General features: G+C 41.3%; 5 protein-coding genes across 9 annotated transcripts in view; 3 read left to right on the plus strand and 2 right to left on the minus strand.

Moving 5' to 3' along the window:
* The window catches only part of LOC126383164 (tetratricopeptide repeat protein 39C-like), an 18,212-nt gene extending 9,857 nt beyond the window's left edge, over window positions 1-8,355 (minus strand). Inside the window, exons 1-2 of the mRNA XM_050033625.1 lie at window positions 7,908-8,355; window positions 1,601-1,649 (exon numbers count right to left, since the gene is read on the minus strand). Coding sequence (XP_049889582.1) covers window positions 1,601-1,649; window positions 7,908-8,053 — 195 coding nt within the window. The 5' untranslated portion in view covers window positions 8,054-8,355. The remainder of the gene's footprint in view (window positions 1-1,600; window positions 1,650-7,907) is intronic.
* A 3,888-nt stretch (window positions 8,356-12,243) lies between these two features.
* Window positions 12,244-95,167, minus strand: LOC126383252 (laminin subunit alpha-3-like). Of its 4 annotated transcripts, none has more exons than XM_050033756.1 (77): window positions 94,632-95,167; window positions 92,755-92,907; window positions 78,033-78,150; window positions 74,627-74,745; window positions 74,355-74,525; window positions 71,343-71,443; window positions 68,308-68,423; window positions 67,502-67,620; window positions 66,944-67,034; window positions 63,256-63,387; window positions 60,444-60,494; window positions 60,259-60,306; window positions 58,940-59,074; window positions 56,851-56,985; window positions 56,276-56,410; window positions 54,788-54,840; window positions 54,182-54,281; window positions 53,246-53,298; window positions 52,976-53,081; window positions 51,031-51,130; window positions 50,782-50,938; window positions 50,041-50,179; window positions 49,684-49,826; window positions 48,597-48,700; window positions 48,091-48,247; window positions 46,995-47,158; window positions 46,722-46,830; window positions 46,542-46,639; window positions 45,425-45,623; window positions 45,146-45,272; window positions 44,703-44,851; window positions 44,104-44,219; window positions 43,623-43,834; window positions 43,340-43,544; window positions 41,092-41,236; window positions 40,841-40,981; window positions 40,347-40,508; window positions 39,026-39,127; window positions 38,847-38,930; window positions 38,287-38,517; window positions 33,772-33,885; window positions 33,012-33,130; window positions 32,836-32,916; window positions 32,028-32,128; window positions 31,848-31,901; window positions 31,597-31,748; window positions 30,964-31,074; window positions 30,741-30,852; window positions 30,332-30,499; window positions 29,217-29,413; window positions 28,821-28,937; window positions 28,354-28,508; window positions 28,013-28,154; window positions 27,116-27,215; window positions 26,912-27,028; window positions 26,641-26,811; window positions 26,326-26,477; window positions 26,019-26,213; window positions 25,782-25,930; window positions 25,481-25,643; window positions 25,258-25,385; window positions 23,739-23,883; window positions 23,532-23,627; window positions 23,204-23,361; window positions 22,984-23,101; window positions 22,735-22,875; window positions 22,468-22,598; window positions 22,131-22,265; window positions 21,843-21,963; window positions 18,919-19,052; window positions 18,568-18,748; window positions 18,282-18,440; window positions 17,709-17,874; window positions 16,142-16,275; window positions 15,839-15,932; window positions 15,614-15,733; window positions 12,244-13,399 (listed from the first exon to the last, which is right to left on the minus strand). In XM_050033756.1, exons 1-77 carry the CDS (start codon window positions 94,902-94,904, stop codon window positions 13,257-13,259), a joined length of 10,227 nt encoding a protein of 3,408 aa, XP_049889713.1. In that variant the 5' UTR covers window positions 94,905-95,167; the 3' UTR covers window positions 12,244-13,256. The 4 variants fall into 4 exon arrangements, with proteins under 4 accessions (XP_049889713.1, XP_049889712.1, XP_049889714.1 ...); XM_050033755.1 differs by lacking the exon at window positions 50,041-50,179 and adding an exon at window positions 50,368-50,515; XM_050033757.1 differs by lacking the exons at window positions 40,841-40,981; window positions 50,041-50,179 and adding an exon at window positions 50,368-50,515.
* A 2,052-nt stretch (window positions 95,168-97,219) lies between these two features.
* vps4b (vacuolar protein sorting 4 homolog B) lies at window positions 97,220-108,385 on the plus strand. 2 transcript variants are annotated; one of them, XM_050033759.1, is made up of 13 exons: window positions 97,220-97,373; window positions 101,193-101,304; window positions 101,564-101,664; window positions 103,180-103,291; window positions 103,625-103,775; window positions 103,930-103,988; window positions 104,165-104,284; window positions 104,440-104,596; window positions 104,708-104,856; window positions 106,111-106,192; window positions 106,277-106,496; window positions 106,602-106,742; window positions 106,821-108,385. In XM_050033759.1, the coding sequence occupies exons 1-13, from the start codon at window positions 97,353-97,355 to the stop codon at window positions 106,920-106,922; spliced, it is 1,527 nt and encodes a 508-aa protein (XP_049889716.1). In that variant the 5' UTR covers window positions 97,220-97,352; the 3' UTR covers window positions 106,923-108,385. The 2 variants fall into 2 exon arrangements, with proteins under 2 accessions (XP_049889716.1, XP_049889717.1); XM_050033760.1 differs by lacking the exons at window positions 97,220-97,373; window positions 101,193-101,304; window positions 101,564-101,664 and adding an exon at window positions 102,112-102,337.
* Window positions 108,386-109,017: 632 nt separating this feature from the next.
* kdsr (3-ketodihydrosphingosine reductase) lies at window positions 109,018-114,666 on the plus strand. Its single transcript, XM_050033761.1, has 10 exons — window positions 109,018-109,482; window positions 111,043-111,132; window positions 111,384-111,440; window positions 111,579-111,644; window positions 111,737-111,832; window positions 112,420-112,611; window positions 112,915-112,998; window positions 113,080-113,163; window positions 113,281-113,382; window positions 113,484-114,666. The coding sequence occupies exons 1-10, from the start codon at window positions 109,294-109,296 to the stop codon at window positions 113,601-113,603; spliced, it is 1,080 nt and encodes a 359-aa protein (XP_049889718.1). The 5' UTR covers window positions 109,018-109,293; the 3' UTR covers window positions 113,604-114,666.
* Window positions 114,667-117,938: 3,272 nt separating this feature from the next.
* Window positions 117,939-144,179, plus strand: part of bcl2b (BCL2 apoptosis regulator b) — a 33,184-nt gene continuing 6,943 nt past the window's right edge. Inside the window, exon 1 of the mRNA XM_050033169.1 lies at window positions 117,939-119,049. Coding sequence (XP_049889126.1) covers window positions 118,501-119,049 — 549 coding nt within the window. The 5' untranslated portion in view covers window positions 117,939-118,500. The remainder of the gene's footprint in view (window positions 119,050-144,179) is intronic.

Below are 144,179 nucleotides of genomic sequence, written 5' to 3' on the forward strand. Positions count from 1 at the left end.
CAAATAAATGAAGAAGAATATGATAAACAATCACAAAACAATCCCTTGCGTGTCAGTCATTCTTCAATGCTTCATTTGCCCCTAAGGAGACGATCAAACATCTCACTCTAAAACTGAAGGTACCAGCAAGTAACTGAAGTCAATAAAGGTTGGTTTGTTAAATGACTGCTAGATATCACCATCAACAGTGTAGAGTACGGCACATGGTCACATCAACTGGCACCACATTTAAGTCAAGAGGAGACAGGTAAGTGAGTAAACACTGTTTTGTCAATTCCTGTTTCTAGCGTTAACAATACAGGATCAACTGTTTCAACTGTTATTTTATTTTTAACTTGCACCATAATCCCTAAACATGCTTTAAAGGGATAGTTTTGAAGTGGGCTTGTATAAGGTACTTATCCTAAGTCAGTATATAACCTACAGTAGATGTCTTTTCGAGCGTCCCCAGTTTGTAGAAGCAGGCTAAAGTCTTAGACGAAAGCTAAACAATGCCCTGCTGTGGAGGGGGCAGCAACAAAACCTATTTCAGCCACCTAAAAAAATCAATATCAGTTTAAGTGTACACTATACTGGGGCGTCGGTGGCTTAGTGGTAGAGCAGGCGCCCCATGTACAAGGCTGTTGCCACAGCGGCCCGGGTTCAACTCCAGCCTGTGGCCCTTTGCTGCATGTCACTCCCTCTCTCTCTCCCCCCTTCACGCTTGTCAGTCCTGTCAAATAAAACAAGTGTACACTATACTGAGAATATTTTCACTGCTTTACCTTCCCAACAGATAGCAGTTTCCAGCGGGAAAATGGAGCTGTTATATCGCTCTCCTCAAAGCCAGACTCCATTGAGAAAAACAGTGATTTACCATTGCTGAACGCAGGAGCTGCTGGTCTACTGCTGCCTCGATCAGTCAGTTTCTTTGTGTTATCCTGTGACTTTTGGCATTTAAAAGGGTTAGTTCGGATTCACCAAAGTCACACAAAAACACAAACAAACTAACTAACTGAGGCAGAGGTAGACCAGCAGCTCCTGTGTTCACTGAGCCAAAATGACTGTTTTTGTCAATGGGGTCTGGTGGCTTTGATAGATGGCAAACTGAAGCCATTTACAGCCTCCTTGGCAAAAATAAGATGTAATAAAGAACTCTCAATATAGGGTACAATTAAACTGTTGTAGATTTTTTTCAGCTGGACTGTTTTGGTGGCTAAAATACGTTTTGCTGCGGCCCCCGTCCACAGCAGGACATTACTTTGCTTTCGCAGACATCTGTAAGTCCTGCACCGACTATGGATGAGTCCCCCATACAACTCCAAGTTGTCTATTTGGTAGGGTAAGAGCTGCATTACCATTTTCATGTTTTATGACATCTTCCTCTTGTTCCTATTGTGTTTGAATCCACCTTCTGAAAAGGCATTACTTCAGTCAGTCACACTTCTGTTTTTGTGCCAGAAAAAATACGAAGTCTGGCTCTGAGCCCAGCAGCAACACAAGGGAGATTCCTTTAACCTCATTATGAAACTGAAGCGCTTTTTAACTGGAATTTACAGTCATTTTTGTGTCGGCATTTGGACCACAAAGTAAAACAGTACGGTGCTGCATCTTAACTCACCAGAAAACTCACAAAACTGGCCCCGAAACTCATCAGAGGACTGTGGTTCCTGAAACAGAGGATAGAGAACAGATGCATGACTTGAAAGTGACTGACGTGTTTGAGCTGATAACAGATCTAGAGGCCGTAAGACGTCCATGGGTGGAGCGACAAAAATGTGTTGAGCCGGTTTCATGCATGAAGCACTAGATTGATTGACTGTGACGACATGAACAAGTTGAGGCACAAGGTGACAGTCAGACAAGAGCAACTTGATTCAAAGGGGATGTGGTTATTTCAGATATCCGTCCATAGCACTGGTGGTGATTTAAAGGGACAGTTCACCCCAAAATCAAAAGGGCATTTTTTTTTCCTCTTAGCTGTGGCGCTATCCATCAGTCTAGACTGTTTTGGTGTGAGGTGCCAAGTATTGGAGATATCGGCCTTCTCTCAGATATAAAGGACTAGATGGCGCTCAGCTTGTGGTGTTCAAAGCACCAAAAAATACATTTGAAAACTCAACAGCAATGTCTCTTTCCAGAAATCATGACCTAGATACTTGGGGTAATCCACACACCTTGTCAGCAGTTTCATGTAGGAACTAGAGTTGTACCGATACCGAAACCTAAAATAGCCTAAAATATCGGGTATTGGCGAGTACAGCCTATGACCAATCCGATACCACGTAATGCCTTACGTCATTACGCATACGCACGCTACAGGCAAACGAAATGGAAATGGAGCGGAGTTTAAAAAGCATTCTACTGTAGCCTTTAAAATGTCTTTTTCACCAAATTGTGTGGTTGCACTTTAACCTGTGTCTTGATCTGTGTCAACACTGGATAATAATAATTTAAAAAAAGTTTTATGGCATTCCTTCTGCTATTATGTATTTATTTCTTAATATTTTACATAGAGTTTTAGGAGTGGAGACATACAACAATTCATATTCCCATACATTTTTATTTTACGCGCTGGTATCCGATCGGTACTCGATATCGGCAGATACCTAAGGTTCAGGGATCGGAATCGGTATCGGGAAGGATAAAGTGGTATCAGTACATCTCTAGTAGGAACCATTTCCTTTCAATTGAATCACCACTCAGAAGGAAGCATGCATCTACTCATGGACGAGAGGCTCATGACAGCGCGAGACGTAAACGGTAATGGCGTCCTCCTAGGCTGAGCTGTAACTCAGCGGCGCTAGGTGAGCTAGCAATAGGTGCACACTTCCTTCTGCGTAGTGATACGGTTGGTGGGTGTAGTTTGTTGGAAAGAAAATAGTTCCTACATGAAACTGCTCACAACAAGGTCTGTGGATTATCTTGAGTAATCAGGTCATGATTTATGAAAAGACACACTACTGTTAAGTTTAAAATTTATTTTCTATAGGGCTGCCCCCTGAAAGTCGGAGATTCGAATCATCAGTCAGAGACCCCTCAGTCGACTGAGATTGCTTCAATTCAAGCAGTCTTTTTTTTCAGTGTGCTGTGCAGGGTACTTCTGGGGATGTTAATGTCCCCCGCCTTTGCTGCGGAGTTAGCATTCTTGACTTTCACCCTACTCTTTGTTGCAGGGCACTGCCGACAAGCAGGCAGCGGCACAGAGAAAGAGAGGGTTTGCATTGTAAGGCTCTAAGACAACTTTATCGTCTCTCTTCTGTTTGGAGGTGGTGAATTTAGAGTTCACAGACACTTTATATGTTACAGTCTCTGGCTTTTGTTTGATATCTAGTGTCGGCAAAAAAATGTTGTAGCACATCTCCGACCGGTCGTTAGCATCTTGTTTAAACAGCCAAATCTGATTAGACTGACATAACTGGTACAGCCCTAATTTTTGGGCGCTTTGAGCACCACAACCCAAGTGTCATCTAGTTCCATTATATCCAAGAGAAGGCAGACATCTCTACAGCTGATATCTCCAACACTCTGCAACTCACACCAAAACAATCTAGAATGATAAACAGCACTGCAGGTAAGAGGAAAAATATGTATATATTTGATTTGGAGGTGATCTGTCTCTATACAGCATCACTGAACCCATAATGCAACACACACCACCCTAACAGAGCCATGGAGGAACTGGTTAATACAGTCACAAGTTGGTTTTATGTTGCTGTGTTATGCATCTTTCACTTCTCTCAATCTTTTCTGCTGATGCAATCCAAACAGGATGACACCTAGTGTTTAATGCAATTAGTGGAAGAGGTGACATTTAAGGTTTCACCACGGGTCAGGACACATAGGGTTTGCCCTGCTGTGGCATCAGCATGCAAGTTGAAAGCAAACCTTTCCTAGAGATAATCAGCCCTTAGAAACTACACAGCATAAATGAATGTATATAAAATCCTGTGACCAGGAAGGGTACTTCCCAACCAGAGGTTCCCAACCTTTTTAGCTTGTGAGCCTTAAACCAAGTAATGTCGTCAACCAAACCAGTGTATTGGTATCCAAACATTAAAAAAATTATACAGTTATTCACACAAAAAAGGGAAAAAATAAGAGTTACATGTGGAAAAATATTATTTAGCATAACATAAATGTTTAATCCATCTTTCCTGTGTTGTAAAATGTCTTGTAAACCCTCAGGATGACCTCGCAGGACTGGAACCACTGTATTAGGGCATTGGTTCCCAACCTGGGGGTCCTGACTCTCACTTGGGGTCATAAAAACTGTACAAGGTGGTCACAAGGCCTTCTTGATTTTAAGGGGTGTAAGAAAACTTTATATACAGTAGGCCTCAGTATTTAATTAATTTCTGTAAAGACAACTAAATTAACTTGTTATTTTAAAGTTCAGATTATTATTCAAGATATAAACTTTTAAAACAGGATAAGGGCTTTAACACAAGCTATATTCACAGAGCCTTCACTCTCTGTTAAACAGCCTCGTCCTGCACTAGAAAAATACGTGGGTAAAACAAACTGCCAAGCATCAGGAGTCTGTTGGTGAAGATTCTCAGTCATCCAGGTCATGGTGATCTTAAGTGCTGTATCACAGGCAACTGGACGTTTCAACTCTCATCCAAGAGGCTTCTTCAGTTTAGCTGAACTAAAAAAAAACCTTGAGGACTTGACTGAGGGGTCTCCGACAGATGATTTGAATCTCCGACTTTCAGGAGAAAGCCCCACAAAAAAATGCATTACTCTACCAACTGAATCACTTTACAGAAAGACGTGTGCATCTACTGCAATCACCTCCTTCTGCAGGGAGATTCCATTGAAAGAAAATAGTTCCTCCATGAAACTGCTCACAACAAGGTCTTTGGATTATCTTAAGTAACCGGGTCATGATTTCTGGAAAGAGACACTGCTGTTGAGCTTTTCCAAGTGTATTTTTGGTGCTTCTTGAGTTGAACTAAAGAAGCCTCTTGGATGAGAGGTGAAACGTCTTCAAGAAACTCAAGTGAGTCCAGCTGCCTATGATATAGCACTTATGAAAAGCATCAGGGAGAAAATAAAACACTGAATTTGTCAAAAGGAAGCCTATTAAGTATGTGCAATTGTTAAAAAACACAATAAAGACAGAGAACTAGTAAAAAAAAAATCCTAAAGCTATCAGGAAAACTTGTAATAATCTGTTTAAAATTCATCCAAATCTCTCAAACTTCCTGAAAGTGTGCTCTAGCTGAGGGCACTTTCCCTTTATTCCACCTGGCAGGGGATCTGTGACGCCCTATCCACAATCCTTGAGTCACTTTCCCAATGGATTCAGAAGTATGCCTTTTGGGCAGCCTCTTTAATTCTAATATCAGACATAGCCATTCCACTCAGCTTACAGAAATCCTGTTGGCCAAAAAAAGTATTGCAACAAGGTGGAAGTCAGATCTCCCATGACCTGTTGGATTGTGACTCTCAAAAGTGACCAGCTGCATACCTCTAGAGAAAATAACTCACTCACTAAAGAAGAAGATGCACTCTTTCTATAAAATATGGCAACCTTTAATTAATTATATGGAAGTGTAACTCTGAGTCTGGAAGCTACAGTCACTGTATTTGGCTTTGTGTGAAGCTACAAAGCTATTGGACTCTATGTGCCTCCTACTATGACTCCAGGATGGTCATATTACAAATATGACAAACACAAGAGACATTTCAATCTTTTGACTTTTGCTGCCAGGAAGAATATTCTTCTCCTCTGGACCAAGGACGCTGCTCCGACAACAAAAGCCGTGCCACACTCTTATAATGCAGTGTGTTCCCAGTGAATATATCTCTTGTATGCTTCACTCCTCAGAGGCCTTTCATACAGTTTGAGACCCTTACTTAAAGTACATTGGACCATCGCTGTCATGTTCTATTTTATGGGGGTTTCCTAAATTGGCTTAGCCAGTCTCTCTCTGTAAATTAGCCCTCTCGCAACCTTGTTATTTGTCTATATGGCCCAATTGTTAGTCTGTTTGTTGCTGCCTTTATAAGGTTGTAGGAGGTGATGACTGCTCCCTAATTTTCTTATTTTCAACTACTCCTTTTATTCTCCGTCTTATGTCTGAGCTGTTCTGTTCTGTGTCTTATGTAAAAAAAAATTGCAATAAATATATTCTTTAAAAAAACAGAGACTATGCAATTGAGGAAGAGTTAAATTCAAGTGTTCACACAAGGGAAAGCTATTAAAAAATCCATGCATTTTGAAGTAGGTGATCAGAAAGGAGTTGTAGGCACTGCCGTCCACCTCCATACAACCACCAGACTACCCTAACTCTCACACCCCCACCTCCCATTTTTGTAGTGTATTTAATTTCATTAGTTACATTTTTATTTGCATTGTTATGTGCCGATTTATTTCATTGTCTGTTGATATATTTTTGAAATGTTCGTAATGTAAAATAGGTGTTTGTGTACTGTCAATTTGTGACTGTGTGCTTTTAAAAATCTAAAATAAAATATACAAACAAACAAAAAAAAAAATTCCTGCAGCTACTGTGTTTGCTATTTGGGTTAAGTCTACAGTTCATCAGCTGTTCTGTATCGTTATTGTCTGGCCACACAGACACGACCTCTAGTAAGAAACCTCGGTGTAAGTTTTGATCGTGATCTCAGTTTTAAAGCTCATTTTAATTTGTTAACAAAAACTGCATTTTTGTGCAATACAGCTAAGGTATGACCTCGACTGAGCCAGCAAGATGCTGAGAAGCTTGTTCATGCTTTTGTTTCCAGTCGTCTTGACTACTGTAACACCCTATACACTGGCCTATTGCAAAACTACAGAGCATTCAGAACGCTGCTGCTGCCAGGTTTTTTAACAAAAACAAAAAACAGAGACCGCATAACTCCTAGTATCTTTTAGAATTGATTTTAAAATCCTTCTTTTGGTTTTTAAGGCTCTTAATGCCATCAGCCCCTCCTGTACGATAGATTCCCAATCACCTTATGTCCCTCCATGAACCCTGAGATCCTCCGCAGCTGCTCTTTTATCTGTTCCTAATGTCAGTACAAAAACCTCTGGGCTACTACGCCCCAAAAATACAAAACACCCTGCCTTTAAATATCAGACTTGCTGGCTCAGTGGACAGTTTTACGACGACTCAAAACATATCTTTTTAACATAGCAACTATCTGTTTTAATATTGTTAATAATTTATTCTTCTCTTTTCTCCTTGAATGAGTCTGTGACTATGAAATATCCATAACTTATGTCACTTAGGGGTCGTCAGTTAACTCCGTGTTAGAACAGGGGTCCCTTAAAGAAAAGGTTGGGATGCACTGGGTTAGATGACCAATCTTTACATTTAAATTACTTGGTAAAAACAAGCCTGCACAGGTGCAACCATCCAACAACTAACAAACTACCTGGGCCAGGATGAGAAATTCACCACAAACCTGTTTAAAGAAACTAAAAGACAGTTACTTGCACAACAGGAATAAGAACCTGTTGTTTCTTCTTTGACAACATTTGTGTATTTACACTGTCTGATGGTCACAACACTTACAGTAACACCAGCCTGTCGCCTCACAATAAGAGAATTATTATTATTATAATATTTAAGTGTTGAGGCTGTTTGAGCATCACAAGTTACACTGTGGGTGTGGATATTTGCCCTGGGTATTTACACAACACTCATCCTGCTTGTGACCTGATCATATGGCAGTACAGTAGACAAGTGTGACAAGGATGTTGGGTTATGTTTTGCAAGCTGAGCAAAGACAGAGACAGAGCTGAAATGAATTAACATGTCTCGTGCTGGTTGACCACAGTAGTTTGGACACAATGGCTACTTTGCAACATTCACTGACCCCCTGTAGAGAGTAGTTAATCACAGAGATGTTCAGCAGGACGTTAAAACAGACAGAAATATTGTTTCATATGTGAGACATGGACTCTCACAGACCTGTACAATCTGAAGAGCTCGTCGCTCTCCTTGAATCCATTGTTGAGGAGCATATTGATCCCCTTCAGCGCCAGCTCTGCGTCGTTGATAGTCTCTGTCTTCTCATCCTCCATGCTCCTCGGGGCTGGTTCCGTCGGGTCCGCCATTGAGACACCCTATACCGGAGGTGAGGAGCTGAACGCGGCCGCGGAGGAGGAGATGGAGGGAGGGGAGGTGCGGCGGTTTGTCTCGGTAGTTTACTTCCAGGCAGAGTAGCTAGTCTCAGCCGGTGGCGCAGTTTGGAGCAAACGCAGTCATGTTCGAGACTAATAAGCGGACAGGTTCAGGTAACTAACCGCTGACTACATGCGTGTGTGTGTGTGTGTCAGGGAATGTGTGTGTGCGCCGTTCAGCCAGCGGTTGTGTCGCTGTTCCGTATTCTGCCGCCGCCTGACCGGTGGCTCGTGTGTTCCTGTGCAGACAGGAAATGTGCTGCGTTTGGGTGCTGTCGGAATTATTAGCTTTAAGAGCAAACACTTAAATTGAACATTTGGATAACATAAAAAACATAAACATCTCGTAGAGGATGTGAATTCTGTACAAATACAGAGCAAAATAAAAGTCAACCTCAACGAAGGTGAGGAAAATTAAATGAAGAAAATAAAATAGACTAGAATTATATATAATTAGATAAGAATAATAAAACAAATAAGTTAGTGAATTAAAATAATAGGCATACAAAATTTGACCAACTGGAGCAAAACATCAAGATCCAAAACAAGGACCACAATTAAAAAATAAAAAAAAAGTGAATTTTCAATCAGACACCAGACGAAGCAATAATCACTAAGGTATTGCTTTTAGAAAAAAAAAACATGTTTGGGGTTGGGTATTTATCAGAGGAGGGTATGGGTGCAGATCCCGGGGGGGATGGGGGGGACATGTCCCCAAATTCTGAAAAACACAAATTCCCCCCCCCCCAATTCTAAATAGCTTAAATGATTGAAATTGAACAAATGTATACAGTAGTCCCATATACTGGGAGAAAGGGAAGATGATGAGGAGAAATGGGAATCCGTGAAAGGCGAGAGATGAGAACGTGAGTGGACATAACATGCCTGAGACCCTGAAACTAGAAGTAGCATTAACTAACAGCGAAGCAGTGAAAAGGAGGGTGATGGCTGGTTCCATGTACTACTGGCTGTTTAAGAGAAATAAACAGTAAAGGTAAGCATATGATTCTCTTTGTAGTGCTTTTTGAATGACTTGGTGATGGTGATGAGCCTCTATGAAATCATGAAATATGCTGGCAATCTCAAGCGCTCTGTGGGCATGATTTGCACGTGTGCAATTAAAAAAAAATCACAACTGATTGTGTCCCCCCCCAAACTTGTCATCAGATCTGCACCCATGAAGGAGGGTATGGCTGGGGTGTCATTTCATTTTTTATTATATATTTTTCCTTGACCGTCCCTGAGCGACTGGCGGAAAATGCACGACCCTCCCTCCATTGACAATAAATTAGTTAGTCTAGCAGGAGAAATAGCTTCCCATGCACTCGATGACATTTTTTTATCTGTTTTTTTGGACCCTAATGGCGTCTAGTCAAAATATTTCTTGTTGCCAAGGTCAACTCATTTGGCAGCCATCTTGAATTCAAAAAATGTTTTCACAACTGAACCAGACAACAGACAAAGACAAATTAACCCACTTGTTCATATAATTTGGACACCAGGAATCAAATGGAAAGGTTGTCGACATGCTACAGCCACTCTTTATGGTAAAAAAAAAAACAGGCAAATGACACATTTTAGGCTCATAACAATATAACTTATGTTATTTTGTCTCACCTTTGTTTCCTGCAATAGCCAGTCTCAAGTTACTCCAGATAATGTTCATTTGGCAGCCATCTTGAATTGATGTTCACGCGGAAGCCGTCAAGCTTCCCAGACAACAGTTTATCTGCTCACCTGTGGAGTACATCTGCAGCAGGCATTATCTGGAGTACCTTGAGACTGATGTAAAATAATAAAGTAGCTACATCTGGCTATCACAGGAAACTAAGGTGAAAACTAAGCTTTGTTGTTTTTTACCAATAAAGAGTGGTTGTAGCGTGTTGATGATCTTTCCATTTGATCCCTGGTGTCTAAATTATATGAATAAGTGGGTTCATTTGTCTTTGTCTGTTGTCTGGTTCAGGAGTTGTGAAAACAGTTTTTGGCAATTAGTGTGGACATCAATTCAAGATGGCCGCCAAATGAAACCCGTGGGCCATGAGTTGACCTTAGCAACAATAAATACTCTTAACTAGACACCATTAGGGTCCTGAAAACAGGTTACAGATATTTCTGTGTGGGTGCATGTGAAGTCATTTCTCCTTCTGATGTTTTAAAGTTAAAAGTCAAAAGTTGAAGACGAACTCCTGGAGTTGAAAAACAGCCTCGTTTTTTTTTACTGTTGTCGTGCATGCTGGTTAGTTAGTGCAAACAGTTTATTTTTGGCCATTTTTACAGTGAGACATAGAATAAAGTGATTTTGATGAAAAATCACTATTTTAATTTCATTTCTTTTATTTGTATTTATTTATTTATTTTGGAAGAGTTGCACATGATGTGTCCAAAGACTGTTGGAAAGTTGAAAATCCAAGGATAATTTCTGTTTCTACAGTTTCTGGCTGAGATCAATGGTGTCATTTTGGCAATAAAATCTGCAGTAAAATACATAGGCTTCATTTGTCATCCATACTGTATTATTCCTAATAAGGGACTGTCCATTACTTAAGAGAGGAGAGGGGGTGATGCAAAATGGCTGTTGCAAGAGGCTCTTCAAGTATTGTTTTTAAGCACCAGGAGGGAGTTACGTTTGGTTTAAGAGAGGGACATTCAATCTTAAATTGCTATATTTTGTATGCAATTTAAACACCTTCAGAACCCCAAAACTCACAAGTGGATTTGAAAAGCATGTTTTCTTTAAAAATCACCAAAATCACACTGTTTGTCAACCTTAAACTGTTAAATACGGTTATTTATGGAGGAAGGAGGGTCATGCATTTCCCCTCGTCACTCAGGGAGGCTCAAGGACAAATATTCGTACAATAATATAATTCTGAAATAGGCAATTCTGCATAACGAGTAGTTTTACTTTTGGTATTATAAGTAGGTTTTGAAAAGGAAAAAACTACATGCATGACTTTTACTTGTAACAGAATATTTCTAAATTACAGTACTGCGACATTTACTTCAGTAAAAGATGTGAGTACTTCTTTCGCCCCTGTATGTGACAAAGCTGTACAAAAACATTTGCTCTGGCACATAGCTAAAATACCTCTGGTCACAGAAGCTGGTGAGTCACATCATTTGGTGCAGCACCTGTTTGCACGACTCTGCAGCTTTTACTCGTGACTTCACAAAGGCCCTGAAGGCAGCATCAGAGTGGGCATGGTGGTTTGTGATTGAGATGCAGCCAAAGATGTGAAGAGCAGGTTTGAGAGGCAGCTGTGGTCCAGGATGTCTCTCCCTGTCAGAGCTGCTGGTGTAATATTAGAAATACAGATGTGAGGAATCCACATGGAATAAGTTAAAGAAAAAAAAGATCAAAAATATTTTTTGTAAATTAAATGATATCATGATGATGGTGTAAATACTGTGTCAAAGCCTTCTCCACACAAGAGAATAATTCCTGTGGAGAGATGCTAAATTCCTTTGTATTCTTCTTCTTCTTCTCATTATTATTATTACTATTATTGGTCTTTTATAACCCCTATTGTTTTTAAGCAAAATATACCCTAAAACTTCAATTAAATGCCCAGTCCTGTATAGGCCTGTCCCAAATATAGGCTTGTTGATTTGAGTGATTTCAGCAAATAATACCGCGGGCTAGTCACTAAAGTTTTACGGTCGTCAAATTTTAAAGATAACACCCTTTAAAAATGAGTACAGTCATCTTGCAGGATGTATGTGTTTCCTCAGGTCGTTGAAATCCTCATATTCCCAGAAACAATACCGAGGGTGTGACTCCAGTGTCCTTATAACAACTGCCCTGCTCTTAGTCAAATTATAGGAACATTATTATTCTTGGAGGGCCTTAAAGGATGTGTTAACAAAGAGGAAAAACCTGCTCGGAGGTGTAATTACTGAACACCGCCTTATCTCAGTTCAAGCCGAACCACTCCCAAAATGTAGGCACATGGAGATAAATCAACATTATGTACTGTATTCCAACACATGAGACCAAATTATATTTATCTGATCGTACAATTACAAGTATCCACATGTTGCTGAGTATAATTCAATATTAATCCCGCTTGTCTGCAAAAAAAGATGCATGTTTTAGTACATATAACTGAGTCAAGACCTCATTATGGCACTGAGGAGTATTTATAAAGAACATTAATTACAAAATGGCTTACAAATCAGTGGTCACAAGACAGGAATGCATGTACAAACCATCATGTCCAATCATCATGCATATTGTTTCTCATATCACATTATGTACAAAGCAGGTAAGTAAACATTTGCAGGGGAGTCTTAAACACATCAGATACATGTTGTTTTTTGTTATATCACTTTATAATATGGGCTACATGGTCCCAAACATGACTTGTGAGACTTATTAGAAGCTAACTGCACCTCGATGCTCCACAAACTTCAGTTCATGCTGTTTTCTTGTGTGACAGCCACACAGAAAGCCCTCATGCATGAAAAAAGGAATGCAAAATGGAAAATGAATTCAGAGCAACAGTAATACAGTGTAGGAACAAAATGATTTCATGGCCTGTGTGAAGACTCAGTGTCTATTAAGCCATGCTGGCATGTGGATATGAATATAAAACAGCGAGGCAGCCCCTGAAATGTCACTAAACTGAGCACCGTGGGTGTAAACGTAATTATTCTGGTATAAACTTTCCAACAAACAAACAAAAAAATAAAGATCATCATAAAAGCACCATCACAAAAGGCATCATTTGTTTTCGTAAAGTGCTGGGATGCTCCTACTGCAGCCCGACTGATCACAAGCATATTCAGTAGCATTTGATTGTCGACAGAAAATAAATGGAGCGACACGTCAGACTGTAAAACAACTGTTAGAGCATGTGAGCTGGTATGCACGATTTTATCACATAATAAATACAGAAATGTTTAACCAAGCAGCAAATATTATGAACCTGTAAGCTGCTGTTCATATCTCTATTTTACACACAGACCTTCCCACACACACACACACTCACACACACTCGCTCACACTGAAACACACTCCTCATGATATATACATTTTTACACACTAACACATTCTCTGTCTTGGCAACAGATTGCACATGGGTGGCAGCGGACGTGGTCCCAAGGTTTGTTTCATGATGACGCAGTGAGACGTTCAGCCTGGACACTCTTTGACGTTGACCGGACCGAATGCACCGGACAGCCTTTCCAAAGAGACAGGGTCGCCGTTGATCTTCATGTCCTGGATGCATCCCACAAAGGATGATGTGACAGGGAGCATCTGATGCCTCAACATCTCTGCAGGAGGAAATCAGATGTGGTGAACATGAGATGTGTGTGGAAAAAGTTAAAGGGACAGTTCAGAGTGGACACCATAGAGATGTTTGACTTCTCTTCGGTATGATGGAACTAGAAGGCACTCAGCTTGTGATGCTCAAAGCGCAAAAGTAATACATTAGATCAACTCCTCAGCAATGTCTCTTTCCAAAAATCACGAGCCAATTACGCAAGATAATCCTCAGACCTTGTGAGCAGTTTCATGTCGCAACTATTTTGTTTCCAGCGAACTACACCCACCAACCGTATCGACACGCAGAAGCAAGCATGCATCTACTACTAGCTCACCTAGCATCACTGAGCTAGCTAATGTTAGACCCTTTTCCCATTGTCACTCTTGGCCACGTCGAGTAAAGCCATGTGTTTCCGTTGTCACGCCAGAGATGGACCTTCCCCTAAAAGCCAGGCCTCCCGCCCTATAGCGGTGACGTCTCACCGACCGCAGCCAACCCTTGACGACCCCCCTTCTACCCCTCAAACAAGTGTCTGTTGCATGACTCCACTCTCCTCTGTCTGCAGGAGACCAGAGAGAAAGGTGTTTTTAAAAGTCGCTGTGTTCAGCTTTCAGTACTTTTGCAGCTTCTGACTGAATCTCTGGTTTGGAGTTTAGTTTTTCTCCTGTTTTTACTTTAGATATCTGATTTATTTTACTGTCTCATGTTCACTATCCACCACGTAAGAAGTCATGTGAAGTTGCTGCTCAAAAACGCAACATTTCCTTATTTTGCTGTTTCACAATAAAAGGTTATACATGACAAAATAATGTGGCTCTTTGAGAGGAATCTATAGGATATTAAATGCAGCTTCTCTCCAAGAAAGGCAAGTCTAACAATACGGCAGGAAGGAAGAGTCAAAGCAGAAACAGCCACAGTGAGATGTTGATGAAGAGCTGCAGACAGCAGGCTCTTACTGCACCTCTGCAAACAGCTCACCTCCAACAGGTAAAATTCTTTCACCTGCCCTGCTGTGGGAAAACACATGCAGCAAAAATAACAGCTTTTAAATGTCATCACTCAAGACAAGCCATCATCAGTTTAAGGCCATGTTTACACGAAAACGATCCACTGAAAACAGAATCGTTTCTCAGACGACAACGTTTTGATAACAATCACACGGATCCACAAAAATGACCAAAAACACTGTAGTATTCATGCCAGGCCAGTAGTTGGCGGTGTGACTTTGCAATGAAACACACCTGGACACATACCCTTCCTTCTACAGAGCAGCGATGTTTAAACAAACAAAATGGCAACCGCACGAACGTTTGTCTGGACGGTTGATGAGGTGGAGTTGCTACAGTAAATCTACACTTTGACGGGGAAGCATTGATAAACTCAATAGGGTGAGCAGCACAAGCAGAGTTCGGGAGTACGCCATTGTTGTTGTGATGGTCGACTTTCTCGCGCATGCCTAGTGACTGGAAGCGTAATGCGCATGTGGGAAAAGTCTCCATTTTCAGAGGAACTGCATATTGCAAGTTTACGTGACAATGGAGACGGTGCCGTTTCCAAAAAATTGCACTCTGGAACCCGTTTTCAAAATGATCGGCCAAAACGCAACTAAAGTTTACCGTTTTCAGTTGAAACCGTTGTGGTATAAACGGGACCAAAGACACACCTTCAAGAAGGTAGCCCTGTTGTAATGGAAATGCAAATCCCTGCTGTGCTAGGCTGACGGCCCATAGCAAGCCAAGCCAAGCCAGCCCATGACTATCGAAAAGGGGCATTAGCTCACTCAGCTATGTGAAAGAGGACTCCATAATATTTACATCTCGTGCTGTCACAAGCATGAGCCTCTCATCTGTGAGTAGATGCATGCTTCCTTCTGCACAGTGATATGGTTGGTGGGTGTAGTTCAGTAGACAGAAAAATAGTTCCTGTATGAAACTGCTCACAACAAGGTCTGTGGATTATCTTGAGTATCTGGGTCATGATTTATGGAAAGAGACATTGCTGTTGAGTTTTTCAAATATATTTCTTGGCACTTTGAGCACCACAAGCTGAGTGCCATCTAGTTCCATTATATTTGAGAGGAGCCAGACATCTCTGCAGTTGATATTTTCAACACTCAGCACTACAGGTAAGAGGTATGTGTTTTTGATTTTGGGGTGAATTGTTCCATTAACTAAAATGACACTAAGTATATTAGCTCTCAGATGAACAGGTTAATACTCACCAGGAATGCCGCCCACATACAAGGAGTTTTTGGTCAAAGTTGTGGTGGAAGATGGTGGTCCAATCTTGTAATTGTCCACTGTGTCCACGTGCAGCTGCACAACATTTTTCCTCTTGATCACTAGAAGACACAAGACCAGGGTGTTAATGCAGAACACAATTTATAGCAGAGTCCAAATAGGTTCTAAAAGCAGTTTTAATTTGTCTTTCATGAAGTGAAATGTACCTGAAATTTTATGAAACATCCCATCACATAAAGAAGCTTTCGGCTTCACCGACACCATGAATTTTCCTTTGCCATTGTCGGCTTGTGCCACCACCTGGAGATGAGAGCAAAGAAAGTGCTTTTAATCACATGTGCAGGAAACACACTTTAGGTTGATACAATTTTTCAGCCTAGGCTTAAAGGTAGGATCTGTTCTGTGATGTTTAAGCATGCAAAACATGACACACAATCCAGACTCAGTTCAACTTGGGTTAGGAGCCAGGTAAAAGCAGCTGATGCAGCATCATCACAGTCCAGCCTCACCTCTCCTCTGAGCATGTAGACAGTGAGATATTGGTTCCTGCTGGAATCACCGACATGTAGCAGGAGTCCGTTCAGACTCCGCGGACGAATATTAAACAGCAGCTCAAAGCTGGAGCCCACGACAAAGGAGTCATCTGAAACACAGAAACCAGATATCATCACGCCTGTCAACACTGACATTATTATAGACATCATAATTTACACTCTAAGTATTAAAATAATGAGGACACAGCTGTGAAATGAACATATCATGGAGACTCTTACGGGTCTCCTGGTTTCTTTGAAGTAACTGACATGTAACTAATTTCCTGAGAAGTGTGTTAGAAAGGACTATCTAATTTGGATCTAATTATAGAGAACAGGGAGACGGGGTTCTTTAATTAATCAATTCCAGTTAATATCTAGTGTGTGACATAGAGAGAGTTTCACTCAGTGCACAGCAGGTAAGTGAAACATGATGAAATATGAAATTTCTGTGTTGTTGTATATTACTAGCATACAGGGAAGGTAACAAATAAATACAATTAATATTTGAAAAATACATCACTTGGACTCTGTTAGTTGTTAAAGTTTAGCAGTTTTTTCAAGGAAATTTCTGCTTATAACACCCCCCCTTTTTATGTAACTCTATTTTTTGGGGTATTTTATCCACATTCAGTTAAATAAATATCAGAATGCGAATCAGAAATACTTAATTGATCCTCGAGGGGGCACTTTGATTTGTTACAGTCACTCCGATATAAAGAATAGAGAATTATACGAAGTAAGAGTAAGAGTATGAAATAGAAGTATGTCAACATAAAGCAATAAAATAAAATTAAATAAAACAAAATAAAAATTAAATTAAATTAAATAAAACAAAATAAAATAAAATAAAAAATAGAAATAAAAAAGTAAATCAAAAATAAAAATAAAAACATTATACCAGTACTTAAGATATTAAAAATGTCAAAAATAAAATATATATTGTCAATGTGCTGAGGCTGTAAGTGTGAAAATTAACTACAATATATACATCAATAGAATAAAACAAGAATAAAATAAGAGTAAACACGTGACATATGTACAGTTATGTGCATGATACAGTCATAATGAGAAAAAAGTGCACAGTTGAATAATTGCACAGTCTATTTAATACATTAGTATTAGATATAATTATCAGATATAAAGACACAGTCCTGGTCAGGATATTAACTAGGAAGTTTAAGATTAAGAATTCACTAGACCTGTAAAATAATATAGCTTTCCATATTTTTGTATAATCTGTCGACTATTTCTGAGAAATTCAGATTTTTACTCAAATAATAATCAATAACCCTTAAAAAGATCACTTACATCCATCTTCTCTTTTCTTTAGGAAAAACAAAATAAGGGAAACCAAACTTATGTCCAGTGACACTGGCACTTTTGGATATGTCTTTATTTATTAGCATTTTTTGTCACTGACTTGTTCAGAAGTCGTCAGATTATGTGGATACGATTAAAATTCCTAGGCTGATAGAGTTCATTATGGTGTTAGAAATACATCTGCAGTGTTATATGATTGTTATCAGAGGTGTGTACTCACTGATCATGACATGTGCTCCATTCCCTGAGAAATAGGCCCCTCTCTGTGTCTGTCCCTCGAAGCAGGGGCCAGCACCGTGGTTTGAGGTTGGATTTAACATCGGTGCTCCGTTCATTTTAAAATTGCGGATACAGCCGGAGACGCTCTGCTTTGGAAGGGCCTTCAACTGAAAGTATATATTTAGAAAAAAAAAAATGAATAAAGAAGAAACAGTGTGTATCAGTGGTTCCCAACTGCTGGGTCGTGCTCCAAAAGTGGGTCGCGGGTCCATTCTAAATGGACCGCAAGTGACTCACAAACAAACTTTATTCTTAAGTATAAAGAATTTCTGGCACAGAGTTTTTATTGTGATGAGCTGCAGAGTGAGTGTATAATGGACAGATTCTTAACAGAGACAGCAAACTAGCTTGATGATATGGCCAAACACAAGTATGGCGCTGGATTTATTGAACTGTGTGGCCCTTGAGCTAATGACTAAAGAGAAATCTGGACCAGTTGGGGACCACTGGTATATATAACAGTATATAATGACATTTGTGAATGAATTGTGTCAGTGTGTGGGGTTTCTTTTACCTTCAGCTCTTTGTGAAGGGACTCTGGGGCGCTGCCCAGGTACACAGGTGACACAAACTGCTGCATGGACGTCAACTCGGCATTTGTCAGCTGACCATCCTGGGCTCTGATCCCATCCACAACCAATCGAAATTTCTTCCTCTCCAAACTGAATATGACCTGCAGGATTCACCACACACGTACAGACTGATAAAGCTTTGCTCTGTAATGTGGATTAAGTGATGTTTGAGATTGTACATAAGTTTGGATACATCTTGAAGTACAGGTATGATATGAGTCCACTGACCGTGTGCCACTTCCCATCATTGTACTTCTCCCTGTTGAAGATCTCCTTCTGTTTGCCTACAGACAGTCTGATCCTGCCTTTGGATATGTACAAGGCGAGATGAGAGCGCCCTCCTCTGGTAGCAGCAAAGAACAGCAGGCCCTCAGGTCCTCGAGTCCTCACATCCAGAGAAAAGTGAGGCCTGGGGAGGGTGAAGAAAGAACAGTCTTCAGTGTTTGTGTGTGTTGGCTCTGACAGAACTGCAGCAACTGTTCTCAAGCACGCTTCTCATTTGGAAAACCACTGAACATTTCATGTGTGTGCTTGCATGAGTTGTGAAATGGCAGTTCAGCGGGGTACGACGGGACTCACCTGGGCTGCAGGACCTGTAGGGGAAGGCTGTAGGTGAGGCTGCTGACAGGGCCGCCCATTCGATAGGCATTTTGAACCAGGGTGGGTAATGCACATGCTGATGGACTCTCGTTTATGGGCTGCATCACAACATCCTGAAAACAGCACAAGCATAAAGACAAGACACTCAGCACAGGGGACAAAGTTGGCCCTCACATCACGGTTTCCTCACTCATCTCATCATCTCCAAAGCGGCTCCAATCTGTCGATAAATAAAGATGGCAATGTATAGTGGTGAGAATGAGAATAATCCTAGTTTACATCCAAAATGTCTTTATATTCTCTTTTTAGTTTTACCCACAGACAAGATCATTCAGGACGTGATGTACACTGAATAAATAAATGTAGGATTTCATTATTTTCATTGCTGATTCATCTGCAAATTATTCTGTAGAGTAATCGACTAATCGTTTGGTCAATAAAATGTCAGAAAGCAATCATCCAACAGTCTAAAACCCAAACATATACAGTTTACTATCATAGACGACTAAAGAAAGCAGCAAACATTCTCAATTGTGAAACTAGAATTAGTGATTTTTTGGCATTATTTATTTAAAACAATTATCAGAATTGTTGCAGGCACATTTTCAGTCGATTTGCTGCTCAGTTGATCCACAAACACCATCATGCAGTGTAGAAAAACAGTCGATGTCTTCCAAAGACGTCACCAATTTCATAAATAGCAAACTATAATCTGGTAGTTATGATTGAATCACTCATGAAATTAGTATGTAATCATTAGTATCTTGTAGCTAAAACTACAAAATCACACATTGAATGTTTTATTTTGGTTACATGGAGGGTTTTACTGTAACATTGAGTTTCTTGAAGCAGCACAACCTCCGGTAAACTTCCTGTTCAGTCAGAGAGGTGTTTGGTTTCAACATTTTGTTCTTGTTCGGGAATGTAGTTGCTCTGATATGTGATTTTAGTGATTTCAGATTGTCATACACTCAAGGATAAATACTTTAAATGGAGTTGTAGTGTTTCTAAACTTTAAACACACTCAAAGACTTTTTCTAAATGGCTCATGTGGTCCTGATATTATAGAGAACACCAATAAAGGACAGGGAACCAAGAAAAGGTGTCATGTGTGATATGATGTGCACAGTCTCATCTGTGTTTTGTCTTTCTGTGACTCCTCTGGTTATATTTCTTTCTTCAAGTCTAGACTGTAGCGTCAAATGATTATTGCACTTGTGTGAACTCATGCAGCAGCTGAGAATTCATTATTCAGGCAATCTGCTGTGGGGGTCAGGGGTTGTCGGAGATTGTGGTGGTGATACGGCCCGCGTTAATCACATGCTCCGAATCAAATGCACAGAGCTTAGTAAATTATGACGGGCATGCGAGATCCACATTGATGTGCAGAGATGATGTAACCATGCTTTGATAATGTGTCTGAACACGGTAAGCTCTGCTAGGCCCTCACATATTTCACTGCTTATCTGTGAAATACCGACAGTTCATCGCAGGAAATGCTGCACAGCAGTGTTTCTCAGCCTTAATGCTGAGAGCCCAGTCAGAGTTGTTAGAGATGGAAGACTGATAAATTTAGATGTGGTTGTTAAGTCAAGACAAGTTTATTAATGTAACAAAATCTCACAGGGCTTCAGTGGCCCGCAACAGCAAGGGTTTCCATTTAATATGCATTTTAATTTAAAATAATTTAACAGGTTTAAAATGTTTAATTTGTGTCCACCTGTGTCCTTAAAAGTAGAATATAAAAATATTCACATGAAGTCTGTCGGGTAAAACAGGGGTCAGAGAATGATGAGAAACTCAAATGCAGACCTTGTTGTGTTGGATATTAGCTGTAATGATTAGTAATTTTATTTGATAATGAAATTACAGTTTATATCATTTCATAATCAGGCATGAGTGTCTGACAACAGTGAGTTAGAGTGCACGTGCTTGTGAATGACTGTTAGTGGTTCATTAATGTTACATGAAAGAAAGAAAAGAGACATGAGGTGATTTCAAGCTTGTTATTCACAAGTTTTTGTTTGTAATTAATGTTTTTTTTTAAATAGAACAGACAGTGATACAATACATGTAGTAATTCTTGTGATTATTGTGAATGTTCATGCAACTTTTTTTATTTAAGTACACTGCAGATGAATAAGATTGTGCACAAGCAACAGAACATTGTGGTGCAAGGTGCCAGTTTTTCATGTCAATATTAGATTCTTGTCAGCATCGGCAGGTCATAGGGCTCCTCCTTCTTCATCTCTGGAAACAAGGCAGCAGAATATCATGTAAGCAATGTCAACATGAGACAAGCAATGTGCGATTATCAATTCGCCCTCAACAATAATATCATGCAGTGGTTTCACTCTGCAAATGTGTGAGAGTTACAAAAGGTAAAGATACAAATAGGTATGACTTACTGCTAGTGAATGGAAACAACCATCAAGTCACCATGCTCTTAATGAACATGCTAGTTTTGACAGTTATACCTTTAAATAAGATGGATCGCTCTAGTTGTTAAACAATAATGTCACTTAGTTGATTTGCTTTGAAAAGAAGTTTTAATTATTTCAATCAAATGTCAGTGGAGGCTCCTGAGCGGCAAGTGGGAAAAGCATTTTCTGGTGATCCATGTTCTTAGTCTAAATGGTTTTCTCTTTAGTGTTTATGACTTAAGAACAAGTGAAGGTTTTGCCGGGATAATCTTTGTCCGTTACTTAATTTTTTTTCATCTATGAAACAAGTGGTGAGAAAGGGTATCGAGGCAGACTCTTTTTTGCACCTGTTCTAAAGTCATGAACACAGGAGAGAAAGCAATTTAGATCAGACTTACAACATGCATTTTTTTCTCACTTGCCACTCAGGGCTTCGGTATTTTTGTCAGTTGTTTACAATCACAACAAACAAACCCTCACCTTCTTAGAGGCGCGGTCAAGCATCAGTTGAGGAAGACTGTCAGCAGTACACACATCCAGCAAGACATCTCCAGAAGCCTTAAACTTGCTGAGGTCCTCGGCCTTGTATAAGTGGGATGGCCTGCAAACAGAACAGATGACAGATACACTATAAACACCCCACATCAAAGTGTCTAGACATTCAGTGTGCAAACAATTGATGTGTAACCTCAATAATAAAAGCTGTGCATGAATCTGGAGGTATTTCTAAATGATGCAGCCATGCAACGCAAAGGGAGGAAATATTACCGTCTTGTGTAGAGGTTGGAAACGCAGCCTTTGAACGTGTCCTTTCCAAGGACTGTGGAGCCACCTGTGTTAGGTATGGAAGCAGTGCCACTCTGCTCCTGACCGCTGACTTCATCATCAATGAGCAGCTCAGTCCTGTTTGGAAAATCATCATTAACTGTTACGTAACAGGTGTCACTGTCCGTGTTAATTTCTTAGCCCACATATCTGCTTGTAAAATTAAAATCACACAAAACCACAGACTACTGTACATAGTTGTTAAAACAATATTAAATCTGTATGGATGTCAACATTATTCATTGTATGTCTGAATGTAAGATCATTGTCTCCTTCATACCTTCCACTTTTTCTCATTGCAGTCAAATAATGCCACTGGCCATCGTTATATTTCTTGTTTGACTTCCAGAGTTTGTTGTTGAAACTGAGAATCACGTGGCCGTTTTCCAACGCAAGATTAATCCCATTAGCCTGGAAAACATAAAAAATTACATGGTCTTAAAACCAAATCAAGTTCTACCTGTTGTCTCACACAAAACTCATCTCATCTCAATCTCATAAAGTCACAATTAAAATATCACATTTCAAAATAAATGTCAGGACTGACCTGATCTTTGTTTCGCAGAATGAGACCCTGATTCTCTGTGCTCTTGAATCCGAGGGACACAGTAACGTCATTGGCCAGACTAAAGTCTGAAAGGTCAGCTAACAGAGAGCTCGCCAGGCTGAACTCTGCTTTACGGGAAACCTAGACAAGTACATGGACACGATGCATTAGTTAATTAGTTGACACATAAGCCTTCGTGTGATTTGGGAAGTTGGTAACTGGTTTGGGGAGCAGAGGATAACTTCCTACCAAGGAGTCCTTGGGACAACCTTTGCTGATGCCCACTTGCTCGTCAACAGGTTGAAAGTTCGACCTCAGCTTCAGGTTCCTCAAGCATCCTCTGTATGGCTGTATGGTGATGTTATGTCTGTGAAGGGGAACAGAAAATCAAGTTATTTTCAGTAAAGGGGGAAAACGTTGACCACCTAACTCACAACACAAAATAAGAGGAAAACTGATAACCACGTACCTTTCCCTCAAGTCTTGTGGGGCACCACCAACGTAGAATTCTTTTATTTTGCTGTTGTCAAATGTGACTTGGGCTTGGACTCTCTCTACATTGCCAGACTGGATTTTAATTTCTCCTTTATTTGTACTAATGATGCGGAATTCTGTCCAGTCCTGTGTCTGAAGAAAGGTTAGAGAAGCAAGGTGTGGTTGAATGAATGATTCTTGATTTACAAATGTTATCTCGTTGAGTAACATCAATTTAAAAGGAGGAGCACACCAGTGTTTTATGATTGAATTGTCAGGGAAGAACCTGACTGCAGAAAACAAAACCAAGAAAAGCTTCTTACCGGGAATGATTTCTCTTTCGCTTTAATTGGTGCTGGCAGCAAATTACTACGTATGACAAAGAAGCCCTTCTCCATCTCCAAGGTAAAGTAATTGTCCTGTGTTGCAGGAGAAATAGAATAATCAAATTCTTGCAAATAGAACATATAATTCGAACAAAACTTCATCAAAACAAGATTTATTAAGTTACCATGTGAACAACAATTTACCTCACTTCCTACGTATAAGAGCAGACCGTTTTCTGAATGAGTGAGCAGATTCATACTGATGACGAGGAAGGCATTTGGTCTGTCTATGTTCACTTTTCCATAACCAGTGCCTTCATAGTAGTCAGAATCCTCTGGCGGTACATATCTGGATAGAGGGGAGAAAAGGTCAGAGAATTATATTTTAAAAATCCAATCCTGAAAAGATAGTCTTAATAGAAAACTTCATCCACAAAATGACCATTTGTATATAAATTAGTCAAGCCGGTTTTAATCACCTGGTCCATTTGTTTTTGAGAGTACGGGTACTTTCACACCTGCCCTGTCTGGTTCGGTTCAATTGAGCTCAAGTTTGTTTGTCCCCTAAGTGCAGTTCGTTCAAAACAAGAGAGTTTGTTTGTCACCAGACCAAGAGCTACATGTCCTGGAGGATTATTAATGTGCACCTCCTCCTGTACTGCCTTAATATGCACATTCAGCACATCCAATGCATCAAAACATTGTTTTCTAGTTGGAGCCGCGCCTCGTTTTCAAACTGTATGGTTTGACTAAAATGAACAATGACAGCAATATAGTCCACGATGAGCAGCGCTAAAATCAACCTGCGTAGCTGTCCCTCCATTGTGACATTAGAAAGTGTCACATTTATTGTGTAACATTTTACTTCCTGGATTTTTCCCACATGGAAATTCTGACCAATCAAGAGCAGCTTTCTCGCACAAGGCATTTTATCTGGTCCACTTGTAAATGCTGCCGCGAGAACATGAACCAACTCTAGGCAAGTGAACTCTAGGTCTGAAAGCACCCTAAGAAACCTCTGTGGATAATTCGGCTCCTGGAAAAAAAACCCTCCTAAACAATGAACACTGAAGGAATCCTAACTGGGAGAAGTTTCAGCTGGTTGCTATCTGCAATCCTCACCGCTAGATGCCACTAAATCTTACTAAAACTTACACACTGTTCCTTTAAATAGTAAGGTTTTAATGAAATGCATGTGTTTGGAACATATTGAGCATACGCTTGGATAATACTGCAGGAGTTGTGTGAGACTTTTGATATAGTTTGGCTGTTGTTAAACAAGACAATGTTTTCCTCATGAATTCAAGGTAACACTGCATGACTTACTGATTTAAAAATAGTAGTAGGTGAAGTATTCCTTTATGTTAGAGAACGATAACCTCTGCTCATCTGTCACTCCAACAATCTTTAAAGAAATTTTGCTTATCAAACTCATGCACTCAGGATCACAGTGGGGATGGAGCCAACTAAAGCATCCACTGGGCTAATACGCTGACAAACACTGAGTAAAAGGCTATAAACAACCTGACCTACATGTCTATTTGAGGAAACAGACCACTACACGAAATCCACAAAAACAAAAAACAGGTAGAGCATATGAGCACCTCATAGAAAGGGCTAATGCATAGACATTGCATGGCAGCTTGCTGCAGACCGCATTTACTTGGTTGGTATGTTTTCGGTGTATAAAATACTACACAACACTAATTATACCAGGACCCACCTCTTGCATGCAGTCTCCAAATTGATCCCCACTGCCTTTTGGAAATTGTAGAGACTGACGACTTTGTCGTTAAAAGAGGAGAACTCAATGCAGCCCTTGTACTTGGGGAAGTTGAGAGGAGGTGGCGGCTGAGGAGAAGCAAAACAGAGATTTCTTAACACATGCTTGTCAAAAATAAAAAAGAAATGAACAGTATTGCTGTTTTTATGTCCTTGCTGCTTACAGTGAAGTCGTTGGGGTAGCCTCCAACATAGAAAACAACATCACTGGGACTGATGTCCAGGAGGTTCTTGTTCGCATTGCCTTGGGCACTGGCCTTGTATTGCTGACCGGGGGTGGTCGAGGTGACATCTTTGGTGAGGGTCATAACTGCATCTTGGTAAATCCTAAAACCACAACACATTTACAACATTCACAAATATCCTTGGTCTTTTTCACTTTAAGTCACAGAGGATAAGAGCGTGCACTTCACCATAAAACACTGAAAACAGGTGAATTACAACAGAATTATGTTGTCAGTTTACCTGCGTAGGTCCACTCTATCAAACTTGGCCGGCTCGGATCCAGACATGGTGATGGGACCCGTTTTCATCTCATTCTGGACTCCGTTGAGCTTGTACACACCGTAAAGCACGCCGTCCCTCAGAAACATACCGATGTAATTCTTTGAAGGCTGTAAGACGCAGTTTGTTAGTGCCCAGTGTCAAATCTCAAACTTAATCTTTATGTTAAACTATGGATATGGATTTGGAGTCACTTACATCTCTATTGCCAAGGTACAAGACAAACATGTTTCCTTCGCCTGCTGCCTGTCTGCGTCTGCGACGTCCATCACCCCTGCCAGGAGGTCTCTGCAGCTTCAGAGACAGAGACGTGTAGGCCTTCAGATCATCCAGATTCTTTGGCGTACGCATTTCCACGTGGCCTTCACCTGTGAACTTCATCGGGATCACAATCTGGAAAAGAGACATGAAAAAAAGGGAAATTAGATCTATGGAGGCAAAATAGGGGACTGTTTGCTTTGACTTTGTGCTTGGTTATGGATGCTTTTACAGAGTGGGACCTCACCCTGTTAGCTGCGTCCCGGGCTTGTTCAATGAGGTCTTTGATCTTCTTAATATTCTCAGATATGTTGCTAATGGGTGCGAACTGGGAGGTCAGATTCTCCACCTCTGAGATCTTATCATTCAGAGATGGGATGGTATTCAGCAGGTCCTTCACTGTTAGTAGAAGATGAGAGAGGGACAACAAATTGTAAAAATGCAGGATCTATACTTTGAATCCAAAAGATTCATAATGTAAAAAGTGGTTATTCCGTACCTTACAGTACACAAAAAGAACAACGTGTCTAATGTGTCTAAAGACATCATTTAGAATTCTCACCTGACTTGTCCACATCATCCAATACATTGCCCAGGTTGGGGTCTACGGGACTGACATTGATCTTTTTCATTTCATCTTTGATGGCGTTCAGTTTGTCCATAGTATTGCTGACTGTGTCATTGGCTGCAGTTGCCTTATTCTTGGCTTCATTAATCATATTAGCGATGTCATCTGATGTGAAGAAATGAGTGGTTAGGGAAAGTGAAAAATAAATTTGGACACAATCAGTTAAATACTCATGCTAATGCTATAACGCCTTGACTTGTTTTACCTCGATTGATGCCTTTTAACTGGTTCTGTGTATCAAGCAGGTCTTTTTGAAGAGCTTTCTTTTTCTGGTCAGCATCTTGTAGGCGCTTCTTCACGTCAGCAATGTCATTTTTAGTATCTATTTAAAAAAAAAAAAAAAAAGCAGAATTAGTGACTGAGCTTTCGGTTCTTTTAAAAACAATAATTTCATAGTAGGGCTGAATACCTTGAAGGTCTGCTTTTGCATCATTTGCATTCTTCAGCTGGTCATCACTCTCCCCTAATAGCTCTCTTGCTCTCTCTGTGAGCTTCTGGTTATTCACGTTCTAATAGTGGAAAGAAAAAAACAAACATATTTGTTAAAGTGAAAAAGGTTATTAAAATATATCTGATACTTGATGCATTTTGTATCAATCCAGGAAGTGTGTACAATTACTTCTTTAAAGGTCCAGTTTGTAGGATTTATGGGAATTTATTGGCAGTAATGGAATGTCAGTATGTTTTCTTTAGTGTATGATCACCTGAATCATTGTGTTTTTGATACCTAAGAATGAGCTGATAGGGTCCTCGTCCACCACTATGTTTCTACAATAGCCCGGAGCGGACAAACCAAACACTGACTCTAGATAGGGCCGTTCATGTTTCTGCATAAGGCTTCCGTAGTTCACAGGCCCTCTGTGACGACAGCATTGCAAAACCCTGTTTTTTAGCATGGAACTTCTTCATTCAGAGTTTTTACCAGTTTAAATCACAGGGTCTGTTTGTTTTGGAGAGGAAGAAACCTCTGTGGATAATCTGTCTCCTGATAAAAACCTCCTGAACATCTGGAGGCTATCAGAGAAAAGCGATGAGCGCGCATTAGCAGGTGCTAGGCTAGCGGCCCGTCTGCAATGAGGAGAAACACTGATTTGTAATGTGAAACTGCTTTATCCAAATCATTGCGTCCGTTTGTTTTGGAGAGGACCTCTACAGATAATTTGGCTCCTGAACAATGAACATTAAAGGAATCCAAACCAGGCGTTCATACTTGGCACACTGGAGAAGTTTCAGCTGGTTGCAATCTGTAATCCTCACCGCTACATGCCACTAAATCCTACACACAGGTATCACATCTATGGCTTACATTCAAGGCTTTGTCGGCAGCATCTTTGGCCTCATTGGCAGCAGCCTCGGCAGCATTTATTGCATCTGTGATGTTCTTGTAGGCGTCAATAGCGTCTTTGGCGTTACGCACCTCAGGACGTCCACTTGCTTCCTTCACAGTACTGTCATACAGGATAACAAGTGAAAAACAATAAACAAGAAACATGGAGAACGGATGCAAATGACATCCATCTCGAAAAACTAAGCAGACTACTGTATGCTTGAATAGCACTGAGGAGATCTTCCATAGTATAAACAACAGACAGTGGTTTGCTACTCAGGTCATAATGTGTGTCTTCATTGTGTGCACAAAATACTTACTTTTCAAGATCCTTTGCCAGCTTGTCGAGGTTTTTAGCATGATCTTCTGCAGATCTCACAAGGTCCTCCTTGGCTGCAGCCTTGGCAATCTCATTCACCTTCTTGATCAAGTCAGTCTTGGCACCATCCATCTGTGCTGCCAGCTGTTCATATTCCTACAGATGAGCAAGACAGGTGAGTGGGTGCAGGTTATTCATAACAGCAGGAAATACCATTTGGCTTGCCTCAGAGCACAGCGAGCAAAAGCACTGATCATTATCTGAGTGGACTGCATGTTGGGACCTGGCAGGTCGCTCGTGTGAATCAGAGATGGGACTTTTTATTATAACATACTGTAGCTACAGCGTGTCAAATATGTTTAGGCTCATGCCAAGAAGCAACAGAATACAAGATATCTGAGTGTATGACTCTGAGTACAGAGAATATTTCGGGAAAGGGACATGCAGGCTACAGTTTGCCAAACGTACCTTTTTGCTGTCAGATAGCTTTTTCACCATGTCCTCTGTTTTCTGCAGCTCTTGTTCCGCCATGTCCATTTGGTCCGTAACAGTCGCCTTCTCCTTTTGTAAGTCTTTGATACGTTTCTGTAGGGAGCACATGAGTCAATTAAGAGTACAACTGAGGAGTTAACATAAATAACATTAATAACCTGCAGGACATTCTACTAACACGTTTCCTATAATCTTAATGTTTAACTGCACTTTTATGTTATAAGCCACTAAACAGTCCCCAGACATCATTGGTCATCAACCAATTCACAATCCTACATATGGCCCCATTCCAATTTCTTTCCTCACTAACCATTAACCAACACACCCACACTTTTGTCTTGACTGATTAACTACTCGATTATGACTTATTACCTGCAGATCTCCCATTGCCTGAGCATTAAGCCCGTTCTGGGCGTTGGCTTTTTTCACCAAGTCCACTGCCTCCTTCAGGGCCTTGTCCAGATCCTTCAGCTTTGCCTCGTAACCCTTCAGAAGGCCCCGAAGCTTCTCTGCTGCTTTCTCGTTCTGCTCAGTCTGCTTACTCACATTGGCCTGGATGTAGTCCAGCACTGGAAAATAAAATAGAATATGTTGATGGACATCTTATTGACCAGTCTGCAGTGGTGTTTAAATTTTCCAACAACCACATCAGTGCTTTGATATGAAATTCTGAAGGGGGATTAAAGGGATTTATTTATGCCTAGTCCACAAAATACTGGTATTTTTTCAAACAAAGCTTTTTCTATGTGTTTCAGCCTTTAACTGCATTTTAGGTCTGACATTTTGTAAAGCTCCTTCCAGGGTGAAGATTGTCAGAAACTCTGTTTTCACTTTTGACATGTAGACAGGGAAAACTCAATTTTTGGCTTGATTGTGAGGCGTCATAAATAAGGCGACATTTTGTGTAATGGTGGACATGGCCGAAATCGCGCTGGTTCTAACCGTGCTAACAGGACTTTTTACATGTTTACACATAAATGTACAGTTACTCTTCAACTACTTTGAGAAACAGAGCCATCAGAAAGTCACATACGATTCCCCTCTTCCTATGACAGTGCTCCGCCTACTGAGCCTTTTGGCAGCTGCAGACCAGACCTTACTGTGCATGTGTTGTACTACAAGGACATGACGTCATATGACGCTGTGACGTCTCCTCTTTTTAACCTCCTTGGATGCGTCCTTGCAGCCAGGCAGCCCCTCGATAATAGCTGTTTGTCAGGCTTCTGCCTGGCCAACATCATCATTCTTTTTCTCTGCGTGGCTTTAGGGTTAGGATTTTATCGCCACCTGCTGGTTTGGCATGCTCTTGACGTCGCTTCATTCATGTTTTTGTGTTTGTATTTATACAGCGATTGTTTTAAAATTTTAAAATGTGGATGAGATTTTTTTTTTAACACAGAAGGAAAAATCCCATGTTCAAAAATACTTATATACTTGTGGATACGATCTGAAGTTTCTACTGACTATGTATAGACTAAGTATCGTACGTTTTTTGGCCTCATCTCTTTCTTTCTCAGCAGCTGTCTTCTGAGGGGTGAAGTTCCTATCCTGCATCTCCTTCACCATGCGCTTAGCATCCTCTAGCATGTTCGCCAGGTTTTCATTTGGCACCGTCTCACCACTGGCACCTGCATCCTTCAGTTGGTCCAGCAGAGCTGCAAACGCACAAACAACACACTCAGTCAAGCAAATATTTGGGATATTTGACAAGCAATGCCATTGAAATGTAATAAAGACTATTAAACTGCCTGTGAAGACAAACTATATATACTGATGAACCAAGTATAAATGCAGAAACACAAGAAAGTAAGACGTGAAAAGAGAGTCGAAAACAAGAAATGAAGACACTAATAAAGTACAGACAGAATTTTGCTGCTGAATTTAAGTTCCCTTTACCTTGGATTTTTTTGAGCATGTTTTCAATCTCTGAGTCCAGAACTTCAGCCCTCTTGTGGGTTTTCCCAACTTCCATCACTGCCTTCTCAGCATCAGAAGCCCTCTCATCTGCCTGAATAAAAAAATATATAGTGACAATACATACTCATACACATTCTTTTTACACATTATGCTGATATTTTTTTATAAAATGTTACAGTAAGCCTTGTCTCCATCGCTCTACCTTGTCTTTGAGAGCCTGGATGTCATCTGAGAGATTGTCCATGTCGTTATCCAGCTGGTTGACTCTGGACTTTTGGGTGTTGACGGCAGAGCTGAATTTGTTTACAAGTATCTGCAGAAAGCACAGCAGCAGAAATGTAAATGTAGCTGCATAAAAGAAACTTCAAACGCTGTAGGTGGTGTGCTGCAGCCTGAGGCTGATACAGGCTGTTTTTGAACTGTGCTGTGCTTATTCACTTGTGTCTCGTGAATGCACAAAGGATGCGCACTCAAATGAAGTGGACGTAACAATGAGATTATGAGGGAATGAGGAATGACAAGGCGGCAAGACAAGCACTGGCATCCAGTGGTGTGGTCTCTAACTCGTGTTGACACACAGGCTGTGGGACAAAATTCACTGAGATTGCTTATCAGCAGGAATCTCTAATGTTTGAACAAGCACACCCATCCTGTGCCACACGGTTTGTGTGTGTGTGAGTGTGTATTTGTGTGTATGTATTTGTAAGAAACGGACATGTGCAAAGTGCAAAAACAAACAAAGGATCTCATTGTGCTTGTAACCGTGCATTTGGCACCAGGGTTTGGCATGATCTGTGACTGTTTTAAATGTCTTTAACTGCTCTTTTGAAGTTACCTTGGTGTCAGCCACAGCCTTCTCCAGCTTCTTCAGCCTGTCCTGAGAGGAGGCACTGGCAGTAGCGTTGTCCAGTTGAGTCTTGATCCTTCCCAGCTCTTCGTCCAGCTTCTCAAGATCATTTAGTAAAGTCTGGGCACAATTATCACAGTCTGGAATACAAATGAAGATCGGATTAAAAAGGGATCATACTCAATTCATTGTAAACTGCATGTCACAGCATCCAACCTCAGTTCCTCTTGTTAATTTACCTTGGCAGTGCTCATCTGTGTTTGTGTCTCCCGGCTCAAGGGTGTTCTTGCAAACTGGAGAAACATAAGAAAATGTTTGATGATGTATAGGTATAGCAGTATGACTGAACTGAACTACGATGTAGCATAATTAAATAGTGGATTAATGCATTGTTTCATAATGGGAGTCCACAATCTAACCTCCAGTCTTGGGGTCACAGTTGTTGCTATTGCCATTGCATTTACAGGGCCGACAACTTCCTCCTGGCGTCAGTGGATCGCCATAGTAACCAGGAGCACATCTATGGGAAAGAGAAACAAGTATGATGAAGAAATAAGTAAATCTAAATTATTCTAAAACACACAGTATCTGCACAGGAATATGACATCATTGCATGGCATGCTCGGGCCCTGACAGAGCAAGCTGCCGGCCAGCTGTTGGTCAGTATCGGGCAGTTAGTGAGCATTTGTCACCCTAGTTTGTGCAGTGCTTCCTGCACTGTTGGCACTAGTCAGCTAGTCACTTGTTGGCTTTTTTTCAGCAAATTCAGCATGTTGAATTAGAGACAGAGACAGTGCAGTCTATCGCTGAATGAAATCACACTGACTGGCAGGTCAGCTCCGTGCACGAGAAGAGAAACACAAGTAAGAAAAGCAAACGACTAAAGTCAAGAGGGTGTGAGTTCAAAATAAACTTGTTACATGAAGTAAGATTATTTTCTAGCAATTGAGCTCTTTAGCAGAGGCAGTTCGTAATTGGATGTGTTATTGTCATCCTCTGTTCTTTCAGCATTGGCTTGTGTTGTTAATGTGCTAACTGGCTAACTTGCTTTCCTAAATTTGTCCTGTCGGTCTTTCAGTTTCCCTTTTTTAATAATCAATACGGACTACCGCCGCCTGTTAGTATGGAGAGTTATTTCCTCTCACACAGGTGGACAAAGTACATGCTAATTGGCCATTGTCTCTGGGCCTTTAAACTGCCCATATATCTGCCATTACAGCCACTCACCTCTCACACTTGTCTCCAGTGTAGCCTGTTCTGCATACACACTTGATGTCTCCAAAGAACTCCTTGCAACCGATTGCAAAACTGCAGATTGACAGAGAGATTGTGATTTAGTTCTTAAAACATTTCCATTTAGTTACTGTACAAGTGTTTGGAGGTGTTTTGTTTTTATTACCCACCTGTTTCCAGCAAAGCTGAATGGGCACGGGCAAACTCTGCATGTTCTCTGAGCTGCGTTTCCATAGTAACCTTCTTTGCAGCGTTCACATCGGTCCCCTGCTGTGTTGTACTTGCAGTTCTGAAAATGACAAAATGTATTTAATAAACCACTTGCAACCTAAATGAGAAGCATTAAGGGTGTCAAGAAGCAAGATTATAGATGGACAATGTATAAAAAACAAAATCTAAGTGCTGTGTGTGCCCTGCAGCTCGCATTTTACACACAGACATCGGGTGTTTTATTACACTGACGCAGGAATGCAAATGTCTAGGGGCAAAGAAAAAACACATTTCCAATCAAATCATTCTTAGAGTGTGTTTGACGCATGGTGTGTATTCAGCTGCTTGTGTCCATTTGGCTTTGAGCTGCTAGGGTGTGGATCCATGTCTGCATTGCAAAAACAGGCCCGGTCTTGAGTGTCTTACATAACAGTAACACAACAGAGTCGACTGAGATTTGGAAATGCGTAAAGGCTCATCTTTCCATCAGAGAGAATAATGAACACGATAACCTGATGTCTGGAAATCAGGAAGCCCTATCAAACAGTGTTTCTGATGTGGCCCACAGATGTACCCTGAAGGTTCGATGTCTAGACTCTGACTAAACTGTGGCTCACACTGGAGTCAGCTGGGGTGAAGTAATCGCCCTTGGTTTTAAGGTATGTGTGGGCGTCTATGGTATACCTGAAGTCACTGATAAGGGTTGAGTGCGTTTCTTACCAGGCATCTCCCTGTTTTGTCCTCACACTCATCAGCCAGACCGTTACAGTCACAGGGCACACAGCGGCCCAGGAAGGATCCACTGTCATCTCTGTAGAAACCAGGGGCACATTTCTGGAAAAAAACACACACACACAAGTAAAGACATGATCACCAAACCTGAAGTTACCTCTTATTTACAAGTATATACAACTACTCATATACCAAAGTGTGTCATTGGATCAATAATGATACTATGGGCAGACAATATATTTGTGGATAAAATCTAGAATATCATAATAGAGTATATTTTTGTGGAAGTGTTTTGTTGTTGTTGTTATTTAACAGATTTTTTAAAGATTAAATAACCAGCCAGAAGTGTCTGTTTTTGGCTAATCCAGTGAATTAAATACGGAAAAATCTGTCATTTATCAAATTGATGTCAAAACCCCAAATTCAACACTCGTAAATAAATAAGATAAAATAAAATAAAAAATTTAATTAAATAAAAGAACAGAAAAGAAAAGAAAAAAAGAAAGCATTCCGCTTCCTGATTTGTGTCATAGTTTGTAACTATAATTATTTACAGTATATGTACGTATACACATTTTTATCTTCTTTGGTTATATACTATCATATTGCACAACCTTGAATGATACACAAAATGTTATTACTGCTGTTCAGTAGAGAGACTAAACATATAAACTGTGGAACCAGCCTCTGTTTTATTTGGCCTAAAACTACGAGTATTAAAAATGACTCTCCGAGACGACAACTGTCTTTGATCTATCATGAGGTTTGAGAATTTGCAAAGCACACAGCAATAAACTTGACCTAAGGTTAAGTGTCATTAACAGTTAACGCTGAGGAACCAAAGCATGAACTTTGCTTTCAATGATAACAGTCTTCAAGTCACCAACAACCCACACCTGAGACGCTGAGCAGTGCAAAACAATATCACTCCAACAAGAAGACGCATTACATCTTCACAGATTTTTACCTGAATCTGAGAACTGGCAGCACTGTCATTAACAGCAGGAGGGCGAGTTGCCTGTCCTCTGCCAAACAGCCAGGGCACGCGTATCCACCTGATAGCCTGATCATTCAGTGATGGATACTCTATCTTCTGTGTTCCCTGGTCATTAAGTTGCAGGTAGTGTATCCTCTGAGACAATCTGTCACGATGCCTGGTGTGGCGGGTTCGCTCCCCTCTCTCTCGGGGCCTGTGGCCAGCGCAGCAAAGACCAATCAAAGCCCAACATAGCAGGGTCTGGAGCAAAAGTCCCGTACGCCGTCGTCTATCCATACACGTAATTGACATTCCGAACGTTTAGTCTGTGTGAAATAATGCTCCACTCTCCCCTGCCTCAGCCTCTTAAACACACACGCACACGTACATGAAGAGGACACGCCCCATCTCCTACCTGAGTCAGCCTTGCAGATCAGCATGACTGTATGCAGGCGCACAAGCACACACATGCAAGTACTCTCCCTCTCTTTTCTCTCCCTCTTTGCCTCACTCACACACACACACACACACACACACACACACACACACACACACACACACACACACACACACACACACACACAGAAAATAGCTTAGACATATTCAGACAGGGTGTACACGCGAGCATGCACACACAGGAAATCCACTTTTAGCATTTCTGAATAGAAAAAAGGAAAATGACAATATTATAAATGCTGTTGTGTTTACTTAAAGCTGTAAGGGTGTGGCGATAAAGCCACGGCATGAAAAAGCAAGAAAAACATATTCTGTAAAATTATGTGTGTGTGTGTGTTTGTGTGGTTTATATCAGTGTTTGTGCAAGCATATGTGACTGAGAGGAAAGTCAGACGTCTTCAGACAACACAGACAACAAACTCACACCTGAATCACGCTCCTCAAACACACAACAGACACAACTAGGTGTGCCGGGTGTACTCACAGACACACGCACAAACCACGGGCGCACTCAGGCGAATGCACTCAGGTTTATGAGTAACAATGTGTTGCCAACTGCCACACCCCGTGTGTCAAGCGTGCCGTCTTGTCATACTACCTCGGGGCACATATAATCAACTTCCTTTAAACACTCCCGATCAGACGATTGCTCACATACACACAGGAAGGTAACCACATCTATGGCAATGGCACTCCAACAAACACAGGAAACTTACATTCTTTCTATCCACCAATAAACACTCTCTGTTACCTAAAACAACTCCCTTTTAATTAGTGGTTGTTTTATTCTCATTTTTAATTGGCCTCTGTGGGCAAAACTTCTGCAATCATGTATATACAAATCAGATTTGAGAAGCACAAACACACTCAGTCGTCAACACCATTCCCAGGATAAAAGGAATTCAAGTAAAGCCTTTTCCTAAGCAACGACATCACGGTTGTTTGCACTACGTTGCTGTGAGCTGTAACCATGCCAGTGATTACAGCAGGATAATCACTAATATAACGTCTGCGTGATTGTGCATCGTATCCCAGCCCCGAGGCTACGAAGTTTGGCTGCGAAGCTCCCTGGATGGTATTTTCCAGTACATTCCATCCAAAGCTCCCCTTCTGATGAATTTTTCCTCTAGAAAAAGGGTGTGGTACTTCGCTCAGGCGTGTCAGGACACCCTTAAAGTATGAGGAGGAGGTCCAGTTCCTCAAAGATGACAAGATGCCATATCAATCAACACCTTGCCCCACCCTGCTTGTTTTTTCCACTGTTTCTCAGACCTTATGAAATGATCCGAATCCCCCCACCCTGTCTCAGGTATAGTAAAGACTTTGGAAGTTTTTGTTCAGTATGAAAGAGTCAATAAGGCTGGATTCACGCCAAGTAGACCCAAGACAGGATGTAACATGCTAAGCTTCAGACAATGCTACACTTGTTTGTTGTTTTTAAGGAGACATATTATTATTTTCCTTATTTTCATGTCATGTATATAATATTACAGTGTCAGATGTTCATACTGAATGTGGCCAACGTTTCAAGTAACGAGGTACACATATGTAAAAGTAATCCCTGTTTCCAAATACCTCAGGCTTCACACCATTCTGAATACTCTGTCTCCAACAGTTTTTACGACTTTCAAGACAAGTTGACATCAGCTCGTGAAGACTTTCTTTATGTGGTCATCTGCTCCAGGCACACTACTGCAAGTGTTTACATTATGTAGCCTACACTGCTACATGTAGCTACATGCTAACATCAGGGAAACATTTATGTGCCCTTCTATGGACATGCCATCAATCCGCTTTATGTATGTAATGTCTTTTTCTTATAAACCCACAAACCATCAACCTGCCAGTGACTGCAGATGAAAATTAGCCTGTATGGCTAAATCAGGCACAAAACATGTAATTTTGGTTGCGGATGTTGCTAATATCATCCCGATTCCAGATCATATTCTTGTTGGAACATGTGTGTTTATGAAGATTTTGGTTTAAAGGATTTTATTTGTGTCTTTTTAACAGTAGAAAGTGCAGCTATAAGCCCTTACAATCATTCCCTGGCTGCACGTACACTGCTACATGTAGCTACAAGCTAACGTAATTTCTACCCAATTTTGGAACATATTACTCTCCAGTTGTGAAGATTTTGATTAAGAAGCTTTAACTGGTGATTTTTCTTGGCATAAAGTGTCGCTATACTCCATTACAGTCATTCCCTAGCTGCAAAGTACACTGCTACATGTAGCTACAAGCTAACATCAGGAAAACATGTAATCTTAGTTGCCCTTGTTAATAATTTTTAGCTAGTTTCGTATCATATTCCTGCTGGAACATGTCTGGTTGTGAAGATTTTGTTTTAAAGGATTTTATTGGTGATTTTTCACAGTAGAATGTGCAGCTATACACCCTTAAAATTATTCCCTGGCTGCAAGTACACTGCTACTTGTAGCCACATGCTAACATAATTTCTACCCAATTTCGGAACATATTACTCTCCAGTTGTGAAGATTTTGATTAAGAAGCTTTAACTGGTGATTTTTCTTGGCATAAAGTGTCGCTACACTCCATTACAGTCATTCCCTAGCTGCAAAGTACACTGCTACATGTAGCTACAAGCTAACTTCAGGAAAACATGTAATCTTAGTTGCCTTTATGAATAATTTTTAGCCAGTTTCGTATCATATTCCTGCTGGAACATGTCTGGTTGTGAAGATTGTGGTTTAGAAAGTTTTTGGGTGGTTTTCACAGTAGAAAGTGACACTATACTCTGTTACAGTCATTTCCGCTAGTGCAGAGACCCAAGTGCAGAAGACCTGGAAATGCTGACCAATCAGAGCAGACTGGGCTTTTTCAGGAGGGAAGCTTAAAGAGACAGGCACTGAATGTAGCGTTTCAGACAGAGGGTGTTCAGGTGTTCCAGCACAGACAGGTATAAACCTGACAATGAGCATAATATAGGTCCCCTTTAAATAATCATAAAATCTCATAACGCTTATCTACACACTTATACACCTTTTTATTCAGGGAAAATAAAGTCAAAGCAGTATTGAGGAATATTTAACAGCCTTTGAGCTCCTCACCTCACAGGAGTCTCCAGTGTACTCAGGGGGGCAGGAACAGTCTTCCACTGTGTTTCCAGGACCACCGGTCCCCATGTCAGTTGTCCCCTCCAGGCCCACCTCTCCTAAGCTGAGACGCTGAGTCTGAGTAAAGTACAAAGCTCGGATCCTCAGGCCAACCAGACCAGCGAGGACCATCATCAGTTCCTCTCTGGAGACAGGCCTGTTGGTGATAGCGTGGCGAAAGTTTCCCTGCAGACAACATATCAGTCATTTAAGATGAGAAATCTGAAGAGGGCGGGGGGCGCTATGTTCAAAAATCATATTTCATTAGACGTCATATAAAATATCTCTGACCTTATCTCTGGCATCATTATCGGGATAAAAGGGCTCTTTTACACTCCCCAGAAGATGACAACTTTACATTCTAGACATTCACGCTTACGCTTATCGGTTTGAATGACCTCAAGTCTCAAAGAATACAAAAATCGTCAGTTTGTTGTTCATCTCCTTCCATGAGGTTGATTCAAAGCCTAGTGGTGCTTTAGATTGTCAAACAGAGGAACTGGCTTGCACTTTACCTCCAAGAGTTGGACTCTGCCCTGATACAGCTTGTCTGGAAGTGGTGCTTGTGGAGCCATGTGGACCAGGGTCATATTATGACCCTAGGGGGAAATAACAAGATGGATGAATGAAATGTGTATCTGCCACTGATAAAAATGAGAGGTCTTAGACTGAAGAAAGTAGAAGCACTACGTACAGTCAGCACAACATCAGGTCTTCTCTCCATGAGTGTCATCCCCTCACTGGGAATCCCAAAGGATTTGGACTGGTAGGTGAGGAAACCACCATATGATGAAACCTAAAAGAAAGGAGAGAAAAAGAAAAACAAATATCCATCAGCTTATTTGAAAGGACTGCAGAAACCACTGGTATACAGAAATGTATTAAGGGATGCTGGGTCTGTTTTCACAACTAGGAAGTAACAGTTGAGACCATCATTTCTAGTAGTTACTTTATCTTTATTAATCTAATTACTAAGATTTTATGGGCATTGTAGCCTTTCTGAAACAGACTCAATAAAAGCAAAATACTTAAGAAGATGAGGGCAATAAAAAAAAAAACTGATAAACTTAATTATCTGAGTTCAGTTAAAACACAACTGAAAGGTCTGATAGGAGGGTAATCAGAAAGGTAAAGAGACAGTTCAGCCCAAAATCTAAAACACATATGTTCATCAGTTTGGTGTGAGCTGCAGATTAGAGATGTCTGCCTTCTCTTAAACATGATGGATCTTCATGTCACTCTGCTTCATGTGCTTAAAGTGCCGAAGATACATTTTAAAAACTCAACAGCAATGTCTCTTTCTAAAAAACATGACCTAGTTACTTAAGATAATCCACAGACCTTGGTGTGAGCAGCTTCATGTAGGAACTATTTTCTTGCTACCAAACTGCACCCACCAAAGGAAATGTGCATCTACTCATGGACAAGAGAGTTGTGCTCATGACAGTGAACTCTGCTGAGCTGTAATGTCAGCTAGCTTAGCATGGTAATATGTTGGTGGGTGTAGCTCACTAGAAAGAAAGTAGTTCCTACATCAAATTGCTTGCAGGGTCTGTGTACTATCTTGAATAACCAGGTCATGATTTATGGAAAGAGACATTCCTGTTGGGTTTTTAAATGTACTTTTAGGCGCTGTGATCACCACAAGCTGAGAGCCATCTAGTTCCAATATATTCGAGTAAAGGCAGACATCTCTACAGCAAAATGTGTTTTTGACTGGGGTGGTACGTGAAGTCATGAGTCATTTATATAACCTGTTTGAAATAGAAACACAACTAGATTGCATATGTTAGTGAGTGCAACGGGGAACAAGGACACGGCTATGAAAATATGAAAATAAGACCCAACAAACACAGATGTTTCTTGTAATATCACCTTTTATTTGGCTTGATTTTGTAATAAAATAACTATGAAGCTATTAATCAGGACACACTGCATCTGTTTCACACCCAATTATTAGTAAACATTTATTGACAATCTTATTGTCAGCATGTTGTCTCCGTTTATCAACTCACCCTGTCTCCCAGGTAGGCCGATGGTGCCACCCAGTGTAGAGTTTGAATCGTGGGAGGAAGCTCCTGGATGTCTGCCACCACTGTGTTACTGGCTGTGTTCAGCACAGAGGTAACCTCCTCCTGGTCAGGGCTTTCCAAACGCCAGACCCGCATCTCAACAAACTAATAACAGGAAGCATGTGGGGGTTAAAGTGAAAAATCCACCCTAATGCTGAAATGTATTCACATTTCACAAGTGATAACCAACTCCACGGGCTTGTACTTAACCATGCATATAAGCAAGAGATGAATGCGAATCACATTATACCCAAATTCCAATGAAATCACCACCATGCAATTGCAGATCATTCTCCTGAGCACCTGTACAGCATGTGCAGCTTTCATTAAACAAATTACATTGTTCACCAAAGAGCTGCTATCAGCCAGAAAGCTCTGCAGGCATAAAATTTCCAAAGGCATTCATAGACATGCAGGGGCACGAAAAGCAAACACACCTTCCCCCTGCGCTTGCTGGAGCTCTGACACCGGTCAGTCGCTCCGAAGCAGAAGCAGCTGGTACAGCCGCGAGGATTCGAGGGGTCAAAATAGAAGGAACCTTCCCGACAGGTATCGCACTTGATGCCAGCAACATTTCTCTACAAACACGGCGGCAATAATAGAGAGAAAGTCAGAGCAAGAAAAGACATGTACACCAAAATGAGCCAGAAGGAGGGAATAAATCAGCATTCTGATGAAATGAACTCACCTTGCAGAGACACCTTCCAGTTTCTGGGTGGCAGATGTCGGGTGTGACGCCACCTTTCTTACAGCTACAAGGTAAACACTGAGGGAAGCCATAATACCCTGCGGCACAGCGATCACACTGCCGGCCTCCAATCCTTGGCTTGCAGCTACATAAAAATACACAAGGACATTGTCTTAACATTCAAAACAATCATATGAGGTTTATATATTTATAAAGTCAGATATTAACAGATTTTTGTGAAGAGCAAAATACATGTAATCAGATTTTATGCATTGAACAGTATGTGGCTTTATGCCGCCATGCGTTTATGCATTCCATTGTTTCCTTATTAACGGATTAACCAAGCTGCTTTTGAGACTTAATACATATGTGATAGAAAAGACGACTGACATGACCGGACCATGAACTAAACCCCTCATTAATCACTTCAAGAATTTTGGTGTCATGTTTTACTTTCACTGTACGAGGCTGCAGGTCTCACATTCCAACTTCCTCATCACTCAAAAATAAGTGCATGAAAGAGAGAATGTATTGGCAGCATGGGACAGTCATTATTTGTGCAGCTGACATTTTACACAGAATTTGTTACCTACCTGAAAACTATGAAATGTCACAAAATCACCTCACTTGTGTTTTCTTGGCACACACAATATGGACCTTTGGTCAAACTGTCTTTGATCGCAGCAAGGAAGTGCATTACAGTCCACTGGAAATCTGATCACCCTGCTTCAGTTTTACATTAGTTAAATGAAATGTCAAGCTACATCCCACAGATTAAATCTATATTTTTTTAAATACGGCAACCACATATATATTTATGGCAAGAGGGGCAGCTCCAGGGACTACTGGGTGATTATAATGTGCTTGTTATCTGTTGCCCACTAATTGGGGGATTGGCAGTTCGATCCCCGGCTCCTCCAGTCGGCATGTCAAAGTATCCTTGGGCAAGACACTGAACCCCAAACTGCTCCAGATGGCTGTTCCATCAGTGTGTGAGAGCGTGTTAATGGTTACAGAGTAGCAAGTGGCACCTTGTATGGTTGCCTCAGCCACCAGTGTGTGAATGTGACATGTGGTGTTACAGCACTTTGAGTGGTCTAAGACTAGAAAGTGCAGTCCATTTCACCATTTGCCACATATGGCAATTTGCTTTCCAATGCAAATTGTTTTGTGGTATGGCACAACTTCCCCACTATCAAAATGTCAACTTTTCGAAACCCATTTTTCTGTTCATTTTGTTTTCTTCCCATTTTATTTCATTTCATTTTATTGATTTATTTATATTTTTGAACGTGGCTGTGCCATGGGGTGGGGTGGGCAGAGAAAGCTAAAAAATGTGTAATAAACTTTCATCTAAATATTTTTTTTGAAACTCAATAAAAACAAAAAAATAAGGTGCCAACTCAACTGTGTGGTAGACTTCAGCAAATCTATGGCTGACATCAAATAAACACAAATAGCAAACAGAAATATTGCAATTTATTATTGAGTTTTATAGAGATTAGGATTTAATACCCATATTATTATTTATTCTTTTATTTTATTCTATTTTTTTAAGTATTTGCTCTTACGAAATGTGGAGAAAAAAAATCGTACAGGCCGGTCTTTTCATCCTTTGTCATTTTAAATTGAGATTTTTTTATTTTTTTTTTTAAATAATACTCTCTCGTCTAATTTGAATCTTATGCTTTAAGTGAGTTTTTGTTTTTGTGTCAAGAACTTTTTTGCTTTCAGTCACATAAAATTTCTGTAACATGGCAACACGTTTTTTCCATCCTTTATTGTTAGTTTAATACACAGGAAACAGAAAAAAAAACATACGGTACAGAGCACTGTTTAATTTACTTATCTCACAAATAAACCTCAACCTCCAATTTTATGTGTGTAGACCTTGTAGTACGTCTGGGCCATAAATTGATATTATATCAATATTGTGACATGAGACTACATGTTGTTTTAGATTTTGGATATCGTAATATTGAAAGTGTTTCCTTTCCCTGGTTTTAAAGGCTGCATTACAGTAAATTAATGTAATTTACTGAACTCACCAGACTGCTCTAGCTGTTCTATTATCTGCCTTTACCCACTTGGTCAATTACATCCACATTACTGGTGAGTATTAAACAAAAATCTTGTGTAAATATTTTGTAAAAGCACCAATAGTGAATACTGATCTTGTATTTGGTGAAAAATATTGTGATATTTGATGTTTATTCCATATTGCCGTAGGTTTTAGATTTTCACTTACCTGCACTGTCCGGTGACGCGGTCACAGTCAGGCCCTGCGTTGGCTCTGATGCCATTAGGAGAGCAGTCACAGCCCTCGCAGCCCAGTAACGGGTGATAGCTGAAAGTCTGATTCTGACACACATCGCAGGCTGGTTTGACTGTCTGAGGTGGGCAGATACAGCTTCCTGTCACCTCGTCACACAGTCGACGGCCACACTCACACGCTGCAGAAGAGAGAGAGGGGATTTTAGAGATTAAAGAGTGGGAAACTGTCACATTCAGTGAAGTAACCGTTCACTCACGTCTGCAGTAGGGGAAGCTGTAATATCCCGTGGCACACTTTGTGCACTGTCGACCGATGACATGCTGCCTGCAGGGACACTGTCCTCCAACTGGATCACAGGTGCTCCCCGTGGAGCCGGACTTGTCACAGTCACAAGGCAGAGCTCCGTTATTATACGCTGCTACAAGAGAGCGGGCAGAGTCTCTGCAGAACTGGGGAGAATTTCTCGGGCTGAGGAGACAGAAAAATAAAAGGAGTTCTTTCAAATACAGATGTGGTTTTGTACTCCATCATCACAGCTAGAGGGCACTGTTTCCAAAAACTTCCACTGTGTTTATTGTTTTAAAACTGCTGCAAGGGGGAGGTAAGGGAACATTACAGTAGGAAAATCAAACAAGGCATCAGTATCTCACAGATTACAAGATAAAAGAGCTTATAACAAAATTATTAAACAGCTGATCTTTAAAACACCATTTCAAATGGATTTGGTGGATACTTACTCAATGTAGAAACTCTCTCCTCTACACTGCTGTATGAAATCTGTAGATTTATCCTGCGGCTTTTCTTTCAGGAGATCTGGAGTGTAGCTGCTATCAGGAACCAACATGATATAATCCTACACAAAAGACACAAAGCATAACAACTGATTAAAACACACAATCTCACCAGAAACTTTCAGTTTGTTTTGTTTTGTGCTTAAATCATATTTATCAGTACGACGCAGAGACTGATAAGCAGATAAACTGAGGATTTTAAGTGTTTTATCCACATTTTTCTGCTTGATTTTATCTGAAGAACAGAATGTAAATGTAAGGGAACAACAGGAAAGCAAAGCCCGACCTGCCCCCGTGCTACTGAGGTTGGAGGCTTAGCTTTTAGAAAGCTGTGTGGGGCTGCCAGGTAGAATACAGTCCCTTCATTGTTGTTGTTGGGAATATGGCATAACACTAAGGAAAGAGGACCTCAGCATGCCAACCTCTCCAGTACAAAACACACACTAAATGAACACAGAAGTGTCTTACTATTTTTTCCCATATTTCTACCACTTTCATTTTGTTGGTTAAACATCATTTGGACAGAGTTTGACTTGAGCACCGACCAGAATAAGTGTCTTCTTAGGTGGCACGATCACAGAGATGGTGGGCGGCTGCCAAGTATTCTCCTCAAAGTCAAGGGTGATGCGCCCATCAGCGATCACAACCCCCCTGCAGCCTGAGACCGCAGGGCAGTAGGATGCATTTACTGAACCTGTAAGAAAAGAGCAGAGTTAAAGTTGAGTAGACAAAGAGGGAGAGACTTTTGCATGCTGCACAATAATCCGTCCCTCCACTAAAGCCATATAGGGAAGTGTGTCCAAAGCCTTTGATCATCTTGTCATGAGCCCAGGGACTTAATCTGCTCTTAAGGAGGAATCACCCCCTCACTGAGAGGGCTCACTGCCCGAGTAACCGCACTTATATGTGCTTCAGTGGAAGCTGATAAACGCTATAATTCTATTTTATTTCACAGGAGTCAGCCTACCGCTCCCTCCTACACACTTACCCTTCCACTCACGCCCTGCATCCACTCGGACCTCTACGGGGAAGGAAGTATGTTCAGGCTGGTGATAATGGACCACAACCACATATGTGCCTGGGAGGGGCACCTTCGGAGTGAAAGTGATCTCCGTCTGGAGAAATAAAAAATAAAAGGAGGAAGCTTAAGCGTTTAAAAGTTGTGCTGGAATTGAAAATGATTGTCAGGGCAGCAGTTGCTCGATGAATGTCTCCCAGCAGCAGGGGGAAGTCTAGCAAAGCTCAGATTATTCAACAAAGTTTTTACCTGAGGGTATTTAAGCAGAACCCCATCACTCTGAGGTTCACGGATAGGGAACACGCCGGTCTGTCGCCTCCGTCTCCAATCCTCGTTCTCCTCTCGCTGGGGAGAGACAGCCGGTGCTGCAGAGAGCTGTCCATCACGGGCAGCATACAAAATCCAGGCTGAGGTTGGCTTGTCGAATTGCCTCGGAACGCAGTGTCGACTAGAAAAGTAAACAGCAACAAGATGTTGTTACTTAAAGCCTGTTGAGGGTGTTTGCCAAATGCTATTGTAGCAGAACAATGTGACTTAGGAGAGGCGTCAGGGGATAGTCAGAGGTTACAACTAATAAAACAACACGAATCTCCAATAATCCTTTTTTAAATCTTGAAATCCTCTAGTTATCACACTGTCTCATCAATGTGTAGAAATTCTGACATCACACACTATATATATACACTTCTAAGGAAAGCCTTTGTTTTGCAGGATAACACTTTGCCCTCAGGTTGTACGCCCTCCTTCCTGATTCTACCTCTCCATTTCACGCCAATGCTTTGTCAGACTTACTTCAAATTATCCCTGCATTTCCCTCTTGGTCAAATGTGTGCTTTTCTTTCCAGATTTAGAAACTAAACCAGTACACAATCATGTGAAAAAGTCCTGTTAAAACTGTTTCCTACGCTTAAGAAGATCTTTAACTTTCTGTAAAAATGGAGGCTCTCTTAAATCAATTCCATCTCTTTTTTTTGTCATATTTTCCCTTTTGTGGAGGCATTTTTTACACTGCTCAGAATTGAATTACAGTAAAGGACAGGACTGCACACTGACAGCTGTAAACACATGCTTAACTGTAACATCTAACCTGGTCTTTAGGTTCAGGGTGAGAGTAAATTTAGTGTGTCAGAATGAGAAAGAAGGAGTTTGACCCTAAGTTCATCCTCAGGTATATTATCTTACACAGCTGGAGGGACGCCTGCAATCGCACCTGGAAAACAGGTGTGTGTCTCTGCACTCCGAAACAACAAGACAAGACGAGTGACTAGTCTTATAGCATCATCTCCTAAATTGCAGCTTACATTTACAGGGCTGCATGATTAATGCTATTAAAAGCATGCAATTGAGTTTATTCAAGGTGACTTACGTGTCCTCAGTGAAGCGGCCATGAGTGGAGACACACAGCACCTTGGGTTCTACATAGTCAATGGAGAACTCTTCTGCAGGAACTGCATACACTTTATACTAGAGACAGAAAAAATGTTTTTTAAATTGAACATCTAGATATTGAGCTATTAGAAATGTTTTGTGGAGACATTTCTCTCACCAGCAGGAATGATGTTGTGGAAGTTTGCAGAAGAATCTCCGTCTTGTGATCTAGCTGCAAAAATGTCACCTGGTTGCTGCTGTCAACGGCCACACTCCGGCACAAAAAGCTGCAGGGGTTAAAGACAAAAAACAGCTGAAAAACACACGTGTTCTCCAACTTTCCAGCTCCAGAACATTACTGTTGTTACAGATTATAAAGACATAAATCAACAAAACACTAATATAAGAAGTGTTTGGACAGCTGAAGTAAGAGATACAAATACAGACTCACCTGTAGGCACAACTGTAAATGTTGGCCCTGGCTGGAATCTCGAAATCTGTTTGGCCACTGATGAGTATGTTGACATTCTGGACAGCGTCCACCTCGCTGGCGTACTCCAGGATGAGGGCGTACGGGCCGGGACGGGGCACACGTAGACGGAGTTGGAGCTGCGACTACAGGACACAGATCATACAGTCATTTTATGTTAATGAACTCCAATAAAAGGAAAAACAATCTAAGGGAGGTTAATAAGCAATAAGTGAAAAATTATTAAAGCATGACCAACTACTGACTAGCCAACTGGGCAGAAGTTCCACAGTCTCAATGCCAAAAACCCAATCATCTGTTTTTTATTCTGGACTCTGAAACAGCTGATAAGAACCTCTGGAATGACCTCAGTCTTTTTTATAGCTTTGTGCTTAACCTTTTCATGCTTCAAAGGTGATCCCTACAATAATAAAAACAAACTCTCTGTGCGTTCCAATATCCACACTACCGTACTATTTAGGATGCCAGAAAAAGATTTAGTATGTCCCAATACATAGTATGTCAAATCTAATATGCCAAAAATACCAGGATGGTTGGTATTCAGTCACATTTTGCAGCATTTCTGCACAGCGGAAGATTCCTCACATCGACTGAGCACCAGACAGATGACAGTTCGACAGCTCTTTGACAGCTGTCAGAGTCCACAATGATGGATGACGGAGCATTCAAGTAACCGATGACCAGTCGAATAGTATTAACAGGAATATGAATTGTTAAAGTGAAAAAAAATAATCATAAAGATTACCAACGACAAGGAATGCATATGTAATTTTACTGTTGTAAATATATTGTGTTAGAATCTACTATGTATGCAGTTATTGCAAAGTAACAACAGCTGAGCTCTGCGGATTGACCTCTGTCTCTGGATAGCTCGGTAAATGTTTTACATCCGAGGCAATGGATATATATGGGGGGTCAGGGTGCAATGTTATGAGGAAGTAGCATGTCCATATTGTGTGGATACTGCATGTGACAGTATGTAGTTTATATGGGCAGCTGCTGTGAAGAAAAAGGAAAGTGAAAGGAAAAGGTATGTGACTGTATTCAGGCCTTCTACCTGTCTGCCATTGAGAGCAGCCATCTCGGGGTGATCTGGGGTGGGACGATGCACACGAGCCTGCCTCCTCTTGCGCCCCTTGCGGCTGGAGAGTACTCCTTGTGAGCCCAGAGCAGAGCTGAAGCCGTCCATGGCCACATGCTTGTACAGCAAACAGCTGGGAAAGAGACACACAGAAGAGTAAGAGTCAGCAAAAATGATGAGAGATAATTACAAGTTCATCCTGTTTTCCTGACTTCTCTTTTTACCCATTGGCACAAAACAACCAATCTGTATATTATGATTCATTTCAGCTATAAAAAAACACCTGCACCCTTTAAACATATTTATCCTAACAGACTTCTGTAGTTAGTTAAACCAAGCCAGTAAACTGGAACCAGGAACTGTATACGGTATAAAGCAAGGATGGATGACTATGAAAACAAACCACCTATTTCATGCATAAGTGGTGAATATGAAATAATGATAGACCTTGAATATACTGAGGAGAAATGTTAAAGATTTACTTTGTATCCCTGCGTGCAGTGGGTAAGTATGTGCAGGGCTCTGTGATCTTCTCCTGCAGCAGAGGTGCCTCATAGTAATCCTGCGGCAGCAGCACTAAATAGTCCTGAGAAGTAAAAGTGACAATATGAACTTAGTATTCAGTCTTTTGCTATTCTTCTCCTATAGAGAGGTAAAGTCCCTCCTCTTCCAGTGGACCACCATGGGACCTTATTTCATGAAAAATATGTATGGTAGTTAATGGCTTGGGACAAATGATTATTACCCGGTTTGAATCGTGCCAGGAATAACACATATTATGTTTGTCAGTTTAAAAGATAATTTTGAAAGACACGACAATTGCAGTTTGATGTGAATCTGTGTAAGACTGAAAACACAGAATTAGCAAGACTACACAAGTCGTGTAACTCATGTCATAACTTTCTTTCTCACCAAAGAAACCCAGATATTCTCACGCAAGCAACAGGTCTTGCTCGTTGTTTTGCTTCCTGGCTGATAAGTAGCTGGATAAAACGCATCAGGAAAGATAAAGTCACATTTGTGGAGTGTGAAGCCAATTTTCCTAGTGGCCAAACGTGGAATTACAACTTCTGGGTCGGTTACGTGATGTCATTTGACCCTTTTCCATAGATTTACATTGTGAAGGCGACGCCTATTCATCAGCAAATTTTTTTTTTTTTTTTTTTTTTTTAGTGTTACAACCCCCACAAAATAACTTGTTTTACCATCAGGATTTGATCCATTTGTTTGGATAACATTTGGGAAGTCTAGAAGAGGTGCACGATTAAGTCATTTTATCCCTATTCAAGTAAGCAGGGTTAGTAGACGGTCTGGCTGGCGGAGTCTCTTGTGCTTTTAAATTGACAAACATCATTTGTGTAACTTATGGCAAAATTCAAGCAGGATCAAAAAATTATTTGCCTCTCGCCGTTGACTATTGTTCACGAGAAGGGGAGGGACTTTGCCTTTCTATGAACAAATGAACAGAGGAATAAACACAGTACAACATTACACAGTAAGACTTCAATTCTTGTTCTTTTCACATCTTACAAGACAATTCCTACAATTTTGTCTTCAGTACAAACTCACCAGCAGAACCCCTTCTGCCTTTATGTGAATGATCCATTTCCCAGGGGTCAGCGCAAAGGGCTCAGCGAAGCCCTCTCCCGGGACAGTGAGAAAGGATGGGGAGGGACTCCTGGGGAATATTACTTCCTTACTCTGATCTGACCCTGAAGAGCAACAGGAAGAAAGGTCTGTAATCTTACACACTCACAGCTGGGAGTGGGACATCATCAGCATGGGACACATCACGCCCCAGCTTACATAAACACATGGCAAAAGGACATCAGTTATTTATTGTATTTCTTCAACGATGGGTTAGACTTGATGATATGAAATGTACATGAAATGTCAGAGCTGATACAATGGAAGAGGCAGCCTCACCTGCAGTGCCTCTGTTATTGGTAGCCTTGATGCTACCGGTCACACTGGTGCTGCTCGGGTTAGTGAACCGCAGAACCACACGGAATAAGTGCTGCTTCTCATCTTTTGGGTCAACATGCACTGTTACTCTGACTTCACTCTGCGGGGGCGAGAGTGACACATGGCTGACTGTAATGGCACAGGTTTGAGTAGACGATGACGACATAATGTTACCGGAAAGGTTAAAAAATCATGAGAACTTGAGCAAACAGAGCGGGTTAATCAACAGACAGCAAGCGAGGCGGAGGGATGAAGATACAGCCAAAGGAAGGCAGGCCCTTCACTTACAGTCACAGCAAGACTGAGAGCCAGCTTCGTCCACCACCAAGATCCTCGCTCTCACTCGTGCTCTCCCCTTTCTTTTAGGGGTGGAGTAGCGCATTACAATATGGAAAGGGCCAGGAAAGCCAAGCGTAAGTGTAAGGATCACCTCCGGCTGAAGAGAGATAGTGTTAGTTCTAAGAGAGCTGGTGTCCACAGTCCCACATCACCCCTGATATCACAGAAGGTTGTGTGCTTTAAGCAGGAATATCAGAGCAGAGGTAAAAGCAAAACAATCATGGTGGCATCAGAATAGACTGAAAAAGGAAGCTAATAGCTTATTGAAGTAGCAGATAGTCCCCAAAATAGACTGGCCATAGTGCAATTTATTAGAATAACCACATCAAATATATCAAGGTACTGATGTGAGTTTGTACTAACCTGTGCAGGAGACATTACAGCATAACCTCTCCAGCTAAAATCTGGGAACTCTTGGGGGTCATAACCAAAGCGCACTGGTCTGGCATTCGGCGTGGTGCCATCCTCAACCTCAAACTTCAGTTGGTGGAGGGTGGGGAAATAGTGGTTTGGTGCAGGCCTAACAAGGTGCACAAAAAGTTTAATTTAATTTATTTGCAAAAGTGAAAATATGTCATGCTAAGTGTGACATTCAAGAAAACCACATCTTACTCTGTGCATTCACGGCCAACTACATTCTTCCGACACCAACACTGTCCCGACATCTCATCGCACGCCATGCCAATGGCACCACCTACATCACACTGACAACCTGCCAGGGAGAGTAAAAGTCAGTATTTTTTATTAAAGAGTAACTTCACTGTTGGAAAGATGGTCTTTTAATAAAACTGGGCTATCTATGCAGCAGAAGAAAGATGTAAGTACTTTTGAAAGTGGTGCCACATGACGAGAGAAAACGGAGAAAAAGGGCTGTGGCATTTGCTTTTTTTCGAGAGGAGAAAACCTACAACTACCAGAATGCACTGTGCTGCATCAGGCAAATAAACTCTCCTGCTGGTGAGTGATGTAATTTGAGCTTGGCTGTTTTGACACAGGAAACAATATGGCGGTCGGTTTCTTACAAGCAATTTTGAATTACAGTTAAACAGTGCACTAAAGTATGTTTCTGAAAACATTTGAGGCAAGAAATAGGCAACGGAGTAACAGGCATACAAAAATGTACAATCTGTAGTTCATGCAACAGCCCTTTATGACCAGACTGAAAAGCCGTATTTCCCTGCTCTTACTGTCTTGCCTATACACATGTATGTGCAAATACATACATTAAACTAAACTAAATCTGGCAACCCGATCACCAACTATTGATCCTGAGTAACATCAACTGAACAATATGAAAATAGATTTTGCCCAACACTTCAGGCTAACCTAAAGTCTTGTATTTGCTGACCTCCAGTGGTTCAACCTCTCATCTTGTTGCAGAGATAAAGTGTGCTCAGGGTGTGGTCAGTACTGTATGGTGACATCACTGTTGGGCGTGGTCACAGATGCAATACACTTCAAACTTTGAACCAAAGAGAGCAGCAATCAGCAATGCAATCTTTGTTTATATCGTTTTCTTTTTTATGTGCCATTTTTGGCTTCTGACCTCTCCTGCACAGTGTTTACACATTTTAAACAGACAGTAAGTATTTAAAATGTGTAAACACTGTGCAGGTGAGGTCAGAAAAATGGCTTATGAAGATACCTCCACTTTTACATAGCAATAATGACACATAAAAAAAGAAAAATATATAATCAACAATAGCATAATTGATCAAAGTTTCAAGACTAGCAGTATTACAAATTACAAGAAATGTGCAAATTACAAAAAAAATGTTTTGTGTGAATCAATGAAGTGTTAAGAGTCTTTGTAAATTAGAGTCCCATTCAGATGTTTTTTGATTTAAAAATAATGTTGATGTTTATTGTAGTGATGGAAGTAGGTTGTTCCAAAGAGATGGTCCTCTGTATGTCAATGAATATTAATTAAAGGAAGTCAGACAATACGGACGGTTATGAGGTGATTCATAAAAGAATCTGTACACCTGATCTAAAATATTTAAACATGAAAAAAAATCTATTTAATACAGTATCTCCTCTATTCAAACAATGGCTCTTTTTTTAAACTCCCGTGTGCAACAACATCACAGCATCATGTTCCGTTTGACATTATTATCTTATCCTTGATATCACAATCAAATTATATCCACGACATTAACTCTTCTCATGGAGTGCAGAGCAAAGTTTTGGTGAGCAGGAATATGTAGAACGGAGATGCAGGATGTCAGATCCATGGAAAAGAGACGGCAAACTGTTTGTAATTAAAGATTTAAATTTCACTCAACACTCGTTCTGATTAACGGGCTTCAGCAGGCGGACACGATGCTCCAGCAGTAACATTTCTGAATGCACAGTAGGGTGCAGATACCAGAGATTAGCCTATTTTCATTCAGTCTTAACTCTAATAGCAAGTTAGTTAAAGTCGCCTTAATACTGGCGTAGGAAAAACCAATTGTCAATATACGATCAGATCGCTACTCGACATAGTCAGCAGCACATAGTATAAAGTATGTGAGTAAAAGAGGTGTTTAAAGTTTGGCAAAGAAGGGTGTCTTACCTTGACAGCCAAAATACTTCTTTTTCTGCAGCAGGTAGTATCCGTCCTTGCAGGTTTCACACGCAAGTCCGCATGCAAAAGGCTTACAGTGACACTGTCCGTTTTTCTAAACAAACAGATCATCAGGAGAATATAAGACAAAAAGATTAAATGATACGACATAATGGCTGAGCCTTTTAGTCAAAGCTTTGTAAGATAATGGTCTCATCTGAATCACGATTTGATTAATAGATGTGTATCAGTCACAGCAGGTAATATTGAAATACTCACCTGTTCACACTCTCCAACACCACTCAAGGTCCCTTTCAAATCACACTGACACTCTGGTATGAGACACACACAGAGAGGGGAGAGGTTATGAAAGTATAAAAGGGGGGATCTACAGTGAATAGACTCTGATTACAGGATTTTGTCACTTTCATGGGTGAAAACACAACGACACAAAACCCCATAATCTTCAGAGATCTGCACATCAAAGGCCCAGAGGAACTTTACTGCCACCGCTCACTTTCAACACAGTGGAAAAAGCTTCCCCTTAATGTCCGGCCGCAGTCAACCAGAGGCATTCTTAGGATATTAAAAGCTCTTTTTTTCCCCCTCGTCTTGTGTCTTCAGGCTGTGCGGTAGTGACAACATTCTTGTTCTGTAACATTAGACAGGTATCTGGACAAAGCCCGAAGCTGTTCCCTCATCGGCTGGATAATGGCAGCCCACCCTATTATTCCCAAAATTACGTTTTTTCAGAGGATTAGGACAGAGTTATTTTGTGGGGGTGGAGAAGTCCAGAGTTTCTGATGTGCCACTGGGTACTCATTACTGCAGAGTCACAGCATGAAATCTCGCAGGTTCACTTGCTCGCGCCGCGTTCAAAGCGGTTAACAGGAATTTGCCTGTGTGAGTTATTCCTCAGCTCCCCTCTGAGGGACAGGAAGGCAGATCCAGCCTTGTTGACAGGGGTGTGTTGACATATCCTCTGGGTAAGAAGGGCCAAGACCCATATCAGTGCCTTGTCAGATTGCTACTGGTGATTTAATACAGTGGGAAAAAATGGGGTCAGTGATCAGAACTAATACTCCTGGAGAGAAAATAAATGAGACAGGGGCACCTTTGACTGATAGGAGGTCAACTAAATATTTTTTAATTGTACCTTTTACAAAATTAAGTCAATGATAGTTTTTCGTTCTCTTCAGATTTCTGGTCACTCACCTATACAGCCACGAGGGTTGTCCGTAGCCAGACTCCAGTAGAGAGGTTTACACCTGTCACACAGGGTTCCCTCCACGTTTGCTCGGCAGCGGCAGGAGCCCTGAAACAACAGATAAGGAATCTATGGATTGTTGAGACTGGTAGCTACTGTTGAAAGTCCACTTATATTTGTTTAGAATATAATTGACTGAAATCAGCCGCGAGCGCCTGCGTATTGTGCTGCAGTGACAGTTTTCTGAATGACTGGAAATTTGTAGTTTTTCTTTCTTTCAAACACAGGCGCTGTTCCAAAATAGGGGGGGAAATGACCTTCCAGAAACTCGTTATTGTTTTTCTTCCTCTTCAAAACGGAAGGAAGTCTCTTTTCCTTCATTTTAATTGCATTTACATTTCAGGGAAAAACACTTCCTTTTGAAATCTGCTGGAAGAACTTTTAAGCAGCAGTGGCACAGCTGTGTTATCAGTTATGCAACTTTGAGGTAATGTAAATCCACACCCCAGTGCTGGATTTAGATTGAAACCACTTCTGTTATCAAGGCTAATAAAACCATGATCAAGGCTGGGCTTTGGTAGACAGAAAATTAAAGTGTATTGAGAGTGGCATACCGTTTGAGGATCGGCTACCTCGGTTCCTACGGGGTTACACACACTGATCGGGGCTGGAAGCACACAGTAAAGTGTATATTTAGTGTCTGCTGTGGAATATAAACATATTAAACAAATCATATCCCTAAGTTATATGACATTGCTCAACCCTACCCCTCAAATGACCATTTGTATTTCAACTACTTGCCCTGTGTTACACTGAATTTGTGCAGAAAACTTTTTTCTCATATGCCTCTGATAAACAGAATCCAAAAACAGGGAAAAATCTTGATAAAATGAAATCATAGGGTAGAGGTCGACAGATTGATCGGCCGATTGATCGGTGCAGATAAGACTTTATATAAACTATCCTTAATGGCAGAACAAGGTTCCGATAGTGGCTGATAGCTGTAACGTCCATTTGTCACGTGAGTACGGCCGTGGGGCTTTTGCACGGAGTACCTCACATGCAAATACAAGGTGTTGTGTGCTTTAGATCATTTGTATGATTTAAATGAAAGTCAACTAATGAAGGACAGCTTTACTTTTTTAATAGGGACATAATAAGGTTGCTGGTTATAGAATAGCATTACGTGCTTTCTGTGTTTTACTAGCTAGCGTGGTCAGTATAATTTAGCTAGAATTAAGTAGCAAGCCTTGCAATAGCAATGTGTGTGAAATTAATTTCTGATAATCTAATCGATGATTAACTAATGATTACTTCGAGATTGGGAGGGGCCTGCACTCAGTGCACTCCAGCGATGAATGCACAACAAACTTTCAACCTCATTTTTCACTGTATATCAGATATAACTTTCTCAGAAAGCAATTAACTCGACATTTTTCTGGCGATACAGAATGTGGCTTTGTCCCGGGAACAGCTGATTTTACCGCAAGCTTTAGTGGCATTCAGGGGCTGGTGTTACCGGCCAATTAATCAGCTATCAGCTTTTCCTCCTCCAAACTATCGTTATCATATCAGCCACTAAAATCCCACTATCGGTCAATATCTATCATAGGGGGCTGCGTATACAACAGCAAAACAGGTATTTTACCTTTGCTGAACACAGGAGCTGCTGGTCTACCCCTGCCTTGATCAGTTAGTTTGTTTGTGTTATTGTGTGACTTTTGTGTTTGAAGGGGTCAGTTCAAATTCACCAAAGTCACACAATAACACAAAGAAACTAATAGATTGAGGCAGCAGTAGACCAGCAACTCCCGTGTTCAGTGAGGTAAAATTACTGTTTTTGTCAATGGAGTCTGGCTTTGAAGAGAGGATAGTTAAATTCATAAAGAATTTTCTCCATTTCTGGATTCTTCATTCACCAGATACGTGCAAAAACAACAATTTTTCCTTCATGAATTCAACATTACACAGGGAGAATAACTGATAAACACATGCTCATCTGGTGTGTGAAGTATTCCTTTAAATACCACTGGTCTAACTGCTGCTCCTGCTCAGTCCCAAAATAACTTCATTTTGAGTATGATGGCTCCTGATGTGTTTACCTGAGCACTGGGGGAACCTGAGTCCAGAGGCACAGCGGTCACACTGTTGGCCCACCACCCCTGGGAGACACAGGCACTGACCCGAAAGTGTGTTGCATATGCTGCCATATGAGCCGTCCGGTGAACACTGGCAGGCTGTGGACAGGAAACAAGCTGATGTAAGAAATTCAATTGTAAGCCATGAGTGATATCAGCGTAAGAGTTAGGTGAGGTATCAAGAGGGTTTTTTTTCCAGAATCTGATTTCCTTCAGTGATTCCCAGTTGTCTATTCTTGGGAATATAATTCCCTGGAAGGAAGACGTTTATATATATATATTTCTCATGCTCTAGCTCTGTGTGAAATGCTGTGTCACGAATAATACATTCATAAAAAATGCGGAAGACAACGCTGGCTTTTACAGGATGCTGTGGGAGAATGAGCATGTTTGCTCCACAGAGTCATGAGAAGAGGCCACAGTAAGCCCAGTGAAACCAGCAGCAACATTTTTTCCACCAGTGCTCACGTCCCATGCACCCAATTGGTTTATCTATCGTAGTTACGCTTGGTGGACATGGAGGGATCAAAGCCACTCACCAGCACAGTCTGGGTATCCATAGTAGCCTGGTGCACATTCGTCACACTCTTGCCCTGCATAGTTGGGAAAGCAAATGCACTGGCCAGTTGGACTGCACACACTGTCAGCCACACCAGCCCCATCACAGACACAAGCTGGAGGAAGAGAAAGAGGGTCGTCAGCTGCTGCTTTTGCACAGTTACACACTCATTATTCCTCATTAGAATCAAAATTCATTGTATCTATAACATATGATGATGATAAGATAAAATAGATTCTGTTGGTCTGGGCTTCTCAGGAAGGTCATTTTGGAGTCTGGAGGTTCAAGTGGCAGAAGTCAGGTTCATCAAATCAAGTTTTTAATCTTGTTAACATGTAAATGGGTTGTTTTTTTGTATGTTAGAAGACATATCATAAACGAAATAAGCAGTCAACGCCATTGCCTTGGATCTGCAGTTTACCAATGATCTTCTCAAAAACAAAGATCGAGGCTTTGGTAGTTTGTTACATCACAAACCTAAAGAACCAATCCCATAAAGCTACAGCGACACAAGCGTTGTCAAAGGAGAAGACTTTTTTTGCAAGCTAAGTTTCACTTTTACTTTTACTGTCTAGCACTCAGCCCTACGGTTCATAACAGGTGATTATTACTGAAGGTTGGCTGACCACATCCTGGCTGTGAGGCAGGAGCAGCATTGGTATTTGTTAATTTATAAAACTTTGATATAGATGCTGACCTTAGATAATCTTGGTATTTGCTCACATAACAGGTTGTCGCTTCACATTCCCTTAATCAGAACTGAACTAGGCAGAATGTCTTTCTCTTAAAGTGCACCTTACACATGGAATAATCTGCACAGACCTGGCACTTGGCACACCTTAGCATGTTTACCACCCTGTATTTCTACTTTTACCTGTCATTCATTGCTATTGCTGTTTTGTATGATTTCATTTGTGTTTTAATTGATATGCCTGATGGTTCTTTGTTTGCTGATTGATTGTTTTTTATGTCTTTGCTCATACTCAGCATCACTGAAAATGAAGGTCTCCCTCCATTGATTTCTGGAGTCTTACATAAGGTTTGAATGAATGAATTTGTCAGAGCTGGCGATCATGAACAAGGTTTATCTAAGATTAGCAACACATTATAAGCTGTTTGATAACAGTCGTGTTTACAAGCAGAGGTTTGTGAATGGATGAGCAAAGTTTAAGGTGAGCAGGTTCACCTGAACTGCAGGTGACGCTTGAGGGGTGGGGCCAGTGGCGGATCCTGATATGGACCTGATGGGCGTTTGCCCAGGGCGGCACTTGGTCACGACGTGTGGGGGGGGCGCAGGAGCGGCAAGTGCTGGAATTTGTAATTTACGTGACAACGCCTAAACGCAACACAGGCTCCGCTCCAGTTGACTGTGTGTTCAGTGCTGTGCTGCGCTGCTGTGCTGCGCTGCTGTGTGAGCTGCGTGTTACGCACTGTCCATAACAATAACAATGTCAGGTAACAAACTATGTCAGACTTGGGTCATTTTTGGCTATAGGAGGGTGTCGCCCAGGGCGCCATTTAGGCTAGAACCGCCACTGGGTGGGGCCAACTTACATATCTATAATTGTGTGCATAAAGAGTTACATCTTAGCCTTTTTAAGGGATAATTAAAAAATGGTAAGAAAAAATCTTCATGGAAAAAAAAACTTTCAAATATGTCAATTTAATGAACAGACATTAGTTTTAAGGGGTTTAATAAATTCTCAGAGAGGAGCTTTAAATTTAGACTTTAAAGTGGTCAAAAACAAAGCCCTGCTTGAAGTTTACTTGCTTCAGAAACTAGTGCAATCAGCATTCATGAAGACAAAGGGACACTTTTGCGTAAAACAATAAAGCAAAAGATTGCTGGACAAAATGCCAACTTCGTAGCACACCAACCCTCACTGTGAAACTGTTTGCAATAAGTTCCTTTTACGACATGCTGTCTTTGTTTTCATCTACATTATAGCATGTTGCGGCCTCTCTTTCAAAATAAAGGTCACATTTCATAATCATTCAAACAAGTTACACTGATTATGTTGTGTCTTTATGGGGTGTAAATACTCATTGGCATGGTGATGCTTTCTCACCCTCGCAGTTTGGGAAGGAGTGGTATCCAGGTCGACAGCGGTCACATCCCGCCCCCTCCACACCCTGACGACACAGGCAGCGGCCGAAAGCGTCGCACACCCCATATGCTGTCCCTCTGTAGTCGCATCTGCACGCTGTGCACAAACACATTGGACATGTATATTTCAACAATAAACGTAATCAAATTAAATCCAAACTAAAAGAAATTCAAATGAGTAACCCTGCTGAACCCTGGAGTCTGCTTATTAATGAGCCTGAGCTCTTTCTTCGGTCCCGCTGAATAACAGGGAACGACAAACACTTCCTCTAGTGGAACTGTTCTTATATTGTGGCACACAGTGGTACGGCTACACTGGTGCCTACATCTTGCCAAGCCTCCCCTGGTATTGGTATGTGAATAGACTTGGCAATATGACAGGATGGCAAACAGAAAGACTGCCACAGTTTGGGTTTTTTTTTTGTCCCTAAGCAGCTCCAAAACATTAAAATCAGCTTTTCGAAGGCTGCTGAATAAATTCCTTTTCAGTCAGCTCACAGGATAAAAGACACGTTATTCAAACAAGTTAAGGGAAAGTTATTTTTTACCTTCATTCTCTGACAAATGATAAGACAGGGCTAAAGGTCTTTGTTCAAATAGAAATGCCATATTACTAATAATGGGCTTCCCAGCTTAGAGAGAACCAGAAAGGACAGTTTGGAGCATCACTAATAATAGACTGGTTAGTTCTCACTGAATTGTCCCAACTGACTACTGAAGTCTGGAGAGGACAGAGACCACTTGAGCTTAAATCCCTACTGACGGACATAATAGTTTACGACCATCGCAGGATTTTGCTCAACAATTGTACGCGATCTGCTGTCACTGAGCAGCAGATTTACTCTTCCTGATGATATATTTTTTAAGTATTTCCCCATTAAATCCAACCATAACATACAGCTAATTCTGTTTTCATAAGGCCTACAAACATGATCTCACCGTTAGTCAAACATGTATACATTACGCCTTTTCTTGACCGACCCCTGCCACAAGTTCATCACATTTAACTCTGCAGAAAACAAAGTCAGACTCAGTGGTGCCTTACATGGTCCTCTAAAGCCCTTTTTAACAACCTGGACTGTGAGTAAATGTGACTCAGGTGACAAAAATGTCAAGGACTGCGCTGTAAAAAAGCTCTTAAAGAGGATACAGTTGCAGCTGTTTTGTTTTTCTTTAGATACAGTTGATGCAAATGAGAAGAAGCAATAAAAGCAGTTAACATAACACAGCCTTGTAAACACCTCCATAGCAGCACAACATATCGGGTGTAATCACACTCACGCTGACAGCTGGGTGAGCCGAAATAACCCGGAGGGCAGGCAGTGGGCCCTATATGGAGAGGAAGAAAAAAGAATGGAGAAAAAAAAAGAAGAGGATCAACAGTAATAGCATTTTTAAATGCTTGTTTTAAAAACATCTGTCAAGCTAAATTGTGGTACAAGACATTGCTTGTTTTTTGAACTTACCCACAATAGGTCCTGCAGGTGATTTGGTGGTCGGCTCGTATACGGGATATCCTGATTGCAAAGGAAAAGCAACGCAATTAAGACCTCCACTGATGGGAAACTGTGATCACGTAAAACCTCAAGTGTCAGCTTTATTTATCGCAGTGGGAGGTTGCTTTTGATGTAAGATTTGAAAAATTACATCAAACTCATAAACAACAAACCGCTATGCAGTTTGAGGCATACATTATTAAAGGTGGTGTGAATCTGAGGTGCTGTCCTGTTCCTGCTCACACTGCGCCACAAGGGGAATAAACACTCTCGTACTGATATACGATGTTCAGAGAAGTCCAGAGCAGAGTCACTTCCCGTGTTTGGGAGGAGCGACCATGTGGCCATCTCGAGGTCGAGATATGTGAACAAACCATGATGATGTCATCGATGGGGGTGTGCCATATCATATCATTCACGATTATACCGCTATAATTTTGTAGCATCATAATATGAAAAATTCATATCGTAATACTCACAATATTTCAACTTGTAGACACATTGACATCATACTGTTACCCATGGCAACAACAAACATGGCTGACAGCAAAATTATTTCAGACTCTGCGATGGTTCTAAAAACAGCAGCAGCCTCAGTAGTGTGGAATAAACTGTGGCGTCCTGAATGTTTTATGAACAGCCCCGGACTCTTTTAGCGAGTTACCGCTCAGAGGGAACTCAGTCAGCGGCTCCTCTGGCAGCAGCACAGCGTCTCTCCCTCTCCTCTCTTGCCGTGTGCACATGAGTCAGTGCCATCAAGTGATTTTGTCATAAATCTTTATTATGTATGATGATAGTTGTGGTATCATAACAGCCTGTCACAGGTTACAGCATGATGATTAGAGGAGAAATGGCAGAGCATAAAGGTCCAGGTGAAAAAAAACAACATCATTTGGGATTTTGCTAAAAGAAGGAAATCACCTGTTGATTTATATATATAGATCCCAGGGGACATTTTCTGTATTTAGCTGTTTAAATGTGTAATTTGTGGTAGATTTTATTTTGTTGAACTTTTAATATTGTATACAGAATATGAATCTCACTTTGAGTTACTGTTGTTGTTCACAAACTAAAGAAATGAGATAATTTTTCTTTAGTTTTTACTGAATATTTGAAGGCAAACTGTAAAACTATATCACTAATTCTGTTGCAAGTCTATTTTCTGAAATTAATAATTTATTTTTTACTAATTTGTCATATCGTCAAGAATATCGTTATCGCAAAAATACCCTGAAATATTGTGATACTTAGTCGCAGCTTAAAATGTAAGAGGACACAAAAAAGCACTGAATTACAGTGCACAAGTTAAAGGGAGCTGATGGCATCACATTTCACTGGAGTTGTACCTTGTACATGTCACAAATAAATAATTGTTTGATTGATTGTATTTTGAAATAAGTAAGTCATTATTTTGAGATACAGAGTAATTATTTTTAAATTCACGTGATAAATAAATGATTAATTGAACAGTTGACACTTTGGGAAATATGCTCACTGACTTTCTTGGTTGATTCAGTAAATTTGAACAGAGCCAGACAAGCTGTTTACCTGTGTCCAGTCTTTACGCTAAGCTAACTGCTACACATCTAGCATTAACATACAGACAGAACAGCAATATCAATCCTCTCATCTCACTTTTAGCAAGAGAGTAAATAAGGGTATTTCCCAAAATGTCAAACTATCCCTTTAACACTGTGACCCCTATGAATCACAGCCTTCTGCCAGCAATAAACTGAATCAACTTTGATCTACTGTATCACAAACACAAGTCGTAAAAATCTTAAACAGTGACACAAGACAGCAGAGAAGAGTCTCTTGAAACCCAGACAGCCTCTTAAATACTGTGTCCGCATGTTTAGACTAGTTTGTCAGTGCTAACAGCCCGGAGATGAGAGACCCAGGTTTAATAATAACTTCAAGTAATAAATCTATCTTACACTCATAAAATGCCAAGTCTGAATTTAGCAATCTGCAATTAATTTAAAGTTATATGACATAAGAAACAATCCGCCAGCGGGACAGATTAGATTTGTTGCTTTTTCTTCTATTATTACTGTAAAAACTTTAAGGATGATATCACTGGTTCATCAAAGAGGTTTACAATGATGCCTCTATGACTCATTTTATGGACTAGTTAAAATAGATTAAGTTAAAGTTTAAAACATAAATGCCCCATCAGACAAAAAACAAGTGACTGTCAGAACACTGAATCCGAACACTGCAGCAAGTTCAACCAGATAGGCTACCTGAAAAAGGATTTATGACAGTCAAAGACTGGAAGAAAAAATAAAAAAACAACTCCAAAAGATGAAAGACTGGTTGGCTTATCTCCATGCCCTGGCAGACTCCTGAGTCTGTAGCCAGATCAGAATGAGATACGAGGGAATTCCTCCTTTGTGTGTCTAATATTTGAGTTTATTTGTTTGGATGGAGGTTTGGCATGTGTCAGTCCTGTAGCATGTGCATACATCCTCCTGTGTGTAGCCCTGCAGCATTAAAGGCATATTTCTTTGAGCATATAATAACAAGTCCAAAATAGTTGCATTTTTCTCCTCGGGGCGAAAACTGACAGACTGTAACACACAAGGCTAAAAAAGGGTGAACATGAAACTGATCCCAAACATCAAAGAGTGGATTCAGTTTCACATGATACTGTATACTGTGACACACTGAGCTCCCAAACACAGACACATCAGTTTATCAAATGATAATGTTTTCTCTGTTATGCATGATTCTGAGGGAGAATTGGGTATCTAGGATTTGATAAGGGAAAAAAACTTACGAATGCACTGAGGGTAATAATAGTATCCGTCAGCACAGCGATCACAGTTTTCTCCAGCAAATTGTGGCTTGCAGATACATCTTCCAGACCCCATCTCACAGCCGGCTGTCGTCCTTTCATCACACCTGCAGGCTGGTGGGGTCACATGTTTGTTTTAAATTAACATTTGCAGACAAATATGTACACATGCCAACAGATGCATCGATGTAGACCAGAGTTGGATTACTTTATGTGTTTTGATTTGTTTGCTCTAAAACAGTTGGGTCACGGTCTGATTCAGTCCACTGCATTCTGAGTGGACTGCCAGTGACTACAAGTGAAAACAGACTTTATTTTGAAGTACAGTGAATTTCTGGCACAGAGCTTTTATTTTGAAGTGCTGTTTCCTGCTGTAGAGTGAGTGACTAACCCACAGCTACTTGACAGACAGCAAAATAGTTGGACAAAAACATGACCAAATGCAAGTATGATGCTGAATGTATTCAACTGTGTGGACTTTGAACTAATGACTAAGGAGAAATCTGGACCCCGTGGCCGGACCAGTTGGGAACCACTGCCATATGAGGCACACATTTCTCATAAACAGATTTTTTTTTTTAAAAATTGCAACAATGCGTGCACGTGCAGTGCACCTGCCACATGGCGATGGCAGAGGCGACACACATCAGTGACACTGTCAGGAATGTGTCTTTGGCGTGGAAATCTAGAACATACAAATGTGCTCAGCAAGAGGATTTTGAAGTATTCAAAAAGTAATCCTAAGTATTTAGGGTAAATGGAATATGTTAAAAATCACATTTTAGGGCATGTATTCAATAATCTGTAGTGGATTACGGTTTAAAGGGATAGTTCAGATCTTCTGAAGTGAGGCTGTATGAGGGACTTATCCATGTTCATTCTTTTGCAGACAGTGGATGTTGGTCAGCTCGCCCCCAGACTGGAGAAGCAGGCAAGAGTACCGACATAACATGGGTGGGGCAGCAGCAAAACGTATTTTAGCCACCTCGAAAAAGTACCACATAAAAAAAACTGTAAGTGTTTGTCATATTTAGAATGTTCTCAAAATGTTACCTAGCCATCAGAGAACCCTTTCCAACAGGGACGCCATTAACAGTTTCAGTTCCTTGTCTTTGCTCTCTTCAAAGCCACCAGACTCCATTCACAAAAACAGTATTTTTAGCTCGCTGAACACAGGTTAATAACTGCCTCAATCAGTTTTTGTGCTATTGTGTGACTTTGGCAAATCCCAACTAACCCCTTTAAAAGCCAAAGTCATTTAATAGCACAAACAAACCAACTGACAGAAGCAGAGGTACACCAGCAGCTCTTGTGTTCAGCAGCGTTAAAATTCTGTTTCTCTCAATGGTGTCTGGCTTTGAGGAGATCAATATCATGGCTTTGGTTCTCTGTTGGAAATGGCTGTGTGATGTAGAAGTGATAAAAATATTCTAAATATAGCAGTCATTTTTACTGATGTTGACATTTTATTGAGGGTCTTTTTTAGGTGGCTAAAATACATCTTGCTGCTGACCCCTGTTTAAAGCAGTGTATTGCTTAGCTCCTGTACTGGTACTCCTGCTTAGCTGTCCAAACTGGGAACATGCCATCTACTGTATGTAATACCCTGACTATGGATAAGAACCTCATACAACCCCACTTCAAATGATCCCAACTATCCCTTTAAAAGCAACACTAATGCAGACTAACATGGATATCCATACACATAAAGACAGCAGAGGATTGTTGGTTGTAAGACAGAAAGAAATTCACCATGTATGAGTCAAATATCAGAAACAAGCACAGGAAGCTTTCAACCATCCATCATCTCAAAATGAGAGATCTCAGGGGCAGATAATGATTACTGAACATTTACTGACTCTGATTTTTGCCAAAACCAACACCTTCCTCTGCTAAACAGACCTAAACGAGTTTGTGGATTTTATGATTACTTTTCAAAGCGCTCAGGGCAACCGGTTTAATTCCACTGCCCTCTAATGTCCAAACACAACTGGCAGCTATTTATATGGCGAGGAACAGCCACGGACCATTAAAGTAATGTAAACAAGAGCGGAGCCCAGTTTAGCAATAATACAAGCAGTGGTGCCGGTGGTGCTTGTTCAGTGGTGCCATTTGTGTCTGTCTCAAACAAGACGCTGATGCCTCTCTTTGAATAGAAGACTGTTTTGGCTTCACTTGTTTGTCATATAAACTGCAGGTCAAATGCCTACATGGTGAGACACTATTTAGTTCTAAAACCCATCTAGTGCTGTGTCCTGGACATCTGACAGATGGCAAAGTTCAACCCTCACAAATAACATTTTCTCTTTTTTTTAATTGCATTAAAGTAGTGGCAGAAACTGATTTGAAATGGTATCTGAATTGGCATTTCCACTCTCATTTATTTAATATAATTCCTATTTCCATATGTCTAGAAATACAAAATGAAAACAGATTGCAGCACTCGCACAAACAACGACCATTTCAATCCATGCAGAGCAAATAAACAAGCAGCAACAACTATTTAGGAAGTGTCCAATTATTAGTGTCCAAAAAGTGAAAGTTCGCCACAGCTTACATGGACATCCAATCAGTGTTGATGGTAAATGTAGTCGATCTAAGCAATAAATTCCTCAGTGTGTTCAATATTGACCAAGAAAGCTGAGTTGTTCTGTGCCTACATGTACCAGGATGCATTGTGCACAAGCTTCTGACGCCTATAACTATTATTTAATTGGCCAAAACACAATGTAGCTAATTATGAGTTTCATACTTCATATTCCTGCAGGTAAAAAATAAAAACATGGAGGCTCCATAGCCTGAGCCAGCGTGCATCTAGACAGCAAAACTTTTTTTTCACATTTTCCACAGCAGCACTTGTTCTGTTTTTTACCTTTCACAATAAAAGCCCAACTTAAATTAATCAGAGCACTTTGCCAAGATGCAGCTAAATGAAATAGCTTACAATAGCATTAGGTGACAAAAATACTCGCTCAATGGTCATCTGCCCTCTCGGCCCTGCTGGTCTTGGTTATTTTCGTGTTTATCTGTGGGATCCTTAAAAAGGTCACCAGCGCATCTCTGTCTTAGTGAGGAGTAACACTTTGCATAGTAGTGCACAGATGAGCTCTTTCGGGGCTCTTCTGACATCGGTGACAGTGTCCAACTAAAACTGGCCATGCTGAAATTCATTGCAGCAGAATAATTCAGTTTCTGTTGGTATCGGAGGGCGCTCTGTGTAACGACACCACCAGTTGGTGTTTGCTCTCCACAGCTCAGGTTCTGGAGGGTCCCCACCAGCCGTATCCTCTTGCAGGGCTTCAGCTCAAATAAATACTGCTGCATATCCGAATCAGTCAAAACGCTATAAAATGTATCCTGATCTATAACATCCTTTGAGCTCACATTTTAGGATGTCATTTTCAAGGTTAGCTTCTATAGTTTGCAATACAAACTGTAATACAGCCTGTAGTTCTACCTTGCCTCCAACTACGTCACTGTCATGTCAAATGCCCTGGATGCAGGAAGCATCAGATTTTGCAGCTGCAAACTCAGCCTTCTCAGTCAACAAAGCACGCACTCAAGAATTTATTGCTTCAATCAACTACATTTCCAATCAACACTGATTGGACATAAAAGGTGGTCAATCTCCCCTTTAAATCAAGGGGACAAACACAGAAACGCAACTCACGTATGCATCCAGAAGGGGACTCCGGAGGTACTCCATAAGGTCTGTAGAAACCCTCAAGGCATTGCTCACAGTTCACTCCATCAGTGTTGTGCTGAAGAAGAACAAACAAATAATGTGGGAGCTATAAGTCCTACATGATTGATCAGGGAGAACAGAATGATAAACACAAGAGTCCTCTTTGCTCTGTGAAGTGGAATTTCTCATTTCAAATGCACACTGACACATTTGTTGAGACACAATGGTTTCATACACTCTCTGCTTCTATTTTCCAGAGGCATATCATATAAATAACACTTGATATAACTTTATTTTGATAAAACATGATGACACAGATTTCCTGGAGTGCTAACAGCAAAGTTTGGTTAATTGTAAAAAGCTTGTTGCGGCCTCACAGACCCGTTTGCACAGGTTGCAGAGTAAGTGGTGCGGTATCAAATGCCCCACGGAGGACACAGACAACATGGAATTTTTCCTCATTTTTTTGATACCCTCCTCCTCCCCTACAACCACACACATGCACACACAGGAATCAGTTTAGACTTGACATGCATTTCATACCTGGCAGTTGATGCACACTCCTCCTCCGTCGTACCTGCCGAAGGTGTCTAAACTTGCTCTCCTCTTTTCCACCTCTGGGTCGTAATAACAGTCGAAGGCATGGGAGAAACACTGACAGCCTGAGGAGGAAACCCCCAAGACACACACAGAATTATTCTATATGCCTCAGCAAATTACCCCAGACTCCCCTGTCTGTATTTAAGAACCTTAAGCCACTCATTCTCCAAAAAGGAGTTTTAAGTCTGGTTGTTAAGTATGAGGAGAAACTATAAAATCCAAGTTAAAAAAGAAAGCACATCCTCTTCCTGTATGGGTCTCATTAATGTTTATGAATGGTTAGGGTGCATTTCCACCACATGGGTGCACTAATTAGAGTCTTCTTCATCTTTCTCTCTCATTTGTGGCTGCTTCAAGGTCATTTTTCATGACGGGGAAATTTGTCAACAGTCCAAAGCAATTAGATTCCAGCTGACACAGGCTCTCAGATAAGCTGGCATGGGGGACTAGGTGGGGGGCCTGGCTAGCCGGCTGACTAGCTAGCTAGGATGACAAACAGCAGTTATCCTGGAGCTAGTCGTGATGTATGATGTTCATCATACATACCGTATGAGGAATGTCCTCTCAACTCCTCACTGAGGCTCTCTACAATACCATAACAGGGCATTCACAACAGGGTTTAAATAACAGAGGCAAGGGGACACTTCAGGCCTCTCTGGGGGTCGTAATTCAAGAAGTCAGCAGTGTGGGGAGTAGCAGAGTGTGGTTTTGTTTCCACAATGAATGAACCATTGTACATGTACACTTACGTTGACACTCGTTGGGGCTGTCAACAGTTGCGGCACGCCATGGCTTCTGGTTGAAGCCTGGGCAGCAGCGGTCACATGACTCACCGCAGGTGTTGTGTTGGCACTCACACTGGCGTCTGCAAACATGAGATGAGACACCTGTATTTAGTGATGATCAGATTTTTATTTGCAGCACCCCCCCTCCCCAGTGCTTTCTCTAAACATTCATTAAGTAAAGGACAGAACAAGTTGTAAACACAGGCATATTATTACCTTATTAAGTTGTCATGTATCAGCAAACAGCTGCCTATTTATACAAACATGTTTGAGACAACCTCTTGAGTCCATCATTCACTCTAATTTTAGCTGTTTCCGTCTCCACCAACTTCTGAAGGATGTATCTGGTTTTCAAGCTGCTAGCTGGCTAGTGCTAATCTGTCTATTATTTGGTGCTGAGCAATGAGCTGAAAACAGTGGGACAGAACCAAAATAGTATTACCGCGTTCAGGGATGGGCAGTGTTTCTATTACTTGTATTTAAAATATGTATTTCAATTACATTTGACGATTTTGTAATTTGTATTTGAGGCCGATAAAAAGCAAATGTAATTTGTAACAAAATACTTTTGAGTGGAGTAATTTTGTATTTAAAATACTCAAAATACTTTCTCAACGAATCAAAAAACAAAAATAATAGGCTACACATTCTTATAATATTGGATGTAATAATATTTTTTACTTAGAGGTTACTTATATGTTTTTTTAAACTTGGGCCATTCAATGTGCCCTTCAATGACCTAGTGGTCTGTTTTATTGGACTGTGCATAACATAGGAAATTGTATGTTGTTGTGGTTGATGCTTGAGATGAGTATGCTACAAATTAATTGCCTCACGTGGGATCAATAAAGTTGCCTGAATCTAAATCTGAATCAATGAATAATATTTCAGGGTAGCCTACACCAAATTGTGAGAAGACAAGTGCAAATTTGCAATAGCTGCGACCAAATATGCTACTATCACGCCATTAATGGATGAATCATGGTTGTTCTTTCTGGCATAGTTACTTGTGGTCTTCAATTGCAGCATGTACATTTTGAGCATTTTTGGTCAAGGACTTTTTGAGTTATTCACAAAAAGATTTGAATCAGTTAGTATAGCGCCACCTATGGATGAATCGTGGGCATTCTTTCTGGTATAGTTACTCATGGTCTCTAGTTGCAGTATGCAAATTTTGAGCATTTTTGGTTAAGGACTTTTTGAGATATTCACGAAAAGCTTTGTCAACCACCCGACCAACTGACCGACCAACCAACCGACCAACCGACCAACAGAGTTACCTATAGAGCTGCGGGTCGCTGCTAAAAAGAAAAAGAAAAAAAGGATTTTCTGTATTTGAAAATACAAAATACATGTATTTTATTTTGATACATTTTCTGGCACCAGTATTTTGTATTTTATTTTGATACATTTATTTGAGGGGTATTTTTTATTTTGTATCAAAATACATTTTTATGTTTTTTTGCCCATCTCTGACCACATTGTGGTTGTATCTTGCAAATCAGTCAAGTTGCAGTTTACATCCATGTCTGTCCAGATTCATAAGTAATCATGACAGTTGACAATGCTTTAAATATGAATGATGCTGGAAAGAAGCTACATATTTGAAAACATGGATGCATCATGAACATCTACAAGCCGGCAGCACTGAAGATTTCTACCACAGATGGACACTCAGGATTAGTCTGCTAACCCTGACCAAACGTCTCCCCTTCTGTTCCTGAAGTATGGCTCTGAATAATGGCCAGAAAAGTGTTTTTGCAGAACATCATGATGTGACATTGAAAATGACCTTTGACTCTTTTTTTTGCCTTTAATGACAGGACGGTTTGGGGCGTCAAGGAAGGGAGAGAAGGGGGATGACATGCAGCAGGGGGTCCTGGGTTGGAATCGAGCCTTGCAGCCGCTGCTGTAAGGAAACTGCCTTTGTATGTGGGGCCCGCTCTACCCACTGAGCAACTGGGTGCCCCAGACCTTTGACCTTTCGAGTATATAATGTAATTCCTTTATTGTTTTATCCTATTAGATATCTGTGTGAAATTTTGTCACAATTAGAGTATGAATTCTCAAGTTATGGCAAAAAAAATGTTTGCATTGCTGAATCTCATGTTCACAAGAATAAGACCCATTTGAGGTCACGTTGACCTTTGACCACCAACATCTAATCAGTTCATATCTTGAGTCCAGGTGGATGTTTGTCCCAAATTTGAAGACATTACCTCAAGGCGTTCCTGAGATATCGCATTCACGAGAATAGAACAGACAGATGGATGGACAACGTGAACACATAATGCCTGGGGGCCGTACAACCAAAACAATGGGTTGAAAGACACTAAAATGCTTCATAGAGCCGAGGGTAACTGCAGAATCAGGTGATAACACTCCCCTTTCACTATGTTAACTGTGTATGTTAGTCATTGTTCATACAATAATATTGAAAGGAGCAGCTTTAAACCAACGGGAACCAAACAATGAAACACAATGAAGCATGACTGAATGCTTTGTTGCCCTGTTGTTTAGATGTTCAGGGTACAGAGGGCAACTGTGGCTCAAAGCAGAACTTTATCACACATCTTGATCTTTAACCAACTATTTGTAACATCACATCGAGTAAACAGAGTAAGTACAATGATCTGTTGCTCTTTACAATGGTGATGTCAATTCACAAACATATGAGGTCATTTCCCCTCCTGATAAACAATTCACTATCTTTAAAATCACCAGATTTGGCTGCATCTCTGTGGTTTTGCATTAAGTCATCTCAGGTTATACAACAGCCCATTGTACAAAAAAAACTACTCCACTCTGTTAATGAATAAACAAATGAAATGGATTCACTGGTTGAAGTTATACTTTAAAGTTAACTTTGGAAATGCTCACAAGAAACCAGGTCAGGTTATAATTAATGAGTGATGAAAAATGCTTCAACCAGAGCTTTCCACACAGAAGTACTGGGTCAACTATTTAAAGCACTGCTTGAGATGAAGGGCATTACCAACCTGCTTGGGTTGTCCTGGTTAGGCCCCCCACCACACGCCTGTGCATGCCCATGACAAACGCAGCGTCCGCCAATGCTGATGTCTTTGATACTATAATAATACTGTCAAAAAAAGGGAAAATGTTATTAACTGATTCATTTCAGTAATAGCAGTGTTATCTGCAACATCAGCCACACCAAAACAAATGTCTGGTTTTGCTTGGCAGCAGACGTGAAGTGATCATGCTGACTTGTACAAACTTAGACCATGAGCTAAGCTTACTTTTATGGGGTGAATCAGTGCATTATAAAAAAAAATAAAAGACAAGAATCAACAGCTGACATCACAGATTTATTCTCAGCATGTCAAATAAAGCAGAACTAATTTGTTGTTTTTGACATGAACCCTGAGGATACATTTCTGGAATTACATCTTCAATGATTTACTGAGAACAACTTCACTGAAGGTATGCTACAGAAAATCATAACTCAAACACATATCAAGAAACTAAGGTTTTAGCCTCATTACTCTGACGCAGCACACTGTGGAAATCTGACATGATCTTGTTCTAAAAAATCTAGGAAACCAGTAAGTAGGTAAAAAGGTAAGTAAATGTACATATTAGTCTCAAGTTATGTTAACTTAATATTTAATTGTTAAGTTTATCTACAGTTAAACTGTATTTACTTATTTTTGTAAAGTTTGTCTGGTGAAATTAATTTGTTCTTTCTAAGTGTTAGCAAGTTCAGTAAACCTAGTCTGACTTAACTTGACCATGACAAAGAAGATTTTAAATGTGGTGGAGTTAGGATATCTCAAGTTCTGTTATGTTAACATGTTTAAGAATACAAAAATGTGATCAACTAGTTTGCCACTAGTAGAATGATGTATGTTAACACCTACAGTGTTGTTTTATTTATTACATATTCAGTGGTTGTTTGGTGTGGGTTGAGGTGCTATATAGTACCGCTATCACACAGAGAACTTTTTAAGCCCCTTTAAGGTTCTTTAGGGATTTTCTACTGGTTCTATCACCAGTAAACTAAACTAAACTAAGCTGAAGAGCCAGTCGTTCTTTAGAGGTTCTCCACTGGTTTTTAAGTTTAGTATAAATTAACTAAATTAAGTTAAGTTATGATTAGGTTAGATTTGTTTAGTTAGTTTAGTTTGCTTTCAATTCAGTTTAGTTTAGTTTGGTTTGGTTTAGCTTAACTTAGTTTAGTTCGGTTAAGTAGTAGTTTGGCTTAGTTTAGCTTAGCTAATTTTAATTTAGTTTAGCTTAGTTTAGTTTAGCTTAGTTTCACTGAGCTTAGCTTAGCTTAGCTTAGCTTAGCTTAGTTTAGTTTAGTTTAGTTTAGCTTAACTTAGTTTAGTTCAGTTAAGTGTAGTTTGGCTTAGTTTAGCTTAGCTAATTTTAGTTTAGTTTAGTTTAGCTGAGCTTAGCTTAGTTTATCTTAGTTTCACTGAGCATAGCTTAGCTTAGCTTAGTTTAGCTTAGTTTAGTTTAATTTAGCTTGGCTTAGTTTAGCTTAGCTAATTTTAGTTTAGTTTAGCTAAGTTTCACTGAGCATAGCTTAGCTTAGCTTAGTTTAGTTTAGCTTGGCTTAGTTTAGCTTAGCTAATTTTAGTTTAGTTTAGCTTAGTTTCACTGAGCATAGCTTAGTTTAGTTTAGTTTAGCCTGGTTTAGTTTAGCTTAGCTAATTTTAGTTTACTTTAGCTTAGTTTCACCAAGCATAGCTTAGCTTAGTTTAGTTTAGTTTAGTTTAGCTTGGCTTAGTTTAGCTTAGTTTAGTTTAGTTTCATTTAGTTTAGCTTGGCTTAGTTTAGCTTAGTTTAGTTTAGTTTCATTTAGTTTAGCTTGGCTTAGTTTCACTTAGCATAGCTTAGTTGAGTTTAGTTTAGCTTGGCTTAGTTTAGCTTATTTTGGCTTAGCTTAGCTTAGCTTAGCTTAGTTTAGTTTAGCTTGGTTTAGTAATGAAAGAGTAAGATAAAATTGCTTACAAACCTCCCTGCCCATTTCCAGAGGACAACAAATTAAAGCAGTGGCTCTCAACCTTTTTTCCCCATGTGCACGGAAATATTCCAAATTTAAAGGGTCCCGTAGTGTGTGTGGCATCTTTAACAAATGGGTGCCATATAGCACCAAAACAGGTTCCCCTATGTTTACACGCCAAAGAACTATGGTGCTGTAAAGCACCTTTGTTTAGAGTGTGTATAATATGTATATGGAAGTTGGCTGAAGCACGACTAAAAATTGGTATTTTTGATAAAGCTGTGTCATGGAACCCTGCTGAAATCCTGAGTGACATCTGAAATTTAGTCTTTATATTTCCAGATTTATTTCAAATATAATTTCATAAGCCATAAAAGTAGATTTGTTGTGACTTTACAATTCATTTGTTTCAACAAACAGTGGCCTTGTTGTTATATGAAAAATAATCCTGCCAATTTATCATCCTTTATTGTGTTTACTTTATTTATCTTGAGCAATCAGTTTCCTAAATTCTACTGAGTAAACACAACTGTTTGGTTAAGTCAAAGTAACTTTGTTTGATTACGTTGCTAACAGAGAGAACAAGTTAATTTCATTTTGTAACAACTTCACAAAATCATGTAAATACAGCTACATTTTAAGTAAATATAACTTAAGATTAATATTTATATTACTTATTAGACAATCGGTTTCCTAGATTTTTTAGATAGTGAGATCAAGTTGTCAGATTTTACAGTGTGTGTTCTCCTGCTGTCGGGAGAGTTGCCATATTATGCACCTGCAGTCTGGTGGAGCTGTCCGAGCCAGTCTCGCTGTCTTTACCAAAGGAATTACCATGATGACTGGACAGAAAGATCTGGCATGAGTCCCTGACGAGGATGAATGTGTGAACAGGAGGGAGCAGGTCGGTGTGTTTGTGTCAGCAAAAAGGAAGCTGGAGAGTAGGTGGTGCAAAGTTTTAAATGTGGCTTTCCCAAATGGGAAACTTGAGTCTGCCAGCACGACACCTTTGTGTGACATTGTACAGTATGTGCCTCACCCTGCGTGTGACGGTGGGATCCCTCTGGGCCTTGGAAATCAGGTGGCCCAGCAGGGTGCTGGTGCGGAGGAAGCGAAGGCGGATGTTGGTGGCCTTTGTGAAGTCTCGTAGCACTGGCGAGTAGGTGAAGTTTCTGGACCCCGGCCGACCATTAACCAGAGACACCACAATCTGGACAACACAAATGTATTTATTTCACAAGATTGTTTCGATAGGTCATAAAACGCTGCAGTTTTGATTTCATTTTCCAACAGCTTGATATGATATTTTACCTCTCCATTCTCCAAAGGGACGATTTTTGAGTAGTCTGTGGTGCAGAGCTGGTCATCATCATGTAATATGCGAGCATTGGGCTGCTTTCCGAACTTTTCAATACACTCACGCTTTGAATCTGCAAAAATTAAAAATAAAATTAAGAAATCCTTTTAATCTCTCAATCCATATTCCATTCATTTTTCATGTCAATCTAAAGAAAGTAATATTATCACATGTATAACTTCTGGAAACCTCCTCTATCACTAGTTAATATGACACACCAGTGTGTTCAGGTACCTGCGTAAAGCTCTGACATCTGATATTTGGGGGCCATCTCCTAAAAAACCTTGTATTTAAAAATCATGTTGCTGATTACAGTTGGATCAGTCAAATATCACAATATAAAAGTGTTTTCTGTAAAATAATGTTCCATATGTAAGAAAATAGCAAGTCTGATCTCAAGCGCACAGCTGATATTTACGTGCTTTGTTTACATGGCATACCAGAAATGCATATTTAACAGATTCAGTGTGGACAGAGAGCTCCGATGTTACGGAGACACGGCGTCATCATGTTCCACGCGGAAGAAGCTGCTGAGTCAAGTGCGACACTAACCCTATTGTTGACCACTCAAAGCCAGAAGGCTAGTAGCAACTGTTATGTTGAGTGAATTCACCTTGATTTTTAAATACGAGAAAAAGTAAGATAAGTAAAGTGGAATCTGTATTTGTGGAAAAAGTAAACAAAGGCTCCAAACACATTAAAGCTCAGTGAATAAATCATTTGATTTAATTAGTTGTTTCAGAAGTTGAGTCTGTGCATGAACATGGACTTGGATCAAAGTGGCGAGGAGAAACTCAGACACTGTAAATCTGATGAGTCACAGCTGTGTGTTCCTGGCAATCTGTGTGCACAGGTGCCTCCCAGATATAAGACAACATAACTCAGATGTGCCAGCTCAGTAAATTAAGAGGATGTATTCAGGTATGAAGTTTAGGTTACCTGGAAATGGTACGACATCAAAGGCCTAGCAATTAAGTTTGAAACATACTGCGTGCCACCACTTGCCACTTTCTAAACAAAATCTGCCCCCAGAGCATAAAAGTTTAAAGCCTGACATTTATCCTGGAATTCATTTAAAGTTATAATGTTGTGTTGTTAGTTTTGATTTCCTCTTCTTTTCCATGCACCGTAAACACACGCACTTCCAGTCTTAAATTTTTAAGCAGGCTGATCAGTAAGCCGGGATTAAACGTGTGCTAGTAAACAAATTTTAATCCGTCTTCACAATGGGTCTTTTTCAGAGCAGACATTTTGACTTGTCATGGCAGGAAAGACACCTGTGTAATTAATAACGATAATAATAAGAGCTGTATTCCATTCAGCAGTGCCAGTTCCGGAGCTCTGGTACTCCACATGATGGATCTTTGGCATGGCTTAGCGAGCCCATTGTTGGTTACACCTGTGCATGTCCTTATATAGAGTCAAAATGTCTGCCATGAAACAGGACTATTTTCAACCAAAATCTGCTAATTATCATATAACAATTGTTTATTACAAAGACAATAATCCTTCGTGTCTTTTTTTTGTAATTCTGATAGGATTTTGTTGATGGGTGGTTGCTGCTGTTGTGTTTTTGCATGGCACATTTTAGAATCACTTTCCAATCTTCTTCTATTTATTTCAACACACCATTGTTGCATCTGAAGAGAAAACATGCTGCCAGGTGCAACGGACAAAAAATGTAAAAGCTTTCGGGATGAAATCAAAACTGTGTTGTTTAGTCAGCAAAGAACAGCAGACATTACGTATTTGAAGTGCCCCTTCTGGCACATTTTAATGTAAGCAAAAATAAGATAAATATTTTGTTTAAGATAGTTTTCCCACATCAAAAGCAAAACAAAACAACTCTGAAAAGGGACTTTAAGCTGATCCACTCAGTCTCCCTCCATGAGAAATTCCAGATCTGGCCTTGCGCCTTGCCCCCCACCACTGCTCGCAAGTTTTGCTTTGGCCTTTTTGCTTTCCCCAGCGCTGGCAAAGTGCTAAATCAAAGTGACGTTGCTCTGGTTATGGGAGACTAGCTCTAGGTTGACCAGTGAAAGAGTAGTGTGCATCAAAATGGCATCAACATTAGCGTTAGCATCAGACTGATTCAGCCATATGTGTATGTGTGTAGGGTGCTTTCAGACCTAGAGTTGTCTTGCTTTGGTCTGAATCAGGGACAGATTTTGTTCCAAAGTTGTATAATTATCTAGAGTTGGTTTGTGTTCTCACGGCAGCATTTACAAGAGGACCAGATTAAATGCCTTCTGCAAGAAAGCTGCTCTTGATTGGTCAGAATCTCCATGTGGGAAAAATCCAGGAAGTAAAGCAAACGTTGAAGAAGAGTACACTTGCAAGATAAATGTGACACTTTCTAATGTCACAATGGAGGGACAACTACGCAGGTTGATTTTAGCGCTGCTCATCGTGGACTATATTGCTGTCATTGTTCATTTTAGTCAAACCATACAGTTTGAAAACGAGACGCGGCTCCAACTAGAAAACAATGTTTTGATGCATTGGATGTGCTGAATGTGCATATTAAGGCAGTACAGGAGGAGGTGCACATTAATAACCCTCCAGGACTGTAACATGCTCATGTTTAACCCAAACAATGTGTCATGTGACTGCAGTTGGTTCAGATCAAAGTCGGAACACGTTCTCACCACAAACGAACTGCACCAGAGTTTGTTTGTAAGCGGACGAGACCACCTCTTCAAGAAGGTCTCAGTCCAGTTGTTTTGGTGCACACCTGAGTGCGATTGCTGTGTTCACACCTGCCCAAATGTTACAGTGTGTTTACATTGTCATATTGTTATTGTGTAATTATATACAAGAGGTTAAATCAGTGTTTGCAGAAAGATATAGTCTGTCTGGCTGAGATTTTTCTTTCAAACGTAATAATTCTGCTCTGCACTGGAGGTTTTAGGTTTCTTTGCTGGTATTCGTTCTCCTGTCAAATAGTGTTGCATATTGGACAGCAATTGGCTTTCGTATTGGTGACGTAACTAATCTCAGATTTTAGAAGTGCACAGACATCGCCCCTCTCAGAGAAATGTCACGACACCTCTCTAGTGACAAACTTTTGCACAGATACAGTCAGTATAGTCAAGGTCAGACATTTCAGGGAACATAAACAGAAGAAAACACATTTCTGAGTGGAGGAGATCTTTAAAAAAACACAAACATGCATTCCAGATTTACTAGATTTACTCACATATCATTGACAGTCAGGGGAACGGCAGGTTGTATGGAACATTAGCTTTGATTTTCAAGCCCACAAGTAATGAAGCATTGTGCAGGAAAGGGTTGTTTTATTTTTTTAAGAATACAATAAAAACTAAAACATTGCAGAAAGACAGTGACATGGAAACTTACGTGCAAAATACTGCCATGGGGTGAAGGTTCTCCCGTTGTCTACAGAGCGCTCCAGCACCCAGAGGTCAGGCCGAGGTGAATTAGCAAACTTGATGAGGACGTACGCCACATGGAAGAGCTAGAAAACAAAACAGAAAGAGCAGGCTGAAAAAAGCACTCACTACTCTGAAGGGATTTTTCCATTATGTTGTACTTTCCTGTGCTCTACTTGCTCTATCAAGTCAGCCCTCAGTCTTGGCTCACAGCTCTGACAATACTCTTATTTCCTTTCTTTGAAAGCTGGGACACAACTTAAGCTTGGTTGTTGTATCTCTGCAAACAATTGCTACCAAACTAATGACTTAAATGAGTATTTAGCCACTGAATCAAGGCCAAGGCCTCGTGCTCTGAGGTTTTATTCTGAATTCAGCACTGTCTATGTGGCCATACAGCGAAGTACAAACAGTCCACCAGCATTTGTCAGCATGGAGTCAATAAGAGTGGTGCAGGTGCAGCCACGTTACTGAAAAGACATCAGCTAAGCCCACATGATCTACGTCTGTTCTCTGAACTCTCTATCTCCACCTCTCATCAGACTATACAGTCCATACAAGGGCAGAAAATGATGCCAATGATTGTTTCTGCCAACACTGAGCTTTCTGTCAGGCTCAGAGCAGCACAGTATGTTTCCTTTGCAGTTCATCATCATCCGAATCAAGCCCTAAAAGCGGGTGACTTCAGCTTGATTGAACATTGTACAATGGAAAGGTAATTTGTGATAGTCAAAGCTCTCTTTGTTACGGTCTGGCATGGACTTGGCGTGGCTTGGAATTTAAACCCTGTGACACCAACCTGCATGTGACACGTGCAGTGTCAACAAAGAGCCTCACCTACACCTGACCACCACACCCCTGTCTTGTATCTATGAGGCTGAAACACAGTTCTTCTCGATGCAATTTCAGTGCTGGCACGGATCCTAAAGCAACATTTGACATGTTTCAAAAACAGGGTACTGTAGGCATATTTGCTAAACTTGTGGTACCTGCCCTCAGGATTGAATGATGAATGAAAACTGTGCCTAAAATACTGAGCGCTATTGAAATAAAAGGCATTTCTACAGACTGTCTTCTCTTTGAGGAGGATGAAGGCAGGCCCACACTCGTCTAGCATCCCTCAGTGCCTTGATGAAAACCCCAGCGGGCGTTTGAAACATTCAGGTTGCTGTCTCACCTTGCGTGAGGCAGGGAGCTATGCTAGCACGAATATCAAAGCAAAGTAAGAGTCATGGACTGTGTCAAGAAGAATCGACAATTATCTTGATGGATTCCTCTCCCAACCCAAAAAGTAATGGCCTGAAGTTCAAGTAGCTCTTAGGTTGATGGATTGTGAGAGAGTTGAGAGGTCAGCTGGGGAACTGTCTGGGCTTTTTCTCTGAAAAATGTCAACAACCCCTAATAACAAACAACACAATCATTAGGTTTTGACTGTCCTTTAATCACTGTTGTCACTGAGCAAAAATCTGCAAGTAAATAGAATAGCTTTCTGACCTCAGCTTTGAATGGGGTGTGTCCTGAAATTAATCAGAAAACATTTCCACCCACATCCAACAGGATGTGCAAAAAAGGATTCGGGCACACGCAAACAAGACGTGGGCTGTCATCCGGCTAAAAACAGAAGCGAGGCTCCTCCAGAGGAGCTGCCTTCTATCAATATGCTGGTTCTGCTGAGGACCAGGAGGAAGTTTAGTTCACACGGGCTGCCATGACGTCAAGGGAGGGCCAGGGAAAGGGAGGAAGGAGAGTGAAATGGGGGGAGGGTAAAAAGGGTACGGGTGGCTAGAGACGTGCTGGCTGGCATGTGGACCCATCTCAGATTCCAAACATAGCGCCACATTCCCCTCCCCTCCTAATGCCCCCAAAGCAGAGCATGCCACTGCTTTCAGGAACCTGTCACACACGGCAACGCACAGCAGTGAAAATCTTCACCGCCAATTGTCATGGGTACAGATAAAGATGGGAACTACAAGAGATTCTCCTGTTTCCAAAGAAAAACAATACCTTTATCACACAAAAAATCAGCTGTGGTTCTGCTACAGCTAAAAAATGTGTATTCTCTGAGGGTTTTTGGGGTTGGCTAGTGGCACATTTACATTAGTCTGCATTTCATTCAACCAATATGTTTCAGCACATATTTTTTACCTTGTGGATTTGTGAATAAAGCTGGGTATCATTAGAAATACAGGAACCCAGTGTTTCCCCCTGTAACTGTACTGTTTTTTTTGTTTTTGTTTTTTTAAATAATGCCAATGATCCGTTTCAGTATTTACGCTGTATTAATTCTACCATGAGCCATGAGCCATGAACGAGGTTTGTAATGACAGCAGGACAGTCAAGTTCCTGTTACCTAAACCGTTAAAGTCAGTCGAACAGGTGGCATGAAGGTAATGTTGTTGATAGGCTACACGTTACAAACAAGCTCGGAGGTGAACGACACGTTAATGTGCTGACAGATTTGGTGTTTTGTGTTTTAAACTGAGCCAGACCAGAGAAAATTTGGTTAAAACGATCTGTGATGCTGCTGTGCCCTCATTGTTCTCCGTGTTAATGAAGCTTAACTCCTGACATTTGCTCCTTGAGTTTTTCACCACTGTTTAAGAGGAAGGAAATAAGGTGAGTAAAACGCAAACCAGCTTTTAAATGTACGTATTTTCTTTTTAAATAAATGCTGTGTGGTGGATCTAATTTATGGCGATGTGAAGAGAGGTTCATGTAACTTTGAAGTGTTAGATTTGAGAGCAGAACTTGGTGTGGCGATAGGTGGCAGAGTGAGTGTTGAGTTGTGTAAGAACACCCCCTATCCCATCTGTCAGGCCAGAGCTGTCAACCTTCGGGGAAACACAAGGTGCCAATATGATAACTTGTCAGACAAAAGCATGTCATGCCAACCTGCATACCTCATGAACATTTCAATTAGCCAGTACTAAAAACACACTTAAGTTCAGTACGGTCAAAAATAAGGGTTTCTTTATTGCTGGAAAAATTGAAGCCTTTAAAAAAAATGTTCAATTTCATTGGAAAATAACAAACCTTTACCTAATTCTCATCTAGCCCGATTGTTGTGATGCCATCCACTATGGTATCTCACACTGACTTGATGCCAGTAACCGAGCGATGGTGAGAAGAATCCTCCGGAAACAAACCCAGTAAGAAACAGACAGCGTGATCTTGGAAGACAGGGCCTGTCCTGGCACGGCTGTGCTTAATTTCAGGCCTGTCTCTCCAACTGTGTCCTGCCAGTCTAAACACACACTCTTGAAATATGTCCAGCACCTACGTATTGTTTGCAAGGAGCATGAAATATCGTGATGGCACGCTGAGCAGAACAGCGCAGGATTCCAGTGGCGTACTAAGACATGAAACAGATTGACAAGCTTGTGGCAAAAAGACTTGGAATAACACTTGAGCAGAGCCATCCTCTGCCCCTCCCTGCATCTGCAGCCTCAGGCTTTAGAGCAGAGTGCCATGCCAGGAGGTTTAGCGGAGGAGGATGTGGGTGGGTGTCAGAAAGGTCAGGGGTTGAGCTGTGACAGGTATGGACTGTTTGACACCCACCCTCTCTGCCTCTTCACCCCATCTCACATTCCTGACCTTGACCCCTATAATAGTGTCACATACACAAGGTATAAAGTATCCAGACCTCCTCTAACCTTCTAATTAACACAACAGGGCAACACAGCCAACAACGTCCCTCAGGACCAAACACCATTTCAACAACAGCAAATTAACATTTCCCCTTTCTCAGTACACTTGTATACAACTTGTAAATGCATTTTGACAAAACACACAGTCACACTCCTAAATGTGTTGACCCCTGACATTTCATGCCCACTGGTGTTTGTGTGTGTGTTGTCATTTCTGGATTATCGAACCCCTGGCAGTTAATGCTTAGTTTGTGTGTGTGTGACAGCTTCAGGGTGATAAATGTGGACCCTTTCGTGTGAACTTCAGCTGCCCTGCTTCACTTCGTACATGCATACACTTCACGTAATCGAGCTGTGGAGCTGCGTTTCATACTCACAGAAAAATCAAAGATCTTAAGAAAAAAAAAAGGCCTGATTGCGTGACCCTTTGCCAGTTGCTCCTGCTGCTGTGCCTGCCACGTGGATCTCTTCAATTATAATCTCTTTGTATTAATCAAATGAGGTGTACTGTAAAATGAACTGGTTAGGAATTTCCCACAGCCTTCACAAGCAGGAACTGCAGTACCTACAGCAATTACTGTTTCTTTATTTCATATTTCATATATCTGATATTCTAATGTTACTGTGCCGCAGTAATAGAAGGTGCTGTATGCTACCATGTGAAGATGAAATGTGCGGACACAGAACATAACGTCTAAACTTATATCGGATCTCAGGTAGGGACAGTGAGGTTTAAGATTAATGGGATTTTTTTGCCAAGCAGATCAGAAATCTATTGCCCAAAGTCAGTTTTTACCAGCTCCTATACAAATTGTTTGCATGTTCTCCCTGTGTCAGCGTGGGTTTCCTCCGGGTGCTCCAGCTTCCTCCCAGAGTCCAAAGACATGCAGGTTAATTGGTGACTCTGAATTGTCCGTAGGTGTGAATGTGAGTGTGAATGGTTGTCTGTCTCTATGTGTCAGCCCTGTGATAGTCTGGTGACCTGTCCAGGGTGAACCCTGCCTCTCACCCAATGTCAGCTGGGATAGGCTCCAGCCCCCCCACGACCCCTAACAGGATAAGTGGTTACAGAAAATGAATGAATGATGAGTTATTAAATCTCAACAAAGACTAAAGTCAATTGTGATTTTTAATCTTTGTTTTGCCCACATCCTCTAACGTTACCCAATCAAACTCCTGTTTCCAGAATAATTTAAATACTCTCTTGTGCTTCAGCTCATCTTTGTCTTTATCTGCCACCATTTTCTTGTGAGTGCATGATCGCTACTGCACATTTGCAGCTCTCAACAGAGAGAAGAGGGAAGTGTGATGACTCACTTCTCAGCTACCTCCATCATCAGCTCCACACAAAATGATGGGTTTAATTCTCTTTTACTACTCGTGCAATCAGGCTTGCGACTTTCTGGATTCACTAGCCTGACGTGGAATTTTACTTGCCCCGGGCAATTGGGGATTTCTTATTGTTGCCCTGGACAGCATACAACGTTATTGCAGATCCCAATAAAAAACACTCACAGCAAGTTGATTGCGGTGACTTTCTATTATCAGGATAATCATAAATATAGTATCGAGCAGCACCCAAAGGGACTGTTGGGCAACCAACAATAAAAGAGTCTGCAAAAACATGCTGTATACCACCAACCTCAAAAAACAAAAATATATTTATCAAGGATTGGCATATCATATTGAAAGATATGATGCGATGATGTTTTTACTGAAAAGGATGTTCACTAAAAAAAGATGTGTCCTGTCTGTGATGCAATAAAACATGATGATGATGATGATGATGATGATGATTATCAGGATACCACTGTGAATCGCAATAATTTTGGCCAGAATAACGGTGACATGAAATTTTCATATCATGTAGTGCCTAATCTAATCTGATTTTACAGTTAACAGGCAGGAAATGGAAGATAGCAGTCTGACATCAAGGTGCAGTCAACAAGCAGATACTGGAATCCAAAATTTCAACTAAAGGGCACCGAAGAGCCAAGAGAATTAAATCTACAGTGAAATGACAGATAGAAGCCATCTGAGCAAACTCCTGAGAGTCCAATGTGAGATCAGAGGAATGCAATTCAAAAGAGAGGAGGCATCACCTTCTGTTGGAGTGGATCAACCCTGCCAGACAGAGCATACTGCAGCCCAGTGGGGTGGAGCAGTTGGCCTCCAGTTTGTAACAATGCAATGTACAACTGTTTGTCTGTGTGCAACAGGTGGGCGGTGGAAGGGGAGAGGGGGAGTCTGGTGTATTTTTCTCTGTCTCCATGACAGAATTAGTTATATGGTGACAAGGAAAAGTTGGCCCATAGTCACTAGAGAATTGTTGGTGTAACAGAATTTCATACAGTAGGCCTACATGCAGGTTTCTACTTGTTAGCAATCCTTCACATTGTAAAAGCCTCTAAGGTGCAGCTGCTCAAGAACTGTCTGTTTGCTTTTCTGCGGTGAACACTACACGTTTGTCTGCTCATGAAATCTCATTACGAACCTTAAAAAGCTGTGCAGAGTTCAAACTGGGCCGTAACATAAAGGATTCAGCATGAGTGGGTTTACGTGCACAGTATTATTCTGAATATGACAATACCCTGAATTTGATACGGGTCATGTCAGCAGCATATTGTGTTTGGATACTCTGAATGAAGCATTTTCTGATTGAGAGATGTGGGATATGCTGGTATCATTTAGGTTTAAGGAGGATTCTTTGGACATAAAAAACAGCGTATTTGGGATATGCATCTTAGTTGGAGTGTTTACCGCAATTTGCGACACACAGCTTCTTGCCTGTTTAAGGTCAGCTCTGTGCGTTGTCATGGATGTGTTGTACACAAACCAACAGTTTGCGAGGCTCGGGTAGAAATGCATGCCTTAAAGTAAAGCCCAAATTTCTGGTCAGAAGGACAAACAAACCTACTTTTAAAAATTATTTAAGACTGGGATATCAACATGTTTTTGGATATGTGCAAATATTGTTATGCCGACCTTTTGAAGAAGGCAGTGTAAAGAATGAAAGAGGGAGGCTGTGTTTGACCAGTGGTGGTAAACTTTGAAAAAATCCTGGCACAGGTGACAGTCATTCTACTTTTCCACAATTTGTAGAAAAACTCCCAGACACTCTCTAACTTGCAAAAATAAGGATTTTGATGCCACAAATGTCACAGCATTGAAACAAGTTGTGTTTTGCTCGTCCCTCTCCTACGCATCTGTATGGAAACAGATGTGCAAGGTTTTCCTTTGCTCTCACTTTTCCATAATTTGACGTGGTAAATGCTGCACGTGAACATGAATATAAGTGGAACGTTCATTTTCATTAGCAATGACAATAACAGCTCTGTAGGAATATTGTCTTTTTTGGAATAAGGGCAAAAACCACAATATAGGAAAGTAAGAATTTTTGTATTTTCAAATTATTAGTTCAATTATTTGTTCGCAATAATGTCTCTCATAACATTATGAATCTTTATTATAATTTAATCAATTCATTTAATTTTTTGTATCAGAACAATGTATGTGATGATGAACTATTGCAACACTTCACTATCAAAGTGATGCCGTGTTTCCATACAGCTCTTGCATATGGCTGTACTGCTATTCATGAAACAGCCGCATGAAATTGACCTAGGAAAACTCCTGCTCTCGAACACATCCCATTGCATCAATGCCTACGTCAGTAAGCCTGTGACTGATTAGCATTTCCACGTACGGACTGATGACAAAGGCCTTGAAAAGGTTAAGAGATCCCACAGTAAACCCCGCAAGCTTTTCCCAAACAGGAGCTCCAAATTTAGGAGGACCTGCAGTCCAACTGTCACTTATGATGCACACGCCAAGTGAGACTGCGATACTGCTAACTAGCACGAGGTGGCTGTTAGCGGAGTAGTAAATAGCTGCTGGGTTGGCCTGGAGCCTCAGGCAGCCCGGCTAAAGACGGGCACTTACATCACCTCCGTCGTCACTACAGCAATAGGGATGTGTCTGACAGTCAATCTTGTCTCTAGGGTCAGACGGAGCCAGCTGCACTGTATGAACAAATCTTTATTACTGAGCACACAACAAGACAAGATTTTCAGCAGCAATGTGATCCATTGTTTGTCTCAGATTTTTTTTCTGTTGCACATTCAAAAACATGACACCTCAATTATTACAGCCTCTACATATTTGTCAACCACCTGTCGCATGATTTGGAGGGATGCAGCGACACACAAGTGCACAGGGGATCACAAATGTATGCGAGTGTCATGGTCATGGTTTGTATGTCTACCATACTCCTAATGTTTTCAGTCTGAGACTTGTGTGTTTGTGTTTTCTGTTTAAGTACTTTCTCACCACCAAATTACACCACCTCTCCATTTCCATCCATTTATCGAGTGAAAAGAGAGGGCCAGGTCACTTTCAGAGAGGCTTAAAAAGAAGCAAACCTTTGTGAGAGTCTGAGAGCACAGAAAGGATGTCACACAATACCGCCTAGAAGGATTCTGACACAAAAGGGGGCGACGGCTGCAAATAAAACATTCAACTTCGGTGGGAGGTGGACCCCTGAGAGAGGGGATTAGGTTCCAGGGGAATGTCTCTAAAATTGAGTTCTTGGAAGTTTTGTCTCCTGACGGTGGAAGAACTGTGAGCAGCGGCAAAGCCATCACACTAACCTCAACCAGATCATGTCTTCTTGCACTTACTCCCAACCTCAATAAACTGAAAAGCATGTATATCTTATAGCAAATGATCTTTAAATCACAGATAAACAAGATACACTGCAATCCTACTTTTAAAGCCACAGGAACAAAACACCAACACAATAAACACCTGTCACCCACAGAAATAATCCACAGCAACAACCATATAAAAATGCCAGTTAAGTCCCTCGAACATCAACTAATCAGAACTTCATCTAAGCCAATAAAGTCCGATGTTCATTCAGTGACTGACGCCGACAAATCAAAAGCAGCTCAGTCTCATCAGATGGGAGACAGACAGCAGTAAGCCCTGGTATGTTTGCCTCGCGTGGTCTACTCTGGGCTCACTCAGGCAGATAAGCACATGTGGTCAGGGCTCCTAAAATACATTCCCCAGAAAAAAGGAGTGACTGGCTGTCTGATATGTGGTGTAAATGTTTTGCAGAACAATGGCTTGCCTACTGTGCTCTGTAAATAGTTTAAGGGCAAAAGTTCCTGGAAGTGTAGCCGGTACTCTGGTGGGTATAGATGTGGAACACATTTATAATGGGATAGACAAAGAAATGTTTTACAGGTTCTTGACTTATGGCAAAACAAAATGGTAAAAAGATAAGCAGGGCCAAAGCTGTTTTAGTGAAAATCAATGAAGATATGATCCATGCAACCACAAATGTACTCATTCTGGGACACTCTAGAAGTAAACAAGCACTTTAGCCCAAACACCATCTTTATCATACAGAAGCCACCTTAAGATGATTAAGGTCATTTTCTAACTCAAGGTAGGATTTGCCATGGGTCACGGGTCAAAAGCCAAGAAGTCACAAAAACAGGCAGCAGTTAACCTGCTGGCGTTGACCTGTCTGAGACACAGGGCTTATCCAGAGGAGACTTCTGAGCTGGAGGCGATTTAGGGAGTGATCATGTCACTCAAAGCACTCAACCTTTGGGCTGCCTGATGAAAGTCGCACCAAGATTTAAAGATAAGTCACCTGAATGAAAACAACACTAAAGGCTCATTTATGCTCAACGTTAAATACGGATCCGGATACGGACGGAGCCTTCTGTCCGTGCTCCGCGTTCATTTCGTCCGTATTTCTGCACGTTTCCATAAAGCTTACGGATACGGGCCAAACAGAGCAGTACCATCGGGAACTGTGGGGGCAGTGTTGCTGTCACTACCCGATACGTAGCTCTAGTGAGACACGAAGAAGAAATAACAATTCAATTTCTTTCATCGGAAGTACTAGAGAAAAGAATTCTCCGTCCTCCAGTCGCAATGTATTTAACAGCCTCACCGACCACCGCCTCCTACAACGCTGCCCCTGTTTTTGTCTTTTATGCAAGAGGTACATTATCAATATCTCCTCCACAGTCGCCATGTTTGTTTTTGAGTTTGTTGTTGTCATAAACTTTTGACGCTGCCTCCTGGTGGATATATTGGTTAACATCCATGCCAACGTAAAGGGCGCATGGGCAAGTATGTGGGCAGTGACGGTAACATCGTTTGAAACGGACGTATACATTTTCATATGTAAAGGGAGCATAAAAGAGCCTGAAGAGTCCACACTCTGCTAGCGGCTCTGTGAGGCTGTACTTAAGCACAGCGGTTCTTTGAGGTAAAGGCTAACACAAGCAAACAAACGTGCTTACAATGGCAATGCAAACATGCTGGTGTGTAGCAGACACTCTGTTTACCATGTTTATCTTAGCTTAGCATGTAAGAATGCTAATATTTGCTAGCAGCACTGAACACAAAGTAATGGCTGACAGGATCGTTAGTTAAATCATTAAACAAAGGACTGGACACATTTAACTTTTGATTTGATGTTGGCGATAGATGAAAAGTCAGGGAGTCACCAGAGTCAATACGATTCATTCTCTGGAAACATCAATGCCTGTGCCTATATCACTATTCTACTTGTATTTCCTCTTTTAAAGTTATCTTTTCATGCATGTAAGGAAATCTATAATTCATGCAATCCATCTGACATTTGTTGAGATATTTCAGCCCGGATCAAAGCGGTGGATGAACTGACACACCGACCTATTGAGATCACTTAGTCAGATTAGTCTAGCTCTAAACTTGGCATGCCTCTCTTCAAACAATCCTCTGTACAGCAAAAACGGAAACAGCTCTGTCAGAAAGGCCTCGCTCTTTGAACCTCAACATCTTAACATAAACATAATCTGTGCCGTTATCTAATACATCTACTGAGAGCTGTATAGATTACAGCAGACCAGCCACCTGTGCAGGTCTTAAAAGAAACCACAGATCCCATTCAGCTGGGTTTAGCCCACATAATTCATTGAAGACATCATTTATCCTGCGTATTTGAGAAAAGAATCTACTGTACAAAGCTATCAGAGCTTCACAGTCAAACAACTTGACAGCTCTAATGCATGAGATAGCATTTGTGGGGTGTAGGGGAGCAATGAAGCACTCTGAGAGGCAAATAAAATCCCTTTTTTAAACTCAGGAAGATGCCTGTGGAAAACCTTCCAAATCCAAATCACAACCTATTTCAGACATAAGCAACCTTCATCATTAAAGAAGTATTTCACTGCTGGAAAGATGGTCTTTTTATAAATCTGGGCTGTCTATGCATCAGAAAAAGGCAAACACTTTTGAAATTGGTGCTACATGACCAGACAAAACAGGAAAAGGGCTGTGGAATTTGCTTTTGCTCATGAGGGAGAAAACCTACAACTATCAGAATGCACTGCATCGCACCGGACCAATAAACGCTCCTGCTTGTCCGTTTTGACACAGGAAACATTATGACAGTCAGCTAGTAATAAACAATCTCCAATTACAGTTAAAGAGTAAGCTAAAATATGTTTCTGAAAACATTTGAGGCAAAAAATGGGCAAAGCAGTAACAGAAACTTAGTTCACATTCGATCAACACTGCTTACTTTCACAGTTTAATCCCAATTTTTTCAGCTTCATTTTTACAATACAGGAAACAATATGGCACCCATTTCCTGTTCACTAATTCTCATATTACAGCTAAACAGTGCACTAAAATATGTTTCTGACTTTACAGCCTGACAAAATATGCTTTAAGGTTGCGGTACCTGAACACAATGGGCATTAGGGCTGTCAAAATTGCTCAAAAATGACGTTCGAATATTCCTTCTAAAAATAACTCATAGGTTCGAACCATTCAAAAAAAATTTTTTTCGCATTATGTCCACAAGAGGGCAAACTAATACAAGAAAAAAATACTTGTATATGTATTAATACAAGGAAACATAACTACTTGTAGGTATTTTTATTTCAACATAAACGTCTTTGAAAACATTTACATACCTACACATTAAAACACATAAAACAATTATCTATTACATTACGTTATAAACGACCGCGGACCTCTCGCTCGCCCCCCCTCTCTGACCCAGGCCACACCGCCTGCGGAAGCGCTGCGAATAGCCTCGAAGCGCCGAGAACTGAAGCCAGTTTCCTGGCGCCGCGCAGCTCCGTGGCCGGCTCGTGGCCGGCTCGCGCCCTGCAGCGATCATTTCGGCGTCTGGTCTATTCTCTGCGCGAGCCGCGAGCGAATGTGTCAAGCCGGGTGACGGAGACAACAGCTGGGAGCAGAACTGCTTGTCGACCAGCGTGGAGCATCTGATGTGAACGGAAGTGCTCCGGCTCGCGCAAGAATTTCGCTGCGCTGCGCTGCGCAGCACTTCCGCGGGCGGTGTGGCTCCAGTGTGTTCAGTGCAGCGGCCCAGGCCAACGCCCACTCGCAAAGAGAACAGCTGCGTTGGTGTTTTTTTTCTCTCCGCAATCGAATATCAATTTTCACATTCGAAGGTCCATTTTTTTTTTCAAATTCGAATTTAAATTCGAATTTAGAATATTCGTTGACAGCCCTAATGGGCATGATGGGTCCTCATTTACCCACAATTTTAGGTTCTGGGGGGTTGGTAACACATCGTATGTAGCCCCTACCAGGAATCTAATACGATTCTCCTCCATACTCCACAGGTCCCTCCAACTAAGCTTCCTCTTCTCTACACTTTCCCAATTCAACCACTGTCCCTGTTTAGCCTGGGCCACTACCTTTGCACCCCTTAATATCTCCTCCTGTCTACGTATCTGTTCCACAACCAGCTTTCTTTTATCTTTGAGACCTGCTTTATTCCATACCGGTTTGCCTGAGCCAAGCCCCAGGCCTCCCTGGCCAAACTGAACATTACCTACAATCTCTGCATGCCTAAGAGCTGCCTCTGCCTCCTGAACTGCCGATCTTGGGTTCCACTTCCTCCCCTTGGTTGGATTTGGAACCACACTCCTAACTACCACGTCCTTACACCCAGATAACAAGAGCTCTGTCCTGACCTTGGTACATTTAAATTCCTCTGTTAAACTACATACTGGCAGCCCTTTTCCATACAATGCAACACTACTTAGGGACCAAGAAGCCCCCAACCACTTCCTAATATAGGAGCTAACCGACCTTTCAATTCTCTCCACTACGGATATTGGAATTTCATAAATTGACAATGGCCACATTAACCTAGGATATAGCCCAAATTGCAAACACCACAACTTCAACTTTCCTGGAAGTTCTGATTTATCTATTCTATCCAATCCTTCAGCCACATCTTTTCTAAATTTCACCACCTGTTCATCATTCAACTCCACACCTACCTAAGCGCTTTACTGACTTTTCCCTAATTGTTGGGATTTCCTCATCATCTATGACAAACTTCCTATCACTTATAATACAAAGCCGGTTCCCAATGTGTGGGTTGTGGTCCAAAAAGGTCCATTCTGAATGGATGGCAAGTGACTTAAGAACGTGTCAAGTCTGTACACTTTATTTTGAAGTACAATAAATTTCTGGTGCTTTTATTTCAAAGTCCCTGCTGTGGAGTGAGTGACTAACGGAGAGCTACTTGACAGAGACAGCAAACTAGCTCGACAACATGGCCAAACGCAAGTATGACGTTGAACATATTAAACTGTGTGGACTTTGAACTAAAGATTACGGAGAAATCTGGACCCCATGGCTGGACCAGTTGGGAACCACTGCCCTAAGTGATACTGTATTCATATTCTGCATGTCCCTCTCTCAATATAGGCTTTTTTCTCCATTTATAGAGGACTGCTTGAATGCTGAGTTTGCTGATTTGATACACCAGACATTGCAAAGCTGCCAACTGATAAAGTTCTCACTATTAAATCACAAATCTGACCCCCACGTGCCAGACTTTTTCTCACAGAGTCAGTTTTTCTGCTTCATAGAAGATTTGAGTGCTAAAACAACCGTGTGGCATGCAATGGTGGCAGGTGAGCAGTGTTTACAGTCCTGGCGATTGCATCAGATGCCATGAAAAGAAAAATGTGTGTGACAGGTGTGTGTGTGTGTGTGTTTGGGGTGGTGGTGTTGTAGTGAGGGAGGGCAGGGTGTTGTGCGCTTGGTAGTCACCATCGGAGATCTAGCCACGCTCTTTTTAGCACACTATAATACAATAATGCTACTTTCCCGGCTCCCAAATAAACTGAGCATTACCACGTATTAGAAGCAGACATCCCTACAAGCCCTGCATGTGTCCATCCTCTTGTAAGTGTGGACTATATTTAGCCGTATAGGATCTTTGCTCAGCTCAGTCGGCCTAAAATAGAGAGAGAAAAGCCAACACCCATTGTCTGACACAGTGCCCACTGGGAGCCAAAGATGCAACACGTGTGGCGAGGAGCTCTTTTGTTGCTCTCTTTTTTAAGTCTATTCCAGAATGGGTCAAAACCCTCCTTACATAAGAGATCCAGGCCTCCACCTGCACTCCTCGAATCTGATTTTACATCCTTCTGATCCCTAATCCAGAGAAAGAATTCCTCTCTTTCCTCGCAGTGGATAATTGAGCGTGAGGTGCAATTTTACGGGCCGCGAGCCAAACTCCTGCCAGAGACACGGGTCATGATGGAGGCGTTTTCGTCGGCTAAGGGGGCGTGAATCTGATTCCTGGCAAGCATCCAACTACAGGACATTATTCACATGATCACTGCTGGTTGAGGTGATGCAGCTCAAAGTGAAAACATGATCATGTTTGGAATATTTGTGAATGAAACATCATGAGTCGAACAGCGTTTCTTCCCAGCATATCCAAAGCAAATAAGCAGCAGCAAAACACAACACTGAAGAAGAATATGGTGTGAAAAATATTGCCCTACCACCTCCCACAAATGACATCTCACACAGCAGCAGAGCAGAAGCCAAGGCAGAAAACTTTCCTTCTTCTCCCTCTGTTAACACCCAGGTGCTATATTTTACCGTCACCACACAGCAATCATCTGTCACACTGCATGCAGCAGCAGGTAAACAGCTGTTCATAGCAGAGTTCAGGTATGATAATCTCACCTGCCCAAGGTCCAGGGTAACATCCACCTCATTGTAGCCCAGTCCCCTGGAGAGAGGAGGGCTCTGCCACCACCGCTCTGTCCCGTCGATGGCGTTGGTCACCGGGTGGGCTTTGTTTGGGTCAATGGAGTTGCAGTAGTCACAAAACTGACCCTAAATGACAGAGTTGAGACCGAGTCATTGTTTTGCAAGTCACAAGTAAGTCTCAAGTCATTGCACTCAAGTCCTAAGTCATGACTGACAAGTCCCAAATCCTACACATTGAGTGTCAAGTCCTAAACAAGTCATAATGCCCTCCTTACCAAATGTAATGCCATTTTAACATCAGAATAATATATTAGATTTACAAAAATCCTGAATGTTTTATAAAATTTGTACTTATGTGTTTACACAAGTTTGGGGAACTTATTGCGTCTCCGTTTATTATGTTTCACCTTCACCTTTTGAATACTGCAGTTCATTTTTTGTTGACCACCCTTAATTTTTGTACGCAAACAAACTTGTCTTTGGTATAATCTTTTTCAATTGGCACTCATTAACTTAATGTTAGCTCTTCATTCTGTTTTGCAACTTGATCAGAGGCTGTCAGATGGGCTCAAGCAAAGTGGGTCTGGGAAATTAAGTGCAGACTTTCTGGGAATCAACAGCATTGAAGTTAGTTGATTCAGGAAATGAAGAGAAATGACAGGACACGAACTGATTCATGGCACGCTTTTCAAATAACTTATTTTTCAATCTTTGGGCTTGGAGGAAAGTATCAAGTGTTTTTTTTAAGCCACAAGGCTTGAATCCAAGTAAAATCACAAGTCGTCAAGTTGCAAGTCTTTTTGATTTTGTCACGTTCAGTCTAAAATCATCATCATCATCTGGTCATCATCAATCATCTGACAAGTCCCAAATCCTATAATTTGAGTGTCGAGTCCTAAACAAGTCATAATGTGTTCTTCACCATATGTAGTGCCATTCTGACAACAGAGGAATAATACATAATATCGTTTGTACCATTTTTTCCAATTGGCACTCAGTAACATAACTTAAGTTCTTCATGGTTCTCTCCTGCAACTTGATTGGATGCTGTCAGATTGGTTCAAAGTGGATCATCTGAGGACTTAAGTGTCGACATGTTGGGAATGAATAGTGTTAGTTAATTCAGGATATGAAGGGAAATTAATCAATTCATGGCACACTTTTTAAATAACATATTTCTTAATCTTTGTGCTTGGGGGGAGGTTTTAAGTATTTTCAAGTCAAAAGTCCAAATTAATTCAAAAAGTAACTGATGTTAAAGTCCAAGTTGAGTTTCAAGTCTTTCCTATCTTGTCAAGTGGGGTGTAGAGTTATCAAATTTTTGACTTGAGTCGAGTCCAAGTCATGTGACTTCAGTCCGGATCACTGCCAAATGGTGTCAAAATATGAGTATTCAGAAACATGCAGAAAACCACATGGAGGGTTTACACTAGAGGCAGGCACTAGCAAATACCTGACCTAATGCAAAGATGAAAAATAGTGTAATAAACACAAACAAAAGATTTTGCACGTCCATGCCAAACTGCTGTTCTCATAGTAATGTACAGTAGTGCCCTTCCCAAGAACTCCTAAGAGAGCAGGACCACTTTGGAAAGGGCATTTCCTCTTAGAAAAACTCAACTGCAGTGGTGTAAAACTTTTTCTAGTCGCTGTACAACTGTGTCAAGGCAGAGCTGACATTTGTACGGGACCATATTCATAAAAATAGCTATATACTTTCTGTTAATAGTTATTTATTGAGTATAACTTACTGCTCACCATACGTATCCGGCTACTATATATCACTTCCTATCACAGCGCCTGCATATTGTTCTTTACCTTTTACGCACGAACCGAAATCTTTCTCCTACCTGTATATTTTGAGTAGGAAGTCCGGTGGTCGGTCCTCCAACAAGTTTACAATATAATTCATATGTCGGTGTCCCAGCTTCATCCTGGCCGCAGGTTGCTGTGGCAGAGATAGTAGCCCCTTCAGCGAGGTTGAAATACGGAGGACTCAAACTAAAACCTGTAAAGTCATTAAAAGTTCCTTGTCCATCTGCGTCCCTGAAAAGTGTTAATAAAAAAGTAAAAACTACAGCAAGGAGATGAGCTCCTCTCATCCCTCTCGCCATGTTCCACATTAGAGATCCCTGTAGATGCCGAGAGCAACCCGCAGCGTGCAGGTCTTGTCATCTATAGATCTCCATGAAATGCGCTCAAGGGGCTGCGCGGGTTACGCGCGAGGCTGTTTCGGTTGGACTACACGTCCGCTAATGTCAGCGGCAAATCTTTAAGTTGGTCTCCTACTGTTGAGGGTGTGCTCTCCTTCCGCCGCATGTCTCTGAACTAACAACGCCATGCTCTCCGTCCTCCTGACCGAACTGTGCGCCACACTGGAGCGATCAGGTGTCGGGCTGTCGATGGTCTGAGCTCCGTGTAATCCACTGTGAGGGGCCAAAGGTCTCCCATCACACTTCACACTGCGTTTCCCAGCAGCACCTCTGCTGACGCTTTTCTTTTAACATGAGAAATCTCTCTTACATACAAGTTTAAAATAAATACACAGGTCTATTTTACGCACATACTAGTTAATTAACTGTAGAAAACTATTTTTATATCCTGTCATTTTACAATCATCCTTCAAGAAATTGCTTTGATGATGTTGCTGCGTGTCATTAAAACAGACACTGCATTATTATAGTAACTCTGAGAAGTATTCTGCCATTAAGAAGGCAATTTTAACAGCTGTCACTTGTGCAAATACAAAAAAAAGGGTTTTATTATGAAATTAAAATATCTAACCATATGAAAAATATTGAAGTTGGTTAAGACAGCTTCTATATACATACTGTCTGATCTATAATTTGTATTAATACATACAGTGCTGGAGAGTGAAGAACTAACTAGTACTGGTTAAACCACATTTGGCAGTAGCATGCTGGTATTCAACTACATTCATTCAAGGGGTTAAATTACTCTTTTGCCACTTTGTGTAGTGAACTACTGAAACTACAAACATTTATGGCCATAAAAGTAAAGGGATTATTTTTTATATTTATTTTACCAATGCTTCACCACTGTAATTGAACTCCCTCTGACCACAGTTGGTCATTAATGTTGATCACTGCCATATATTTACACATGTTCAGAGAAGTTGTTGCATGCTATTTCAAGAGTTACCTGGCTAACTGAGTCATCCTGCTTGGTGCAACACCTCCACCTGGACTCTAGTTTCCGCAGAGCAGGTGTCTGACTGAGGGACATTGTATATAAAACCAAAGCTGACATTCCTGTACTTTCCTAAGAATAGTGGGATATTTGTTTAGTTACTCAGCCTATTTATTGTTTGTGTGTGAGGTGTGAACAAATGGGCACCTTTTGCAATGCGACTGGGAATGTGACTCTCATATTTTGTTACATATACACTGTCAGTTTCATCTTCTTCTACTACTAAGTAGCTGAACTTTTGATGAGTAACTTTAGTTAACCAAAGTAGATTTCTCCCTAAAGTAGCTTTGCTGTAGTTCAACTTTTTCCATGGGGAAGTGACTGGCAGTTTGCAAAGCCATATGCTTTCAAAGTAGCTTCCCCAACACTGAATACATATCTTCTTTATATAATTTTACATTTTTAGTTTAGTTTGATTATAAGGGGACAGTGTACAATGACATTAATCATGTACAAGGAATGAAAACGTGGTTGCACCAGATTTAGCTACACATAACAAGAAGACGCAATAAATAAGAATAAAATACAAGGTGCAATGCAGACTACAGTGAATCCATGTGCCTAACATAATAGAAGAAGTATGTACACACTGCACGATACAAAACACAATATGAAATGCACAATATTATAAAGTGACCAGGTTACCAGTGCAGGCACCTTACACAATAAAAACACTATGTACACTCTGCACAGTAAGTTTTGATATTAAAGTATTACCTCTTATTGCAGGATCAGAGGAGCCCCAGACCTGTGAGGGACCCCATCAGTGGGTTTGCAGGCTTTTTATATCGTAGATGCCTCTACAGTGATGTTGGAGCGACCTCTGGTGGAGAAAACAGTCATCACAAGAGGGTCATTAGTGGAGTGGAGTTTAGTGTCGCGCACACGCACATGCACGCCACTGAAGTCTCCGGTTTTGCATGTCACTTGACAGAAGAGCTACTATATTGTGTTACAGCTAAAAGACTCTCCTCTGTCTGACTTTATGCATCTTGGTGTTCGTTATTTCTACTGTCCCTGAAGGAGTCACAGTGAAAGGTAATAATTTAATAACTCTGACACAGATGTTTCTATTTAGGTCATTAATACAATGGCTCAGCAACTTGTATTGTCTTTGTAACTTGCGCGACAACAATTAGGCACCGTGACTCACTGGCAGGAGGCTGTCCTCGTCCCAGCAGCATCGTTGCCATTCCTGTGACGGGGCAGGCTGTCTTTCCTTGAGCGCCTATGTCACTGCCGAGGGAGTGATACGCAAACAGGAACTTGTTGAGCTGTGACACACGGCTAGGTAAACGAAACAAGAGTGGCGGAGATCACGGCTTGAGTCTCTTGTGTTTTTCATTCTCACAGGACTCTGCATGGAGCCGACTAATCTACAGGTGAGATGAATAACTTTGTTTGACACCACAAGTTTCCTGTTTGTCGATGCAGTGGAGTGTGACAAGTGTATTCACTCAAATAGGAACAAGGACACCGTGTGTATTCCACTGAGTGTAATCTGATGGGTTTCATTTTGACAAATGCTGAGTTTGGATTCAGTCTTAAATACGTTAAAATGTGCTGAGTGTTTAATTGAAACAGCTTTTTAGTGAACTATAACAGAATAAGCAGTTATTAATTTGAATGCAGGACCTTTGTGTGTCAGTATTTCTGCTCTGCAAGAGCTGACTGAACTCCATCATGGACCTAAAATAATGAATCACATCAGGTCCACAGATTCAGCAGCACTCTGTGAAATGATTCATTCACAGTTTATTAAATGTTTTAAGCAGGGAATGTGACTAATTATAAGATTACATCTGTGATCTGGATGGGCTGATGAATATCTGAGATGCAAAGCCGCCCTTTTAAATAACTAATTTCCTCTTAGAGTTATGAGGCTCAGTCTGCTAACACAGATGCTAAGCGTACAGTTTACTCTTTATTAATAAAATTATAAGTAAATAATAAATGCTTTGATACACAAATTTACCATATAACTCGGTTGTCAAACATATGGCTCGTGAACCAGAACTGGACGCCAAAGGGTTCAATCTGGCCGTCTGGATGACTTTGCACATTTAGTATTGCTGCACCTGTGAAGGCTGAGAGGTGCAAGGTTTCAGGAGCAAGTTAAACAGTGAGTAGCCTACTTCAAGTATGATGCTGCTTCAGAGGCGTTCCATCGAGCCTGGTCTCACTCTGTAGTCGTCGAAATCTGGCACTTGGGCAGTGACTTGCAGCATCAGAAACCAACGAAAAGTGTCCTTTAACGTCGGCATGATACAAGGCTGGTTGCGGTTATACTTTAATGGTGCCTGGCGGTGCAGGGGGAAACGCAGTGTGACAAGGATGGAAAATTAAGGCAGCGAATGTCTGACAAGAACGGGTGGTGGATGGGTCCAACAAACACTGACTTACACCCGAGAGAGCGGTGTTCGCATCCCGTAACATTCTAAAGCCAAACCCTGTTCTTTTGTCCTAAACGTAACCACGTGCTTCTGTTGACCAAACCCAATCATGTGTGTTTGTCGTTGAAGGAAAAAAAACATCAGTTCGCAATGTTGTACCAACGTAGTGCATTTATTTTGAAAGAGACAGTATGTAAACATTAAATTTCCTGTGAAAACGGAAGTGTATTTTGAAAGAAGACAATGCATGTAACAGGCAGACGTTGACACGGTGTCTCAGAACGTCAACAACCGACACACCCAGGGTACCTATTGACCAAACGTCAATATGTGATGAGGTCGGAGTGAGAATGTGTTGTTCATTTTCAACCAAAATACAGTTCTACTACTTATTGTGCTCATATTTAAAGATATTGAACATTGTGCAACATATTGTCAACCAGCACCTTCAGAACAGTAAAAAATCTGTATCAGACGTTATCTTAAAACAATATTGGTGAAACCCCTTTGATAAGGCACCGCCAAACCCTTTGATTTGAATGGTTTGTAATGGATAGCTTCCACTTTAGTTTGGAAAAATGCACATGTAATGAGAGTGAGTAGTAGAGCGACTGAATGTGGAATAACTAAGGGTGTTTTCACATATAGTCCTTTTAAAACAAACTGGTCAGTCCTCTGAAAGCGCACCAAAAAGTGGACCGACAGAAAAGGGACTCAGTTCTTTTTGTGTTCACACTATAGCCTATATATAATATATATTGACATAGTTTATTTTTTAACTTTGACGTGGCACCGCAGTGTGGTTATGAAGCCTCTCACTTTCAAATGAACTTTAAATTGGAGGAATACTTAGTGTTTCTGTGCTGTAGACTGTTGCCATTTGATGTGTTTTACACTCCACATCTGGAGACGTGCAGGATCTTCTGTGGACCAAACTACTCTTCGTCCTACGTCCTTACAAGCTTTACAGGCCGAAGTGGTTTTGTCTGTTTTTTCAAGTGTCTCAGTGCAACAGCATGTGATCTAGAGGGCTAAATACAACGGCAAAGAGCAAAGCGAACCTGGAGCACTTTGTGTTCACAGTGCACAGACTTGAAGCGAACCGTACTCAGACCACCTCGGTTCGCTTCAGAGGGGTCTGAGTTCTCTTGGAGTGATCACACCGCTCTGAGTCTGTTTAGAGGGCTGAAAAGGACCAAGTGTGAAAACACCCAAAGACATATTGTTAAAATTGCACATATTTTTCTTGTTTTGTAAATGGATGAACATATTCAAAATGTACTTGTACTTCATTATGCTTAAAATGTTGATGTGTTGTTATTTATAGATTAATATAAAGTGGTTTTACCGGTCAAGCCCACTGAGATCAGACTGAGTTGTATGTGGCCCATGAATGAGTTTGACACCCACAATATAACTGAATGGAGTTACACTGTAACTGTAAGACAGTCAAGATGTTTCAGTAGCAGTTTAGACACTAAAGCCATTTTGCTCACATCCCCTAAATGCTGTCTACCATTCAGCCCTTAGATTTATAACTGGAGACAGCTATGGCACACATCACTGTTTGCTTTATCAAAAAGTGGGCTGGCCCTCTCTTTCTATTGGAAGGGACCAGCATTTGTTTTTATTTATTTACAAGGGTGTTCTTCAAAAATTGCCCTCATATTTGTCATCACTTATTGGCTGGAGAGCTGCAACACATAACACACGTTTGCAAGACTGGTTAGTACTGCAGGTTCCTAGAACTAACACTGACTTGGGAAAGATTGCTTTTAGATTCTTTGCACCACATACCTGGAATGAATTGCAGTGTATCTGATACTTGATACTCTGGTTCCAGTGGGTCAATTCAGAAATCTAGTCAAAAACCTGACTAATTTAATTGTTGCTGGTATTAACTTGTTTCAGCTGATTCATGTTATATATGTGTATATGTATATATGTCTTTATATGTGTATGTATGTGTGTATGTATGTACACACACACACACACACACATATATACATATATATATATATATATATATATATATATATATATATAGTGCTACCGTGCACTTTTTTAATTGATTGTTTTATTTCATGTTGCTATTTATGTCAGGTCTCTCTTGAAAATGAGATCTCCATCTCAACAGGACTAACCTGATTAAATAAAGGTTTATATATATCAAAGATTACTTACTAGAACTGACTATACAATTAATCACTTATTACATAACTGATCGACAGTTTATGAAAAAGTCAAATTCAAATCTTTGGGACAGACCTTTTTCACAGTAGACATTTTGTCAGGTGTAATCAATGCCACTACAGACAATTTCATTTAAATTTGGTAAACAAGTTCCAGGGCCCTTGTTTTGTGGCATGACTTGCTGGTACACTTTATCATGATTGATGTTTTTAATTACACTTGAGCTTTTCCTGCAATGACACATGAAAACACCTGTCATGAACATGGTCTATTATTACAGAATAAATGACTAGATTACAAAATGTGGAATTAAGTAATATTCTCTTGATCAACTACTCAATCAGTCAGTTTATTATTTCAGCACTAGCTCCAGAGCATTAAAGAAATCATTATGATTTGTTTATAATATGGCACTAACTGTCATTCATATAACAACAATAATGTACTATACTTATTTTGTTTTGGCTGAAAAAGATTTATGCAGCTTTTAAAACACTGAGATGAAGTGAATTCACTGACCTTTAGGTTCCGACCAATATAGACTCTGTCATGTTGTCAGTAGAAACATAAGACGTGACTGTATCTGACATCTTAATCAATTTCCTGCTCTTTCAGAAAGCTATCGCTGTGGCACAAAAGGCCTCGGAGGAAGACCAGGCTGGAAACTATGAGGAGGCCATCCGCTCCTACCAACATGCTGTCAAGTACTTTCTGCACATTTTAAAACGTGCGTGACTATGGCTGGAAACAGAGTGCATCTAATGTCACAATATGAAACATATCAGGTCATTCTTACAGTCTGTGCAGAGTGTGCATCACTGTCAATGCCTGATGACCAAGTAGCATCTACAAGTAAAATAACTCAACTATTAATGTTTTGTTTGTATGTGCCAATTTTGATTTTGAGTTGTGTCATCCTTATGAGTTGGTACAAAAATGAATAACATTACAGAATGGTATTAAATGAATGTTCTCCTTCCCATCAGGTGAACCTCAGGGTAAAGATGGCAACCAGAAGATCAGAGATAAATGTAAACAGTACCTGGACAGAGTGGAGGAACTACAGCAGTACCTTGACTATAAACAGGTTACTGCAGAAATTCAACACTTTATAATTGTTTTACAAATATGGGTGTTATTTTTTCATGATGGTAAAATCAAAGCAGTGTCACAGGTTCACAACAGTGTGTATGTGGAGGGGACTTTTTAAGACATTTATACTTAGTTTACGGCTGGGGATGATAGTTCATTCATTGTCTGGCAGTGTTTCCTTTTGATATATCCATAGAGTGCACATACAGGTGGGGGTTATATGGGCTATGGGTTAACCACTAACCAAAGACACCACAGAACAAGCCACGTGACAGGCAGATAAGAAAAGGGTAAGGTTTATAGTTTTAAATCAGAGCTACAGTCTTTTTTATACTAAAATTGCGGTCATATGTAACATATATTAAGAATAATTCTAATAATAGAAATGTACTCTGAACTGTACAGAAGCTACGTCTTGACGTCATCACATTCCGTGCACGCGAGTATCGACTTTTCAATGCGGAAGTTCCCTCCTCGATCTGACTCCGGAGCGATCTAAGAAAGGAAAACACGCTTCATAATAACCTCGATTGTCGATTTAACAGTCTACTTGTATGGTTACGTCCTGAAGCGGAGTGTTTAACAGTTGTTTACCGACGGCGGTGTTACATTCGTTTCGATTACGGGAGCAGCGATCAGCCATTATGGCTACCAACAATAATTTACAGGTAAGTTGAGGACCAACCCAAAGCCTGGCTAAAACGCGTTAATAAGCTAAAAAAGTTGTTAAAATCTTGTAACAAACTGAAAAAGTATCGTAGTTGTTGACAACCGACACGTCTGACGTTGTTTAGTTGGGTGGTGTTCGGTATAAATGCTTCTAACTGTGTACAAAAGCGTAACGTTTGGAATATTAGCTGCTAATTAGCATGTTAGCTAACATGCATGAATACGGCTGTGAAAGCTAACTTGTGAACAACACAGACCTGTAAAGAAGAACACTACGGCCAACATGTGTTATAAAGACTGACGTTTCCTGCTTTTACAGTAAAGTTATATGCAGTTGTTGTAAATGTCGTATAATGCTAGCGCGAGCGTGACAAACAAGACGCCTTGCTAATGGGATTAACGTTGCTAGCTAGGTAGCTAGCCGGTTGTCTTAAGCCTCTAAAATAGACATGAACTAAAAGTGGAAGGCAAAACTGTCAACGTTATATTCTGTACAGATTGTGTTACAAGTACAAAGTGTGCTATAGTTACGTATTACAGGTACGGTGACCAAAAGGAAGTGAAAGAAGTGCATTCAAATTTAGGTCCAGTCACTCCTACCTGGGTGTGTGTCATCACACAGGACAGGTGTTTGATTAAATCTGATCTTCACATACAGCCAGTCATGGCAAGTATATATAGAAAGATTGCCTGTGTCTGACATATCCACATACGCTTGTCATTTTGCTTTGATTGGCTTATATGTGTGACAATGCTTAATTAATATCATACAGCTCTGTCTCTGTTTTTCATTAATTCCAGTACCTGCAACTGACATTGTTCTCTGTCTTTCTTATTTTAGAAAGCCATCGATCTTGCCAGCAAGGCGGCTCAGGAGGATAAAGCTCAGAAATACGATGAGGCTCTGCGTCTTTACCAGGCTGCTGTTCAGTACTTCCTCCATGTGGTGAAATGTAAGGCATAAAACAGCACATTGCCATCAAGTGTACAGCGTCCACACTCTGACACCCACAGCTGATAGCCTCATTAGGAATTACAGTCTGATGATATTCCTTTTTGACATGGCGTAAGAGTGGCCTGACATGTCTTAAAATGACATGAAAGCTATTCTGTACAGTGCCATAGCATTGGTGATAGCAAAAATAATGATAATAGTGTTTAATTATAGATGTGATTTTTTGTTTTTAAAGCAGTCAGAGTGTACTAACACTGAAATGCTAAGATGAACAAATATTTAAGCCTGAAGTAATTTTTGTGAAACTTTTTTTTGTTGTTTTTCCTAACAGATGAAGCCCAGAGTGACAAAGCTAAACAGAGCATCAGGGCGAAATGTGCTGAATACCTGGACAGAGCAGAGAAGTTGAAGGAGTATCTAAAGAAGAAAGAGAGTGCTCCTCCCGCCAAGCCTGTCAAAGAGTCAGGGTCTGATGACAAAGGGTGCGTTTATGGGTGGGACAGATGTGATGCCATTCAGACCTGGATGGAAAACCATTCAGTGTTTCTTTGATGTATATGAAGCTATAATTCATTATTTTGTATTTGATATGTAGACAGATTTCTATTATTTATAATTATATGTTTGTGTTTCCAGGAATGAAAGCGATGAAGGTGATGATCCAGAGAAAAAGAAGTTCCAAAATCAACTCTCAGGTTTGTAATATTCCTTTTGAGGACTATTAGGCTTTCAGCAGGCTTTGTGTTTTTTTTAATCTGAACTGAGTTGTCATAATTTGTTGATTTCTTGTTTGTTGTCACACGCAGTCTGTCACACAGTAAATCAGACATCAGTTAGACTCCTCAGTAATGTAATGTGTTATTTTTTCCAGGTGCAATTGTTATGGAGAAACCAAACATCAAATGGAGTGATGTTGCTGGTTTAGAGGGAGCCAAGGAGGCGCTGAAAGAAGCTGTTATTCTTCCAATCAAATTCCCCCACCTTTTCACAGGTGTGTATTTTAATGAGTATGAAGGCTATCTCATTACTTTGCTCTCAAAATATAGAAACAAACATCTATGTTGCATGGACCTGTTTTGTCAGAGTGCAGGTGGTGGTTAATGTGACATGAATATGGAGTGAATTACCTTTTTGTTTGACTGACAGGAAAGAGAACTCCATGGAGAGGGATCTTGCTCTTTGGGCCTCCAGGTACAGGAAAGTCATATCTGGCTAAAGCTGTCGCCACAGAGGCAAACAACTCAACCTTCTTTTCCATCTCCTCGTCTGACCTTGTCTCCAAATGGCTGGGAGAGAGTGAAAAGTAAGTCACATTGACAGTAATCCACAAAAGCATGAGTTGCTTATAAAAATACAGTGCAGCCAGCAACATCTTGCCATTTTGTTTTTAAAAACCTTTACATTTGCTTCCCAGGTTGGTGAAGAATCTTTTTACCCTCGCAAGGGAGCACAAGCCTTCGATCATCTTCATTGATGAGATCGACTCACTGTGCGGCTCGAGAAGTGAGAACGAAAGTGAGGCTGCTCGCCGTATAAAGACAGAGTTCCTGGTTCAGATGCAGGGTGAGTCTGATGAGCTAAAACAATTGTTTAATTACTGAATGTAGCGATGAATGAAATTACATTGTTATTGTTAAAGAGTTTCCAAATGTAAGATTTAAGGGACTTTTTTTCAGTAGTGTTCTATAGGATAAGTGAACAGCCTTTGGGATCTAAAATGGCAGTTTAAAAAGAAAGTGGATGGTTACGCAATGAGTGAAGCAACCCTTTCTGTTTCTTTCTGCATCCTAGATTTGCACTGGAATCATTTTAGTGACACAACTTGGGAGAGACAAATGTATCACCATATAAACTTGAGCTGCGAACAGGAAAAAAAAAATAGCTGCAGTGATTGGGTGACTGAAAAGTACTTTTGGGCAACCTTAAAAGACATGTATACTTGGCTCCCTCAATACATAATTCCACTGGCTGGCAAAACTATATGATTTGTTCCAGAAAAAGGAAGTAGGCAGACTCTCACTCTCTCTTTACTTCTGCTGATTCACTTATTTCTAACTGAAACGTGAATAATTTAAATGTTGAATGACCACTGAGTCACATGGGGCAGGAAATTGCTGCTGCCGTGCTCTGAACTGAGTCAAACTTTACAGCATGCTCATTCTGGTCACACCCCTAAAGAGATGTCAGAGTAGATATGTTCTTTGACAGGTGAGTGGAAAACAACCTGCTGTGACATCACGGATTGAGGTGTGGCTGAAGTGCAACATGTTGTTGCTTTGATGAGAAGCAGTTCTCATAGATATCCATCCACTATGAGATTTATGTTTTGTAAAATGGTAGAATAGTGAAAGGTGCTTATCTATAATCAATATTGACCTTTTTGTCAATTGTTATGTGCTTCATGTTTAGCAACTTTCAGAGGCTTACTTCTGTATTTGCATACTGTGTCAGCAATAACAGGAACGTGTTGAACAACGGCGATAAGCTAACTAGATCTTGACACATTTCATCTCATGATCAACCAGATGTGCAGACGACAGCAGAAATTACAGCCAAACTCAATACATGGATTTATTTTTATGATTTTTGTAAATATGTAATTTACTTTGCATGATGTTTGTGGAGGTGTTTTTTTTAATTCAGGAGAAGTGGCACGCCTTTGCAATAAAACGCTGGGAAACCACAAATGGCAGTGTTGCAATAATCTCATGGGCAGCTGCTCTTTAATATAACATGGTCACATATCTATGGAAAGCTGGAGGCTTCCATTATCTGAGTATTCAGGTGTGTACTTAACCTGACTTTTTTGTTATGCAGGTGTGGGTAACGACAATGAAGGAGTCCTTGTGCTTGGAGCAACAAACATCCCATGGACCCTAGACTCAGCCATCAGGAGAAGGTAATTGTTATTACTTGGTGAAAGTGATAAGTAACCATGTTGTCATTCACCTTTGCTGACTGTGCGCCAATACTCCTCTCTCAGATTTGAGAAGAGGATCTACATTCCGCTGCCTGAAGAGCACGCCCGCTCCTTCATGTTCAAGCTCCACCTGGGCTCGACACCCAACAGTCTCACTGAGAGTGACTTTGTCGCTCTGGGCAAGAAGACGGATGGATACTCAGGAGCAGATATCAGCATCATTGTCAGAGACGCTCTAATGCAGCCTGTTCGAAAGGTCCAGTCAGCAACCCACTTCAAACGGGTGCGTCTTTTTAAACATCTGTCTCAGTTTTATCGTTCAGTGTAACATGTTGCAGTCGACTAATTGTCACTTTTGATTCTTTTCTTATATTGTGATTTAAATAAGGTACGAGGTGCATCACCAACTGACCCCAACACGATTGTAAATGACCTCTTGACTCCTTGCTCACCTGGCGACCCCAACGCAATTGAAATGACATGGATGGATGTCCCTGGGGAGAAGCTATTGGAACCTGTAGTCTGCATGGTAAGGGTATAAAATATTAGATGGTAATAAAATGCAGATTATAGGCCTTTCTTTAATGTTTGTTTTTCTTCTTTTCAGTCTGACATGTTGAGGTCTCAGGCCAACACAAAGCCAACAGTCAATGAACAGGATCTGGAGAAACTGAAAAAATTCACAGAAGACTTTGGACAGGAAGGCTAGGTGGGATTATTGAGCCAAGCCAAACCAAAGCAAAGGAATTGTGATTGTCTCTCTGTACTGTCCTTGTCCCTTTCTCTCTCTGTCTCTCTCATCGTAACCATTCACCAGGCTTTGTGGTTTTCACAAGTGGACAAAATTACTGCTCTATTTTGCCAATTTGATGACCACACAGAGGTGGGAGGATCTGGTTTTATTTGATATTAACCACTGTCCAAAGAAGATTAAAGACCTCCCAACTGCAACTGACCTGACAAACGAGTTAATACAACATTGGGAATTAAAGGGTTGTTTGATTTATCCACTAAAGACTAATAGTATTGAGGAGCAGAACCCCCAACAACCTAGGGAAGCTAATGGCAGACATGCACAACAATTATTGCAAATAAGGCTTTTGAAATCAAGATAAATTATTTTAAATTGGGACTGGCGCTTGTGTCCTTGTTTTCCAGTCAGAATGCATCTGGCGAAACTAATAAATAACCCTAATGTATTTTCAATTTTATATTAAGAAAAAACAAGCATTTTATAGTGTATAATGTACTTTGTGGAATGTACAAATCTTGGGCTGGGGGAGTGAAGTGAAGACATGAGCGTATAGGATTTGTTGCGGTGAAATATGTCGTCTCATGGTGGTGGATGTTTAAGAGTTCTGAGACAGAGATACTCAGGATGAGAGTTGCATAAGGCCCATGGAAACTTTGGATTGTTTATCCAGTTTCCTAACAAAGGACAGTTGTGTTTGTTTACTCATTTGTCATTGAAATTAAACACAGCTATAAGGATGGATCACCAGTGGTGCCAGACCAGCATTATTTTACCAATTTTCAAGGACTGAGTAGCTCTGAGTTGCTTTGTCGCTCCGCTCATGGGTTTTTCACAATGTACTGTACATATTTTTTAATACTATCCACAGGCTTTGCTGGTTATCCTTAATATAAACTGAAAAAGAACATGCCTTATGTTAAGATAAAGTCACCTAATGAATTTTGATAAAACAAGACTGAGTTGAACACTGATGGCTCAGGTGGAGGAATCATCTTCTTGTATACCTAACAATATAGGAATGCATTCCCAAGCATGAACTATATGTAGCCATGAGGGGCAGTGTGTGCACCATGTGCCTTCTAGAAAAGCTGCAAGCTTCTTTTTTTATTGGTTTATTTCTAAATTGGTCATACTACTTATATATCCAGTGCTTTGTCACTACAACTAAGAAATGTATATTACTTTCACATGTCATGTAAGCTCTTGTATACAGCTGTGTTACTTTGCTCCTAAGGTGTGCAAACTATCTCTTTTGAGTTTTGTCGGGGAACATCTCTTTATTTTATTGTAAATGTCTATACATATAGCCAACTCTTGAGCCTTTTTCTTTGTAAAGAAGTCACCCATGCATAAGATTTTCTTTTTTTTTTTTTTGTTTCCATAATGTAAATAAATAAAAGTTATAGCTACATTGAGAACAGCTGTTTACTTAGTTTTTTGTAACAAATTCCCTTCTTGTTTTTGATAAGGATTTACAATAGAGAGGTAGGTTCATTAATAAACACCAGTCAACATAACTACTTTTATGTAGGTCACACAGGAAGTTTGTTTTTATAGTGTTTTGGCTGAACATTGAGTCAAATGTTTAAACCTTTGCGCCAAAGAAGCATCAAAATAATATTGCCATATCACATTAATAACGCAGGAAATATTAAAATAATTCAAAATAAACTGCGTATGCATATAATGGCCAAATATAAACACATCCAATTGGTGTAAATGAAAATCAAAGAAATACTACCAAACACAGAACCTTTAAATTATACTTTTTTGCCCACAGTTAATGTCAAAAATATTAAATATTTTTTGCCAGGTGCAGCTCTTACCTGGTCGAATACATTTTGGGTGAGTGTTTTTAACTCATTACTGAAAATTGTGAACATACAGACATTAATCAACACAACTGATGGCTGGTTGGGTGGGTGCCTAACTGAAACGGATACGACGAATGAGGAAGCGGAGCACTGCATTGTGGGAGTTGTCGTTCATGCACACTTCAGCAGCGTTGGTATTACATAAAAGCTGTTGGCTTGAGAACTACAACTACCAAGCACGCCCATTAAGCGTCCGTTTACAGTGCACAGTTCGATTTGTTTTGGTTTATGCAGACTGCGCTTTGTCACGGGGAGCCAAGGTCCACCGCCGTACTTTAACCTGGTTGTTACACATCTTTGACTGACTGCCAAACCACTGCAACTCCTCCTCCGATATCTGTGTATCGCCCCCCCCCCTTTCCGGGCCGCCGCTGCCTCGTAGCTCCTGTTATCGGACCCCAGAAGCTGGCCTGCTAGTTAGCAAACAAGCTAACGATTGCCAGGTTTCACCCATGTCCTCTGAAGAAGCGTTCAGCTCATCGATCACAGATTGGTTTTTCATCAATTCCTGGTGGCTCCTCCTGCCATTCATCATGCTCCTCGTAGTGGCAGCCTTCATCGTTGCCTTCGTGCTACTGTTATACATGATATCGCCTCTTATCAGTCCCAAACCTCTGAAATTGAACGGGGCCCACGTCGTGGTAAGTGCATCGTAGTGCTAACTATTAGTTAGGCTGGTAACGGCAGCTAACGTCCAGTCATCAACGTTACTGTAACGTTAGCTTTACAGCTAGCTTTAGGGTTTAAGCTAGCTGACGTTACGTCTTTAAATGTATGTTATATAACGTTATGCCTGTTAACACTAAAATTACTGTTACCAGTGGTAACTTTTTGACTGAAAAATATTAAAATATAAACGCTAGTCAGCTGTCAGTTTTAAGAAAGACACGCCCACATGACGAGTGAATTAACAGTTAAGCTAACGTTAACTAATGCTAACGTCCGAACTTAAGCTAGCTAGTTTTCTAAGGTTAACCCAGATAAAACATTTAGTATTGATGCTTCTAAAGCATTCGTTAACGGCAATAGTCTTTATCTTACCTTTTTAAAAGTTATAATGTTCAGTTTTGTTCAAACAGTTGTTGATAAGTTGTAATTTAACTTAAGTTATTGGTCAGATTCATGGTTATGTCATGGCGGGCTGACCAATTAAATAATAGAGACTCCTTGTGTACAGTTCAAACAGCAGCCTCACCATGTGTTTGATTCAACACCTGTCTGTCACAGTTGCAGCAAAAAGAGCATTACAACCGTCGGGCTTGTTTGTTTTAGCTAAATGTACCTAATAAACTGACAAGAGAGTGTGGCTTGACTCATGTCATTATGCAGGTTAGGTAACACCATGGTGGAGCTGACTTCCACATGTTTATTAGCTTTACCAAGATACATTCAGTGGTGGAATAAGAATTCAGATTCTTTACTGAGGTAAAAGTGTTAATATAGTGCTGTGATAATCCACTACAAGTGAAGGTCCTGCATTAAAAACCTTACTTGTGTTAAAGTATGTAAGTAAATAAGTAAGCAAATTGAACTTAACGTGATTTATGATAATATATAATGCTTTTGGATTATTATTACTGCTGCATAAATGTGTATGTTGCATTTTACTGCTGTAGATGTTTAAGGTTGTGCTAATTTTAACCACCTCATACACTGTTGGGTAGTTTAATCTACAGTAATGTATTATATTCTGTATAATCATCGTATGTTTGTAGCGTCACTGTCTTGTGAGAATCACCCATCTCTAAAAAGTCATCTGTTCATGAGATCAGGAAAACTGTTCTTCAGCTTTCTGTCATGCGTTTTCTAGCTTGAGGGTTTTTAAATAGATAATTCAGCTTAAGGAGCAGGATAATTTTCTCAGCACACAAAGGAACTCCTTATCCTTATGTTTATCCAAAATTTTAAAAATCAACTAATCTGTAGATACATTATTTTTACTGGACAAGAAGGGGATGAAAAATTATAATCTGTAAAGTAATTAAAGCTGTCGGACAAATGTAAGTAAGTCAAGTAAAGTACAATCGCCTCAGATTTGTACTTAAGTGCAGTACTTGAGTAATTGTACTTAGTTGCATTCCACCACTGGTTGCATTATGGGTATATGCATTAAATATCCAGCTTATCTGCACCCTCATTGCAGATCAGCCAACCCATACTTAACCTTTGATTCATGATCCTCTTACCTTTTCAATTTTCAGGTGACGGGAGGCTCAAGTGGGATTGGAAAATGCATTGCAATCGAGTGCTACAGGCAAGGAGCATTCATCACGCTGGTGGCACGAGATGAGGTCAGCACAAAACCACATTCAACCAATCTTTCCAGCCAGATCACAACCTGTTTGTTGTTATAGCCAACTCGTTTGATGTCAAACAAGTTGAAGAAATGTTCCAAAGGTTAATTTGTTCCACTACAGCTGAAGGATAGGCTTCTCATGCATGCTAAATTTACTTTATTTTGTGTTAAACAGATCACCTGCATGTGAGCATTCATGTTTTCGATTCTTAAGTTTTTATATTAAATACGCACGTTTCCCCTCAGGCTAAATTGCTCCAAGCAAAGAAAGAGGTGGAGAAATTTGCCATCAATGACAAACAGGTAAGGGTGTTGCACTTGTTTCAATGAAAGGTGTAATTTTAGGATGTTGATATGACTGTATACGTGTTCATATAGTGCACACCAGCTGATGCAGTGTTGCATTACATTGAATAAGTTTAGTGCAATTTTCCCACTCAGGTGGTGCTCTGCATATCTGTGGATGTTTCCAGTGATTACAGCCAGGTGGAAAGTGTGATAAAACAGGTAATGGTAGCCTCTTAGCAGCAGTGGAACATCTCAGATTCCTTTAATAATTCAGTTCTGAGGTACTGAAGTAGCTTTTTCCTGTCGTGCAGGCTCAAGAGAAGCTGGGGCCTGTTGATATGTTGGTGAACTGTGCGGGATCATCCATCTCTGGAAAGTTTGAGGATGTGGAAGTGGACCGTTTTAAAGTAGGTACCTAGGAGTGTAGCAAAGACACCACCATGGTCCTGTTTATTTCCAGAAGCCAGAAGCTACTCTTAACAGGACTAAGAACAGTTTTGATAAAAGTATGCACTGCTTATTTTTTACACCTGACTGATTAAAATGTGTCAGAATAATTTTATGATTTTAACAAGTTTAAATTCATAAAATTATGAATTCAAACTTGATATGAGAGATATGAGAGGACAGATAGTTTTATTTTATTGGTATAGATCAAATATTGCCTTGTAGCTGCCAGACCAATGGAATTTAATGACTTACTTTACATCTATTAAAGGTAAATATTGCACTCAGACCACAGAATTGATCTTTAGAAATGTGTTTTGTGCAATCAGCATTTCCTCAATAGGTAAATGGGAGGTTTGAGTGCTGTCTGACTGTGAAGGAGATTTTGTTATTGTCAAAAAAGATTAAGATGAGGTTAGTAGATAAGTGTATTAGAGACATTTTTTGACAGTATTCAGGTTGTTGAATCTGTAGCTACATTTATTCAGCGCCACACTGTCAACAACCTTGTTAAAAGATGTGTGAACTTCGACCTTGCTGCCAACAGAAACTGATGGAAGTGAACTACCTGGGCAGCGTTTACCCGACACGGGCCGTCATAACCACCATGAAGGAGCGAAGAATGGGCCGCATTATGTTTGTGTCCTCCCAAGCGGGCCAGATTGGCCTGTTTGGGTACACTGCCTACTCCCCGTCCAAGTTTGCCCTGCGTGGCTTAGCGGAGTCTCTGCAGATGGAGGTGAGTGCTTTGGACTCTTTTGCTTGAATAACCTTTTGCACAGATTTCCACCGTACGCCAAGCAAACACGCTGCATTTACAAATCAGCTTCACGATTCATCTAGTTGAAATAATTTAGCTCATTATGCTTTTCCACTGCTTTGCTGCTGAGGGGTGATGAGCTGCTGGTGTTAATGTTATAACAAGGATTCCAAATGTATCACAAGGGGGCATTTATAGTTCATTTCCTGTTTGTATGAAATGTTGATTGCTGCAAATGGTAGGACGCAATGCTCAGTGAGTGGTGCTGTTCTTCCTCTCCAGATAAAGCCATACAACATCTATGTGACTGTGGCCTATCCCCCTGACACTGACACTCCAGGACTGGCTGAGGAAAACAAGACAAAGGTAAACACCTCTTTAACACAGTAAATAGTAACACGACTTAACAATACCCTCCCTTATTTATTTTGTTCTGTCCTCTCATAGCCTCTGGAGACCAAATTAATCTCTGAAACCTCTGGAGTTTGTCAGCCAGAGCAAGTGGCCAAGATCATTGTTCGGGATGCAGTGGTAAGAAATTCCCTTCGCTTGCCACTAAACCACCATGCTTCTTATTTAGTTTTAAACATTAAGTGGACGGATAATCTGTTGTTAATCAACCTGCCTGTTTTTCCTTTGCTCTCGTAGCAGGGGAACTTCAACAGCTCTGTGGGACCCGATGGTTACATGCTGTCAGCCCTCACCTGTGGAATGTCACCTGTTACCTCCATCACAGAAGGTCTTCAGCAGGTAAAGCGACATACATGATACTGTCACATCGGCAGAAGTAGTGCTGCTCCAGGCTGCTGTGCAAATTGTGCAATTCTAACCTCAATTTATTTCGTGCACAGATTGTTACCATGGGATTATTTCGGACCATCGCCCTCTTCTACCTGGGGAGTTTTGACAGCATTGTGCGCCGCTGCATGATTCAGAGGGAGCAATCAAAGGCAGCTGATAAGAGGGAGTAACAGCAGCCTTACCTTCTTCACAGCCCAATGCCCCCCCTCCTCCTCCTCCTCCTCCTCCTCCTCACCCACACACCCCCATCCCATCCCCTCCTCCAGCTGTACAAGTGCACAACCATAGGTGGGAAAAAGGCCAAGCTTTGAGTGCGTTTCTGATATCAACAGATGGGATGAAAGGAAGCGGCAGATGTTTACTCTTTGCTTGTCCAGTGGCGTAACTCCACCGTAGACTTCACTGTCAGTTTGATTTTTCTATCCTCTCTGAGCATTCCAGTGACTTTTCTTTAGTTTAATGTGTCCACCTGCTTCTTTTTGTGGGAGCAGCCTTACTTTAAAGGAACGAGGGCACTAAACATCCCACAGTAGGTAGGATTTATGAACCACTGACTAGTTATCAGGCCTCCTTGCCGTCGTCATTTGCACATGCTGTTTTTTTTTTTTTGTTTTTTTTTAAAACACAGACGGGGAAAGCAACAGAGAGCTTGTCTGACCGGTTGTGCCAAATATGGCTTGATATTCCCTCCCACCAGGGGCTATAGTGAAAACCAGAATGGTAACTCTAAGCAGTCATTTTGTTTCATGCATCATAGAAGTCGGTCCACATGTAGGAATTTCACAGTTTTCACTAAGTGAGGCCCCTCGTCTCGACCTTTTCATACCACGAGTCTTTGCGGGCAAAGCACCTCCCTTTTTGACTGATTAACCTCTGTGTTTGTGACCCTCAGTGTTCTGTTTATGTTGTGGGATGTTGTGTTAATGTGCTCTGTGTGTGAACCAAGCCTTGATGTGAGAGAGGAGAACTCTTCAGTGATATCAGAGAGAGAGAGCGAGAGCATGTGTGATGTTGTTTTTTTAAATTTTACAAATGCAAAAACATAATTTCCAGAAAATAATAATATTCAGACATTTTAGACGCAGTGTTGGGGGGGAATATTTTTGGGTGAATCGTGTGCATAGATGTGTGTGTGTGTTTTGTGTTTGCTGTGACTGAGCCAAACCCCTGGGGAGAGAAAAGCCATTAGATTTTATCGTCTCGGGAATAAACACACCAAATTATTTTCTCGGCATCCCATCTTATTTCTTGAGAAAGGAAAGCAGGTACTATGGGTTGAAGCCATGAAATCAAAAGACGGAGGAAAGGGGGAGAAAAAAAGACCAGCACAGGTAATTTCACTTCTCACCTGTGAATATGACCACGTTCAATACACTTTTTTTTTTTTTTTTTCATTAAATGTGTGAAAGGAAGCGTATCGTTTATACATGCAGTTTTATGTTTCGGTGCACATATTCAGCCACCCCAGCCACTCGAGATCCAAGTGGGATCCATAATTTGTTGGGGCGGTGTAAGTCAGGGCAGGGCAAGACTTGCTGGTTCGAGTCATGTCCCTGTAGGTCTAGTGAGGGCGCTAGAGATTTGTTTTACATTAAGGCCAAAATAGTGGAGGGACCAGCATGGAAGTGTGATCCCCGTCCCTCTGATTTTGACCTCCTGTCACCCTGTCGTGCACAGTCGGGACTCTACAACCCCCAAAATGACAATATCGATTCCCTCCTTGAGAAACCTTGTATTTACCACGTTTTTCCATATGTTTTGCATACAGAGGGAGGAAAAAGTACAGTGTCGACTCTTGCAAGTCTTCCTTCGGTCCATCACAAACGGGGAGAATGTACTTTAATACAAAGCATACAAATCAGAGCATATTATTTTTAAATACACCAATATTTGAATGCCAAAATGTGTTAAGACAATTTCTGTAGATGCAATGCATTTATTTGAGATTTATTTCGATGTTGCTGCTCTGTTGATCTTTAGAGGTAGTTTGTTACAGCTGTGGAGCAGTGTGGGGACCCATTCTAAGCCTTAAGACGTGACTACTGATGAAGCTAAAGCTATAAGAATGGACCTGTCCACAGAGCAATGGGGCTTAACCCACATGTGGTTTACCAGTTCATTTAATGCTTAATCTTTAATACTTTTCAATGTAAAGTTGCCAAGTGTTTTTTGTGTATTTTGTCAATTTCCAGTCTTTGTACGACAAAAAGAAGCCTTACAGAAATCCAAGTTATGAAAGTGAGAATGGATGACTCATGTTTGATGATGTTCTCATTTGAAATTGGTTGAAGGCATACTGTCCTGCACTCAAGAGCTTTTCATAATTGTACATTTATTGCTTTCAGGCGTTCTCTTTTACCTTGAGGTAGCAACACATAGTTGATAGAACATGTAGCCCATATAAAAGCAGTTTTCTTTTACCCTCGTAAGCTATGCAAATTAAGCCTATGCTTAGATTATGTTCCAAACATACAGTCAAGACTTAAATTCTGTAATGGCCACGCTAGTTTCCCCATATTTAACGGTGTCATCATCAGATACTTAACATGAGTTTTGAAGTATTGAACATGAAAGTCATAATGCACTCTGTGGTTTCATTCTCTTTTTGCTTTTTACTTTATTTTCTGCCAAAAAACTTAACACCTTCACCTTGTGTGCCATTGAAAGAAAATGTGAGAAGTGGAACGTTTCTTTGTCTTATTTTCTTACATGATAAACTAAATAAATACCTGTGAAGAAAAAACAAATCGAATCCCTCGTCTTTATCGTACAGAGTTTCCGTGTTGGTGGATGTTTGCACAGGCGTAGAATTTGGGGGGGATGTTAGGGAAACGTCTCCCGTAATATTTAGAACAGGTGCGTTTGCGCCCCCTAGAAATGTGCTGTATCTTATTGTTAGTGATAATACCGGTATCATTTTTGGTTTGACTTTCAAATTGTTTAGAGTGATAGTGGCAGTTTATTGACATATTGTCAGAATGTGTCGTACAGCAACAAGCATGGCTAAAAGTGAAATTCTGCCGGCTCCATGGTTGATGAGATGAGCTCGAAAGAGGGGAGTCTGGGTGTCTGATGCTACATCCCTCAATGTTTTATGAACAGCTACGGACTTTTCAGACACTTGTAGTGACTTGCTGCTTTGAGCAAACTCAGTCAGCAGCTCCTCTGGCAGCAGCAAAGCGTGTCGCCCTCTGCTCTCGCCAGAGAATGTTTACAGGAATTGGCGTTGCTATCCCAAGCCTGTCACAATGTCAGGCTGGTGATGGAAAAACAACTCAAATCTTTTTGGATTCTAAGAGGAGGGATAAGAAGTTAGCCTATGTAGTAAGTTTTACATATTGTTGAAAATCACCTGTTGATTTAATTTTTTATGTATAGATTCAATGGTATTTTATTTTATTATTTATATATATATTTTTTTTGTATTTAGCAACTGTTTAGATGTATACTTTGTGGTTGACTTTATTGTGTTATATTATTTATATTTTATACAAAATCTGAACGTCACTCAGTTACTGTTTTTGCAAAATTAAAAATTTACAGATTATTTTTGTCGTTTTTACTGAATACATGAGGTTAAATGCTACATCGATGTTTACATAAAGCTATTACACTTATTTTTTTCAACTGTATGTTCTTGAAATTAATAATAAAATATTTTTAAATTCTTTTAGTATTAGCACAAAAATCCTCTTTAATATCCTTTTATTATTTGAGGGCCATATCACCCTCATATTCTTAATTTCCACCATAAATTGGAGCATAAAAATTCACCACAATCCAGGAAATGAAGTGTCTGACGCTCAAAACTTCCTTGCGCAGGACATATGTGCCCCCATCTCCCAAACGCTGAAATGAAACTTACACCCTTGGGTGTTTGTATGTCATCTTGTCTCATTTTGAAACTGCTTTTAATGTCATGCTTTGTCACAGCCATTTCCTACTTCATTTAGTCTCATTTCAGCATGAGTGGGTTGGTCTCTCAGAAGTCTGATGTTGGGGAATTTGGGATGAGATTTTAATCTTCCATGAGCAAACTTTCCAAAGCAGAGACAGGATTTTAGATGTTTTGTTTGTCCCATCAGAGACTAGAAGACATGCAGGACAGATTGAGACGAGACTAGATAGGGAATCAAAAGAACACAGGGATGATGTGTACAGGTACATGAATTTTGTACTGCAGGGTTGGATCTCCATCCACAAGGGGGTGGCTGGACCACATCAAAGCAGCCCCTCAGCAGATACCACGGTCCTTATGAATTAACCATGATCCTCTAAGAGCTTTTTCTTGCACGTGTTTTTGTGGGCAACCAAAGGAATGCTCTGTGTGTGTATCTCCGAGTGAAGTTTGAGCGGATTCCAGTCGTAAAATTGATTGTTTAAACATGCAATCACCAGAATAGGGGCCATTAATGATTTTTAGTGCAGTTCTTCATGTGCACTTGGAGTCTCCGAGCGCAGCCAAAGGAATTACTTTGCGTAGCTGACGTCAGGAATACCTCACCAGCAGCACTGGCGGTGGGCAGGGAGCTGCTGAGGAGGATATGAGGAGCAATCGTGGAAGAGGACTCAGTCCGACCTTGTCTGGCTCACAGTCCCGCGCCTGGTTGTGCGTAAACGCTGCTAAAATAGTTGGCGGCGTCTGAAGCCCCTTCAGGCGCGTACAACTTTGGCCCTCATTCATGATTTTATTCGCACGTCTGGGTGATGTGCACAGGAATAGATCAACACTACTCCAACCTCTTCCGCATATTGGATTTCAATGCAAAGAGAAGGTCGCCAACGTCCCTCTGAGGATTCGGGAAATGAAGACTGCTGCTGACACGGACTCAGTATTTTTGGACTTTTGAAACGTTTTTCTGTACGCAGTTTTGATTGAGGGGTTTTCTTCAACTCGCGAAGCATTTGCTCCCTGTGTGGGATTACTCGTTGCATTGCTTGTATTCGATTACAGTCGAGTTTTGGATGAGCCCGTGCTGTGCATTGAGCAGCGCACAAATTCGATCATAATGTATTTAATTTAGGACAGCCTCTGTTTAAATACAGTAAGTGCCAAATTAAGCCGGGATGGCGAACGAGTGTAATCGCAACATTGTGGAAAAGTATATCTGCCATAAACTCTCCAAACGCGGCTACGTGTTTGGGTTTGATGATGTCCGGGATGAAGATGCTGCTAATAATGGGTCGATAGTTGTCCCTCCGCCGACTTTGGTGCGCCGGTGCCGTGAAGCCAGCACCGGGCCTGACAGCGAGAGCATCCCCCACCTCTGCAAACGGCACCCCCAGTCCGACCCGTCCGCCGCCATCCACAGAGTCCTCCGCGAGGCTGGGGACGAACTTGAAAGACTGTACCAGCCGGACTTCACGGAGATGTCGCGCCAGCTGTATCTCACCTCCACCACGGCGCAGCGGAGATTCGCCGAGGTGATAGACGAACTGTTCCGGGACGGGGTGAACTGGGGCCGGATTATCGCTTTCTTCGAGTTCGGGGGCACGGTGTGCGTGGAGTGCGCCGGCAAGGAGGAGATGACCTCGCAGGTGGACAACATCGCGGAGTGGATGACGGAGTATTTAAATGGACCTCTGAACAGCTGGATACAAGATAACGGGGGATGGGTAGGTCTAATTCCGTGTAGTTGAGCGCTTTGCAGTTGTGTGCCACGGGGGCGCAAAAGTCCTCTTTTGCTCTGCTTGAAAATGTCTCAATCAATAAATTCACTCACTGTATTAATGTGTAACTGAGATCAAAACACTGATATGACCTAATAGAATATGGAAACTACAGCTGTGGCTAATTAATAAAAATCTATTTCTCAAGATGTGCCTATTACGCACCACACCACGGACGTTAGACATGGACGACCTGACTTATGAGCAGCTCTGATTGGATGCTCGTGGTGGCTGTTAAACTTGCTTAACCAATCAGACCACGTGCTCTGTCACACCTCCCGACGCTCTCTATAAATCCCGCCCTGTGAGCAGGGGAGCCAGTGGCAGCCACGCAGCTGTCATGGAGCACAGGGGATAACGTGGTAGAAACTGGAGCTTTTAAAACAGCATTTAATTCATCACATTAAAATAACTCAATGACAACTTCAACATTTAATTGCATATAAAGCTTTATGCTGCAAAGTGCTCCAGTGCTGCTGTGATGTGATGTGTTAGGTCATGGCTGCAGCAGCAGGGAGGAGGCCAGACACATGTCAGCAAGCAGAAAACTATTGAATTAATTTGTTTAGGCCTCTGGGCATGGCTGGACAGAGCTCAGCTATCAGGGTCGTTTTCTGCACCTCTGTATGACACATAAACTCCAGGTACTAACAAGGAGCGGCATCTTCACTCCACCTTTACCTGCCTATACACATTCATAGAGAAATGACAAGAGTTTCATATCACAGCAGAGCACAGCAGCCTCCTCGACAGCTATTACACCAATCTGCCACGAATTAGCCTCTAATCAGCAGAGGTGCTCTTAATGAGAGCATAACATTTGTGCTGCTTGGTTATCTTAGCCGGAGGGTATCAGAATTTGGGGGGCATCATCAATGATTCATATTGAACATTTCATCTCAAAGGGAAGGACCATTTAACATTCCCCTTGAGTCTGCCTTGCCCCCGGAGGTGGCAGGTTGTGCCACATATCAAAGGCATGCAACAGAGGGAGGGCCCCTCCAGGAACACATAATCACATAATCTGCAGCCGCTGTGTTTAACACACGGTCTTCTGTGCATCTAGGTTGGAACTCTTTTGTCTGCTTTTTTAGACCTGTGCCTTGAAGCCGGCGCAGGCTGGGCTGCCGAGATGCCTGCTCGGGGTCTCTGGAGCCTGTGCCCACTGTGTGATAATGTAGGTCATCATAGTCTGTGTTTTCCAGCTGGGCGGAGATGACTGTGTCTCTGCAGCTCTGCATCCACCGGAGATACAGAGAGTAGAGTCTTTTAATCCAAAGGATTTTTCGGGATTATTTAAAAGCGTATGTTTCCACTTTGGGTCATTTTGATGGATTTCTGCTCTCAGCACTGAGGAGAAATTATTTTGGCTCAAACTAGGCTCTAAATCAATTTAATACAGAATATATTAGTGTTGGAGCTTATGAGTTTGTACCTGGAATGTTTTCATCATAGGCAGATAAGAGTCTAACAGACACCGATGTTGATTTATATAATCATTTGAATGCCTGTCAGGTGGGGGATTTCCTGAGGTGTGTTTTTCAGTTATTACCTGACATTTAATAACCGACACTGCAGACACGGAGCTTTGTCTGTGCTCTAGTTTGGCTTTGTAAAATTCAGCTTCTCCTTTTCTATTGACTGGGTGTGTGTGAAATATAGAAAAGTCACTGTATCATTCAGCATGTGCCAAAAAGGTTGTTTCCCCGTGTTGTTTGTAGCTGCTCTTATATACTGAGGAGTCTGGGATGTTTCCTTGGCAGCTTTAAGTTTGTTGTTTTTGTTCTAATGTCTTTCTGAATTATGCATACACACCCCAAGTTGCGAAGATTTCTTAAAAGACATTTCCCCTGAGTGGTCTCAGGGCTGTAGCCAGGACTTTAGAGATACTGAGATCATGTGTTTTAATTATTTGGATTTCATTTTTGTTTATTATTAGAATTTATTTCCACATATTGAGTTCTAAATGCAGATTCAAAACCATCTCTGTATTGCCAGGAATGAAATTCTCGTCTCGTCTGGAAGTAGAAAATTCCATTTTCTTCAAATGGATATTTTCCACCTCAGTTAGAAAAAAAAATGTCTACACAACCTCCGTTTTACAAAATATCTCCGTACACAGTAGGACCCCAAAATACTCCAAACGCTTTCTGGCGGTAACTGTCTTCTGCAGTCTTCCCTCGTCGCAAAGGTAATGTACCAACCCAGTCTCACTCTGAAGTTGTCGAAATCCTGCGCTTGGTCAGTAACTTGCGGCGTCAGACACTGATGAAAAAAGCTGTCCTTTAACGTTACCATGATACACCGTTGGTCACATTTATAGTTTAATGGCGCTTAGCAGCATCAGGAACGAAAGTGAAGGCAGCGAAAGTCAGAGTATGGAGTTATCTGGGTCCAGCAAACACTGACTTTAACCCAGGAGAGCGGTGTTTGCATCCCGTAAGATTATAAAGCCAAACCCTGTTCTTTTTTCCTAAACCTAACCACGTGTTTTAGTTGCCTAAACCCAACCATGTGCGTGAGTTATTGAGGGGGGGAAACGTAAATTCAGTGTTGTACCGACGTAGTGCATTTATTTTGAAAGAGACTGTATGTAAACAGTAAATTTCCTGTGAAAGCAGAAGTGTGTTTTGAAAGAAGACAATGCAAGTAACAGGCAGAACTTGACACGGCATCCCAGAGTATCTTTCACGTCGTATCTGGATGTGGAAGGTCCGTGGCCAAACATCGATATGTAACAAGGTCGGAGTGAGAATGTGTTTTATCCAATGCACAGGCTAATGTAACCTCTTATAAAACACCGACTTGAGATCTCACCTTTGGATAACAGGATGAAGGAGCTCACTGAAAGATACAAGTTATGCTCTGAACATGCTGAAGTGTTCCTTCTGTACCTCACTGATAACAGTCACTCTCAAAATTGTCCCACCTTCTGCTGGTTCGACAACTGATGCAAAACCGTAATTTCTGGTGGACTTTTCGCTGACGCTAGGGTGGAGCAAATAACACTGGACGCAGCAGATGCCTCCATTCGTTCAGAAATGCCCATTGCAGAGAAATAAAAAGAAACAATGGGTATGCATGAATTGAGGAGATTATGTCATCTTTCCCCAAACACTCCATTTTACATGTCTATACAGCAAGAGTTTTAAAAACATCTACACCTGTTTGTGTGTCGACGAGTGGCTAAAACTTAGAGGAAAATATTCTTTTTATAAATATCTATATAGATGTAGACAGGGCCTTTGAGTACTCAAAATCAAATATATTGTGTCTAAATATAGTAGAATCAGCCAATAGATCCCCATAATGTTTACATTTTTAATTGTAGGACGTAAATCCCCCCCAGCTGCTAAAACAAGTTCGCAGTAAAACGGAGGACATGACCTCAGTGTCCTCGATGGGGGCTACGGCCCCGACAATGGCTGCTTTTGTTTGGACGTAATCTGGAAACCAATCTGTTTTAGCATGAAAGCTTTTTGTGATGAACCAAATGTGCTACATATTTTACATCTAATCTGCTCATCTTGGACTTTGCTGTGGGCTCCCATCCGTTTAGGGGTCACACATCTGGGTCAAAAACATTTTGTTAATTTCATCCACCATCTGCCAGGTGATAGTTCCTTTGGCTCTGTGAGGGCACAGGCCGTAACAAGTGTATCATTTTTTTCTTAATTGGGTTTACACAGCTTTGACCTAACAATGAAGACGCAGGATAAACATGTGCATTTAGACAGTTTAGACAGGTTGTGCTTATAGTCACTCATACTGCCCTTTGTGTTATTGTATGTAAGAGGTTAGTCTTGTGTTTTTCCACCACTCTTAAAATATAGGTGGGGGCTAATCAACCTATTACTGACATTTTGACATGTGAGAGTGGTGTGGAAACAGCTTTCTATCAGCCACCCTCTGTTTCCTGTTGTTTTTTGAGACAATTTGAGCCCAGAATAGGAGTGCCCACTAATCACTGTTGAGTCTAGGCATCACCGGTGAGTCAAATACACCTTTAGTCAAACAAAACTATCTGCCCTTTAGACATAACAAAGCAGTTACTGTATTTGCAAAAACCCAGCTGAGGGTGAAATAGGCTCGCATTCTGTACTGATTACTTCCCACACTCCGGGATGTAAAACACTGTCCTTTCATTGTCCTCCGCACTCACTTTTCTCCACCTGTATAAATTCATCCTTTGTGGTGGCAGAAATTGCACTCATCAGGGGACGATTGCGTTTAGGCTGCAGCCTCACAAACACGTGGTGTACCTGTGTTTATTTACAGGTCCTCGCAGTAAATACCAAGTGATTGAACAAAGTGGCGGACGGCGTCCCACTTCTGAAATTACATGCTTGACCTCAGACATTTGACTGCCTGAGGGGGCGGCACGGAGCGAAATGCCAAAATGTGTTCTGAGAGGAAAACAGGGGTTTCACAACTTTGGAAGGATAACAGAACAGCTCCAGACATGATGTTGAGAAATTAATTTATTTGGTCCAACATGACACATCTGAACAACTACTGGATTGATGGCCATGAAACTGTGTACAGACACTTTCACAGTCCTCAGAGGATTAATCTTACTTCATCTAGCGGCAGCATCCAAGCCTGTTGCCATAAAAAATGTTGACATTGTACGCTTCTGCAAAACTACGGATACTTCACATTTGCACGTTATTATGTAGCTGATATGTTGACACTTAATGTTTCAACAGCGCTGGGGTTAACATGTGATTAGGTTGGCACAAAAACCACTTGGTCATGGCAAGGAAAAGATTATGTTTAGGCTTAAAATATCCTGTTTTGGGGCACAATCCCAGCTGGAAAAGCCACAATGTCTTTGTTAAAAAAACAACCGCATTTTTAGCCACTATCTCCACTGGAAAAACAGACAGGTGGCTACAAAACACCCACGGTGGGTGCCTAAAGCAGCTAAGTACACAGTGGCAGGTTGCTACAAAACATCCACATTGGGTGCCTAAAGCAGCTAAGTACACAGTGGCAGGTTGCTACAAAACATCCATGTTTGGTGCCTAAAAAGCAGCTCGGAACACAGTGCCGAGTTGCTATAAAACACCCACATTTGGCGCCTAAAAAGGAGCTAAGAACACAGTGGCGCGTTGCTATAAAACACACACATTTGGTGCCCAAAAAGCAGCTAGGAACACAATGGCGGGTTGCTACACAACACCCCCGTTTGGTCCCTAAAAAGCAGCTAGGAACACAGTGGTGGGTTGCTACAAAACATCCCCGTTTGGTGCCTAAAAAGCGGCTAGGAACACAATGGCGGGTTGCTACAAAACACCCACATTTGTTGCCTAAAAGCAGCTAGGAACACAGTGGCGAGTTGCTACAAAACACCCACATTTGGTACCTAAAAAGCAGCTAGGAACACATTGGCAAGTTGCTACAAAACACCCATATTTGGTGCCTAAAAGCAGCTAGGAACACAGTGGTGGATTGCTACAAAACACACACATTTGGCTCCTAAAAAGCAGCTAGGAACACAGTGTCAAGTTGCTACAAAACACCCACATTTGGTGCCTAAAAAGCAGCTAGGACCACAGTGGTGGGTTGCTACAAAACATCCCCGTTTGGTGCCTAAAAAGCAGCTAGGAACACAGTGTCAAGTTGCTACAAAACACCCACATTTGGTGCCTAAAAAGCAGCTAGGACCACAGTGGTGGGTTGCTACAAAACATCCCTGTTTGGTGCCTAAAAAGCGGCTAGGAACATAATGGTGGGTTACTACAAAACACCCACATTTGTTGCCTAAAAGCAGCCAGGAACACATTGGCGAGTTGCTACAAAACACCCACATTTGGTGCCTAAAAAGCTGCAAGGAACACAATGGCAGGTTGCTACAAAACACCCATATTTGGTGCCCAAAAAGCAGCTAGAAACACAGTGGGAGGTTGCTACAAAACACCCACATTTGGTGCCTCAAATACACTAGAAACACAGCAGTTTCAGACTAAATCACAACTGGTTTTGTTGTTTGTTGGTCTTGAATAGTGGTCTGCAGCTTGGCGGGCATCTCACCTAGGTGATACGCCATCCACCATCCCCTCCACCTCCTCATGATAAAGTCAGCTCCTATACTACTTCATTTTAAGAAACGTTGATGAAATATGCAAATGTAATGTATTCATAGTTTGCAGAAATATACCTTGTCAACATTTTCTTTTGGTAACTTGGCTTCAGATTCAGGTAAAACTTTTATGGCCAAATATCTGCAAAACTAACAACATCCCCATCAGCATCAGGTGTCATTTTTACTGCTGTTTGGTAAATGTCAGTAAGCCTACACTAAGATGGCAAACATACTTGGTAAACATCATGTTAGCATTGCTATTGTGATGATGTCAGCATGCTGTTATTAGCTTTTAGCCCTTTATAGTTAGCATGGCTGTGGGTGTGTCTTTTTTTTACCCATAGTAGACGAGACAGAGTTAAATCACCTGGAAACCTTTTTTGAAGTCTCAAACAGCAGGATCAGGTGTCTGAGGAATGTTGTGAACCGGGTGGCCTATTTCTCTGTGTGTGTCACAGGTGTGTGTGTGTGTGTGTGTGAGGAGAAGACAATATAAGTTGGCTAGGGTTGGGTCCATCCTGTGGGGGATTCCCTGAGCACAATCTGCTAGTCGACGGGTGGGACCTGCGTGTTGCTACGGTGTTACGGGCATCTGGCTGCGCCCCACTCCTCTCTTGTTGAGGCCGAGTGAATCTGGGACAGCGAGGAAGTCATTAATCTCCATATAGGTGACATGTCAGCAGAGTAGGGGAGGAAAAAAAACCCAAACAAACTCACTCACAAAGGAGGCACATGCAGCTACTCACAGGAAAAGGAAGAAAAAATCCCGATGAGATCTCACTTACATCCAATTTGTGTCTCCTGGATGCAACTTCAATCTGTTAAACACAAGTCAATACCAACCATGGCAACGTTCAGGAAGTCTTCATGGCTCTGTTTCCCCTGGCTGTGAGCTGTTCTCCCAACAAAAACAAAGCCATGTTTGAGGAGACATGCTTTTACAGTGTAATGAGCTCTATAAGTCATGATTGATGCATCCGTTCCGAGCCAGAAATCTTCTCTTTTCACTCTGCGTGCTGTCACAGCCAGTTGTTTCCTTTCTCCATCTGTTAATTTGTAGTTGTTTATCAGTCTGGGCCCACAAAATTAGAGTGCGGGACGAACCCTGCTTTTTTGTTTCTAGCAATCAGACAGAGGAATAAACAATTACTCATGCAAATAGCATTTAGGGGCTTTTCCCTCCCACGCATCATTTCAGAACAGAGAAATAACAACATAATTTCACTGCTGGAGAAGCAGAAAATGTCTGTAGCCAACGCTGAGTTCTGGGTATGTCTTGATGTGGACTCTCAGCTCCGTAGTGGAGACCGTACACCACAAAAGAGCTCAGTGTGGAGAGGAGCAAGCCAAGATTTTCCCCCGTACTGTACCCCTTTTGCTGCGCAGTCGCTCACCATCTGCCACTGTGTTTACACCCATCAGCCCGGCAACTGTAATCTCAGAAACATTTCCTACAGACGCAGGCAGCTCTGGGCTGTAACTCTCTGAATTAGTCTGACATGCACACTTTCTTTCAGGAACAGGCCTGGAGAGATCTCGAGTCCCTCTGCTGTATGGCTCTCTGATGCTCAAAGCACAAAGACCTTTGTTCCAAATCTTCAGTCCTGTGTGTGGAATACTTTGGAAAGCTGGCTTAATAACCCTTTCTTTTTTGGGTGGTGCAGTGACAATTAAGTGACTGCCTTGGTCAGTTTTTACTCTGAGATATCTGAATCACTGCCTGAATATAAAACTAGTGGCTGACTGCTCCTATGAAGACATAAATTAGTGATATCACTTGTCAATCTGTGTCCATGCCTGCATAAATGCCTGTTCTGTGGCCACTGAATGCCACATGTGATGCTGCCAGACATTTTTTTAGTATCATATCTTTCCATTACAGCACTCACAGAAGAAAAAAATGATAGATTTTAGACCTTTGTGTGGCCTTTTTTTTTTTTTTTTTTTTTAAAAAGCATATTTTCTTACACCAATGCCTGCGTCGCCTTATCAGCCTACAGCCTTTCTCCATAGAATACACAAACATAAGACATTTTGTTGCGGCTGGATACAGTGTGATGAATAATTCAGCTTTGTATTCAAAATTTGAACTGCAATTCTTTTATTTTCCCGACAGTAAAATAAAGTCGATGCTCAAACTGTAGACGTGCTGTCAGTCTTAATTACAGAAAAGGCTGGCATCACGAAGACACACTGTCTCTCTCAAACTAAAAGCCACCCAAACAAAGGATGTTTTATGATACTGTTGACTGCAACGTTAAGGTCAGACATCGAGTTTGATCTCTTTTCAGCTTGACATGACACTCCTTTCTTTTATGTTATGCTTACGCCATCTTTACCATTCCACACATGCCGAGCATTTCACGCACACGGCAGAAATGTGCAGCTTTGTTGTGAATGGAAATCACTTTAACAACAGCACAGATTTTTTTTTTAACATTCCTGGAATATAATTCTGGTGCTTTGTGAGTGCTGTGCCTATTTCCACGACCTCACTTCTCCCCAGAGACCCTCCACCCCGTCCTGTGTGCTTATTTCTGGGCATCCTCAGGAGAGGCGGAGGAATGTCTGCTGGGGAGCAACGACTGTGAATAAATAATGGAGACGACCTGGGTGTTTCTTTCCTGAGTGGCCGGTGAAGGGTGTGGGTGATTTTGTTGTCGGACGATCATGTCAGCTGAGCATGCTTCATTCAGGAACCACTGTAGGCGGTTTGCCTGCTGACGTGTGTGTGGTTTATTTATGTGTGTTTATTTTGTCTCTTGCAAATTGTCCTTATGTACGCCTCTGGGGCCATGTGAGCCTACAGATCGGTGTTTGTGAATTCAGCCATATGATTGTGTTTTCTTTTATTGTTTTGCTCAAATCAGTAATCACCTCAACCTGCTGTTTTCCTGTTTCATGAGGGACACGTGCCTGGGCTGTTTAAAAGCACCACTATCCCAGTCAGAACACACACTGATGAATAATATATGGTGCAGATAAACTCGGACACTAAGTGGATGTCCCTCAAGTAGAACCCCAAAGGCGGTCTGCGCTCCAGCCAAGAGATTACCTCTACTTTTTCCATTTTTGTCTCACCCTCTTTCTCCCTCTATCCACCCATTACCCCCGCATGATAGACACACTCACTTACGCACCTGCACACGTGCCCAATCCCTTCATAAACAACACAGTAATACCCTGAGACCTGGCTTTCAGTGTCAGGTAACGTTCCAGATTCCTGAAAAATGCAGGGACATGTGAGAGGCCTCTAAATATAGAAGCGTTACCATCGCTGCTCCCGTGTGGTCCTTTAATTGTCATGTTACACATAAATCCCTGCCCTGTTGGCTTCCGTGTTATCGTTGCCTTCTCATCACAGACTTCCCCGCCAATCTGCGTGGAAAAAAAAGGTCCCAATGAACCATTTGAGATGGCAGATAAAAGAGTTTTCCACCTTTCCTGTCATGGTGGGAGCTGGATAATGAGGAGCCTACTGAGACGCTAGTTGACTTTGCCACTGGGCACACCCTTGCAAGCTGCACAGCATATCAATATAGGGCAAGGTTAAATGGTTCCTCCCATTGTCTGGCTACTGTAGATATTTCTGGGACAAACCCCCAAAAGGCTTTTAAAAGAGATTTGATCTTCTCAATTAATTTTTAGAGCAACAATAGCCACTACTGATTGAAATGCAGCTGGGACTGGATCATAAATGACTTCCTTGTGCACAAAGAGAGAGCCTGTTGCATGTATAGCGTAACCTAAATAGTTGATAAAGGGTCAGTTCACCCAGAAACACAGAAGTTTGTGGAAGAAACATAGGGGTTTTTTTTTATGCTGATGATAAATACATTTTTATTCACCTCCATTGTATTGGGCTTTTGACAGGAGACTCAGCAGCAAATATTCTGAAGCAGTAATTACCGCTGCTTTGGCCACTTGGGGGCGATGAAACTAGCTGTCAATGCAACATTGAAATATCATCACCTACAGGCTATTTACACATTAGGGCCCAGTGTCCACCAAAGCATTTTTTCCCCAGCCGAAAACGGCAGGCGCTCATGCTCTTCAATTCGACCATTTATTGAACTTTAGCACAGTCAAACTCTTTTGGCTTGTATTCGCACATACTACGTTACCCAGAAACCCTTGTGTGTGAGTCCCAGTAGCACATACTTCTTACAGTCACAGTGACCTCTAGTGGCTAACGAAAATAATAAAGCTACATTCAAATCACATCACATGTCCTTGCTGCAGCAGACATGGGTTTGATCTCAACGCAAGGCCCTTTGCTGCATGTCATACCCCCTCTGTCTCCCCCGCTATATCTGTCATACCATCAAATTAAGGCAGAAAGCTCCAAAAATATCTTTAAATAAAAACAAGTGACAAGCGCAGCATTTTGAAGAACATTTTTCTACTTTTGACACCAATCGTGCAGCACTCAAAGCAGAATAGATGCTCAGTGCCTCAATATGTTGCTGTCGTTTGTAGCGTAGCATAATTACGTGGCACTCCTGTTGCAAAGCCTCAGGAAAAAACGCTTCGATGGACACGTAGAGACACAAGGTTATATTAGCATTCGTTTGAAAATGTTGTGGTCTCCATCATCCAGAGGGAAATATCTGTCTCTTTAGCTGCTAAATGCTACACTATGTTCACCAGACTAGCTAGTGGCTAACTTGATCTTTGCTGTAGCCAAAAAAATTATGCACATCAGAGACAGGGAAAAAACAAAAATAGTTGTTAGTTGCGGGTTGTAAACCAAAACATTACAAGCTGAAAGAGGCTAAAATGCCCTGTAGAGCTGAGAGAAACTGTAGCGATAATCTGTTTAATTCAAATCACTACAAGCGACGCCTTTGACATTCACCTCATTTGATCAATTGGTAAAATAAAAATAAAAATATGGACTGTTGCAGCTTTTTAACCGTACAAAAATCTGCCTGGCCTGACAACACCAGGGGTAAATATATATATATATTTTTTGTGATTTGGGTGAATTGATCCTTTAAGGTTTATAGAGTCCATACGCGCACACAAGCAGGCAAACACAGAAGCGGATGTACTGGTGCAAATCAATTATTTGCCGTCCACAAAATGGCTGTGTACACACTCACGCACATATGCATACACACGCATACTGTGGCACATCAGCGTGTACACACAGAAGCGGATGTGGTAGTGTGAATCAATAATGCTGTGTTGTCACAGTGACATGTGAGCCACGGCAGGGAGCAGATGGCCCCAGGGTGCCTAGCTTCCTGTTAGTCGTGCCATTCAGCCTCAACACACAAAAACACGCGCGCACACACACACACCACCACCATCTCCTCTGGGATTTCCCGGTGCAACTAGCCACAGCACTGGCCATTAACAAACAGCATGCCATTATTGGCTCTTCTCTGAAATGCTGAGTACATGCCCTCCAAAAAAAAAAAAAAAGACAACAGCCAGATGATGGTAAATAGATTTCTCTGCCTCGTCCGTGGAGGTCTGGGGTAAATAATTCTCTGCACCCCCTCCCCAATGTGATTTTTGGCAGCAGAGCGAATAGCCCTCAGGAAATCTGATCTGTGTCAGTGGATGCTGAGTGAGGTCAGATACTGCTCAGGTATCACTTTGACTACGTGGTATTGATTGAGCATTTCCGACGGTTTGTGTTGGTATCTCTGAGCAAAGACTCAATTAACGCAGTGAACCAGTGGCTGTAAATGTCAGATCATGTATGAGCTTGATTTATTGAAATTCATGCTGTAGGAAAAAAGTGTCTCTGTGGAAAGACCTTGGCGAGATGTTTTAACACTTTTATGCTGACGGCATTCAGTCGGTGTGTGTGTGCGCAACCGAGAGCTCTCACTCCTGGTAAAGCTCACACAGCACCACCCTGTTGGCAGTCACCTTTGATGGCGACTGATTAAGTTTGAAGTGCAGAGAAAACGATTCGCCCCTGACGTTTGGAAGATAAAAGCTTTGCCAAGGGAGCGTTGGTGCTACCTAGTGTTTCAGGGCAGCGATCAGCGCTCATGAAACTCCTCGCCATGCCGAACTCTTGATGTCCTCCCAAACCTACAACCAAATTCTGTCAGCGTGCTGCAGCGAACAGACATTTTGTTGCTGTCACAGATAACCCCTGCTGTTTTCAGAGGACTACTCCTGCATGCTACTTCTGACAGGGATATATCTCGCCGGCAGGGGCTTACCCAGTATTGCCACGGCGTTATATTACATCAATTTCACTGGGTCTACTCTGAAGGTGCGCTGCCTTTAATTGGTTGTTGGGCTGTCATTACAACTTCAAATAATGACAGATACTTCAAAGAAAACAGGGAGAATTGAAAACAGGAGAACCGACATTGATTCCTTTTCTTCTTAGGTATTTTGTTTAGCATTTTTGGTATTTTCTTTGACAATACAGTTACGCTCCATGCCTGTGTATGTTCTAAGGATGCAGTCGTCTTGTGTCATCTTGTGTCAGAGCAAATTTTTTATGATGCCTGGATTCAGTTATGTCAGGCGCCATTTTGCTTTATAGAGCAGTGTTAACTGTGACATGTCTAGACGAGCCGCATGTTGGCAAATCTAACCACCAGAAGTTTAATCAACTCTGCAAATTGACTTATAAAGTGCTTCATTTATCTTTCACATTTATTAGCACTTGGTAGTGAAAAAGCTGTAAAAAATGAAAGAAGAATGAGCCCAATAAGTATGTATTTTCTGCGGTTAAAAAAAAAGACCTTTGATTATCAGCTAGCTTTGCAAACTCATTTTCTGATACCACCCAATCTATCCGGACAGGCACTCAGACCCCTTGACCTTCAATGTTTCCAGATTTGAATTAAAGTGAGCCCACATTCCTGCACTCCAGGGAGGACATTGGGTTAAAAATTATTCCTGGATGGAAATGAACGGACTTCACAAGGTGGCTTTGATCAGGAGGTGAGGCTAACAGGGTTGAGGAGGAGGAGAGATAGAAGGGCAAGCAAGGAGAGGAGGCTTATAAAGCTATAAACAGGCAGTCCAGTCCTTCTCGCTGCCACATGTGCTGCAGCCAGGTCGAAACTACTGAGGTAATTGCTGTAAAACAAATTACGGATGGTATGGAAAGTGCGATTAGGCCACCCGGGTTGACAGACCAAAGTACACCGGAGCTAGTTGAGCAAATGGCTTCATTTCATTGGAGCTCACGCTGTTTGAAAAGTTGGAGAAGTAGGAGTAGATTAGCTCACTCCATAGAAATTTATAGGGCAAACTTGGATAAAGTTGCCTGTTAAAGTCATCTGACTCAACAATCATCTGATTCTCAGCTGATCCATCTGCTGACTTAGAAAGTAAAGGAATGTACTCGTGAAACACCCACATGGGCATTACAGAGCACAAAATACTAATAAAAAACATCTTTTTCCACAGCCTCAGCTCAATTTACAGTATGTGTGCATGTGTGTGCTTTAAAGGGACATTTCAGCCCCAAACAAAAATACATATTTTCATTTTACCTGTTGTGCCCTTTATCAATCTAGAGTATGTTAGTGTCTGTTACCAAGTGCTGGCAAAGTGATGTCTGCCTTCGACTGAATATAAAGGCCTAGATACACCAAACCAACATAACATCACCTTTGTCTTGGCCAAAAAGTTGCACCTGAACACACCGCAAAGACTGCAGCCAATGGCCAACTAGCACGTAAGTTCTGCGCCTGCATGAGAGGAAATAACTCTCCACACCAGCAGGTGGCGATAGTCTGTATTAAAAAAGGAAAACCAGAAGACCGCCAGGATGGATTAAAGATGCTAATAGCCAGTTAGCACATTAACAACACAACCCGATGCTGAAAGAAGAAATTATTTTTACCGCATGCTAACCAAAAATAACCTTCACTTCCGTTTCTCTTCTCGTGCACTGAGCTGAACTGCCAGTCAGAGATTTATCATTCCCAACAAGCTCCGCCGTCTCTGTCACCAATTCAACATGCTGAATTGGCAGAGAAAAGCCAAAACAGGTGGAATGGTGCCAACAGTGTGGGAGACACTGCACAAACGAAGGTGACAGACGCTCATGACATTGACCATCGGCTGACTGTCCACTTAGCATGTCGGGGCCCTCATGGAACGAGATGGCACTCGGCTTGTGGTGCTCAAAGCGCCAGAAAATAAAATCTTAACAGCGATGTCTCTCACCAGAAATCCTGACCCGGTTATTCATCTACTTGAGAAGCTCATGCTTGTGACAGAGCAAGACGTTAGCATTAATGGTGTCCTCCTTGCCTGAGCTGTAACGTTAGCTAGTGGTGGTGCTAGGTGAGCTAGCAGTTGATGCACACTTCCTTATGAGCTGTGATATGGTTAGGAGGTGCAATTCGACAGGCAGAAAATAAACTGGGTCATGATTTCTGGAAAGAGACACTAGACACAAGTTTTTAAAATGTATTTTTTGGTGCTTTGAGCACCACAAGCCGAGTGACATCTAGTGCCATCATATTTGAGTGAAGGCAGACATCTCTGCAGCTGATAGCTCCAACACTTGGCAACTCACACCAAAATAATCTAGACTGATAAACAGCACTACAGGTAAGAGGTAAAATATGTATTTTAAATTTTGAGGTGAACTGTCCCTTTAAAGTCTCAGTTTGAGGCAGAATATTCTAAAATTCGCTGCACAGCGGCATCAAGGCTACTCAGGCAGTCACTGAATACCACTAATGACATTTTCCATGGATTATTCCAGAGAGAAAATACCAAGAGGAAAAAAAATCCTCCTCTATTATGACACTGACGTGTGCCTTATTAGCTTTCCGTACATTTTCACACCAGACCTTCAGTGTCACAATAGGCAACTTATTATCATTCATCAGGTAGGCTGTGCTTGTTTCCCTTTGGTCTCTGCATACAAGACAGGGAAGGTCACACCGCTTCGAGTGAGCCAACCTGCTCCAGATAGTTCAAACAATCGGCCGTTTTGAAAGCATGCTGCTCAGCGTAGCTGTCTCCAAGGTCTCTGCGAGTCACATTGAACTCAGACCAAAGAAAGGATAAAAGACCAGGAATGAAGTAGTGTCCACCCCGGCCCTTAGCTGCTTGAATAGGCTTTAATTGCATTCATCTATCTCAGTAAAGGATTTAAATGTTATTTTATTACATAATGCCGCTGTGCAGTGCAGTCATGTTCTTCTCAGTCGACTTGGTTATCTCAAGGTTCGCTCCTTCTCATATCAGGCCTCTCAGGCACACAGTGCAGTTGTTTGTTTCCACACATCAATGCATTCCACTCATTCCTCTCCCCCTTGGATGAAAATCAGCTGGTTGCCTGAGAGAGAGAGGTCATTGAACTTTTCCCCAGTATTCCCAGCCTGAAAAGGAAAGGGGGTGGAGGAAAACGTTTTCTCAGCCAGGAGAGCATTCGAGTTCAATCTGAGATTGCTTTGTGCCCAGCTGACGGTTAAACACAGTATAGACTGCGGATATACGCTTAGATTTTTCAGCCGGAAGTTAAGTTGTGCAAGAGTAATTATTGCTTCCCCTTCCCCCCGCTTTCAAAATGACCTCATGTTCCATGCAGGATAGAGAAGTTTTGTCACGCATTGCACAACTTCAGCTTTCAGCCTGTGGGACAGACGCTTTCCTTTCCATATTGAGTTCAGCTTTTTCTTCCAGTATGATACCTTCTTTCTGGATTCCCTGATGCAAATGTGGCAGCAGTGGTGAAGTACTGAGGTTACTAAAGTTCAGTAATACAGCACTATAAGCATACTCTATTGTAAGTAATGGTCTTGTTTTCAAACTTTAATCAACTTAGTGATGGGATCTGACATGAACATACAATTTTCTGCCAAAGCCAGAACAGTTTTGGTGATTTCACTTGAGAGATTTTCAGTTTCTTATCAGTTTGAAGTAGACAGGGCTCTGTTCAGAAAAAGGTGATGTCACGAATCAAAATGCAGTGACAGCCAAGAGGTTGTTTGTTCATGTTGCCCGACCTGTCAGTCAAATCTGACCAGTCCTCACCCACACAGTCCTGATGAAGCACACTGGCTTAGGAGATTTGAAAGTAAGCTTCAGGGGCTTTAGAAGGACAGTTCATACCAAAATCAAAAACACATATTTCTCCTCTTACCTGTAGTGTTATTTATCAGTCTAGATTCTTTTGGTGTGAGTTGCTGATTGTTGAAGATATCAGCTGTAGAGATGCTGGCGTTCTCTCTTAAGTCCCGTTTCCTCCAGACACTTTCAGTATGATACCTTTGGAACCAAAAGTAACCCTTCAGACATGGTACCTAGACCCTAGTGTTTCCCTTAAATGTGGGTAGAGTTGTTCTCACTCACTGCTCCGTCAAGCACCCCCTGTAATTCCTTATGACACAGAAGGAAGTCTGCACCTCGTTTATCATCCACAGAACGAGGCTGCACGCCAACATTTTCAGAACAAAACAAAACAGGCTGCAGTGAGAGTCTCTCTCCATGGGATATTTAGAAACAGCAGGTTTGTGCATTTAGTCCTTCTCAGGCAAGCTCAGGGGTTTAGTGTTGCCGGAGCCCACCGGAACGACGCTCCGCAACGGATTAGAATATATGCAGTTCACATAATCAAATTAATACATAAACACTTACGGATCCACTCATTACTAAAAGTCTGTGTCATCCAAGAGAGACAATAAAAACTAAAGTAATGGTCAAAGTTGTCACGTTGTAATTTAAGGTGTGCTTGCATTGCAATATCACAAGTTAATGTTCCCCCTTAAAAGTCGCCGGCAGTTGGCTCAGTAAACTAAATTGATTTCTCTCCGACTCCAGCTGCTGCAAGAGGCAGCAAAACATCCTTTCATTTTATAGTTACAGTTTACTAATAAATGTTAAATTCTCCACAGTATGAACAGTGGTTACATGAGCCTCGAAACCAGCCACTGACTGTCTACTATTGACCAATCAACAGACTGCAGTGTTCATAACTCCACCTTTTAGTACCAGATCTGTGTGCTAGGTACCCCAACAGAGGGGGGACCAAAAATGGGGACGGTACGGAACGCTTCCATTGGTACCATCCACAACTTTTCACAGAGGAAACGGAATAAAAGTGTACTGAACTGAACTGCTCGGTGGAAATAATTTATTAAATCTTAAACTGAAAAGTAACTACAGCTGTCAGATAAATGGAGTTGAGTACCTATACTGTAAATACAGCACTTGAGTAAATGTACAGTCACTTTTCACTGCTGGCAGTAGATGTCTTCACTCTGACTTTGTGGAAAATTTTCATTGTGGTTCGGCTCCTCTTCTCCTCACTTCAAAGGTATTCCTGAGGGAGCTGCACCTCAAACAGATGATTGTTTTCTCTCCGACATTATCGGACATCTGAGATCCTGGATCTGCTCTGCTCCGCTCACAGCGTGCCCTGTCCCAGACTGTGGCCTCTCTCATTTACATGGGTACACAGAGAACACAACCTGAAGCTGAAACCTGGCCCCATGTACTCCAATCACGTAAACCGCTCCAATATCTTGTTGCCAAAACTGACAAGCTTTCATTTAGCGGCCCGACTTTACAAGACGTCTCCTGTATGAAAGAGGAGACTGCGAGAGGCACTGGGCGTCTAGCTTTGATGTTCTAATACTTTCTCCTTCGCCGACATGTTTAATTCTCTATTAGACGATATTACACTCGATTTGTTTGGCAGTGCTCGCTAAATTACAGAGGTAACTTGGGATTTCATCAAAGCAAAAACATTCCTGCTTTTAGTGAACATAAAGCGTGCCCATTTGTTACAGTTGGTTTTTTCTTAGACTTGGAGCTAAGATTTAGGAGTCAGTTAATGGTTCAAAACAAATACAAACCTCTTAGTTACAGTGTCTAACCAACTGTAGCTCTCCGCTGCTCCCCCTCCCTTTCTCCACGGTATTAGTGTGACTTCATGTTTGGCTTGCCTCTAGTCTTTCCCTAGTAACCCGCACAGAGTCTGTGATTTAACCATACTTGGCTCTACCACAGAGAAGCCATAGTCTCAAACCAGACAGTGATGTCATCCCCGCAGCATCTGGCACAGGAAGTGACTTAACACTAAGTGAACTGTCAAGCTCTTTCACGAAGACTTAGTCAGTCGCTGCTGCCTGAAAAGCACCCTTTTGAACATCAGGATTGTGTCATACTGTTACATATGGGTCCTTTGACGCATGAAAACCACAACAACGGAACAGCTGAATGCAGCCATTTCAAGAAAACCAAGTGACTTCATTTCTTAGGGCGAGTTCAGAACAATCAGCCACCACACGCGCTGCACACAGGAGCGTGCTGCAGATGGTGTTCCCACATATCCCATTCATTACACCATATACAGTAGTCGTTTCTGGCTCAGATCACTTGGTCTATTTTCAGCTCCAGTGCATTTGAGATGGTGGTTGTGTGGTCTGGAGGTCTTCAGGGGTCAGTGGATGTGACTTTTAAGGTTTGAGGCAGCGTGCCGCCCTTGTCACAGGAAATGAGCCTCTCCCATGGGCTCTGTTACAGGAGAAGCAACAGGCCACCTGGGAGCCTGCTGGTTCCCACGGTCTCTATCAGAGGTTTCTATCTGAGCCTGTTAGGAAGAGCGGCTCGGTTATGGGGGTCTCCCACGCTCCCTTGTTTTGCCAAAAATAAGAGACACTCTGGTTCATGTGCACAGCAATCTGAAGCTGATTTAAAGCTGATAGAGCAGCTTGAAATGTGAAAGTTTTACATCCGTGTTTAATCATTAACCCCGCACTGCGGTGAATGTGAAGAATGGCACTGCCTTTTTTGAGTGCTTCTGCGTGTTTTAAATGCCACAGGTACTACTTTAATTTAGCAAGTGGCTCTTTGTACAAGTGCCCTTGCATTCCTGAGTGCGAAATTTGAACAAAACAACCCATGGAGAGGGAGAGCTCTCACAATTATCTCAGAAAAAAAAGCACCACAGGTTTTTGGCTTTCACACGCTTACATGGATTTCTGAAGCCTCGAACACGTCAGTGGAACAGCCGATGTACTGAGCAAGGCTTCCTTGGAGAAAACACAGAGCTATTACACATCCAAGTGGCAGACATCCTGTCTTTACTGGAAAGCCACTCAAGCCAGGTTTAATGCACTCCAAACACACCAGCCTCCACAAGTGCTGATGATGACTCAGCGGCCCCCTTTCCACTCTCTCCTCTGCTCTCGCGCGTCATCGGTGGCCTTTTAAACGGGCCGAGCAGCGGAGATGTGAGTCGTTTTATTAGATTGGGCAGCCTTGAACCAGGAGCTCATTCGACGGCTGATATTTATAGCAGCACAGAAGTCTTGCAGCTTCGACTATTGTCACTTCCTCCTCCGCTGAGGGGCCGGATGGGCTCAGCGCAGACATCCTCAGACGAGGCAGACATCCCCTTTCAGCTTCATTGTACTGTATCTATTTGAGGAAGCCATTGTGCCAAGTTTTGGCTACTGCGAAGGATTTTGGATCAATTGTTAATGCTGAGAAAGGTTTCAAGGTCAAAATCACAGCACTGGCTTTTCTTCAAAAGAATAAAAGAAACATATTGACCGAGCTGCAGAGGTTGTCTGATTTATTGTTAGAGAAAGGGATTGTCTCTCTTTGCTTTGATGCCTCTTTGTTCTGCATGCAGAAGTGACTGATTGCAAATGATACACTCTGAGCTGCAGTGCAGAGGTGCAGATAAACCCGGAGAGCAGGAGGAGAGCGAGTGACAGGAGAGCAAACACTCTCTCTGCATCCATCCCCTCGCCCTCACCTCTCCTCTCTGCCTGCAAGGTCACCCAGTCCTTCATTTTATGTTGGATCAAAGCAGTTCAATAATAATCAATGGGCTCAGCAAGAATAAAGAGCCTGCAAGGATCATATAACTGCTCAGTCGAGGTTAAGTAAATAGATCAGAAATGTTTGTCAATTCAAAATCTGTCTGCACTCCAAAAAAAAGAAAAACAGACGCCGCTGCACAAATTGGATGGTTTAACTCCAGTGGTTCTCCTCCTGCCTCCTTGATGAGATAAAAACCAGGTTTACCGAAGCGTTATTCATCTCCAAAGAAACCAAAGTCTCATGTGTAAAGTTACAGTCCTCATTTATCTGGCTGGTTTAGACAATGAATAATGGAGACAATAAAAAACGCAGAGTGTCATGAGGAGTGTGGGTGATTTACTGGCGATCATGTTTCATGTTCCAGTAGAGCAGGCTCACTCCCACGGGAGAGCGTGCTGTTTTGTAAACACACAAATGCTGCTGCTGCGGCTGCTGACGTACATCTGAATATTTATGAGCCTTTAGGGTAGCATCCAACGTCTAGAGTGTTTCTCCCTTTACGGCTCAGTCCAATGAAAAGTACAATGCCAAGCATGAAACCTGAGCCTTCAATTGACACTCAGAGCGAAAGCTAATTAAAAAGGTTTCTTTTGTTTCACGACGGGATTTACTTTCTGTTCTCTTTTATCAGACAGACTGATATTACTCTGTAGTAACCATATCGTCTGGCCTTTTAAAGGGCTGTTAAATCCGCGGGTGAATTTATAGGATCATTTCAAAGGCCTCATACTTTTAAAGGATGTGTTAATGTCAAGTTTTCTGAAGCTACTTGTGCTTAATTCTCCAACTACTGCAAGTCAAAAGAAAATGTCTTTACATAAGAAACTGCTTTGCCTGGTTTTACCTGTAAAGATGGTTTTCATGGTTTAGACTAAAGTATTATTTATCTCTATTATGAGGTTTCCTGAGGTGCTTTAATGTCTCCCAAGCAGTTTTATAGTTTTCTGTGCCAACTTAAAAATAAATCATTAAATGAATTATGATATAGTGGATTATGTTTGCATTCTCATTAAAAGATCCCAGACATTTGTAGCCTATACACTTCAGTACTACATGTTTTATCCAACCAACAATCCAAAACCCAAAGATATTCCTTTTAAAAAGATACAAAAAAGGCAGAAACTAAGGAGGTTAAAAAGAGGAGAAGTCACGGCACCATATTGCCTCGTATCTGTGGGGTACAACATAATAAAGCGCAGTAATATCTGGTCTTCTCTTCCCAAAAGGCTCAATAGCTGGTGCACCATCATACATGGAACATGGGGATGATAGATTTGTTTCACTGGGGCATCTGCAGTCCGAAATATATTTAGGAAGATATGGGTGAGACTATTACAATTTCGCAACTATTGAAAAGATCCTTAATGAAATGCCAAAAACCAATGATTTCTATATGAACGTCTGCACTATCTATTGTATATTGGCCGCCATCCATTCAAGTGTATTCAAAAAGTTCTGTCAGGCCAAGCACACCAACAATAGCGCACCCAAAAGAGCACCTGGGTGGACACGGCCCCTTTATTTCTAGCGCTGTCTGGTGTAACCCATCAACATGGCAGCTCCAGTTACATTGTGCATATGTCATACTCTATAGGTCCCATGGGGTCAAAGAGCATGTCCCATCCAATTTTGAATAGAAAAGAGGAGAGAAAAGAAGGAAACCCTCACATTTGAAATGCAGAAATCAGAGAAAAACAATGCCTAAAAATGTGTTTGTTTTGAGAAGATGAATACGACTGTTTTGTCTGTCTGTAAGCTAACTGTAGCTGAATGTAAGTCTTAACCAAGGCATTATCTCAGGGTCTGTAAAAGTGAAGCCAACGCTGACATGCCGTAAACCTGCATTCTGTCTAATGGCCAGCAGGGGGCGACTCAAATGGTTGCCAAAAAATCTGCTTGTATAGAAGCCTATGAGAATAAAATCCTACTTCACTTGGGTTATAACCTCAATGAATAATTTCCTAACAGGTTTATGGTCTTAATTGCTTGTTTCAAGTCTTTCTCAATTCAGCGTGATGTTAATTTGTAAGTTAGAATCCTGTTTAGAGTAAAACAGACGAAAAAGCCAGGTGTGCTTCAGGAAATGGCTACCTTGTGATTAACAAGTCGCTACCTGCTGTCCTTGAGTTCTCAGTCAGACCCCCCTGTGCTCGTCCACAGCTCCACCATCTCATTCAGATATGGTCAGTTCTAGCGCCAGAAAACCTAGATGACAGCAGCCGGTATACCAATCTTGAGGGTTCAGAACCGCAGTCCACAGACAAAGGGTGACAACATGGTGGCTAAGTCCATTATTTTTATACAGTCTGTGTCTACAGCCAGCAGCTGGCTGGCGTGTCTTGGCATAAAGGCTGGGAAGAGGTAACAGATAGCTTAGCTGTGTCCAGAGATAACAGAACCGCCTAGCAGCACCTCTGTAGCTGACTAATTAGCATATGTACATATATATCATGTTCATTTAATCTGTGCAAAAACAAGAGGTGCAAAAATGACAGTACACCATTTACAGGATATGTGCCGCACCATTTCTCGACTGGAACCAGTAACTTCTTGGAGTCTCAGCTAGCCTGACAAACACACAATATGTAACTGTTAATTAGTGAGATTCAGAGGTGCTAGTTGAAGGATATTTTTACCTGCGGATAGAGTCACGCTAGCTGTTTCTCTCTGTTTCTATTCTTTGTGCTAAGCTAAGTGTATAGAGAGGACAGTCGCTTCACACTGAACATACAAACATGAGAGTGGTATCAGTCTTCTCGTTAAACTCTGCCAGACAGTGAATGAGCATATTCCCCAAAATGTCAAACCTTCGATGACAAGATTAATAGACTGTGTATTTTAAACCAAGGATGCTATTCCCACATTTCAACACACAGTATTGTTTTGCTTGTCTGACCCACTAAAGGTTTGTGCAGTGATTGGGCGTATTTTCCACATTTGTACAGCTTTCCACCCGGTTTGTCATCATCACTTGGCTGTGAGCTTGTTGTTTCCAAGTATTGCAGTATTGTCACAGTGCAGCGAAGGGCTCAGCGTCCTCAGCTCCAAGCTGTTTGACGGTGCTGACACAGGGGGATTTACTGGGTAATGAGTATTGCAACAAACTCCTCCGTCATCTCATTTTTGCCGGACCAGTCGATGGATGACACTCCGGAGACTTGATCGAACCTGACCTTGCTGCCAGACGAGAGGTTGCTGTCCTGTCACCTATTGTGTCTGGAGATGAGGGTTTGTGTGTGTGTGTGTGTGTGTGTGTGTGTGTGTACATGCACTGCAAGCATGTATGCATTCATACATGAAATAATTATATACACACATAAAAGAGAGAGATATTAGAGTATATTTGGATCAAAACAGATCAATTACAAAGGACATTAATGCCTTCCTTGCATTTTTTTTTATCTCCCATTACTCTCCCTTGGCTCCTGAAATGGGAGTTTTGTTTGACTTTAATTAGCTGCGGAGAAGTCTGCAAGAGGCTCATTAGAAAATCAAAGAGGGGCGGCAGCAGCAGCGTATGCAATATTATAAGTACGTTACTATGTGAATGCTTAGGAAATAAACAGAGCGTGGGGAGAAGCTCGGTTCAGAGGTGAATATAGCAGCGAAGCCACAACAGGCACTTTAATTACAAGTTGAACTTTAACCCACATCCCTTTCTCTTAGTCTGTCTGCCCGCAATTACCCACAGAAACGTCCCAAAACAGAGATGACTGCCTAATCATTTTTCTGTTTTGGCAAAGCGCTGCTTGGGGTTTTTAACGGAGCAAGCCAAGCGCACAAGATGACTCATTATCTTCCACACAAGTTGAGCAATCATTCCCAAAAGCAGGGGGATACCCAAAGGATCTGGTAAATATTTGGCATTTCCTGTTACCCTTTAAGATAGTGGAAGGCCATCCGAGGAACAACAGTGCAAAATACAATCCCTTTGTGTTCATGAGAAAGACTGAGCAAAAACCCAGAGGTCTAAATCATGTGAAAAACAAATCAGAGGTCGAGGACAGGCGCTCTCCCGCTGGTGGGAAAAGCAAATCATGTGTGAAGCTTCCAGTCGGGGTAACCATGACACTCAGGCACCAAGTTGCCACCCGATGGCTGACGATAGGATCCTCTCAAGTCTGACTCCTTTGCTCTGCATGCGTCTCTCTGAGGGATTCATTGTGTGCAGTAAAAACGAAGGAAAGGGAGTGTGTAAACCTGGCCAGGCATTTTCCCATTGGATTCTTGGCTTCTGTAGGGCGGCTGTGACCTTTATAAAGCCATTGATCCAAAAAATGAATACTGTGGAGAGCTGCAGCCTGGACTTTATGTCCCAGATGCACACCTGCTGTCGGTGGCAGATGGTTTGCTGCAGGGCAGTGAGATGAGTTTTTGAGGATTATAGAGTCTTTTGTTGATGTGATGAATGCAGATGTTTTGTCCTTTCCTGTCCCTGCAAACTTTCTGTGCCCTTCTTTGCCAGCTGCTTATTATTATTTCCTTCAAAGGCTCAGGGTTTTTTTGTAATGACAGCTAATACAGAAAAAGAAAGAGTTTTGAGAGAAAGAAAAAAAAGAAAGTGCCAAGGTTTGTTTTTCACACCACTCACATGGTTGCAGCAACACTGCTCGCTAACGTGTGGGTGAAAAAGTTCCAGGAGCATGCCTCAGTCTCATGATATCCACCTGACACCCCCCCCCCCCCCTCCTCTATCTCTACCCAGCTCTCCCCTGGGTCAGTCTCGAGTTATTACTGTCCATGTCCTTGTGGGATTCTTTTAAACATCCATCACCGCTCTTATGAACCTCTTACCGTAATTGGCCCGCTTTTGTTTCAGACTTAAATAGGAGATAATCTATGCCGACCGTCTGGGACGTATTGAGGACACGCATCATGAGTTTGCCATTTTGCAGAGCCTCACTAGCGGTCAGTCACATGCACTTGCTGCTGGACCCGGTGGCTGGTTTGTGTTGTTGCCTCAGTAAGCTGTTATTTTCCTGGAGTAGGTGGAAAGGAAAAAAACACAGAGGCAGTGTTTATGCCAGCTAACACATTCCCCTCAGCTGGAGGTCTGACTGAAGAGCTTGTTCTCTAATTAATACCTGAATCCTGGAGAGAAGGAGGGAGGGAGGGTGTCATCACCGACAGACAGGGCTTGTTCACAGTTCTCTAGAATAAAGCCGTATGACATTTGCTCTCCATTTTTAGCCACGCTAGCGGC

This window comes from Epinephelus moara, chromosome 21 (assembly GCF_006386435.1).
Source record: "Epinephelus moara isolate mb chromosome 21, YSFRI_EMoa_1.0, whole genome shotgun sequence".
Lineage (NCBI taxonomy): Eukaryota > Metazoa > Chordata > Actinopteri > Perciformes > Serranidae > Epinephelus > Epinephelus moara.

Bases quoted from the DNA above. Each gene is read 5' to 3' on its own strand.
- vps4b (XM_050033759.1), top strand. From the start codon at position 97,353: ATGGAGCCGACTAATCTACAG. The intron at 104,285-104,439 runs GTGTGTATTTTA...TTTGACTGACAG, and splicing joins ATTCCCCCACCTTTTCACAG to GAAAGAGAACTCCATGGAGA. The intron at 106,193-106,276 runs GTAATTGTTATT...CTCCTCTCTCAG, and splicing joins GACTCAGCCATCAGGAGAAG to ATTTGAGAAGAGGATCTACA.
- kdsr (XM_050033761.1), top strand. From the start codon at position 109,294: ATGTCCTCTGAAGAAGCGTTCAGCTCATCGATCACAGATTGGTTTTTC. The intron at 109,483-111,042 runs GTAAGTGCATCG...TTCAATTTTCAG, and splicing joins TGAACGGGGCCCACGTCGTG to GTGACGGGAGGCTCAAGTGG. The intron at 112,999-113,079 runs GTAAACACCTCT...GTCCTCTCATAG, and splicing joins CTGAGGAAAACAAGACAAAG to CCTCTGGAGACCAAATTAAT.
- LOC126383252 (XM_050033755.1), bottom strand. From the start codon at position 94,904: ATGTGGAACATGGCGAGAGGGATGAGAGGAGCTCATCTCCTTGCTGTA. The intron at 45,624-46,541 runs GTAAGTCACCTT...TTACTTTTCTAG, and splicing joins GGCCGCTTCACTGAGGACAC to TCGACACTGCGTTCCGAGGC. The intron at 22,876-22,983 runs GTAGGAAGTTAT...GTACTTGTCTAG, and splicing joins GTTGTCCCAAGGACTCCTTG to GTTTCCCGTAAAGCAGAGTT.